Raw genomic sequence first — 105,430 nt, forward strand, 5'->3', positions numbered from 1 at the left:
AGCGGTAGGACAGAAATGGAAATCCAAAAAACGGGGAGACAGAACAGGCAGGGGTCAGAATCTGGGGACAGGCAGGGGGTCAGGCGATCGGCGTCGGCAGTGACAGGGCTCGGCTAAGAATTGGAGGTCGACAAAAGGCAGAACAGAGGTCAGGGAAACAGGCAGGCAGAGGTGCAGACAGGCAGGGAATAAACGCTCAAACTTAGCATGGAAGGCTGAAGATCTCATGTCTGGCTGATGTGCCAGACGTGAATAAAAAGGCTCTCCAATCACTCCGACAGGCATCAGCTGGTAGAGGAGGGCATATGGTAACCGGTCCTGCTGGTGCTCGGGACCGGTGTAGAAGAAGTGCTCCGGCCACTGCTAGACTCCTGTTTAGGGAAACCCTGGGGGCATGGCAGGGGAGCCCCGTGTGATGTCATAGGGGCTTCCCCTGGGCGATCCATGACACCTGCTGCCTGATCATGTACCCGGTTGTAGCCCATGATCTACTTCTTGTTTAGTTTTCAGCCCAGACCGTGCACCGAGACCCTGTTGCCTGATCATGTACCCGGTTGTAACCCATGATCGACTTCCTGTTTAGTTTTCAGCCCAGACCGCTCACCGAGACCCTGCTGCCTGATCATGTACCCGGTTGTAGCCCATGATATACTTCAACAACAGCAAATTTATTTTTGTATAGCGCATTATCACAACATTACATCGTCTCAAAGCGCTTTACAGCATCCCCACCCAAAGCCCCCAGTGAGTAAGCCATAGGCGACAGTGGCAAGGAAAAACTCCCTAGAAGGAAGAAACCTTGGGAGGGACCAGACTCAAAGGGGGAGCCGATCCTCCAGGGGCCGGCAGGAAGGGTCAAATACAGTAAATTTTGAGACACAAACGGGGAGCAGGGGGGAGATGGCAAGCCGGTGCCAACGTTCCCTCCAATCGCCAGGCAACCAGAAGGCAGGGAGCGGTTCATACAAGGAAGATGACACAGGCAGAACGGCAAGCTGGATGCACGGACATCTTTGGTAGAGGTGACGTCACATGTAGCAGGGTGTGCTGGACATCTTTATAGATTGAGGGCTCCAGGCAGCACCCCCCAGGAGAAGCAGGGGAAATAAAATATGCAATTAGTCAAAGTAGGGGAGACTATAGGCAGTGCTAAAAGTTAGATGAGTGCAATATGAAGTGCAATGCTCCGGCAGATATGGCTATGGCAGCATAAGTAGGAGGGAGAGGCAGGTGGGAATGCAGGGAGTCCCTGAAATGACAGCACTCCAATCCCACAAGCGATTGACAAGCTAGAGTGACAGCACTGTCAATTCAGTTTATCCAAAGCCAATGGCACCGATCCCCACCCAGCTCTACACCTCACACTATAGGTTTGACTGGGAGTGAAAAGTTAGTTAGAGCTAGAACTAGTGTCCCTATAAGCTTAACTAAACAGGTGTGTTTTTAGTCTAGACTTGAATATTGAGAGTGAGCCTGAAATCCACACATCCGGTGGAAGACCATTCCACAGCTGAGGAGCTCTATAGGAGAAAGCTCAGCAGCCTGCCGTAGATCTTTCTACCCTAGGTACTAACAGATATCCCGCACCTTGAGAACGAAGCAAGCACGGGGGGTTGTATGAGGTCAGCAGATCACTAAGGTATTCTGGTGCAAGGCCATTCAGTGCTTTATAAGTTAATAGCAGTATTTTATAGTCAATCCGAGACTTAACTGGTAACCAATGAAGGGAGGATAAGACTGGTGTAATGTGATAAATTTTTTTAGTGTTTGTGAGAACTGTATTCTGTACCAGCTGAAGTTTATGTAATGATCCAGACGGGCACCCAGAAAGGAGGGCATTACAGTAGTCCAGTCTGGAAGTTACAAAGGCATGTATTAATTTTTCTGCTTCATGAAGTGAGAGCAATTTCCTGTTTAGTTTTCAGCCCAGACCGCGCACTGAGACCCTGCTGCCTGATCATGTACCCGGTTGTAGCCCATGATCTACTTCCTGTTTAGTTTTCAGCCCAGACCGCGCACCGAGACCCTGCTGCCTGATCATGTACCCGATCATGTACATCTCCAATCACTGCGAGCGCAGACTCATGCCGCCCAAGCAGAGTACCCTGTTTACCCAGGGCGTCAGCAAATTGTTGAAGGTCCGGTCGATCCGCAGGCTCCATCCCAATGGCGAGATCTTCTGTCACGGGGAAGATGGTGGCACAGGAGGTAGTGCTATCGTTCGGCAACTTGAGGGTTGCAGGTTCGAGCCCTGGTTCCTCCTGACCCCATCAAAGTGTCCTTGAGCAAGAAACTGAACCCCAAATTGCTCCCGGTGTGCAAGTTGGCGCCTTGCATGGCAGCCTTTGCCACCGGTGGGTGGATGGGTGAATGTGAGGCATGAATTATAAAGCGCTTTCAGTACTTGTAGGAGTAGAAAAGCGCTATATAAATGCAGTCCATTTACCATTTACGGCAGGGCACCGGAAAATAAGGAGGACGCGATAGCAGATCAGTCCCTTTATTATCTTCTTTGTCAAACCAGAGAGAGAGAGCGGTAGGACAGAAATGGAAATCCAAAAAACGGGGAGACAGAACAGGCAGGGGTCAGAATCTGGGGACAGGCAGGGGGTCAGGCGATCGGCGTCGGCAGTGACAGGGCTCGGCTAAGAATTGGAGGTCGACAAAAGGAAGAACAGAGGTCAGGGAAACAGGCAGGCAGAGGTGCAGACAGGCAGGGAATAAACGCTCAAACTTAGCATGGAAGGCTGAAGATCTCATGTCTGGCTGATGTGCCAGACGTGAATAAAAAGGCTCTCCAATCACTCCGACAGGCATCAGCTGGTAGAGGAGGGCATATGGTAACCGGTCCTGCTGGTGCTCGGGACCGGTGTAGAAGAAGTGCTCCGGCCACTGCTAGACTCCTGTTTAGGGAAACCCTGGGGGCATGGCAGGGGAGCCCCGTGTGATGTCATAGGGGCTTCCCCTGGGCGATCCATGACACCTGCTGCCTGATCATGTACCCGGTTGTAGCCCATGATCTACTTCTTGTTTAGTTTTCAGCCCAGACCGTGCACCGAGACCCTGTTGCCTGATCATGTACCCGGTTGTAACCCATGATCGACTTCCTGTTTAGTTTTCAGCCCAGACCGCTCACCGAGACCCTGCTGCCTGATCATGTACCCGGTTGTAGCCCATGATATACTTCAACAACAGCAAATTTATTTTTGTATAGCGCATTATCACAACATTACATCGTCTCAAAGCGCTTTACAGCATCCCCACCCAAAGCCCCCAGTGAGTAAGCCATAGGCGACAGTGGCAAGGAAAAACTCCCTAGAAGGAAGAAACCTTGGGAGGGACCAGACTCAAAGGGGGAGCCGATCCTCCAGGGGCCGGCAGGAAGGGTCAAATACAGTAAATTTTGAGACACAAACGGGGAGCAGGGGGGAGATGGCAAGCCGGTGCCAACGTTCCCTCCAATCGCCAGGCAACCAGAAGGCAGGGAGCGGTTCATACAAGGAAGATGACACAGGCAGAACGGCAAGCTGGATGCACGGACATCTTTGGTAGAGGTGACGTCACATGTAGCAGGGTGTGCTGGACATCTTTATAGATTGAGGGCTCCAGGCAGCACCCCCCAGGAGAAGCAGGGGAAATAAAATATGCAATTAGTCAAAGTAGGGGAGACTATAGGCAGTGCTAAAAGTTAGATGAGTGCAATATGAAGTGCAATGCTCCGGCAGATATGGCTATGGCAGCATAAGTAGGAGGGAGAGGCAGGTGGGAATGCAGGGAGTCCCTGAAATGACAGCACTCCAATCCCACAAGCGATTGACAAGCTAGAGTGACAGCACTGTCAATTCAGTTTATCCAAAGCCAATGGCACCGATCCCCACCCAGCTCTACACCTCACACTATAGGTTTGACTGGGAGTGAAAAGTTAGTTAGAGCTAGAACTAGTGTCCCTATAAGCTTAACTAAACAGGTGTGTTTTTAGTCTAGACTTGAATATTGAGAGTGAGCCTGAAATCCACACATCCGGTGGAAGACCATTCCACAGCTGAGGAGCTCTATAGGAGAAAGCTCTGCAGCCTGCCGTAGCTCTTTCTACCCTAGGTACTAACAGATATCCCGCACCTTGAGAACGAAGCAAGCACGGGGGGTTGTATGAGGTCAGCAGATCACTAAGGTATTCTGGTGCAAGGCCATTCAGTGCTTTATAAGTTAATAGCAGTATTTTATAGTCAATCCGAGACTTAACTGGTAACCAATGAAGGGAGGATAAGACTGGTGTAATGTGATCAATTTTTTTAGTGTTTGTGAGAACTGTATTCTGTACCGACTGAAGTTTATGTAATGATCCAGACAGGCACCCAGAAAGGAGGGCATTACAGTAGTCCAGTCTGGAAGTTACAAAGGCATGTATTAATTTTTCTGCTTCATGAAGTGAGAGCAATTTCCTGTTTAGTTTTCAGCCCAGACCGCGCACTGAGACCCTGCTGCCTGATCTTGTACCCGGTTGTAGCCCATGATCTACTTCCTGTTTAGTTTTCAGCCCAGACCGCGCACCGAGACCCTGCTGCCTGATCATGTACCCGGTTGTAGCCCATGATCTACTTCCTGTTTAGTTTTCAGCCCAGACCGCGCACCGAGACCCTGCTGCCTGATCATGTACCCGGTTGTAGCCCATGATCTACTTTCTGTTTAGTTTTCAGCCCAGACCGCACACTGAGACCCTGCTGCCTGATCATGTACCCGGTTGTAGCCCATGAACTACGTCCTGTTTAGTTTTCGGCCCAGACAGCGCACCGAGACCCTGCTGGCTGATCATGTACACGGTTGTAGCCCATGAACTACGTCCTGTTTAGTTTTCGGCCCAGACAGCGCACCGAGACCCTGCTGCCTGATCATGTACCCGGTTGTAGCCCATGATCTACTTCCTGTTTAGTTTTCGGCCCAGACAGCGCACCGAGACCCTGCTGCCTGATCATGTACCCGGTTGTAGCCCATGATCTACTTCCTGTTTAGTTTTCGGCCCAGACCACGCACCGAGACCCTGCTGCCTGATCGTGTACCCGGTTGTAGCCCATGATCTACTTTCTGTTTAGTTTTCAGCCCAGACCGCACACGGAGACCCTGCTGCCTGATCGTGTACCCGGTTGTAGCCCATGATCTACTTTCTGTTTAGTTTTCAGCCCAGACCGCACACGGAGACCCTGCTGCCTGATCATGTACCCGGTTGTAGCCCATGAACTACGTCCTGTTTAGTTTTCGGCCCAGACAGCGCACCGAGACCCTGCTGCCTGATCATGTACCCGGTTGTAGCCCATGATCTACTTCCTGTTTAGTTTTCAGCCCAGACCGCGCACCGAGACCCTGCTGCCTGATCATGTACCCGGTTGTAGCCCATGATCTACTTCCTGTTTTGTTTTCCCATGTGTTTTCCTTGTGCTGAAATCGAAACTGTTGTCTTTTGTTTTTGTTCTCCACCAAAGTTTTGTTACACCCATCTTCACACATAAAGTTCTTGTTCCTTCTTTGCATGCGGGTGTTATATAGTTGCATTCATCATCCTGACTACAGCAGGTCCAAGAAAGACTTCATGATGGACTTTCCAGGAGGACCAGGATCACCCATGGAATTATAGAAACAGTAAAACATTGAGTAGCACCTAGAAGAAGAACCAGCTGAGTCTTGAGTCTGTCAGGATAAGGAAGTCAAATCTCAGGCTCTCCCTGCTCTGTTCTCCTTACCTGATTTCATTGATTTAATCTTTTAACCTAAATTTAAAGCTTTTTGACACAAGGCTTTTCTTGGAATGACAACCTAGGAAACACTCAAAACCTTTTTTTAGAAATTAATTTTTAAATATATCATAGGCAGCATATGGCAAAAGACAGGGCTATATCCTGGACAGGATGTCAGTCCGTTACAGACATACAAACATCCATATGGCTTGCTTGATATTCAATTCATTTTAAATTAATTCAAACTCTACCTTGCTGAAGAGTGGAGTAAAACTGACAGATCAAAAAATCATACACTTTTATTTTAATAGAGAAGACATAAAGTGCCTAATTCACTGCTTTTCATGTTTCATTAGGTCTCCTGCTTAAATTAATTCTCCAAATCAGGTAAAAACTAATTAAAGCTTTTCTTGACCTACGTGTATAATTTTACAAACTGTGCATTTGAGACAAATTGCACCAAAATGTAAACAAAGTTGTTTAGTGGCAGCAAAGGGAAACGAGACTGCAGATGACTAATGGTCTTATGGATGTGATCATATTATCACTTCTCAAAAAACGTATGAATGAGATCCACTCCTAATTTCATTTTGCATTTATAATTAGCAGTCTATTTGGCAATTGGAGAATTTTACCATGGTGAATTCGACAACATTTATTGTGGGGGAATTTAACTGTGTCCTAGTGGTGATTCATGAAAGAACAGGCAGAGATCTGATCAACCTGATTACATTGAGACACGTCACAGAAGTTGGGCTTTTATCAAAACAATGTTTTGGAGGCATATGGTAAGTTTGGGTGGTATTAAGGTGATATTTTCAGGTTACGGCTATATTTTCGTTTGGTGTATTTTATCATTCCCCCCCACCAACATTTCAGTATGCCATCAAAATAACATACGCACATAGTGCTATATAATGTGTGAACAGTACGGTGGTTAGAAAAATTAAATATCACCTGAGCCTAATCTCAACCTAACTGACTATGATGGTCCTGCACGCTGGCTCACGCTGCATTGTGACCCCCAGTTTTGCTCTCACCTGCATGTGTATCTGTGTGTCTCAAAAGAAGCATTCCAATGTGCTTGTGCAAATGGCAAATAAAAAAGGGATCATTTAAATTTTCACCTCTTTCATGGAACTGACTTTCATAACATACATACAAGTCTTTTTAAAGAGGTTTTTGATACTGTTAGGTCTAGTATTTTAGTCATTTTGAATGTCTGTCTTATGTCAAGGTCTGTTCCAGCTGCTGTGTATAATTCTAATCAGAATGGCAAAACTAAATCCAACTGTTCTGTCTATTAGACATATATCCAAACTGCCATTTTTTCCCAGAGTTATGGAGAAATTTGTACTTTTACAGCTGCAATCATTCCTTACTGAATATAACACCATTTTACTTTTTTTTTATCTGGTTATAAAAACACCATAATACAGAATACGTCTTAATTTACTTTGGGAATTTTGCCCTTGTACTGCCCCTGGATCTTACTGCTGCACGTGACACAGTTGATCATGAATTATTGATTTCCTATCTGAAGCTGGGGTTCCCAGTGTGGAGATTGGGAGACACCAGCAGGGTGGCTGTGAGTAGATTTTCAGTGTACAATAGTAAAAACTGTAAAACATGTAAAAAGTTCCACCGTAACCGTTACCGCAACTGGTCAATTGCAATTAATCTACCTAGGAAGACTCTCCCACCGATTGGCAAAATCTACTGGCCAGAGGGCTGTTCTATGGCACTGTTATATTCGGGGGCATGGGCTGAAAAGTTTGAGCACCCATGGTCTAGAGCACTGTGTAGCTATTAAAGATACAGCCCTCAGTTGGTTTAGGTCATAGCTACCTGTTAGAAATTTGTTGGTTATAGTGCCCTCCATAATGTTTGGGATGAAGACACATTTTTCCTCAATTTACCCCTCTGTTCCACAGTTTAAAATGTATAGTCAAACAATTCAGACATGATTAAATTGCACATTCCAGACTTTAATATAAAGTTATTTGCGCACATTTTTAGTGTAGTACTTTGTTGCATATCCCTTGGATCTGCGATTCATAGGCATCACCATGTCCTGAGTATCTTTTCTGGTGATGCTGTGCCAAGTCTCTGATACAGCCACCTTCAGCTCCTGCTTGTTTTGGGTCTTGCCCCTTTAAGTTTCATGTATGGCATGTGGAAGGCATGCTTAGTTGGATTTAAATCGGGTGGCTGGCTTGGCCATTCAAGACGTTTCCGTTTTTTAGCTTTGAAAAACTCCCATGTTCCCTTAGCAGTATGTTTGGGATCCATCACACCTCTCTCCCCCCTGGAACTCAGAATACACAAAGCGGAAGTGAGCCGGCTGTTCCAGAAACAGAAGATCAAGAAGACCCCGGGTCCAGATGGTGTATCCCCCTCCTGCCTCAAAACCTGTGCTGATCAGCTGGCTCCCATCTTCACCCGTATCTTCAACAGATCTCTGGAGTTGTGTGAAGTTCCCTCCTGCTTCAAACGCTCCACCATTATCCCGGTCCCCAAGAAACCCACCATCACAGGACTGAATGACTACAGACCTCTCGCCTTGACGTCTGTGGTCATGAAATCCTTAGAACGCCTGGTTTTAGCTCATCTGAAGGACATTACAGGACACCAGCTGGACCCCCTGCAGTTTGCCTATCGGGCAAACAGGTCGGTGGATGATGCAGTGAATATGGGGCTGCATTATATCCTGCAACATCTTGACCGGCCAGGAACTTATGCCAGGATCCTGTTTGTAGACTACAGTTCGGCTTTCAACACCATTGTGCCTAATCTCCTCTCCTCCAAACTCTCCCAGCTCAACGTGTTATCAGCTACCTGTCAGTGGATCACTACCTGTCAGTGGAAGCAGCAAGTAAGGCTGGGGGAGATCACTTCTGAAACACGGTCCCTCAGTATTGGTGCCCCTCAAGGATGTGTCCTCTCCCCACTGCTCTTCTCCCTCTACACCAATGACTGCACCTCCAGGAACTCAGCTGTAAAACTCCTGAAGTTTGCAGAGGACACCACCATCATTGGACTCATTCAGGATGGCGATGAATCTGCATTCCGGCAGGAAGTTGAGCGGCTGGTACTCTGGTGCAGTCAGCACAACCTGGAGCTTAACACAAGACTTTGGAGATGACAGTGGATTTCAGGAAACATCCGTCAACACTGCTCCCCCTCACCATATCAGACAGCCCGGTGTCTACTGTAGAGTTCTTCAAGTTCCTGGGTACCTCCATTTCCCAGGACCTGAAGTGGAAGACCAACATCTCCTCCATCCTCAAAAAGGCCCAGCAGAGGATGTACTTCCTGAGACAACTGAGGAAGTACAGTCTTCCACAGGAGCTGCTGATCCAATTCTACACTGCAGTCATTGAGTCTGTCCTCTGCTCCTCCATCACAGTCTGGTATGGAGCAGCCACTAAGCAGGACAGGAACAGACTGCAGCGGGCTGTACGGACAGCAGAAAAGATCATCGGTGCCCCCCTGCCCTCCATCCAGGACTAGGAAACGAGCAGTTAAAATCATTTCAGATCCGTCACACCCAGGACATAATCTCTTCCAGCTCCTCCCCTCTGGCAGGCGCTATAGAACTCGGTACACAAAAACCAGTAGACATAGGAGCAGCTTCTTCCCTCAGGCCATCACCCTCATAAACAGCTAAGCTGTCACCTGCCTCATGTCAATTTCCCCCCCTGTCTACACTCTACGTCGTACCTTAATAATGCACAATGTTACCCACGTGGGTTTGTATATAATATTTATATGTTTCACACTTGTAATTTTTTGTACAGTGTAATTTATTGTTTGTTTGTATAGTGTCATTTATTGTTGTATAGCTTGTATAGTGTCTCTATGTACGAGAGAGTCTCAAGCTGCTGGAACAAATTCCTTGTGTGCCCCAGCACACTTGGCGAATAAAGGCTGATTCTGATTCTGATTCTGATTATCTTGTTTCAGAATGAAGCGTCATGCAATCATTTTGGAGGCATTTAGTGGAACTTGAGCAGACGTTTCTATACACCTCAAAATTCATTGACTATTGTGAGCAGTTACATCATCAATGAAGATAAGTGTGCCAGTACCTGTGGCAGCCATACATGCCCCAGCCATAACACCCCCAGCACCAAAAAAGGTGGTATGGCTTTGGATCTTGGGCAGTTCCTATTCAACTCCACACTTTCCTCTTGCCATCACTCTGATACAAGTTAATCTTGGTCTCGTCTGTCCATAAGACCTTTTCCTGAATTTTGCAGGATCTTTTAAGAACTTTTTCCCAAACTGTAATCTGGCCATCCTGTTTTTGTGGTTAAATATTGGTTGCGTCTTGCAGTGTAGCCTCTGTATTTCTGACAAAGACACCCCAGAGTGTTTCTGATCTGCTGGAAAGTAGTTTGAGGATTTTTATTTACCATAGTGAGGATTCTTCTGCCATCAGCAGTGGAGGTCTTCCTGGGCCTCTCAGTCCCTTTGCGATCACTGAGCTCACCACTGCTTTCTTTCTTCTTAATAATAATCCAGATGGTTGATTTTTGTAATCCTAAGGTTTGACTGATGTCTATAATGGTTTTATTCTTGTTTTCCAGCCTCATAATAGCTTCTTTGACTTTCATTGGCACAGCTCTTCTCCTCATGTTTAACAATGGCAACTACAGACTCAAAATGGTAGAAGCAAGCCTAGGTATCTTATCCCTGCACTAATGAAGCAATGAAACACACCTGAGTAATCACAAACACCTACAGTATGAAGCCAAATGTCCCAAACATTATGGTGCCCTGAAATGTATGATAGTTTTGTAATGTCTACATAGTGAAACAAAAATGTATGCAAATAACTTTAAATTAAAGTCTGGAATGTGCACTTTAATCAGGTCTGATTTGTTTGATTTTAAATTTTAAACTGTGGAGCATAGCGGTAAATCAAGATAAAAATGACTTTGTCCCAAACATTACGGAGGGCACTGTAATTTGGGTAGGTTCTCTTTTCTCCAAGCTCCTCTCAGCTTCGGGGTTCCACAAGCATCTATTCTTGATCCAATCCTTTTTCCCTATATATGCCTCCCATGGAATTTATTTTTAATTAGCATGTAATTTTCTTCCACTGCTATGCTGATGACATGTGGATTTATCTGCTGCTAAAGCAAAAAGTGGAAGGCCACTTGAATGGTTTAATGGATTGTCTAGAAGACATAAAAACCTATATGTCACAAAACTTCCTTGGCCTAAATGAAAACATAACTGAGATTATTCTGTTTGGCACCCATGATAGTGTTAATACCCAAGACAGTACCTCCAGTTCCCTGGCTCTCTACAGCAAACCCACTGTAAAATATTTGGGGTATACATTTGATAACTCCATTACCCTTTATAAGCAGATTAATTTCATTCTAAAATTGAACTCATGCTATTAATACATCTCATCTTGACCACTGCCATTCCATGTATTCTGGAATTAACCAGGTGTCTCTCACCTGCAGATGGTTCAGAGTGCTGCTGTCTGGCTTTTAACTTGTACACATAAGCATGATCATATTTCTCTCATCCTGGCCTCTCTCCATTGGCTTCTAATTCATCTTAGAATTGATTTTAAGATTTTACTGTTTGTTTACAAGTCCTTGAATTGACTGATTTGAATTGAGTGTGCTGGGTATGTTAAACTCTGTCCGGCCCTGCAAGCGGTCCTCCAACAATTCCTTTGGGGGTTGGTGGCGGGACTGGAACTCCAGCCACCATAAAACAACTTACAACTGCTCCATTTAAACAACCACAACACTCTTCTGCTCTCCGCGGGAGTAACTCTGCTGCAGCCACCCACAAGAAGGCTGCATGCACCGTGAAGGGGATGGGGGGAAAGCCTTCGGGAGCCCCATCCCCGGACGAATCAAAACCATCTGAGAGCCAATAGGATCAGCTGGGGTTAGGGAAGGGTGCAGGGATCTGTGGTATCTGGGGTGAAATTCTCCAAGCCTGTGGTAAAGCTGTCCTCTTGGCATTGCAGGCAATCTTTGCTTCCATTTGGGAGTCAGATGTCATCCCAACAGACTGGAAAATGGGACTTATAGTCCCCATCTGGAAAGGGAAGGGTGATCGCTTGGATTGCACTACAGGGAGATAACACTGCTTTCAGTGCCTTGTAAGGTCCTTGCTAGGGTCATCCTTAACAGGATCCATGATCACTTGCCTGCCTGTCACCAGTCTGGCTTTATGCCTAAGAAGTCTACCATCGACCGTATCCTTGCACTGAGGGTTCTCATCGACCGCAAGCGCGCATATCAGCAGAAGTTCTTTGCAGCCTTTGTCGATTTCTGTAAACCGTTCGACTCGATTGATCGAGTTGCCCTGTGAAACATCCTGAGACTTCATGGGGTCCCCCCGAAGTTGCTGGACGCCATAGCCAGCATGTACACTGGTACTGTGAGTGCTGTGCAGTGTGGAGAGAGAACCTCTGTGTTCTTCCCAGTTGATTCTGGAGTTTGTCAGGGGTGTGTTTTTGTCAATGGAGGCTCTGATCGGGGCTCTCAAGAGACTGAGCGAGGAGTCTGAGTGTCTGGGATTGCAGGTGTCCTGAATAAAGACCAAGATCCAGGCATTTAATGACTTCTTAGGCACAGCCATCAGCAGTGTGTCTGTCTGCAAGGAGAATGTCAACCTTTTCGAGAGATATACCTACCTCAGCAGCGACATTCATGTCTCTGGTGACTCTTCCTATGAAGTCAGGCGGCTGGCTCAGGTTTGAGGAGGCTGGACCAGGCCAAGGAGACACCCACGTAACACCTGGCTGCAGCAGATGGATGGCCATTTCCGGAGGGTGGGACTGGACCATGTGTCTGCCTGAGGGATCGCCGCTCGAGATCCCAAGGAGTTTCGCTGTGTGGTGGGTGTGGCAACGTGCTGCATCAGTGCATCTTCCCCAACCTGACCTGACCTGAATTGATTTTCACCACTTTACGTCTCTGTTCTCTTACATCCCTACATCCCAGAAAAGGTTGCTTAGGTCTTCTGACCAGATGCTGATGAATGCCCTGAGATACTTGTAATTCACTTTGATGTTCAGATCATGTGGTTGTTGCTCTTAATTTGTTTAATTTTAAATGCCATTTCCAGTCCTAATACTGATACTGAAACTACAGCAAGAATGTGATGTTATAAATTCAAGATTCAGGATTCAAGAGGTTTATTCTTCATGTACACAGTTGTACACATACAACATGTAGTGAAATGTAACCCTGGTCACTCCGAGCAGCTGTGCATGATTAACAAAATATAACAAAATAAGCTGGCTCAGATGGTAGACCCACTGCCTCGCCTTGCTGAGCAGAGTACGTGCATGTGTGGACCATGTGAGGTCGTCCTGTAAGTGGACGCCAAGATATTTGAAGGTGCTAACCCTCTCCACTGTAGCACCATTGATGTGGACAGGAGTGTAAGAGCCCTGCTGCCTCCTGTAGTCCACAATCAGCTCTTTTGTCTTGCTGACGTTCAGTTGGAGGTTGTTATGCTGGAACCACCTTTCCAGGTTCTCCACTTCCTTCAAGTAGGCCGACTCATCATTGTTGGAGATGAGGCCGAACGCTACTGTGTCGTCAGCAAATTTCACATTTGAACTGAGTGTGGCTACAACAGTCGTAGGTGTAGAGGGTGTACAGCAGTGGGCTCAAAACACAGCCTTGCAGAATTCCTGTGTTGAGTAGGCACAGTTGCCTACTCTCACCACCTGGGGTCTTCCTGTAAGAAAATCCAGAATCCATCTGCTTAGCTGGTCACTCAGTCCTAGATCCCTCAGCTTGGTGAACAGTCTGAGAGGGACTATGGTACTGAATGCTGAGCTGTGGTCTATAAACAGCATTCTCACAAAATTCCCTCTTTCCATCCACATGAGTGAGGGTAGTGTGTAGGACATGAGAGATGGCATCCTCAGTGGATCTGTTGGTGCAGTAGGCAAACTGCAGTGGATCAATGGAAGAACAAATGAAATTCTTAACAAGTCTCTCGAACACCTTCATGACAAGGGATGTTAAGGCCACAGGGCGATAGTCATTGAGGTTTGAGGACTTGTTACTGTTTGGAATTGGGACAATTGTGGATTTTTTAAAACACGCAGGTATGACAGACTGAGCCAGAGACTTGTTGAAAATATGGGAACACATTGGCTGCATAGAATTGCACAGAAACAGCTGTATGTTCTATATAATGAGTGTAAGAAATACTTACCCATTTTATGTATCTACAATATTTTTCTATGTTAAAAAATCATGCGCTTTCCAGCTACTTCTAATTGTTGTGGCGGGGGAGTAGGGGGGGGGGGGGTGCTGCAGAATATCCCAGGTAGCATAGGGAGAAGTCTTGGGTGAAATGAGAAGGGGATGCCAGTTCATCACAGTACCTATAAGACCATTGTCTAAAGATACCATTTAGCCTAACTGCTTGTCTTTGGACTGTGGTACGAATCCTGCATAAGAACATGCAAATAGCAAGAGAGAGTTAAGGTGGGATTCAACATTCAAGACTCTGTATTGGCTATGGGTAACAGGTGCATTGGAATGCTTACTTGTTCAGCCACCCTCAGTGACAAAGGACAAAACAAAACAGTGTTAAATGATACAGAAAGTGCAAAGCAATACTGATCCAAAACAAATGCAAAACTAAACAGCATGCAGCCAGTAGCTGATAAAGTACAGGTGCCATGGATGTGACTGATGGGCAATGCCTGTCTTCAAAGTATGATCAACTTGAGGAAAGAAGCTGTTATTGAATCTGATGGTCAGGGTTCTGATTCTGCAAAACCTCCGAACAGGGGGTGAAAAGTTTATAGCTGAGGTGATTATAGCCCTGAATTTTAGACTGAGTCTTGTAACAGCAGCGGTTAAGGTACTGCTGGTCAGTCCCTGTGATCTTCTGGGCAGGCCTCACAACCCTGTGAATGGCCTTCCTGTCATGAGCTGTGGCTCCACCATACCATACTGTGATATTGGTGGTAAGAACACTTTCAGTGGTACTATTGTACAATAGACTGGTAATTGTTGCCCCACTTCTTCAGTCATCTCAGGAAGTGAAGGCGCTGATGGACCTTAGTGAAAATGGATGCAGGGTTCTCTATCCACCTCAGTTTCTAAGACCTGGGGACCATGGAACCTTAACTTCCAATAGTCCACAATAACCTCCTCTGTTTTAGTAATGCTCAGGTTGAGTGACCCTCCAACCCAGGAGTTGTGATGCAACAGTGTTACCCATCATACCATCAGTGCTGGTCAACCCATTAGGCGATATAAATGGCCACCAAGGGCGCCATCTTCTGACGGGGTCTCAGACAAGGGGGTTCTGGAGGTGAAGGTTCTTAGGGGGTTTGACCTGCACTGCATACCACCTGTGTGGTAAAACAGTCACAACATAACATAGCTATACCATACAGGCCTGTAGCTTTTACTGGAACATTATTTACACATATTGTAATACAGTTATCATTTTAAATTTATGAAGTATTGGGTACTATATTCATAAGTGTATATGCTTCATTTCTGTGATTAATCTATAGAATAATTGTTGCCAGGACTCATACTGAAACTTTCAAACAGGAAGTTCCTTACTGTTGCCAGCAACAGTTGCTAGCATAACGCAAGTAACTTTGAGAAGGACCAAAGTACTTCAGGGGGAAAAAAGAAAAACACGCACATTTCATTAACGTTAATCCTTCGCCGCGTTTTAATCGGCGGCTAAGCGAAACCGATAGAAACAACACCGAAAGACGAGTGTTGAGGGACGGACTTTGGGTAGAAGAGCACAGTCGGCTAGGTCTCCGAGTGATTGCTTCGAAGAATTCACACAGCTCTGTGTGGTGGTGGGGGGGGGCGGGGTAAAACGCACCTCGTTTGGCGACGGAAATGATGAGAGCCGAGCGTTTCCTTCCTGAAAAGAAAAAAAAGTTTGAGAAGTAGCCTTGTCGCACGGATCAACCATGAGAGAGACAGTCTCGGCAGTTTGGCTTGCCAGGTAAATATTATTTTTAAAAAATGTATTTATTTAAGTGTGTCAGCACCACGTTATGCGGCCATGCATGCGTGCCACGCGAGGAATACACAGCAATGGGAAAAAATGTTGGTTCTGGGCGATTTTTGTAAAAGGGCAGCTGGTTAAGCAGAGTTATGGGAATTGGTGCGAAGCTAGTTATATTTGGCACGGGGTTATTTGCGAAGTACGCGAAAAAGCGTAGCCCCCCCCCCCCACCCCACACTTCCTTCAGAGGAGGGTTTGGAGGCACGCAAAAAGTTTTGCCTGCTGTTTCTCACTGATACTATTTAAACATTGTTAAACTGTTGCACCGTGTTTTCTGTTAACGTTTGTTATGTAGATAGTAATTAATGAAACCTTGAGAACTTTTAAAGTAGTTAAGGCAACTTAAGTTGGACATAAATTGTATAACTGTTCAGTTTAAACTGCCAGACATGGAGAATTAATTAAGACTTAGTAATGTATCTGGCAAGAATAACGTTATTTCTTCGAAAAGGTAATTGAAAAGTAAGTTATGTTGAGCACGCTTTCTAATGGATACAGACGAAGGGTTGTCAGAAAATGTGTCTTGACAGAGATACAATGTTAAGCTTAATTCGTTTATTTAAACTGTTAATTGACCTAAGCAGCGCTAAATATGTTAAATGTATGTGGGTCATGTCAGAGAGCCTTATGTAATGCGGGGTGTCCACCAGGACGGCCATGTGTTGTGTTGTCAACCGGATGCCCTTAGTTAGGAATAAAAATTGATAATAGTATTCGGGAGCTTTTCGATCGCCTCAGATTGGTGGCATTGTATACGCCGAGCCAAAGCGAATTATGTGAAAGAAACTTGTTCACGGGTTGTGCATAGATACTTGTTTTAGGTTAAATACAATAATTGTATAAATGTATATGTATGACAACAAAATTTGGGTTAAATATTGTATAAATATTGCACGTTTGGTTTTGTGCATCTGTTTTGAAGTATTCCCCGAAAATATATTGCCATCGCAACTTTAACGTTTTAAATGTAGTTTAATATGACGCACTTTACCGGATGCTCTGCACTTAAATGCTTAATTTCGTGTCTTTTCTACGGGTAGGCCTATATGCTGATTTTTTTTTGGCACCAATCCCAAGGAAGAACATCAGTAAGGATCTTATTGTATTGTGTGCCTATAACAATAAAACATTATTTGGGTACAAAGTGTACAAATGATTTGCGAAGAAGCAGATCGGCAATAATTAGAATAAATTATTCACAGCGGTGTTAGGATGTCTAGAGGTGCGTGTTGGGACCGACAAATAAGCTTTAGGACGTTTAAAACGGTTTAACGTTGCATCTTCGGCCGTCTCGTTCTAGATAATGTGCAGTTGTATACTGTATTTCTCAATACTCTCTCGAAGGGCCAGGTTTTGGTCCATTTACTGGCATCAGGCAGTTTATGTATTAGCTGTGTCATGTCTAACTCACCCCATAACTATGTCATGTAACGATTGCCAGTGAATTTAAGATTATAAAATCAGGACCCTTTTTCCTGTGTAGAGGGTGTGTCTGGAACTTGGTTCTCACCAATCGTCACTTCTGTTTTTCAGTCGTATGGTGTCATGTCAAATGACTCTAAATGAGACCCATAACATGTTACATGCTTGAACTGGGGAAGCAGTTCCCTGGTTCCAGGATACAGCTCTTTCCTGTCTACACTTTAACAAGCTTATCAGCATGGTGAGAGCAAAGTTACACGCTGATTATAATCCACTGTGCTGACTATGTTTTATTCTGATCAAAACTCATTGATCATTTCTGTTTTGTAGGTAGAAGGGAAAAAATACTTGTATACACGTCTCGCATGTAAACAGAAATGTATCTTAGATTTGCAAGAACGACAGTGCTGCTCAAGGCTGAATGAAATGAAACATGTTGGCACATTCCCCTGCTTGATAGCAAGGGGCAGGATGCTTCAGGGCACTTTCTGACCTGCCAGAGATGCTGTAAGCATGTACATGTAAGCATGTACATGTAAGCATGTACATGTAAGCATGTACATGTAAGCATGTACATGTAAGCATGTATAAGCATGTACCATAAGCATGTACCATATCCCCTCAGTCGTATTTTTGGGGGCAAAAGCCTTTGGTGTTTCTGGTGGAGCAGAAGTTTGAAAATGTCAGTTTGTACTTCTTTTTTTTTATTATTTTTTTTTATAAGCCCTCAGAATAAATTGTCCTAGAGGATGTGGTGGATTGGTTTCGTTACTAAGTCTGAAACTGATCTGACTTCACAAAGCAGTTCTCTATTTCACAAGATCTCACCAGACTTAAAATGATGTGAAAGCTCTCACGGATGTCTATCTGAGGGAGTTGGGGGGGGGGGGGGTAGGAGGGGTTAAAATACCACACTCTTGAACCAGTAGGGGAGGTGCCACTTAAGTAATGTGCTGCTTTCTTAGAAGTCTTAGATTCATATGTGACATCCCACAATGCCCCACGCCATCCAAATTCGCAACCATCATTCGTCGTAAACAGGTTGCTTACTATGGAGATTTTGTGATAATGGTGACTTTTTCATTACAAACATCGGCTCTTACGATTGTGGTTGCATACGTCAATAGTTCACGGTGAGGCAGCTCTGTGGGTTGTGACTAGAAGTTTGCAGATTTGCATCCTAGATTATGCATGTTATGCCTTTAAGAAAGGAACACAGGTTGCCTAAATATTCAGTTGTGCAAATTGTAAAAGCAAAAACACAGGTGGTTCTTTCTGCTTCTGTGGCTGAAACCTGCCCCCAAACCCATATGATGGGGGCTTATTTAGAATCCTATATATATATATACACATAGATAATATGTTAAGATTTTGTTGTGTGATAACTGTAAATGCTAATTGGACTGATTTAGTCTGGTAAGGTTTTGCCAGTCATACAGTTATATTGTAAACTCATAGCAATTCCCTTTGATATTCTGAAACCCATTCATCTTTTGGAGAAAACTCTGAGGGCAAAGGAATGAAGAAAATGAAAACTCAATCTTTTGAACTATTACAGTTTTGGTGATGCTTTGAAGTGCCACCATTACAGTTCTCTGGCATCTTATGGTTTCTGTTCCTTTGTGGCCTTTGGACCAATGTCATCCCCATAGCTGAGACTCTATTAAGGAAGACTTTCTCATTTGTGATCTGAGGAGAGCATTTACCTTAATGTAGATGTTTGTAATTAAAGAATTTGGCTAGTTCTTTTATACCAGGGTTCTTCAAATCTGGACCTCGATTCCAAATCCAGGCCTTGTTTTCAGTTCTCCCAGGTAGTTAGTTTAATAATTACTGATTCTGATTGGTCAGAGGCTTCACACCTGACTGACAGGTAAAGGAAGGCTGGAAAACCAGCAGTGCTCGGACCTTTAGGACCGTAATTTGAATAATAGGGCTTTATACTATCTTATCTTGTGGAGGTGGAAGGTTCTTTAACCTGTTTACCCAGCTCTGGTCTTTGGTTATGGGAAGTTCAGGAACATTTTGATGATGCATTTGGACCACTAAAGATGCTGGCATCAAAGCAGGCCAACCTCTGATACCTGGAAGAGGTTATCGTGTGTGTTTCACTGAAACGCCTCGGGTAATTCAGAGGCAAGTGCAGACATGTTGAACAGAAATTGCACCCTGTCAGGACAGAGTGGCTGTGTTCTCCCTGTTGTTTTTGACCCCCCCCCCCCTTCATTTTCCCCCATCCTGTTTCTCCCACACCCTCTCAGTCCTGTTCAGTACACAGCTTATGTTTGTGTGTTTTTTTTTTTTTGTGTGTTTTTTTACATGGATGCAGCCAGCCAGCATACACAGGAAGTAGACAGCCTCTATAAACTTTGTGTGAAGTCCATGGAGAGCTCCAAATGTTCATGTAGTCAAGTTGTTGGGATTCCTGGCTTGCAGCGGGGAATTTGGACCCAGTTCTGCTTAATTTCTCTTTCTTAATGTGCCTTTCAGAGGTTTGCCAGTTTCCCCCAGTGTTGTGCAGTGTGCTGGTGCACTCAGTCAGTCAGGAAATCTGCTTTAAATAGGAGAGGCCTTTTAATGATGACATGGTGGCCTTTTAATGACGGCATGGAGCAATTCTGGTACTGCTCCCTATATTTAGTTGTATGTAAAAGAACTTTGCCGTTCCTTTTACTCTGAGTCTTTCAGTCCCTGGGTTTTTGGATTTGAATTTCTGGAACTGGTGTGGACACATTTTGTCTGTCAGCCTCCTGCACGTTCCTGTATTTCACTGTCCTGCAAACTTTCTGATTGATGTGTGTGTGGTTTCTTGCACTTTCTGCTTGCCAGCGGCACAACCTCTCAGTGCTCTTTCCCTAATGGTAATATCACTGGGAGAATTCGCACCCCTGCAAGAATAATGCTGAAGAGATCATATCAGAATCATGCTTGTGTGATCAGACTCATGAGTCAGCCTGTAGTGTGTTCAGTGGGAGCGTTCCTGCTCTTGTCTGTGTGACCTGTTTGATTTAGTGCACTGTACTGAAGCTCTTGGAATATAAGCATAAATGCGGGCTGTTTCTCGGAACTGACATTTGTGGTTGGTTGGCTGGCCATGCCGCTGCCGGTGTTTCGGGGTCTGGGGGGGGCCTGGTGGGGGTGCGCCCTAGCAGGTAGACGCCTGCTCCAGGCGGGGTTTCCTGTTCTTGGGTTGCTGGCGTTGGCATGTCCTGCTCGCTGGCTCCTCTGTTGCAGAGCTCAGAACTCAGGCCACCTGCACTGCTTCCCCTTTCCACAGTCACTAACTGGCCTATTTTTTTTGCTTTTTTTTATAAATGACTTGCTGTTTTTCTCTTCTCCTCTTTTTAATCTCATGTAAAGAACATATTTCCCTTTTAACTGCCTTAGAGATTCTGTGTGTGCGTCTGCTTTGGAGCTTGTTAATTGTGTTGCTTTTGCTGCCGATGGCCCTGCATCTGTCGTGTGCCGATTGTTGAGCTTAAGGTTTTGTCAGGGATGGTTGTCAGTGTGGGGACTCAAAGGGATCATCCTTAATGGAAAGATGCAATTGAGCCTTTCGGCTCAGTCACTAAAAAGTTACTCCAGCTTTTTTTCCCCAACTCCTCTCGCAATTTTGACTCGGCTGATCCACATTATACTGACTATATGTCTGCTTTAGTGTGAGCCGCTTTCACAGATGAATCTGAGTTGATGACGAGCTCTGCAGTGGACTGTTATTGAGAGAGTGCATGTTTCGAACTGCTTAAATCATGATGAGGGTCTGGCTTACTTTGGTGTCTCAGTCCGGCTGGGGACGGCCTGGTCATGGCCTGCGTCTGGGGCCTGTGGGGTGGACGTGTCCTGCCTGCTGGGCCGGTGCGCTGCCTAGCCTGCGTGTGCAGATACAACCGCAGAGATATAAATAGGACCACCCTGAAGTTGTTCAGCTGCGCCTGATATTTTTGCGGGGACATTATTGTTTGTTTGTGAATGTTTGTCTGTGGTCAGGCCCAGTGAGCTTTTTGCTTTGGGTGCTGTCGTTGCCACCCATCCCCCCCCCCCACCCTCAGAGCGCAGGGAAGCAGAGAAGCATCGTAGCTGGCGCAGTGGGGAGCAGTGTGCAGAGACAGGCAGTGGCGAGGCCCGGGGGTTAGGAAGTGAGTGCTGTCCTGTTGCAGGATGCTGAGTCATCCCTAGGCTGGGTACACTGATAGACACTGCAGCCGGGGGGCCAGCGAGGGGGGTGGGAGCGCTCAGGGAGCGGGCATGCGTTGGTGTGGGGTGGGGGGAGCGCCAACACGTCAAGCCAGTGCACGTGCTCATCACGTCCCCCCCAGCACCGTCCCCCAGGTAGCAGCCTGGCCAAAACGACGGGGTGCAGAGGCTCAGCCCCCTGCGTGGTGCTGGCCTAGGACCTGAGCAGCAAACCTTGTATTTCCAGCTTCCTTTTGTTGTTTCTGATATGGAAGATTACTCTACAAAAACTGTACTCGAACTGAGCCATGACCTTCTCAGGGACTCCTGAGGTGTGGTCTCTGAATATGAGAATGACTGACTTTATTTAAAAAATAAAGAGAGTGGTACAGCAGAATGAGCTTTTGTGTTTAAGGCAGCCCTTGGGAGTTGTTCCCAGCTAGCAGTGCAGACCCCATGGGCCAGTATGGGAGCTGAAATGCCATTTTCCCCAGGCCCTCCTTTTCTTTGCCTGTGGGGCTTCTCATCTAGGATAGCCTCAGAGAGGAGAGTCTCAGCGGCATCCATTGAGAATCGCCATAGAGACTTCCTCAATATGCGGGCCATTCACATGTGCATCAATTGCTCCATTCATAAATGTTTTTTCCTCTTTTAAAAACTGTCTGAACCCCCACCCCCCATTATTTGAGGTTATTAATGAGCCTCGACCTGAATGTCTCACAGGAAATCGAACAGTGAGTATGAGAGCAGGATGGCCCTGTCGCTTAGAGTTGATTAATCAAGGAACGGGCCGCTGCCATCAATTAACTGCTTGTCTATCTATTAATTAATTTTGTGTTGGAGTTCAGCAGAAGAGGAAAAGGGCCAGTTTCCAAACCGCTGCTGCTTCAGAAGTTTCACTTCTGCTGTCAATAGGGAACTTGAGTGCAACACCGGTGACGCTGTCGGACATCACTGCGGTTAGCCGGAGGTTCGTTATGACGATTCCCAGCAATACGAGCACAATCGATCCTCCGGCACCGTGCTGACTGAGCGCAGGTGCGATCGCTGCGTGTCAGCCTGTTTTTTTTTTTTTTCTTGCTTTATGTATAAGAATTGACCGTTTTCCCACAAGGTGTGTATGTGCGCGTGTACGTGCATGTGGGCGGCCCATGTTTCCTCTCTCACAGATTAGATAGAATATGTGATTGTGTTTGCCTTTTCTGTTTTTTTTAATTTTTTTATCTGGTGTGCCAGCAAGACCTCTGTTAAAGGTGGGTGGCATCAATATTGGAACAAATTTAGAATGAAACTCGTCTGATTCATGATTGGAAATGTTTTGAAATGCAGTTTATTACCATTACCATATTGGTATTTATCTTCCTACTAGTGTTTTTGAGTTTAAATCTTCAGAATCTACGACACCCCAAACAGGCTTGGTTCCAGTGTTTCTTTTACATGCGTTGCCTGATGCTCAGTGTGCAGAGAGAAGGTTCAGGATCACTGCCCGGTTGGCACGCGGCGAGGAGCCCTGTCTGCTGATGATGGGGGCAGGGGCATGCGGGCAGGCAGTTCATGATGTTCTCTTCTCCTCCTCACATGTAACCCCCCCCCCCCTTCCCACCCACAGTGATTCTCAGCTGTGCTGGATACTGCAATGAATGGCAACACTATCCACAACGGGACTGGCGTGCCCTCATCTGTAGCCCCCCCACCGCGGGGCTGGCAGGAGTTCTGTGAGCTGCATGCCATCGCCGCTGCCCGGGAACTAGCCAAGCACTACCGGCGTTTTGCCAGTGAGCGCCCGCGCCATGATGTGCCCTCACCCGACAGCTTCTTGAAGCAGTTCAACCATCTGTTCCAGCAGTTCTTCTGCAGCGAGGTGGCTGGTGAGGCCCCTCTCCCGGCCCCTCCCCCGACGGGGTGTCGCCGGGTCACCTCTTTCTCTGGCGCTCTGGACTACCGGGAGGCTGGCCGGCCGGGGTCTCAGGCCCTCATCACGGTGGTGGCCTTCAAAGGGGACCCGCCAACATGCGGCAGCCCGCCGTCAGTTCCCTGTGAGCAGGAGCAGCCTCCGCGATGCTCTGCCACTGACACTACCAGGCATGATCGTGGGCGGAGCCAGGAGGAGGCTGGCACCTCTGCTGCCGAACGGTACTCCCCACAACCTATGCTCCCCCTCCATCCCGGACACAGCGACCCCACACATTTCTCTGTCAGGCAGATCCGTTGTGATGTGTGCCGGCTCTTTAAGAAACAGATTCCTCGGCCGGCTGATGGGGGTGGGGCTCCTGACGAAGGCCTCCCCTCTGGGACCTTGGCCACCCCCCTGGCTCAGAAGTCGCCCCCTGCTGGCAGCTTTTTGAATCGTTTGGCCAACAAGTTCCGTGCCAGCCTAAAGCAGCGTTCCAGGCTCCGTGGTGTGTGCAAGGAGGGCCAGCTACGGTACCTAGTGGTGGATGACACTATCTCTGACGCTCAGCCGCGGTGGCAGCGCTGCCAGCTGCTGCTCCGTAAGGCGCAGGAAGGCCAGGTCACAGATGGCTACCAGCTGGACCTGTATGACCCGCCTAAGGTAAGTGAAATCTGCCTGTTGCTTCCAGATGCCGGGTTGGAGCATTGCTGCTCTCCTGGTCAGTCACTGGGTAATTATTATGGTATCAGACTGCAATCAAGGTTTGCTCCTTTTGTTCTGCTGTTTATCACTTGGAGCCACATGTTTTCCCTACTGGGTGGTTTTTCTCTTTTTTCCCGAAGATCTCCTGCGGAGTTTGTGGTGTCTCAGGTTTCCTCATGTCTCCCAATCTGTAGTAAAGAGAGCACCAATCTTGCCTTTAGAAGGTTGCTCTTGCTTAGCCATCATGTGTCCAGACTAGCACACGTCCATCCATCCATTTTCCAACCCCTTATCCTTGTCAGCCTGGATGCCATCCCACTCCACATGGGGGGAAAAAGGCTGGGGTGGGACCCCTGTCCATCATAGGGCGCACACACGTAAACCGGGCAGATTAGAGTCCTCTAATTGGTTAACTTCTACGTGCTTATTAGTTGGTTAGAGGTCTTGGTTGGGATTTGACATGAACATGTCTTTCTGTAGAGGCAGTCTGTCCTGTGCAGAGATGTTGCTGTCAGTCTCTCTCTACCTGGGGGGCTTTGGTGGCCATGGGCCTACACAGAGCTCCCCGTGTTTCTCAATATGCCTACTTGACCATACTTGTGTTCTTGCGTACCTGTTTTGTCACCTAACATTTCCGAAAACCACTTCCAATACTAAGAACAGTAGTACAGAGGATGGTAAAAATCCCGGGGTGTTGTTGTTGCTCCGCCCCAAACACCCAAGGGTACATCGATTGCATCCTCGCTAAACAAAATCTCATAATTTATTTCACCCCAAATTCATTCTTGGGAGCCAAGTAAGAAAGACCATAAGTATGATCTTCATGTTGAGAAACACCCACCATCTGGTCCATTGCGTCTGATTCTACAGCATCCCTCTCTTCCTGGAAGCGATAGGAGTCTAACAGGAGGTGATGGGCCACTGCAAGCCATCAGATAGTCGTGCTTCCCCAGGTCGCCACGTGCTCGTGGCCTGCAGATAGTCTCTGTTAGGTGGCAGTGGTGAGTCGGAGCTCCCATCAGCCGCTCACAACGGGGAGCTGACCAGGGGGCTGAGCTTCTCAGAGAGACATTCAAGTTGCCAGAGGAAATGCAGAAATGAAGCTTTATCGCCTTTGACAATATGACCAATCTGCCGAGCAGAGGATTCAAACTTATGACCTTCCGATTGCAGCCCTAACCCACTGAGTCATACACTGTCCCCTGGGGTGCGAGTGTGCAGGGGATGTTGGTGCAGTGAGTACTCTCTGTACTGGCCCCCGGAAGGCGTTTTGGGCTTCTCCTGAACGTTTCACCAGGAGTCTGTGAGCCCCAGCGCACTTCCTGCCTTGTTAACTATCTGCATGTTTCTCTGCCTGCAGTTTCCCCTTTCTCAGCTTCCCATCCGCACTCTTTCTTATTTCCTTCTCTGTGTGTGCATTGAGAAATGTGGACAATGTGTCTCCAGTTACAATGGTGACCTTCACAGAGGAAGCTGCCGCTAGCTGATAACTCTGAGCATTATGGAAGTTCTGCCTTAACATGGTGTTCCATCCTGATATAGCAGATAATCTCTCAGCAGTTTTCAACATGATCCTGATAGAGCTTGTTTGCTCTCTGTTCTTTTGTTGTACATATAAAGGAGAAAACATTGTTATTCTTCAAAGGCAAAATGTATCTCCTTCCTATGAATTCTAAATGGAAAAATCCACCTTAGATTCCTTGCTGATAATTGTAGACCATGGGAAGCATGAGAATATTGACATAATGCAGTGAGGCAGGCAGTTAGTATGTGAGCTGCGGAAGACGGCCATCGCATGTCAGACAGAGCTGCGATTTCTTCCAAAACCTGTCTGTCCGCGTAGGTTCTGATGTGACTCAAGTCAGTCTGTTTATAATTACTTTTTGCTAATATTACAGCAGACCTTGCTTTCCATTTTCGTAACCATTCTTTTGTAGTCTTTTTTTTTTTTTTTTAAATGGTGAATATTGGATGTGTAAATATCAGCGTGAAAGGAGGGATTTGCAACTCTGGATTTTTTGTTGAGCGACCTTAGTGATTGGCTGGTTTCATTGTGTTTTTGAGGTTGAGCTTCAAGGCTGACTGATCTGAGAAATATGTGGGCTGGGATAAGACACACACACAAAAAAAAAAAGTTTGTCACAAAGTCAGTGGTGCCGCTGTGTTCTGGTAGATGATGATGATATGGTGGCCTCGAACACACACACACACACACACACACACACACACACACACACACACACACACACACACACACACACACATACATACAGATATGCATGTGCTCGCATATGCATTTGTTTTATGGAAACAAGTTTAATATATGATCTTAACATGCATCACCCAGTATGGGATGGGGAAGGAAGGGTGTCTGCAGAATTGAAAGCCACAAATAGATGTCAACTCTGTGTCAGAAGTAGTGGAAAATATTACGGATTGCGACTGAAAGCATTTGCACATTAACAGTTGTCTGGACTTGCGTCTTTGTGCCTTTGCTGTATTGCACTGAGCCCTGCTACAAGCAGCCCAGAGGACCTCCAGTGAGAGTGATGACCATGTGAAATGTTGCCTTTTTAAATGGATTCCTCAGTGGTCTCTCTCTGGAAGGCATCGTTCTGCTGACTGCATTTCCTCTGTGCAGCTCTGGTTTGTGTCTGGCTGTACTGCTCTTTCTGCCTGGGTCGTTTTCTGCTTTTCCCCCAGGGTCTATTGGGATGACAAGCTTTGGTATAAATTTATTTTAAGTGTCAGCTTGACTGAATCTTGTCAAGTACTTTTAACTAAGGAGCAGAGCATGAAGACTTTTCCGGCTAGCCTGTATGGAGCTCTTTATGGAGAAATCAGTGACATTGGTGATAAGACTTTTCTGGGGTCATATCTGCCTCCAGAAAACAGTTGCAGGGCTTTTTTTGTTTATAATACATGCTTGTTTTGCCATTTATGCAGTGGTAATTTTGCAACGTTTGTTCCTGTTCAGAAAACCGGTTCATCTATTTTAGTATTTAATTTTTTAAATAGTCTAGGAAAAAGCTACTTTTTCTATAGTTTTACACAATGTGACCTGAGCCAAAACCTTCTGCTGCAGGATGATGATTTGCCATTTTGTGGAATCTTGCATTGGACAATGCCGCTCACGTGTGAAGCAGGGTTCTTTTTTTTTTTTTTTTTTTACACGAAGTGCTAACCTCATTCTGGTTTGACACACTAGTGTGGATGGATTTTGATTTAGTTTATTTTATTTAAAAACTACAAGTTTTACTGACACATTATCATATTGTGCTTCTGACTAAAGGTTTCAGATTTCAATCCCTGAGACTGGCTTTTTGTCATATACAAAAGAGTGAAAATGCGCAAACCTGCAAACACAGTGCCGGCATACCTGGCCAAACACGGCAATCTGGAAAACCCCGCGGGGAGGGGGATGGGTGACCAAATACACAGCTGCCTTGCTGCCGGCACCAGCACATGGCTGAATACCTGAGATGCTACCTTACTCTGCAGATTAGCAAAATAAGCTCATCTCAGATTTTTCCGCTGATTTTTAGTTTTGCTTCTTTTAGTCAGTGCGTTAAATGGACTGCATGCTGTCATGGTGTATATGAACTGGATAAACTGTGACGCTGAACACAGACATCTGTGGCATTGTGGTGTGGCTCACCACCTGTAAACAGGATGCAGGCCTGGCGTACGGTGCTTCTGTGTGACACGGCTGCCTTGCTGGCCTCCTCGAAGGCCTATCCTCTGCGGACCCCCTGTGGGGACTAAGCTCACCCAGTCCATGCCCCCCTGCATCTGTGTGTGTGTTAATTCAGCAGAAGCGAGCCCAGTTCTGCTGGCTTAGTGGTTGTGCTCTTGCACGGTTCAGGGTTGACATTCCACCCCTGCATTGTGTGTGTGTGTGTGTGTGTGTGTGGCGCTTGTGTGATCCCCCTGTGTTTGCGTGTGGTAGCTCTACATTAATCTATGCTCTGCCATGGACTGTGCTCCCTGCCTCAGGCGCTGTGCTTTGGGGTATAGCCTCCTTATGTTAGATTGATGGAGCTCTGCAGTAGTTTGGCCACTTTATTTATATTTGTTTTAAAAAGTAGCTTGGACCATAAAAATGTGGCATGTTTATGATGATATTGTTTTTCAAGAGCACCCCCCCCCGAAATGTCATAAGTGGCTGAGGGCAGACAGACATTAGACAGGAAGCCGCCTCCTCTCACACCGCTGGCCGTGTTGCCTTATGAATGTTCTGCGAAAACCGCGTTTGCTTTCAAGAGTGAGCGCTAAAGGTCATGCCGGCTGATATTTCATTGCGTGAAAAAGCGGGTTAACTCCCCGCTATATAACCTCAGCATTGTTTATTTCAAAAACCCTTTGAACGTGATGAAAATTGAGTCTGTCAGACTGCAGGCGAAAGCCTGGGGTTTGTTTCATTCACATGTTCAGGCAACGGAGCAGAGAGGGGCTGTGTGCTGCCTTTCGCTGCTGCGTTACTCAGCTGCTTTCTGTCCCTTTCTCACTCTGTATGATGCCATGAGTTCAGTCTTCAGATGGAGGCAAATAGAGATGCTGGTTTTGATGGATGGAAACAGTTGGAACAGCTTGGTTTCCTGCATGTCCAGCATGAAAAAGCATTTGGTAGACAGCCGCGGCTGTAAGGTGGCATACGAACATCTCTGGGGTCTTCTGCTGCACAGGTTGGCATCTGTTTCCAGGTGTAGCAGTCTTCAGCTGTGTGAGAGGCTTGTGGCCCTGTCCCGGTTAAGCACTCACCTTCTGAGGAATGGCCACTGGAAAGCATGTCAGCAGCTGGCTCACCCAAAGTTAGACGGCTGTTGATTAATTTGTAATGGGCTTCAGCCTTCATGCATAGAAGTTCTGTACACGGGGCAGTCGCCGGGGCAGCGATAGCGGGGGGAATTCTCGTGGGGGTGCTGGAATGCCACGTGGGTGCCCCACTTCTGAAATGGCCTGAGAAGGAACCCTGGGAACCATGTTGGGGGGGTTGGAGAAATTCAGCTGGGTCCTGGCAGCCAGAGGAATCTGCACCCGGTGCTCTTTTTCCTGCAGATTTTGCCAACTGGTTCCTCTATGAAGCGGCAGCAGTTCCATGGCTGAACACTTCGGACAGCTCTCACGTTAAACAGCATTCTTGGCCTAACACTTTGTTGTGTGGAAATGGGAAGCTGCTTTGTTCAGGAAATGATTTGATGACTATTTTTTTATTCTTGCAGTTGGTATTTGGGCAGCAAGTTTGTATTGTGCTTTCTGATAAAGTGCTTACTGAAGAATGAGGAGAATAGTTTATTCGGGGGAATACAATATCTAATACAATATCTAATCATTTGTTTGCTTTGTTGTGAAGGAGAATCTTTAAAAGCAAAGATTTTAAAATGACGGGTTCTGAACTTGTTGGAAATGTGTAACATGGTTTGAGGTTACATTAAATCATGCTTTATATATATATATATATATATATATATATATATATATATATATATATATATATATATATATATATATATATATATAAGATTAAAGTGGGGAAACAGGCTTTTGCCCATCACATATTATATAATAAAGCAGAATGTAGGAATTTCAGCAGTTGCTAATAAGCTTTGCTTAGGCAGATAAATTTATGTCATCAAATATAACTTGACTGACTTGGATTTTTATTGTGATGCTTTACAATAGTTGTATTTCCTTCTAGCTGTCTGTATATTATTCTTGAAGGTGGAGCTTTCAGTAATTATTCCATAAGTGGATCAGTCAATTATGGAAAATACTTTTCAGTTCTTCATTTTCTGAACAAAATATGATGTGCAACAGGCGCGTAGCCAGTAATGGGCCAGGGGGCACTGGCCCGCCCACATTACTCCCTGGCCCACCCAGGCAAGTTTGATCAAAATACATTTTTAGTTTATTTTTATTATTCAAATGTATTAAAAAATATATATTCATATAAACCTGATTTATTTATTTCAAACCGTTCTCTGCTGAGAGTTTTCATTATTTTAATTTCCTTTACTTTTAGCCTACTTTATTTTCGGGTGAACTGTCTGCTCTGCACTGCTGACTAACCTGAATAAAATAGACAGGTTATTGTCTATGCTGGTGGTTTGTCCAGCCTTTATTGAGCACTGTTGAACATGATGGTTAGACGGTGTTTTGTTATTGCCTTTGCCGAATATTGCAAAATAAAGGTGTGTTTTTGCAGTTTGTTTGTCTTATTTTTTCTACTCTTTAAGGTTTAATTATTATTTAAGTAATATTTTTTCTAGGAAAAAATATAGGCCCGCTCACTTTTTCAATGGCCCGCCCAAAATACAATTTCTGCCTACGCCACTGATGTGCAATATTAATATTGACATTGCATGTTATGCACATGCAATTGTTACATCACAGGGACCATGATAGTCACCTGGGTTGAGATTAGGCTCGGGTGGTACCTAAATTTTCATACCATCATGCTTTCCAGACAGTATAGTGCAATATACAGTGTTTTGATGGTATTTTCAAAATCATCGCTACTCTACTGTTTTGAAATCTTGCCAAAAATATTTTAAGTTTAAGTTGTATTTGGCTATAGTAAATTTTGGGTAAACTCCATTTTTTGCTTTATAAATATATTTATATTTGACATTTTTCCAATATTGTGCAGCCCTAGTATGAAGCTAATTTTAATTTAACTGGTACTAAACACCTCAAGCTTTTGTGTTGAATGCATCAAACAAATTTAAAGACCTCCCTGTCTTCACTGGAGAATAACGATCATTAATGTTACTGATGTGGAAATTTTGCACAAATGAGAACAGATTCTGGTTTTATCCAGTGAACCAAACACATTTCCTGCATTCTCTCCTGTAAACGTGAACCTTGGTAGGTCCTTCCATGTATTGTTCCTGCTGTTTGCTGTAATATGCTGCTGGGCGTTTTTTTTGTGAGGTTGGGTGGGGGTGTACAGTATACAATTAACAAACACCAGAAAATAGGCTTAAAGCAGGAATGGTTCAAAATACATCATCCCTGACACCTAACTGCACCCAAGATTATAATCCAAAAAATGAGTTGTATGCCTTGAAGTTAAGAGTAGTGAAAGGCTGTGAAGAATGACAGCCACAAACAGAAATGCGGGAGCGAAAGTGCAGGTAAAAACTGGCCCTGATTCCCATAAATGGCGCATTGCTGGGTGCCTTCCAGGGAGGGCGCTATTGCTTGGCTCTGTCAGCAGCCCACATATAACTTCACAGACAATTTGGTGGTTTCTGCCATTGCATTCTGTATGCATTGAAGGGCTTTGCCCTTTTGGAGGTACATGTTTTTCCTCTTTCCAGTATCTGGGCTACTTTGGCTGGCATACGAGGACAAGACTGTACACATTGTGGAGAGGGGCTCGCTGGGCATCTGTGGCTTAACTGCTCAGTATAGGTCAGAACATAAGAACACAAGAAATTTACAAACGAGAGGAGGCCATTTGGCCCATCAAGCTTGTTTGGGGAGAACTTAACTAATAGCTCAGAGTTGTTAAAATCTTATCTAGCTCTGATTTAAAGGAACCCAGGGTTTTAGCTTGCACTACACTAACAGGAAGACTATTCCATACTCTAACTACACGCTGTATAAAGAAGTGCTTCCTCAAATTCGTTTTAAAATGTTCTCCCGCTAATTTCCATTTATGGCCTCGAGTTCTAGTGGTTAATATTGAAATAACCATTTGGCTGAACAGCATCCAGACCTGTTAGAATCATATATACCTGGATCATGTCCCCCCCTAAGTCTTCTTTGCTCGAGGCTAAACAGATTACAGCTCAGCTAATTTCTCCATCATTAGACATTCCTCTAAGACCAGGAATCATTCTCGTAGCCCTACGCTGCACCTTTTCTAAGGCAGCAATGTCCTTTTTAAGGTATGGTGACCAAACCTGCACACAATATTCTAGGTGGGGTCTTACCAAGGAATTATATAAATGTAACATCACTTCCCTTGACTTAAACTCCACACACCTAGAGATGTAACCCAACATTCTATTGGCTTTTCGGTAGATTATCCACTTTCCTTCCACTGTCCAAAAACATGCAACTTAAGTAAACTGGGATGCATAAATTGACCATATGGTGTGACACTGCACCCGGCAATGGTTGGCTGATTTCTGCCTAACGCCAGTTGCAATGTATATATCTTTTATTATATCATAAAGGATTACATGATGAATCGTCAGATTATTAATAGATTACTCAATTTGATATAATTCATAATGACAGCCCAAATGTCCTTTTTTATATTTTTAAATGGGGTATTAGAGCGTCTATGAGGTCGGCTACAACACTTATAGTGTATATCCTCCTGAGATCCAAGGAAAAAAAGTGTCCTTCAATTTTAGGTTATTTGTCTTTGGAGGAAATAAGACATCTTACAATTTAGATTTTTTCAAATTTTTATTTTTAATTTCACAGCATGTCCTTTTTATTGTACAACAAGAATAAATATGTTTCCTTACATCAGTGAAAAGATAGATGCAAAAACAAAATGTCCACTACAATGGACATAAATGAATGGGTGGGGTCTCAGGAGGATTTGCAGCTCCTGTCAGGTCCTGAATAATTGTATCCCTGGCACCTACGGTAATGTAGAAAAAAAAGGATTTTATCGTGTTTTCATAATTTTGGCATTGGCTTGGTACTGAAGTGTATAGGCTCTCATGACATCCCTACTTATACCTCACAGAAAAGCCCTAATGCATTGATTTTATGATACGAAATTATACTGGTTTCATAAACCCAGCATTAGACACCTTAAACATATTTCGGTGGTTTCAGAATTTTTATTAGTAAAACTGGGAAGGGAGATATCAAGTTACACCACACAGAAACTTTAGTGTGTGAGTACAGTTAATTTGTATGATGTTTTTAGAAGAACTGACCAATGAGGAATACATATGGTTTTGCGACTGATAACAGTCTGCCAAAACCAAAATTACTGAAATCCAGACTTGGCAGTCATAGTCAGAGGAGTCATCAAAAATCTGGAATCCACTTAATATTTTGTCTAAAGTTAAAAAATAAGCGTTTTACGTCACTATCACTTTACAAACCCGGTAGCACCTTTACTGAGCCAACCCTTCTGCAGTGAAAAAGCATAGTGAGTTAGAACCATGCTGTAAGTAGTCTCTTTCTGCAGTATGACTCTGGTATTGGTCGGTTCCTATAGACCAGTGGAAAAGCACAGTGAGTTAGAACCATGCTGTAAGTAGTCTCTTTCTGCAGTATGACTCTGGTATTGGTCGGTTCCTATAGACCAGTGGAAAAGCACAGTGAGTTAGAACCATGCTGTAAGTAGTCTCTTTCTGCAGTATGACTCTGGTATGGGTCGGTTCCTATAGACCAGTGGAAAAGCACAGTGAGTTAGAACCATGCTGTAAGTAGTCTTTCTGCAGTATGACTCTGGTATGGGTCGGTTCCTTTAGACCAGTGGAAAAGCACAGTGAGTTAGAACCATGCTGTAAGTAGTCTCTTTCTTCAGTATGACTCTGGTATGGGTCGGTTCCTATAGACCAGTGGAAAAGCGCCATTAGTGATAGAGAACACTTGATCTTTTCACTGTGAATACTCAAACTCAGGTTAGGATACCCGGCAGAGGCCAATTTTATTTTTTTAATAAAGGCATTTATCCAAAAATAAACTGATTTCTGCTATGGGAATGTCTACGGATCATTTGCTCACTCATGGCATCCCTACCCATCAACAAGTTTTGCAGTTGCCTAGGGCTGGGCAGTATATTGAATTTCCACGGTATGTATTTTGAAAACGAGATTTAGGATGACACAATACCCTTTACATATTGATATACCTTTTATTGTGTATTTTTAAAATTAGGGTTAAAAGATTTTTTTAAGAGTCCTATAGTATTCCTTTATGGTTATAAACATTGCGAGAGAATTCTCATCTGAAATCAAACCATTCAGTAAGCATTTCATGAGGCAGTTGATAGTGGCGAAGAATTATTGGTGGTTGTTTCATTTCATCTTGAAACATTGCCAACTGCTCACGAGTTAAAAATCTTTATTTGCAGTATGGTTGTTGTTGAAGGGACTGGTTAACATTTACTGTTGTAAAACACTGCCTTTTATTTTCCCAAACATTTTTAATAGACCTTCAACAGTTTCTGAAAATGTTTAAAGAGGCCAGAAACTATTTCATTTGAAAGATTGATGAAATTTTCACTATCTATAAACTAATGCATTATGCATATATACAAAGGCTATTAAGAGCGAAATCAGAATTTCCACTGGTCATTAGAAAAGCATTGTCATTAAATGGATTTTGTGAAAATTAGGCCTTAAACAGCAGTAAAATCATTAAATTTGATTCCCATACACATTAAAAATTTTAATTTAGAAGAAAAAAAATTGTAAAATTTCTTTTGAAGCAGTGTTAATTTTGTTGCCGAAAAATTTTCGTCATAATTATAGTCAACGACCTTTATATTCAGACTAAAAAATAACTAAAAAATGATTTTGCGAGGCCTTAGATTATGACGAAGTGTAGTGACACTTTCATCAACTAATAAAAATGAGACGAAAATGTTTGCTAGAGACAAGATCCAATCAGAACTAATGTAGTTTGCGTAAGTCAGGGGTATTCAATTAAAATTTAAAGAGGTCTAGTTAGAAAAAAATTCTTGAAGCAACAGTCCAGAAGATCATAATGTCTAACTATTTAGTGTGATATATATTTAAGTAGCATATTAGTTGTATCAACATTGCATGTAATCAATACATGACTGTCAAATCAAATTAGTTTTCTAATTGTACTGAATTTTCTGACAATATTTGTCACGTATAATAGAACTGAATATATATGTTCATATATATCATATTGGGGAAGATGGTAGCGCAGGAGGTAGTGCTATCGTTCGGCAACTGGAAGGTTGCAGGTTCGAGCCCTGGTTCCTCCTGACCCCATCAAAGTGTCCTTGAGCAAGACACTGAACCCCAAATTGCTCCCGGTGTGCAGGTTGTCGCCTTGCATGGCAGCCTCCGCCACTGGTGTATGGATGAGTGAATGTGAAGCATAAATTGTATGTTCTTATGTTCTTAAGCGCTTTGAGTACTGGAAGGAGTAGAAAAGCCCTATATAAATGCAGTCCATTTACCATTTACCATATGTATGACTGCCGATGTGTATAATGTTTTCTCATTTGCTAAATAAAAGTAGGGCTGCATTTCAAAATAAAAGAAAATGAATAAAATATGAGAACTGTGCAAGTTTAAATAAAGTGCTTAACTTAAGACATAAAAACCTAATACAGTGGTGTTTGTCATATATTTTAGTGTTCATTGATTTAAATATTGGTTTTGATAATCCCACACCGGTAATAAAATTAGTCTAGTTTTAATATAAATACATATGAACTTATCACTTTAATCGCTATTAGAGTAGGATATGGGCGGTCTTATTTCGAAAAGATATGAAACGTGACATGTTGTATTTTTCTCATTTGTTTTATATTTGTCTCAGTAACAACGCAAACGGAATGACAAGCCATTTCAGGCAAAAACAGTGCATTTTACTTGTCATTTCAAATAAAACACAGGGTTGCCAACTTCGACCAGCTGGCTGGAGTGAGATTTTCAATTCAAGATGTCTGCACACATATGTAACAGTTCTTACCTTGTAAATAGTCTGGTGTAATGGTATAATATAGATTTGCCATAAGATTTCCTGCGTGAGTCTGAAAGCGTGTCATGCCAGATTCTTGAGATTTGGCAACCCTGAAAACATACATGTTTTGTTTCACCTGAGTTGATTTATATAACAAATTACATTACTTTATACAGTTAAGCAGGAAAAAAAGGCGGAAACTTCAACGAACATGAAGTCACCAATAAACTGTCTACAAATATTTATTTTAATACTTAAAATTAATCGCACAACTGTCCATAGTTCATCACAAATTAATCGCAAGTCAAATCATGAATTTATGCAACATTTACCATTAAGGGATTTTTTTCAAGTGTTAATATTCTGATCAATATTAGAGTTGGCAAGGCGTGATTGCTTTTTGCAAATGTATGCATTTATTATTGAAATTCAATTACCAACAAACAAAGATTGTATGCATTTAACACAAAAACAAACTTCAAGTACTTACAAAAAATAAAGAAATACAACTCTGCAGTTGTCTGCCCTTCACTCTCCACTTCGCTACTTGTAACTGTGATGACCGAGCAGTGCAAAATGTCCTCACCGCTCCAAACTCAGCTGGCTATAATATGTAAATCGGAGAAAATATAATAATTTTACGAAGATCTGGGAAGACGTGGTGACGATTTACTGCGAAAAGTATATGAAAGAATTACGAATCCCAATAAAGCCTACATCCAAATGAAAACATACCATTTTGTTTTGCTGTGCATTGTGTGATTGCATTTGTGCATTCCTCCCACCTTAAACTCTCATGTTTGTATTTTATGTTTTTTGTAGACACTCCGTTAGTGGTGTGAGGTTATTCAGTCTGACTTGTCGACTGCCCACTTGAAACATAGTGCTAAAACTGACAGTGAAGTAGTCTTGCTTATCTTTGTAAATTCAGTGGGATGATGAACTCTGAGGTGAAATCAAGGATTTGTGATATTGCAATCTTTCTTTCGATTTTTTTGACATACAGCAAGTCACATCATTTAAAGTTGCTGGCTCTCTATCTCGCTTGGCTTGACACTAGAAAACTACCAAGTAACCAAGTGGAGGCAGTCAAGTTTGCCATTGGAAGTGTTAGGGTGGCTCATACACTAATTAGTGCAGTCTAATTAGATGCCCTTATAGGCCTGAATTCTCAAGTGCAGTTTTTTTGTCAAGTCTTTTTTTTTTTATTGTATTTTCACATAAACAAATATACAACAACCCACATCCCACCCAACCCCTCCAGTGTAGTTTTTGTGTTGTCACCAATTTATTGTAACGTTATAATGGTATTCAGACAGGCAGTTGAAACAGGATTCCCTTAGTTTATGAATTTTTAGCAGTGTTTGCACCCAGGTATGAAGAAGGCTGTTATAATTGCCTAAGAGATGCAGTGTTTGGGTTATTTTTTTTCCTTTGCAATTCGCTTGGTTAAAACCTATTATGGCAGGTAGGTCAAGCTTCATTATCAGAGGAAAATTAGAAAATGTTCAAATATTTACATATTCGATGGCAGAAATCCACATCTGTATTTTGAAGAATTTGTGTAGGCAACCATTAATTCATCTTACATGCATTTCCTCAATTTTGTTTTGCCTGATCGCCTAAGTGACAACGTAGGATACAGGATCTGACACTAGTGACAGACTGCCATGAATTAACTGAGCTAAACAAAATGGCTGAAACTAGCTGGCAAGGAAACTAATGAAATAATGTGTAAATCAGAACTCCCAAAAACCTGAACAGCGCAATCTGGAAATTGTTTTGGGTTTTGCTGGCAGTTTGTATTGTGGGGACCCCTCCTGCTAGCTGAATAAATACTGATGCTTTGGAAAATACCATGAAAATTCCATATACCACTGCATAATGTGTGAACAATATGATGGTATGAAAAATGACTGCCCAAACATAGTTAGATGTAGCCTAAACCAAAAGGCAGCATTAAATTGCATGATGTCAGTTTTAAGCTATTTTATTGTCTATATCAGACATCTAATGTCAATCATTTGACATTTATTTCATGCCACAATTTTGATTACTTTTTTCTGTTGCTACTGGTATTTCTGTCCTGTGCGTAGCTAAATAAATTAATGTTTTATATTTTGTTGTCACGTCATTTTCCTAGGCTAGCATTGCAGGTTTCACCATCATGGTCAGTAGTACACAGCTGGCTTAGGCTACTGTGTGATGATGGGCTGGGCCTGTAGTGTAGCTGCAATTAATATTTGAATTTCTTTGATAAATCTGTTATGTTATGAACATTCAGATGCCTTAAAAGGAGTTTCACAGCAAACAGGCAACAGATCCAAGTGATCTTTCTTTCAGCACTGCTCATCTCTCCATCTCACTCACTGCTGGTGCCTTTGTGCTCTGTACCCTTCAGAAGGATGCAGTAAAATTGGGTTGGGGTGACTTTGCACACAAGCATGGCTGCTGTGAATGATAACATGCTCTTCCCTGCCATGCCTTTATTTCCACGGACCTTGTGTTGTATTGCATTGCTTCTCCTCTGTAATAATGCAGAGTGGAATCCAGCAAGGATGTCAACCAAGCCTCTGGGCTGACTGAAGTTCTTAATTTTGGTCTGTCTTAGTTTCCTTATTCTGTATTACTGTCGTTCTGTGTTACAGTTTTCTGTTTGGTTACAATTCTAAATTATTTCAATTTGAAACACAAGCTGTTAGCTTCTAGTTTCAGTTTCAGCCCATATTTGTACACCTCTTCCCAACACAGGCCCTTGGGACCACAATGGTCATCTTTGAATGTTTTTCACTAATTATAGGGCTACAGCTATAATGTGGTACTTTATTCTTTTATGATTCTGTAATACATTGACTTGGTGAGTAGCGCTGTTGCCTCACATACATACAGATATGGGTGCTTGAATCCTGGTTTTGCTCTGTGCGAGGAGTTTGCGTGTTCTGCATGTCTCAAGGTTAGGGCTCTTGCGATCATGTCACAATGTAATCACCATTATCTGGCACATGTGCAACAATCACTAGGGCTTTAGATGACTGGGGATACGTTTGTCCGGACACCGGCTTTTCAGCACTTTACAGAAATTTAGTTTGGTAAGCAGTGTGCCTAAGATATTAATGAGATGCGTATTGTGATGCCCAGAAGTCAGTAGTCTGTATAAATTCAGCGTATCCTTATGTTTATTACATTCAGTTAGCGGATCACACCACATGCTACTGTTTAAGTAAATTATGGAATCGATAAGCACTGAAGTGGTGGTGAAGAAAGGAACAGCTCACCAGCCACAACATGTTTTGAAAGAGGAGATATTGTGGATAAACAAGGTGGTGTGGTGGCACCTTTTGCACTTTGAAGTCCAACACATTTATTAACCATAAGGCTATGCCAAATTTATAGTGATTACCAACTTTTGGGCGTCACGATACAAATCTCAGTAATAAACTGCTTACCAAGCTGTGGACTTAAGTAAACGTCCATATAGTACTGAAAACCAACTTCCCGTCATCTAAATCCCTACTGATGATTTTGCACGTGCCATATAATCATGATTACATCGTGATGTGATCACAACAGCCCTACTCAGGGTGTTTTCTCATGCAAAGAACTGCAGTTACGCTAATTGGGGTTCCTTTGTTTGGTTACTTTGGTTACTTTGGATAAGTTCTTTTTACAAATTTTTTTTTTGCTGTAGTCTCTCATTTCTTACAAGCTCTGCACAGGCACATGCATCCTGGTTACCGTAAAATAGACTATTAAAAAAAAAAACACCTTTTGTGAAAGCATTTGTCATGTGTGTGTGTTTTTATGGGTTATTTGGTAAAACAAGCTCTCATACTGGGCTTGCACAATCTTTAGACATGTAAAGCCTGGCTGCGTTTAGTGAGGAAGTTCCTGCAGCCCGCAGTGTGTCAATTTGGCCCATTGTCAGTCCAGTCAGCAGGCAGGAATCCGAATCTTTCCTAGCCCTGAGAGAGGGAGAGAGGGAGAGTGGCTTGGGGAGATCATCTGTAGGACTGTGCTGCTTTTCGGGGCAGTTCAGTCTTCAGGCCTGTGGTGGCGCTGTACCTTGGCCTGCACTTTGGGAGCCCTTTATGTGCTGTGGTGTGGAGACCCAGGGATACCAATTGTGTAACCTTGTTATTTATGGCTTGATAAAACTGGTAACTGGAGTGATAAGCATGTGGTTGCCTTCCACTCCACCCACCTTTCTGAAGAAATAAGCCTGTATCTGGGAATCGAGAGTGGAGTCCTCTCTGGCTGGCCATAGCGCAGAGTGCAGAGTTACTCTATGAATCAGAAGAAGAGCAGCAAGTATTGAGTAGGTCACTGTTGAGGCTAAAAATAAAGCTGACAAAAGCTGACTTTTGGAAATGAAGACATTGAGGGTCGTGCAGTGGCTTGTGCTGCATATCAGGCTCAGGTGAGCAGCAGCACTGTTTGATGAAGCTTTAACTTGATGTCACACCTCTTGAATACACAGGTGTCAGGTCGCCCTGACAAGCCGGTTTACCACTGGAGCCGAATGTCAGCTGTAAACCATTTTGTGTGAAATAAATCTTAGTTTCATAATGAGGAGAATGAGTAGCATAAGGAATGTGACACATTAACCAGATGACTTTATGTCGGTATTTTATCAAAGATTTACATCACTGTTTGCAAGATGAAAGCTTCAACTTGCTGATGTTTATTAGTCATGCAGTCATTTCAAGAAGCAGTAATGAAAGTGAATTGATGCTCATTCATTGAATAATGAGGCCAATATTGTTTATATCACTCCTTTGTATTTATTCCTAAAACTACGATGTCGGTCTCGTAAGGTTTGTGTTACATGTCATTTAAAAGCATGTATGCCTTCTATGTTAGTCAAAGTCCAGTGATAGTCTTTCAAACAACTTTCATGGGAACTGAAAAGGGAGACAAGCCAGTATTAACCAATTAATTAGCATCATAGTGTTTCCCTGTTTTTTTTTTTTTTAAAGATGGAAATGAAATGGATACTTAAGAGGTTAAGTTTTAACCTTCTTTATTTGTTGTTTCCTGAGTGTGGCTCTTCACGCCCCTGTTAGTGGCGAGGGTTCTGCTTAACGGTTATGTTCACTGCTTGATGTTACTCACTGGGACAGGCCACCCACAGTCACTGCTGTATTCTCACTGAGACGGCAGGAATAGGAGCCCCCTCACCTCCTGAATGTGTGTGAATGCACTGCGAGTGGTGTGAGAATTAGCCTTTCATGGGGAGTGATCGTATAGAGGGACCCTCGTCAGTCAGCTGGCCAAACTCTCACTCTGCTGCCTTTCTTGTGTGCCCCCCAAATGCAGTGCAGTGGCTTTGTTAGAATATCTTATCTTATTTTTTAACAGCTGTTTTATTAAAAGGCATTGAGGTGTTGAGGGTTTACAGATCCCCCCCCCCCCATAAATGCCATTTGTTTGATCATCCTGGGAAAATTCCCCAAGCACTGTCCTTTTAGAGGAAGGGGAGGGGGAAAGGTGATACGAGGAGGGCTGAGTGCCAGTGACCTTCTCCAAGCCCAAACTTCCTGCTGCACAGATGTTCGCAGCAGCCCCCAATATGTCAGTTCCCAGACTTGTCATTGGTTGTCTGTAAAGCTGCTCGCTCATAAATGCACAAACTCTGCTGTAGATCATTAAGCTAGGTGTGTGTGTGTGTGTGTGTGTGTGTGTTTTAATGTTCCTTCCAAGATATAGAATTAAGGTTCCTGGTGCCTGGAGGAGCGCCATGGAAGATGTCTGACAGGAAGCATAAGTCTGTGTTGGTTGGAACAGCACTCAGAGCAGGACAGGAAGTGAGGCTGACATTTGAAAGATGCTTGAAGCCAAGTTGGGTGGAGAACTGACTGTCTCTCCATCTGCTTCTCTCTGCCTCTCTCCCGACCTCACTGCCTCTGCAGGCCTCCAGCCCGAAGCTGACTGCGCGCTTATCAGACATCTGCGAGGTCCGCCGCTGCAAACCGCTGGAGATGCCGGACAATGTCAACACATTTGTTTTAAAGGTGAAGTCTGCCTCCACCTTTAGTTTGTTTTAAAGGCGAAGTCTGCCTCCACCTTTTGTTTGTTTTAAAGGCGAAGTCTGCCTCCACCTTTTGTTTGTTATAAAGGTGAAGTCTGCCTCCACCTTTTGTTTTCTTGCATGTGCTGCTTAGGGTTTCCACTGTTCATGGCCCAAACATACCTGCTAGTGGACTTTGGGGAGGAAATGCTTCCAATTATTCTGATGCCTTTTTCCACCGTGACAGTAAACTGAGACTGAGTGGCGATCTCGCTTTGCAGCGCTTCCTTTCCCGCTGACAGTGTCCTCCTCGCTCTCTGCAGCTTAATCACTCTCCGGGAAGCATCATTTTTGAGACGGACAGTGACCAGCAGGTCAGCTCCTGGACGACGGAGATCAAGGAGCATCTGAGCAGCAGGTGAGGATGTGGTCTGTGCATGTGGCTTCGTGCTTATTAGCTAACAGACACAGCTGGGTCCCTGGGAGGCAGAGGCCACAGGCATCAGTGCACGTGCCGGTCGGCGCCCCCTGCTGAAAGTGTGGGAAGCCTGAGGCTCTTGATGATCTTGTAGGGAAGAGGGTCAGCCATTCAGGTTACCGCGGCCATTATCATTCACAGCAGCTGGCTTAGGGTTAGGGTTACTCATCCCGTATACACACATTTATTTATTTTACATGCATGGAAAATAAATAAAATGGTTACCAGCCTTTTTCTTACTGTTGACAAAGCGATCTGCCAGTGAAAAAAACCTTTCAGGTAGAATGCGCCTTTTTTTGATTAGCTGTCGCTTTTGCCCGTCGCCTGATTTAAAGCCGCGATCGTCACTTTCAGCGCATTGTAGTTCTTAGGAAGCTGTGCTAATATTCAAAATCAGATGATCTTCATTTCCCCTGTAGTCTTTTGCAAGCCACAATTGCAGAGTAGCAGAGAATGGTGATAGTGGTTCTCAGAAAGAAATATATATATATCCATCCAAAAAAAAAATCATTGTACCGCTAGTCACTTTTATCTAGCATTTATATATGTATACTTAAAAAAAACCCACCAGATGTAGTCATTTCCAGCTGTTCTCCTGAGCTGGGCTGTGTACAGAGGCCTTGTGATTGGCCCGGTTAAGAGGGCAGCTGATCTGGTCCATGCCTGCCCACCTCTAACATGGCAGATTGTCTTGTTCTAGCTTGATGGGGGTGCTCCTCTCCAATGCTGAGCTGGGTGCATTGCCCAGGTTACACCAGTAGGTGGAGGCAGAGGACCACATGTTCCACACTTTTGTTCTATTTCTGGTTTCCTGTTGGCCGCAAGAAAGAGTTGGGGGGCTTTTTGTGCTCTGGAGATGGTCCAGTGTTTGTGTGACTATAAAGTCAGCATGGAGATCTGGTGGGGGTGTGTGTGTGTGTGGGGGGGGGGGGTGTACGTGCGCGCTGTTGTCAGATCACCTCAAGAAACTCATGCATTTATATAAAAGTCTCTCTTTTTAAAAAAGGAAAAAAAATTCTTCCTGTTATTGAGCGCTGAGAACACCAGTCAGCACTTATGCTGAGAATCTGATCTGGCCTTGTTTTGTCAGCTCGTGCTCTTGCTTGCTTGCTCGCAGCACTGCTCTGGGGTAACAATAGCACTTCATATTTCCAAGAATTATGAGACGTGCTTCCTGACCAGCCCCCCCCCCCAGCCCCAGAGGCCCTGCGGCTCTGCACAACTCAGCTTCCTCCCGTCCCCCCCGCCTTCCAGCCCCGCCCTTTCTCACTTCCACCCTGGGCTTGACCACCATGTTGCACCGGAGTCCCTCTTTAATGTACGCAGTTTCTCTTTAATGTACGCCTGTGTGACGCCGGTAGCTGGGCTTGTTCTTTGTTTGGGGTGATGCCTCCCATCTGGCTCACTGGGCAGACAGTGGGGGTGTGAGGCTTACAGCTGCCGTTCCCGCCACACTGCATTAAAAAGGAGCTGCATTCGAAGCCCCAGCTCAGCACAGCTCTTTCCAATACACAGCGTCCGATTCTGAAGGCTTTCTGTGTGTGTGCATCCACAGATCTGACGGCACGGACGTGGAGCTGACAAGCCCCACACCTGGGGACCTCCCTGCAGGAGCCAGGAGGGGAAGCTCGGAGTCCACCAGCCTAGGTGGGTGCCACTGCTTGGAAGGTGCATTAGCTTGAGCTCTGTATTAAGAGCGCTCCATGCAACATGTTGTACCATCACCCAGTTTGCAACTGCTAATTACTAGAGGTCTTAGTGGCTACAGCCACTTGCCAGCTAGCAGATAATAGCAGGGTGACCTTTGTGTATGCAGCGACTTACCGCCACGCGCTAATCAAAGCAATGCTGGCAGTGAGCAGCGCTCTCGTAGGGGTCTGTGTTTTACCACAGAAATGCAAAGTTTATTCATGCTATAATTAAGTAGTGAACAGATCAGGCTTCTGTTTTGCTTTGTTTGTTTTCTCTGCATATGTATATCAATGGGTGTTTAAGCAGCTCTGTTCTCAGTCGTTTTCAAAGGCCTCGGTTTGAATCATTTGTATGATTCCCTGAGACATGCTTCTGTTCCAGACTGAGCTTCTGCATTCCTGTCCTCAGGGTCAGCGCACTTTGCCCCATTGGAACAGACGTACCAGAAGATGGATCACTTCCTGTCTTCATACCCATGGTTCCATGGACCCATTTCCCGGGTGAAGGCTGCTCACCTGGTGCAGACGTCCGGCCTGCAGGGACACGGTGTCTTCCTGGTGCGTCAGAGTGAGACCCGGCGAGGAGACTACGTCCTCACGTTCAACTTCCAGGGCAAAGCCAAGGTGAACACTAGGGTTTGACCCTGTGACGGATCCATAACACTTATTTATATGTCATTTAAGTCCATGAATTGGCATCATATTAATGGTGTCCTGACTTTAATTAGATGAATGTTTTAGCCGCCCCTCCCTCCTGCTGCACCTTGTGACACCCACCCCCCCTCCTTTCTGCAGCACCTGCGCCTCTCCCTGACAGAATACGGGCAGTGCCGCGTGCAGCACCTGCACTTCTCCTCCGTCACGGAGATGCTCAGCCACTTCTGCCTGTTCCCCATCCCGCTGGAATGTGGCTCTGCCTGCAACGTCAAGCTCTCCAGCTTTGTGATGGCCAGCCCTGCTTTACCAGGTAAGACAGGAACCCGGAGCTGGCGTGCGGCTTGGCCGTCGGGCTCAGGGAGAGCAAGGGAGCGGCTTGCGGTCAATGGATGTCCCCCATCACCTGACTGCATCCCCGCGCCCCCCCAGCAGAGAGGAAGCGGCCTTGTCCAGTTCCTTATGCATTGTTGACGGAAGTGCTTTTTGAGGAAACGAAAAGATAATCATGAATACCTTAGGAGCTCTGAGTGCCAGGAATTCAGTTCTGCCGCAGCGATACTGAAACTCAAACGCCTATTCAGAGGCAACTGGGGTTGGCGATTAGGGCTCGTCCAGAGGGCAGGCAGCACTGAGGGCGCCGTCTCCTGCTCTCACTGGCAGGGGGGCAGGCTCATGCCTGAACACCCCCAACCCTGACACTGACCCAGATGTTCTGTATTGTTTGGGACGGTCATGTTCATAAGGCAAATCTGCATTATGTGCTCATCACTTCCAGTATGTCAGATAGCATCCAGCCGTGGCTGTAATAAACCCCTCCCCCTCTCCCCACAGGTCAGAGCTCCTCCCCCCCTGCTGGCATGCTGGTGCCCTTCTCATTGCACCGCTGGAGCTCGGAGCCCAGCCTGGCCCGCTGCAACCCTGCAGGCTGCCCCCGGGCCACCCCTGCCCCCGGCCCCGCCCCCTCTGGCTCTGGTGCCCAGCCCCAGCTTTCGACCGCCATAGGGCCACCCCTCCTGCCTGGCCCCTCGCACCAGGAGCAGCCTGCTGCTGAGGGTCTGCGCCGCAGCGATTCGGTGGGGCGCCGCCCCCTGCAGTGGCACCCCAACCCACGGCCGGCCCCATCCCCACAGCGGGACTCTGACTACGAGCTGGAGCTGCTGGACAGGGGGCGCAAGAGAGCCATCGACAACCAGTACATGTTCCTATGATAGTGGCTGTCAGGTGGGGGCGAGGTGCTGCCTGCCACTGACATACCTATGAGGCATCTTATATGAATGTATTTTAAACTTTTTAAATTAATTGTGAATAATAGCATATACATATTCAAACATATATATAGAGCTTCGTTGCTGTCCTGAGGTCTTCCGAGTGAGGGTCTTCCTCAGGTCACAGGGAGTCTTCCTGTTTGCGCTGGGATCAGCCCTCGCTCTAGCAGTCATGCACTCGCGGCACAAGTCAATTTCCTCCCAGATCAAGCTGAAAATGACTTGGAATTTTTCACTGCATTAAATACAATAGATGCTTTTACTGCTTCTCCCAATTGCCTGTCTCTTCATGTTAGATACCCTCCTGCAGGGACAAATGAGAAGCTAGGAGCTGCCAAAGTAATCCTTATTGACAAACTATAAATGAATATGATGATGTCCCACGTGATACTTTATTAAATGTATGGTCACTAAACTCACATTCCCCGTTTTACAAGCATGAATAGCCCTGCATAAAACGTGAGTTAAATTAAGCTACTGTTTGACGGCTCTAGTTTAATTCCTGCTTAAGAGGCTCTGTCATCTTCTTTCTTAGTAATATAGCACTTACACACTATTTCCGTAACACTAACATTTGTCAAATTTCAAAGCATTCATTATACTAATGCATGCAACATGTTTTTTTTCTTATCGTAGTAGTAGGGTTTCCTGTTTTTAAGAAATGCACGAAGGCATGTTGACTTCCTTTGACAAGGAAATCCACCTGCTGCATAGTGATAGTTAACATTTTTCCAAGTTGTATGTACCACAACACCAAAACATTCCAATTAAAGAATAATGGTTTTTAGAAATTAGTGCCATATTGTGTATTTTTTAAAAACATTTATTGGGTTTAGAAGAACCTAATGCAGAGGATGAATGGATTACATGCACCTATAAAATTTGTCGAATAGTAAATGCTACAGATAAAATTGCAGCACATTGCACCTGACTTGAGAAATCAAACAACCATGTTATTCATTAACAAACGGTATTCATTGCTGCTGTTTCTGCTTCTGCTCGCTGAATGTCTGTCTTTGTTTTTGCTTACCCTCAGACCTCAGGGCTGATTTTTGTGGAACTTTGTGCAATATCTGCATTATTCCTGAAATGGGAAGTCTGAAGACCAAAGAGTTTTCAGTACACGTGAGCTTTTTATATGTATATTTTTTTAAGTATTCCTTTCCCAATCTTTTACAAAAATAAATAAGAGCATTTCTAACATATTGCAAACTGTATTTGTGTGTTACTACCTCATTTACAGTATTCTACCAAGTTTGTTTTAGTAATGAATGTCTTTGCCATACTGTCAACTGTATTTTACTCTTGTGTATGAACAGCACTGTAACTCCTCCCCTTGCAAATCCACCCACACTTAATCCCCAGCTTGTCCTTTTTGTAAAGAAACCCTACTACCCCATTAGTCTAAATGTAATTAAAAATATATTCTATTTAAAATCTGTTAAGCTAACAATAAATGTTACAATAATATGGAAGGCATTTACTGTTGTGTATACATGATTTCGGAACTGCACAAAGCAGCGTACTGCCCCCTTGTGGTCATTTCCATACATTTTTGGCTATTCACGTCCGCAACATTTAGCCAAAGCTTTTGTCCAAAGTAATGTAGAGCAGTTGTGCTAAAAGCCTTACTAAAGGGTCCAGCTGAAAATTCCTTCACTTGCCACAGGTTTTGAAGCTGCGTCTTTCTGGTGTTTGTTAGCCTGTAGAGCTGCCCACTGCCACACTTCAGTCTTGCTGAGGAACCAAGTGTCACCAATTTTCAGAATGGTTTCCAAATCTTTTTCAACATTCAGGCAATTAGTTTTTAATTGATAGGTCATATGATCATGGGGGGCATTGCCCTATACAAAAATCAGCAACCTCTGTAGAATAGCTTGGGTGATCCATTCCTGCCACCACTCTCAGGCAAGGTTAGTTTGTGACAAGTCATCCAACTTCCATGACTAACAGATTCCCACTATGAAATATCCTTGCTGTTTTTTGTTGAATCTGTCATTTTCCATTGTTAGCAGTGATCACACCACCTACTGTGGATAAAGAGAAAGATGGAGGTGGCTGGGACACTTTTTCAGGCTCCAACAAGGAATGTCACTAGACTGAACATGTCAGGCTAAAGGTGCGAGTTTGAGAGTACAGAGAGTGCTGGGTGAGGCCCAGTACACAAGCTCACAACTCTATACTAACCTGCTTTAGAGCAAGGAAGGACAAAAATGGCAGGAGTCGCTAATACAGTTTTTAAAACTTTTTTTAATGTTTTTAATTTTTTTTCTTATTTTTTAAATTATTTATATTATCTACAAAGTAAAAGTTATTTAACTTAAAGTTACATAACTGTCTGGTCAGAGGGTCACCTCAGCAATCACGAGTCATAAATAATCCACTTTTCGCCAAACGGGTTAATTTTACAGACATTTTGTTTAGTTTCAAGTCTGGTGACGAGTTTTTATCCATGTTGAATGCAGCAGTAGCAGCAGCGATTAACATTAATGTTAATACTTTCTTTAGGTTGGAAGATTTTTATTAGCTTACAAAGTGCAGAGGAGAAGTTCCAGTTATCAGCCAGCTGAACTGAGTTGGGCTGGGGGTCTTCAGCAGGCGTGATACCATTCCGCTTAGAGGGCGTCCTTGTGGTGTTACATCTCTAAGTCAAATATCCGTCCACTGCAAGTCGGCCTGTTAGCATTCCTAATTACTTGTACATGAAAGCAAACGTGTAGCATTATGAGAGAACATAGCCATCTCATTGCAGGGATCTGCAAAGCAGGCTGGAAGAGGAGGAAGAGGAGCATCTGGTCTTCAGTGGTCCCTACAACTGCTGTTGATGGTGGGGTTGCACTGCAGACAGAGGGAGGGGGGAAAGATCACATGGAATGAACAAAACTCAGCACCTCAAAGTTAGCTGTCTACCACCCGCAATAATTTAAGATAAGCTAGATGCAAGTATTCTATACAACATACTGGCTGATCTACACAGATTAACTCACTCCGCTGAGCAACAAACTCATTATCCCTACCAAGTACAAATGAAACATGGTGAGAGGGAACCGTATTGCTTTACTGCAGTTTCAACCCTGTGTGCATCCAAATCATTAGCTGCCAGTCTGCAAGCTGCGGGCAATCAGCTACTCAAGTTTTTTCATCACTATAGGATCTCGCTCACCGTTCAGAGGGCTAAACTGATGAGAAACTGTGCTGCAATCACCACCAAACTGCACTTTACACGGGCAGTCACTGCTGTCACTCCACATGCTGGGGTCGTGATTAATTATGGTGACCTTAGAATGCGGTTTGTGCAGCTTAGATACAATAACATAAAAAACTGGTTACCACTGAACTGTCTGCGGTAAACCTAGAGCTACTAATCCATCAAACTGGCCAACTGCTGTAAAGCGGCTCACCAGGACCAGGACTGTGGCCCCCAGAGCGACCGGACACGGCTGTAACTGTGCACAGGTCCAGAAACGCTACCAACCTGGGGGATGTGCCATGTAGGAGAAGTGCGCGGTGGAAGACACAGGGATGGGGGGCAGAGCGCTCTGCGGCAGTGGGGGCTGGGGCCCGCCGGGCGGCTGAGTGGCCATCAGCATCATGGGTGGGTGGGACGGGGTGGTGTGGTGAGAGGGGACCATCCCAGACTGCATGTGAGCCTGCATCGCCCAGCCAGCCAGACAGGAGACAAAGGGAAACGACACTCACACACCAGACATCTGCAGGCAGACCTGTGAGCGACTCTCATAATGTTTATTGCAGTACAACAGAAAGAGACTTAGGCGACTGTTTGAACCCAAACTCACACAAGACACCTACTAGTGTCTGATTCAGTCGGAAATACAGCTGTGAAAAAAACTGGAGAACACTACATATTTTTAAACATTTTAAAATCCTGGTTTAATCATGGTTCTGCTGAGTGCAGGTTGCTTCCAGGTTCAAAATTTCTAATACAGCAGCACATAAGAATATGGCGAAGGAGGAGACACTGGGAACGACCAGAAACCAGCCAGGTAAAGGGCAGAAGCGACTTTCTAATGCCAGAGATGACCGTTAAACTCTGACAGTTTCTCATGAATCGTAGGATGTCAAGTGACCTTCAAAAGGAATGGGAAACAGATGCAGGGGTGAAGTGCACTGCTAACTATGAATTATCCATAGACACTCACCCATAAATTGAGAAATGAGTGAATCAAAAAATTGTTCTCTGGTCTCAATTTTTTTCTGCAGCTGTATATGAACAATCCTTACCTACAAAAGCTGTTGCAGATTAAGTCCAGATATGGGCCTAGCTGCACAATTTTACAAAGCCTGGTCCTCCAGGACAGCAGGGGGAGCTGAATATCAGCTCTTAATTGATTAACACTGTAAACCCCCTGAAGGCTCTTGAGGGATCAAGGCTGAGCAGGATGGGTGGCTCACCTGTGGCACGTGGGCCATGTGCGAGGGCGTGTATCCGTGCTGCACCTGCTGCGCGTGGATGTAGACGGCCTGCTGGGCCGACGGGAAGCTGGCCTGTGGGGACTGGGGGTTTGGCCCGGGGTTTATAGAGGGAGGGGTGGGCGCCAGGGCCGAGTACATCTGCTGCTGGGAGGGGTTACCCATGTGCAGAGCCTGCGCCGCCTGGTGCTGGGCGTGCTGCGCACATGGAGAGACCGTCAGCGTGAGGCCCCTGCTGGTACGTGGCTCCCACGGGGAAACGGAGACCCCTGGAACTCACCTGGACGGGGCTGGGGGCTGGGTGACTGCCTGCGTGCTGCCCCTGCTGCTGCTGCTGCCCAGTGGGCGTGGCTGAGGGCTGCGGGTGCAGCGCTGCCCCGGGGTGGCTGTACGGCTGCGGCATGGGGCCTGGAGACACTGTGGCGAAGCAGGGCGCCAGTCAAGGTGGGTGGCACCTCACCATTTATTTATGGTGTGTGTGTGTGTGTGTGTGTGTGTGTGTGTGGGTGGGGGCTTACCATACATGGTGTGTGTCTGCTCTCCATACTGGGTAGTAGAGGAGGAGACCAAGCTGGGCTGACCGTGAGCAGGGGGTGCCATCATTCTTGCACTGCCCTGCATCACTGGGCTGAACACATGCTGGGCCTGTGGGAGGGGGGTGGGGGGGTTGCATGAGAATCTGGCTATAGCAGGGGAGCACAGGGCTCGCTGAAGAGCAGGCGCTACCTGTGACTGGTAATGTGGCATCTGCTGAACCAGCGGCTGGCTGGTGAACTGCTGCGGGCTGCAGGTGAAGTACTGCGCGGAGTAGGCGGGGCTGGGGGCCACGATGGGCGGCCCCGCGGCTGTGGCCGGGTGCATCATGGTGGGCGTGCCCTGGGGGTGGTGCTGGTCCGGCCGCTGCTGGGGCATGCTGGGAACTGCAGAAACAGCGGCAGACACTAGTGCCCTTCCCACATGTCAGTTTGCACGTCGCCCAGAGGGAACCTGCTCACCGCTCAAAGGCATGACTGGAGGCTTCTCTCTCCAAGTTATCATACCTAATTATAATTAGGACATGTAATTTACCTCGAGGAATTTCAGGAGTAAAACGGAGTTCATAAATACAAAATAGCAGGGAAATTTCTGGAAAGTTCAGCCAGCATTCTCACCTTTACCTGCTCTATAGGGCTTAGTTTGGCTCACGGTCATGTGTGGCATCGGCACGTGGTACATGGCCGGGGGCTGCGGGGGGTAAAGACGGCAGGAGTGTTAGGCCACCCAGCACTTGGAGCTGAGTATCCCTCCCCCCTCCCCCCCGGAATGGTTAATTTACGACGGCCCCCCTGAATCGCACATGGGAAAATATCAAGCACGTCACTGTGCCGGAATGAAACATGCAAGGCTGAATGCGACTTTCACGCTGTCGCTACCATGTCGCCTCAGAAACTGAAACAGTTCATGAGTGATGAACTGGTTCATCAGAAAAAAAAACTGGAAAAGGAAAAAAAAAAAAACAAACAAAAAAAAAAACTAAAATCCCATTGCAAGACGAAAATCTTACAAGCTTCTTTTTTGCAATATATTTTGCTATAAAGCCAATAAAAACACAGAAGCACTGATAACAATGACATTAATCATATCCATGGTAATAATCATGACCAATTGCAATAAGAAAATTGGCAAACCAACATCCGATGGGAAATTATGACAAGCAAACTCAAACGTATTTCTGATAAAGAAGAAATTTGAGAATGTCACAAACCTTCCAGATAATGCTTTTCTAATGGGGAGACAGGAAAGGGAGGGGGGGGAGAAAGAACCAGACTTTAGTTTCTCTCGGTACGTCAGCAGCAACCGATGTTGGATCACCAACGGTTTCTTACAGCAACTTTGCAAGAACTCCCACAAAAGGGCTACGGCCATGAGTGACCTAAGGAGCACGCTTAGAAGCATGACCTCAAACAGGCCACGGAAACGGCAGTCACCCTACATCTGAAAATAAATACACATTTCAGCAAATTCTCAAAAAGAATTGAGATGAACGCCTTCATTGACTAAAAATGATGCAACCCGATTCTGCTGCAAGCATATTCTGAGGCTCAGGTCAAATCATTGTGAATTACAAATACAAGGGGGGGGGGGACTGAGGCTAAAGACAGAGGGTGTTACAGACACTGGGATGGCATCTTAAACCACTACCCAAAAAGTTCTCAAACTAATTTGGTAAGAAATGCTAAAGATGCTACATGCAGACACAGGTAAACACACAAGAAAAGTATAGGAAGAAATGCCAGTCCATAGACTCCGCCTTCGTCAGGTTTAAGCCAATGAGAGGCAGTCCAAACCAAACAAACTGTTACCAATCAGGAACTGGCAGCGCATGAAAATCCCTCCCAGTCATTTTTCCTTCTCAAAGCTTAAGTTTCCACGGCCAGAGTGCGTGCTCAACTGAGACGGTCATGCAGAGTGCCGGAGCGCGCAGAGCAGGGGGCGGGGGGCTCACCTGAACTCCCGGGCTGACCGGGGTCAGCGGGTACATCTGGGGGAAGCACACGGTCTGGCTATACACGGTCGGGGGCTGCGGCACCACGATGGAGGGGCTCGGCTGGCCCTGGGGGCGGGGTGGGGTCGGCGTGGTGGCTGGCTTAGGCTGCGGGAGAGACAGCACAGCTACAGTGGACAGTACTAGGGTCTTAGAAATATCTTTTGAAGAGTTACAAAGTTGAACAACTGATGCCGATATTTGGTATAGATAAAAGGAGTTAGATGTAACAACTGAGCTTGCTATAATAGCTGCTGAAAACTAAAACAAGGGTGGTAAAAATTACATCTGTGGTACAAAAGTCATCCACCATGCAAGTTGTGTGTTGAAGTCTTATTACTCAACAAAGTAATATAATTCACAAAGATTTCTCATATAGCAATCCTAATCAAACTCCTTAATAGTATTAAAATTTTTATTTAAATACTATTACTATTTTATTTAAATTAATCTGTTTAAGAAATGACAAATTCAGATATGATTACTTAATCTCCTAATATTAAAATAAATAGATATAGATAGAGATAACTTATAAAATGTGTATATGAAGGAAAATAATTATGAATAAATGAACACTGCATTAGGTTTGCAAATCCTGAAGTATTTTTCCTGGTCACGACCTCCTGAAACTGAATGTTCGTGGCAGCCCTAGGGCATACCTGGGGGCAGAACACCCTGGGGTTGAACTCCTTGGCGTTGGGGTTCAGTGTCGACTTCCTCACTTGTCTGGGGATACAGGCAAAGAGAGCAGTCAGCCAGCTGGTTAAACTCCTCCCTCCTCGCCATTTGGGGGCACGTCCCCCGAAACGCAGACGCACTCTGGCACAGGGTCCTTCTTGTCATCCTTGACCTCTTTGCCGTCCAGCTTGCCGCTGGGGCCTGAGGTCTGCACGGCCTGCGAGGTGACGTCGGGGCCCCGCTTCTGCTCGGCCGTGATGCAGGGTCCGGACGCACCAGGGCTGCTGGGCTTGCTGCCAGTGGTGCCGCCGGCTGTGGGGGTGGGGCCCGAGGCCTTCTCCTCATTGGCTGGGGCCTCCGGGGCCGTCGTGCCACAGGACTCCGCCCCCCTGTCTGGAGGCAGCTCTTTGGGCTTTTCCCCCTGATCTCGCGGCTTGCTCATCTGGTCGAAGACGGAGGAGTCAGGGCTCGAGCTTGGCTGTAACTACAGGGAGGGTGGGGGAGGGGGATTACCACGCAAATCACATCAGCCAAAAACTGTAAGCAAAGCCCACACCCTCCATGAGGTGAAAAACTACACAAACAGCATAAAGTACATAAACAGCCAATAACATGTGGCTGCATTATCAGCCCCATCTCTTAACTGCACATACACCATCTACTAGGTATCATTAAGTATATATTTCTGTAATATACTGATTTTCAAGATTCTGTTTGTGTACTTTTCAAATTTGCTTGCACTCCGTTTACTTGTTTGCACTTATGTACTGTCTTTACACTTCGTACGTTAGCACTACATGAATGTGTTTGTGCACTACGTTCTCGTTTTGTATGCACCAGAATTTTCAATTTTGAGTTAAAATTACCAGCAGCCGGCCATACAGCAGCTGACAGCTAGAGCAGGGAGAGGCTTCTGTAGGCTAAACTATGCATTTAAATGCAACATTAACATGTAAAGCAAAGAATAATGATGCACAGATCATATTACAGCCTGCTTTCATTTCACTAGAATAAGTGCATTAATAAGTAAGCGTACCAAAAAGTTACAGACGGGGTACTTACTCTAAAAACTTGACTAAATTCTTTTAAATTGTCTATCTGTTTTCTATGCTCAGACGCCATGGCTGGGGGGCCTGCAGACACAAGGAAGAAGAGTTAGTCTACTGAACGCAGCACAGCAGAGGCATCAGTCACCACCTTTTAAGAACCAAAACTTCAAATCAGGACTGATCTGCTTAGCTAAAGGCTCCAGAGTGGAACCGACACGAGGGGGGGGCAGTGGCACCTTTGCTGAGGGCCCGGGCCGGGCCGGGCGACACCTCCGCCGGCTTCACGTTCTCTTTGTTGGCCACTGGGGATGCTGTTCGCGGCTCCTGTACCCGCGACTCTTTGGCTTTTAAAGAAAACAGACAGATAGTCAGTGTTCTGGACTTAACCCTACATAGAGCCCTGCACTGTTGGGGAGAACAGTGAACACAAAGTGAACGTATGCATCACCGGGGGCGGGGCTTACCCTCTGTCAGGGGCGTGGCAGCTCTGTTTGAGGCGGGGCTGGCAGCGGTGGGCGACATAGCAGATACTGGCGTGGCCACGGGGTCCACCGGCGCAGTTGCAGTCTGGGGGGAGGAGCCTCCGGGGGCGCCCCCCAGCCCGTTTTGCCGGGGAGACCGGGGTCTGTGTGCTTTGCGATACAAAACACATGTGCTTGAAGGTGCCTTGTGGGCACAGCTAGCGGCCGATTGGCTGCTCGGAGACCCTGTGCAGCTCTCACCTCCACTGACCACAGACGACCAGGTGCCTCCAGAGGGGCTGCTACGAGGAGGGGGGGTCGTGGAGACGTCTCCACTGTGGGCCATGAACTCTGGCCCAGGTGGCATGCCACCACGGGCACTGGGCATCCTGTGTGTCCGCGGCGTGCGCTGGGTCTTCGGGGACATCCGGGGGGGTCCTGCCACACAAGGGGAGGGATGTTTAATGGTGCTCTGTCACTGAGGGACAGAGACTGAGCACGAAGCGCGGAGACATCACGCACGAGGAGCCGTTTGGATAGGCGGTCACAACCAAAACTACAACCGAAGCAACAACCGAGCCCTGCTAGCCCTGGGGGGGGGGGGGGGGACGCCGGCAGTATCCAGAGCAGGTGCATCGAGGCCGGATGACACGGCACACTGGTCACTTCCACAGTGGCAAAGCCCGGCAGCCAGCCAACATCAGGGCAGTGCAGACAGCTATCAAAGACAAGACACGCGCGCACGCACGCGAACACGCACGCGCACACGCACACGCACACGCACACGCACACAGAGGCAGGGGACAGCATACGCAATGTCACCCTCACCCAGGATTTCACACTATGGGCAATTCAGAGACCAGCTCCCCCAAGTTCATGCTTACGGATTGCGGGCAGTAGCACAAGGGCACACAAATACAAGGGGATCCTGCCAACTCCACACACACATGGTCCTGGGGGTGTGATTTCAACACAGAAACCTGGGTGTTTGGGGCTGCAGGGGGAGCCACTGGGCCAGTTACTATCCTGGCTACGTACAGTTCATATAAAAACACACACACATACACTTAATATAATGCTAACATTGTGGGGACCCTCCATTCATTTTTATGGGCAATACCCTAATTATAACTATGATGACTAACTCTAACCACTACCCATCCCTAACCATAAGTAACCAAATGTGGTGAATACAACACCCCCCCCCCAACCCCCCAAACAAACACACACACACACACTTTTTTAAACATCTAACAAACATTTATGTAAAGAACACAACATATTTCATAGATGACATTATTCAAGCCACAGAACGATGCATGTTCACATCCCAGCATGACGTTGGCAGTCATGTGGTCCGAGACAGAGAGGGCGGGACTTGGACCTCAGGAGCATTTGGGAGATGGTCACAGTGGGCAGCAGGACTGGCACTGTGGTCACTACTCCATATTTACATGAGCTTAGCAGCTAAGTTCAAAGCCAAAGCTGAGACGTAACACTCAACCAAATGTGTTCAGATGAAAAGCTTTAAGTGGTGGCCAGTCTTACCCTCAAAGGGCCAGTGTGTGTGTAACCCTCAGACCCTCCAGCCAATCAGCCCTCTAGTAATCTAATTAGGGAGATACAGCAAAAACCCACATACACAGTGGCCCTTTCTGGATATGATTGGCCACCCCTGCTTTAAGGTGACCACAGAAAATGGCCCCTTGTGTTAAATCATTATCAAATCATTTAATCATCATGTAGAAAAAATAAAAGGAGAAATGTCTGTACCAATAAAACAACCAATTTTCTTTCGTTTTTAGATTTTTTACTGCCGCACTGGAATTAGTTTGATCTTAATCAAACCTTCGGCAGGTGCTTAATTATCTAAGAAACTAAGAAAACAGACTTGCAGGATCCAGGCCTAGGAAATACAATTCTTTCGGCAATTCATCATTGCCTGCAGTAAAGAAAGTGTCAGCAAATCGATGAGGTAAATCTGTTTATTGCACAGAGTGACAGAGGTAACAAATGAAGAGGTTACAGTTTCTCATATAGTCCAGACTGGATGATTCCCCCGACACAAGCAAAAGGCCCCAGGTCACACAGCCAGTCTCTGGGGAACAAGTGATCAAGGCCTTCTGTGATCATCTTCTCTAAAAGATGAGTAAATGGTTCCAGGAGGCCTCTGGATGCTCAAGGCTACCCCAACATCTTAGTGCAATAGGAAGCCCTTTCAAACATCCCCCAAAACACAACAGTAAACAAGGTTAATAACCGCAGGTGCAGGATCAGGATCCCTGTCCAAGGATGTCCAAAGTGACAAAATTCTGTTTTTTTCTTTCTTTCTTTTAAAGGGCAACGCAAACAGGAAGTTGCGAAAAATTCCTTCTGGAAGCAGAGGGCCATAACAACTAATAATTTGAACAATTCCACTCTTAAGAGGCTCCGGACTGAGGAACAACTCTCAGCGAACCCGGCGAGCGACAGCTAGCTGAGCGCAGGCAGCATTTGGCTGCTACCTTCTACAGTCTCAGACACCAAGAGCAGCGCAGAGCTCAGTGCTGGGAGAGCTGCACCCATTCAGACAGACACAAACCATCCATCAGTTCATCAAGTACAGCGAAAGGCCAGCAGCAAGCCTCCGACTAACACACTCAGCATACCCTTCCATACCAAGACTTCACAATATCTTCCTAAAAAAGTTCAACACGTGAAGTCTTTTGTGGAGAAGGGGGAAAACGGATCAGCTCGACTCATAACAATCAAAACAAACGAATCCTTATGTAGCACCAGTGATGCCCCCATGCACAGGCCAGGCAAAGGCAGTTAAACAGGAGGCTAGAAAGCCTGGGTGAGTCTGAGGCCCAGCACAGCTTGACAGGCCTGTGAGGGTGACATCAGGACAGTGGAAGTGACCGTCTGGTCACCCATGCGTTAAAGTGACCGAGTTAGTGTGTTAATATGCACCCCCAGAGTGCAACTGCACAGTGTGAGAACTGCCACAGGACCTACACAAAGAGCAGGCTGAGAGGAGACACAAGCAACAAGGACTGTTCCTCAGGTCACACAATGCTTTTTAATAAAACAAACACTCACGGTTAGGAAGTTACACACACCCTGGGAAAACCGAGCAAAAAAACAGCACCCCCTGCTGGGAGGGAGGAGAGAGGCGCCTACCGCGCCTTGCCGGTACCTTCCGTAGACATGCGTTTAGGCGCAGTAGAGACGGGAGCTGGAGAGCCATGAGCAGAGGGGTGAGACGGGGGCCGCGAGGGCCTGGAGGGGGCCCTGGAGGGCGGCCGGGTGGGTGTGGCGGCCCGGGGCGGGAGAGAGGTAGGGCCTGATGGGTAACGGGAAGGTGGGCGGAAGGAAGGAGATGGACAGGGCGATGGCCAGGGGGCACCTGACAGGGACAAACGAAAATGAAGGAAAGTATAAAACTAAAAGAAACCAATGACTGAGGAGGGAGGGGTACAGCTATGTGAACAAAGAATGGAGTGACAGATTAAGTATGTGAGCAAGAACTGAGGCCTGTCAAAGCATCAATCAAGCATCAATTAAAAGCTCATGTCAAACACTGCACTCTGCTGCCTTGTCTCTCTCCACATCTGCATTCCAGATTAAATTTAACCACGAAACCCGCTGCCCCACAAGACCAACGCCATGGACAACCAAGTGAGGACACAAACACCACAGTGGGTAAGGGGGGGTAACCTATGCTGTACGTTTATGGAAGGGGGCTTCTACCTATCATATCCATCAAAGCAAAATCCAGGGTTTCAATTACAACTGTTTCTCAGTGCGCATCACATCCCACCAGAAACAGCCAAGCGCGTAACGCCTAATTATAAAGATGGCCACAAACTAAAAGAAAATGTTTTTACTGCAACACCATAAACCTGTGTATGTCTTCGTGTGAGTGTTATCGTTGGATTTTTAATTTACCATTTATATTAATTCGACATCCAGTATTTTTAGGTTTCATTTAGGTGGTTTTATTTTATAGACGTAACAACAGGAGGCTGCCCTTCGCAGACAACTTACCCTATAAAGAGCAAGTTGAGGAAGGTATAAAGCTACTATAAAATGTTGCCATGTAATGCCAATGGATATTTCTATGGTTCAAGTTCATTGCAAGAGAGGCCCAAAGAAATTACTTGAGCAAAAAAAAAAATGCATATATATAAATAAATATCGGGTAATATAATAGAAAGTGTTTGACATTTTATTTCAGATGGCCTCAGAAGCAATATTTACAGTTATTTGGTTGTAGTGTTTATTTTCGTATCTCATTTTATTTGCTTAAGATTTTTGTTTTTGTTAATGAAAACAATCATGCCTGAGTACTGTAAGTACATAGTGTACAGTTAGTATTAGTTTTTTTACATCCATACCACACAAACGCGACTTTTCAGAGTAGCCTTGCTCTAGAGCGGCAACACAGGCTTGACGTCAAAGTACATGGCTGCCTCACACACTAACACTACGAGTTCATGATCGCAGATGGTCCAGTACGACGCACACCATGGTGCACACACTTTCACGTCAAGTATGAACCAGCAAGTACCCTTAGATCAGAGAGGCTGAGAACAGCTGTGCAGCTTTAACACCACATCAGGCACACGGTGCAGCATGCACAGGGAAAACAGGGCACTGCCTTCATTCCTCTGCAACTGGTCTAATGCGCAAGTGCTGAAAACCAGAAATTTCTAACATCTACATGGAGAAACTGAGAACAATACAGGTGTGCAGGGATGAAACCATGTGGGTTGGGGTGGAGATGGCATGGGAGGCAGGGGGGTGAATGGAAACCTCACTGTTGCTCCAAATACTTCAGGTTCAAAGTACAGGTACCCTGGGAGGAGGGGATTGGGGGGGGGGCCTCACCTCCGTTGACAACACGTTGGTCTGTTCCAGAGCTGGGACTGTAGTCGTGTGGGCCGGGGCGTGAGGAGGGCACACTGGGGCTACTCTGCACCAGTCGGGGGGAGTTCTGGCGTCCGGTGCCCCAAGACATTCCCTCTTTGTTCCTCTGCCCTGGGGGAATGTACTTGTTCTCTCTGCAATGGGGCGAGACAGACCACTGAGGTGGCACCTCATCTGAAAGACCCAGCGCGTCATGTAAGCTGGCAACTCATTCAAGCAGACAAAGCGTTCACCGGAGCATCAACCAGGGCATCAACCAGGGCATCAACCAGGGCATCAACCAGGGCAGTCTGATTTCACCCAAAATCAAACATTAATATCCAAAAGGACAAACAAGGTTTGATTATTAGGAATTTTGTGTTTATAGTGATGTCTTCCAGTCAAACTTATGGCATGCAACACTGCAGCTGCAGTGAGGGGCACCATGGTGGCCCTGTCATACGGGCAGACCCACCTGCTGCCCAGGCTGTGAGTGTCACGTTCACTGCGCACCACTGCTGTGTACTTCTCCTCCTCGGTGCGAGCATCATTTTCCAGCGCCACGCGTGCCCGGTAGGAGGCGCTGGACTCTATCTCCTCGGCCAGCTGTGTGGCACGAGCCTCCCTCTTCAGGAACTCCTCAGAGTTGTCTCGCTCAAGGGGAACACTGCAGTGCAGGGACGGAAGGACGGACGGGGACACACACACACACTGATCATCTGGAAGGATGGAAGCAAACTCATAAGCAAAAGGTTCAAAAAGTTGTTTCTAAATCACACTTGGAGAAACAATCACTTCAGTTAAGCACCCAACTGCATACAGAGAGCAACAGAAATTTCTACTATACGTCTGTACTGGACCTTTACACTGATCAGACCACATCAATGCCAGCACAATATTACAGGGAAAAGCAGCTCAGAAATGCAGTGTGTGCAAATTGACTGGAGAGGAAAACTGCAGTTTCTCCAATAAAACCAGAAACAGGAGCAATGGTGGGAAAATATGGCGCAATGGTCACAATGCAATTTCAAACCGTGACGATAGCTGTGCAGGCGTGCAAACTGGGTGATCTGCAGTGCACAGTGAGAGGCAGGAAGATTCATGTACAGCATCGTGATTAGCAAATAACCCGTCTGATTACACCTGGCTTTGTGCAAATGTATACATGTATATATAAAATTTATAGAAGAGCCAACCAGAGCAATTAAATTATTGACCAATTTGATTAACTTTTCCATTACCAGTAGCTGACTGACAAACCACAAACTGCCCAGTACTTGCCTCCTTCTTGAACACTGTTTGTAATAAAGAAACAAGGACTAATTTAACCAATCAATAATTAAAAGGTTGAAAATGAGAACAGATCGGCACTACCTCCCAGACAGAGTATGTAATACAACAAGTCGGGCTCCAGATGTGTCCTATAGAAGCAACGGGAACTCCATAAAGTGAGATGACTCAAGCTAGCTGGATACTCAAGGTTCTCTCAGCAAACCGGTTTCAGCAAAAAAACCCTCAGTCTAAATGTCACCCCACAGAAGGTATTTTGACATGGCACCTGGCAAATATTGCAACTCGAATACTGTAACTTGCTCCAAGCAGGTTTAAGTGCAGATGTTTGGTTACAGACAGGTGTAGCCTATACAAAAGCTGCTCTTTGATTAAACAGCAACAAACTTTGATTAAACCCCTTATTTTCTTATTGATTTTATAGTGCTATAATGCTATTTTGTGCCAGCCACTTTATGGCCCCTTTGCTGGAAGGGGGGGGGGAGTATAGCTATTTCCATTCTTAGTCTGCAAAGCCCACATCACTCCCTTTATGTGAACACGCAAAGACCCTGATTAAAAGCCCAGAGTCAACTTACCGAGTTGATAACCACTATCGTAGTACCATTTTACACCAATTGTGACAAACAGCTAACCCAGCTCCATAGAGTTAAGCCCAATGGGTGAGTTAAGCCCAATGGGTGAGTTAAGCCCAATGGGTGAGTTAAGCCCAATGGGTGAGTTAAGCCCAATGGGTGAGTTAAGCCCAATGGGTGAGTTAAGCCCAATGGGTGAGTTAAGCCCAATGGGTATGCAAACCTTGCTTTGTAGTTCCCCCTACGGGACTAGTTGAGCAAAGACGATTACTTTTGTAATTAAACCCTACGGCCAAATCTCTGTGTGACCCCAGACTTATCCTAGGATAACAAAAATCACGCAGGACGCTTCAACACCCAGATCATTTCCCCCTTTCAGAAGCGGTGGCAGACAGATCACCCTTCGGAGACACTCACGTGTAAGACGACATGCTGCTGTCATAGGTAGACTTGACACCGTAGGTCTCTTCGTTGAACTTGAACATTTCGTTGGGGTCCCAGCCATTAGACTGCCAATCAGAAATCAGTTTTGAAATGATTTTAAGTGGCCACAGGAAAAACCTGCTGACTGAAGTATACCAAGCCAAATTCCATTAAAGGAACAAAGTGACAGATAGAGTTGAGTCCACCATCAGAAGGAAGGGGGTGTGTCTTAGATGAGAGCTCATTGGCGGCACTTTTCAGCAGGTCATGGGATGCCCTTGTGTCCTCGTATGGGACAGTTAGTAACAGTGCAAGGAGGTTAGACAGCAGAGCACTGAGAATAACACCTCACCTGCCTAAAAAACTAACTTCAGATTCTGAGCACAGCTGGAAACCCACTCACCACATCAGTGTCGAGAGACTCCAGGCTGTCGGAGCCGTGCTGATCACCACCATCCCACGGCTCCAGGTCCTTCTCCTTGTGCTCCCCGTTTAAGCGGGCGCTGACGGCCGCATCTGTGAAGTTATCTACAGCATGTGCACATGCGCGTAGGGAAAGAGAGAGAATGCCATGGAAAAATGGCATGGAGAGGGGCCCGGGGGGGACAGCATCACCTGGACAACGACGACCAATTGGGGGGCAGCTCCAACAAAACAAATATCAGGCTTACAAGCGGAAACCATGCAATGCACAGCACCCAGATGCCGCTCTGCAGACATGGCCCAATCACACCACAGCGTTTCACACAGAGCCACCGCGCTAGAGGGTGTAACCCAGATAAGTGTAGCGCTTAGGAATGTTAAGGCACATTTTAACCATCAGAATCAGCTTTGCTCTGTTAGGGTCAAGCCACATCTGCCTATATTTAGGAACAGGTTTTAAAAAGCCACAATATGGAGGAAAATGTGCGGGTGACAGCTGATGTCTATCAACTAGTCAACTACACATCACTCTGCCTTAAGATTCCCTAAAGCCAGTCCTGGGGGGCGGGGGGGGGGAAGGGCAGCCACTTCACCACACGCAGGATGTGCTTCCTAGAAGTGTGTGCATAGTCTTTACAAAGACTATATTGTAGTTTAGGCAAGACCAGTATAAGGGTGGTTAAGAAAGTAAAGAACTCCATGATTTTCATCTAACAGTTTTAAATAACCAGACCCTACCCTAAAAGAACCAACTACCACACTTGTGTCAAATTCTTAAAATCCAGAGCTTTAAACATGGCTGAAGAAAGCCAATAGTTTAGAGAATGCCAAAAGCACACTATGGTGCTAATCAAGACAATTATGTATGACAGGGCACCAAAAAAAGTCTGTTATAGATCTTGAAATCCAAGACCTGCTCCAAAGAATTTCTACTTGGCATAGTAAACGGTCTTGCTCAAAATTCTGACTGTTACACAGAGGAGCAACTGATCTACCTCAAGGTTCTCAAAGCCTACCAGAGGACTGCTGTTTATAAACCAACACTGCATTACACAGCCTACTAGAAGCACAAACCAGTAAGTCAAACTGTTTGTGATACATCGCTGCAAAATAACTTCAGGCCTCACCATGAAAAACTCCAGCACGACATAGCAGAGTGGCAAGGCAATAACTGAGGACAAAAATGATTCCACCTGTCGGTAGGATCTGGGCCAAATGCTGCTCTGCTCAGTGCTGGCGTAGCAAGATGCTATCGATCAGCAGCTTTTTTTCCTTCATTTTCTCTGTGCCTTGTGAAAATGCTTTCAACAGACAGGGAAAGATCTTTACTGCATAAATTTCAGCCAAAACACACACTCATTTAAAATTACACAACACGACAATGACCCAGAGCCAGATCACCTGGGGCAAAGAGCTGAAAGAGATGAGAGTGCAGCACTATCCCAGACAGTAATCAGGAACACACCGAATTAAGGCAGAAGATGGACACTTTCACCAGTATATAAACTTATCATGCAATAAGGCATATAAATGATGCCAATAACAGCCAGCAAGTGCCACTAAGAGAACGGGCAGAAACGTCCCCACACTAAACACCAAGCAGGACAATAACGGGGTCATGCCAAACTGCTGAATATCAGTAACCATTTTTCTGGACAGACCCTTATTTCAACTGTCATTCTAGACAAAGGCACAAAAAGATGGTCTGCACAAAGCTGATGTTTTAAGACACAGTTCTTTGTGCCACAACACAGAGTGCAACCCTGGACCCTTTGCCATGTTGAGAGGTTGAGTCTCCCCACAATGACTAACTGATATTCTCAAGGCGAGTAAAAGGCATGGCAAAGCCGTATTAGCACAAATGCTACAAGATTAACTGATTTATGAAATGTCTTTTGGTGAGGAGCTAAATCTTGCACCAAGTTTTGGAAATAAACCCTTGCTAATTGCCCCTCATTGACACCATTTCAGAGGAAAATGCGTACCCATTTCACTGAACCACTAAAATGTAGAGAAGGTTCCAGAATTTCACTAAATGTATATGTTCTCCAATCAAAGCACTAAATTACAGACTCTCCCCTGCATTCTCAATTGACTTTAATTAATGCCTGAGCAAGAGTACAAATTTCTACCTCAGCAGGACTCTAACAGCACACATCATGACAGAAAGCTCTCAGCCAATAAAATGAAGAAAATCTCACGTGTGTCTACACTGCAAAACCTCCACATCTAGTGTTTTGATATGTGTTTATGTCTACAGGGAGGGGGGGGGGGGCTGTTGGTATGGTTTGATCGGGGTGTTCTTTCATATGTACAAAGGCAAAGATTAGCCACACCGATTACCAACTAGCAAAGAGACATGAAGTAGGTGTTAATGGACTGTCAGTCAAATGTGACTGAATGGACACAATGAGCCAGTGATTTTCTTTAAGATGCATATCAAGCTAAAACAAGATTGCTAGGCAGGCAAAGCAAATGAATCGGCAGAAGTGGGGCAGGGTGGAGTCATCAACTGGGTTTTTTTTTTTCTGAACATGCTTACAGCTATGGTGTGTCCTTGGCCTCTGAATTTATAAGGTCAAAGACACATCAGTGGAGAGTAAATTAGAGAAAATCAAGAGGGATGCCCAGCCACCCACCCCAGAAACATCCAGTAAGAACAGACTGGGGGAAGTAGCTGCTGGATGCTTTAACAACAACAAGAGTGCGCAAGAGCAGAAAACAAAGAGTGTTACCTGCATCTGAAGAAACTACATTGATTACAGAGGGAAAAGACATTAAAGAAAAGGTCAGTGGGGTAGGGAAGCAGTGGCCAGCTTTCAGTTACAACTAACCCAGCAGTTTTTTTCCTCAGCTCAACAGCTTTACTCAAATATCAAAGCTGAAACACTTATCAGAAGACTGAGGAAAGATCACATTGATTTCTGTGGAACTTCAGTCAGAACAAACAATGAAGTCCAGTAAATATTCTCGCATCCTTCGTATTTTGCCAGACATTTTTCTTTAAATTTCTTAACTGTACAATATTATCAATCTTCTTACATTACTACATGCTGACTACATGAGAAACTGGCTGTCTAAACCATAGATGTAAATTATTTCAATCCACTAATAGCATGATTATGTGTTGCTAGTATGCTGTACAGCACTCAAATATTGCATGCCCCTTAAAAGTGAGAGCCTTCAGACTAGGTAGTTGTACTAGTCAAAGGGACATTTTCAGGTAGCATAAACATATACATGAAAGTGATTTGAAGCCTAGTGTTCTGCACAGCATAGCTTTTTCAGTGGATTGAATTCATGACGTTATGCTAATGAATCATCTAGCCTGCAAGAAATCTTGCAGAAATCTCTAGACACAACATTGCCCACTACACATTTTCCTAGGGTGGATGGGGGGGGCACATTAGACAAATCACAAACGTTCTCAGACGGGTGCCAGGGAAGCCTAACCTTTCCGGGCGTAATTGAGGTCCACGTCTCGAAACTGCACCACCACCACATCTGAGGCCTTGAAAATAATGCTCTCCACAATGTCCTCACGCCGTGGGCCCATGCCCTGCTCCAGACATCTCCGGTGAGCTGCATCCAGCACCAAGTCACACTGTGGAAAACGTGCAGCGTCACTTCGCCTGCACTGAGCAATGCAAGTACACACACACTGAAATGCATTGAGTCCTGCGATTCTGGTTGACTGCATAACCTTGATAAAAACAACCACACTACACATACATTTTTAAAACCAGATCTGACACAGAGGGGTCATGGACCCACGCTGGCACCAGGGCCTTAGACAATGGGCAATCATCTTTATAAGAGGAAATCTTGTGGATAAACAAGGTAAAAAGACCTTGGTGGTGAGGCGGTATATTTTGAAGTTTTGAACGTTTATGAAGCATAAGGATTTCATGCGTACTACTAATCTGCTTATCAAATTGCGGCTGTACATAAATGTCCATATAGCACCGAAAGGCTGGTTTCCGGACTGATTTCGCCCGTTATCTAAAGCCCTGTGATACCTCTACTACCAACACACAGTTCCTGTTAGAATCCCAGGGATATGCAGGTCATGATTGTGGTCTCACCTCTGGGCCATACGTTTTAAAAACTCCTTCATACACCACTCCATTTTTGACCTTCAGTTCACATTTGGTTCCCTGCAAAAAAGATCAGTGGAAAATTTACCTGTAAAAATCTCAAGTGTACAAATCCGATTTAATTGAAGTTCTGACCCCTTGAGTATATAACACAAAATTTCAAATGACACTGGTGATGAATTACCAAAATGCCATTTTCCCTGAACGCAAGGTCTTTGACACATCATGTAGCTGTGAAAATTCTGTACAACTGGCTCCACAAGATGGGGGGGGGGGGAAAACTTACGACAACTGAGGTCAGAACATGAACCATCCTCATGTTTGCATAAACGCCATTGAAGGCAATCTGAAATCCACGGAGAAAGATATTAACACAAAGGTCATCATTCAAATAAAATTCAAGTAATTTGAAACATGACAAACTTCATTCAAAACTTTAAATTAACTCAAAAACAATCCATAGCTTGATTCCTGATTGTGCAAGTGGTTGGCAGATTTAAAAAAAAAAAAAAACACAGCACTTACCGAAGAAGGACCTTTGACGCTATTTCTCCCTCTGTAAATAAGAACAAGCCATGGCCAATAGGGGTTAGATCTCATATACAAGAGAGATGAGATAAATATTCTAATAAACTCAGCAGACTGCCATGAGGCCTACGTCAAAGAAAAGACTCCCCAACAGATGAGTGATTCAAAGAAATTCACGAGTGAGACCTGCCACAGACCTACATGATACCAAAATATGGGATCTCAGGAATCCTGTCAGCTGTGTGTTACAGGAAGGATTACAGTAAGGGCATGGAATACTCACTCCATGCGCCCTCCTTCAATTATTTAACTATCTGGACCAGTTGATGACTGAATGGAGGCACACCTGGAGTTACTGCAAAATAGTAACTACAAAACACCTGAGATCCTTTTACCTATAAATTTCAGTTCTGCGACAACTCATGTGTGCTGAAGAATGGATTCATTCACACAGCACATCAGTGCTCACTGCGCCAATCAATGTGTTTTAATGGGTTTCTACCAAAACATGTGCACTAACATCTTTAACCTATAGATTTAAAAGTACATTTTTACTTGATCTGTTCAAAATTAAGTTGAAAATGTAAAAGATTCTTCAAAAGAGAATTAAATACACTATATTACTTAAAACCAAGACAATGAACTTTTCCAACTCTACAACATGGGGAAAATTTGTTCAAACATGTTATATAAATACTACACGTCATTACACATCTCATGTGACAAAATGTAATTAAAACACAAATTTAAAATAGTTTTCCTCTTAGCATAAAGATAGGACATTTTAAGTAACCTAAAAACTGCAGCTTACCCTGACAAGAACTGCTGCCATAAAATATAACTGCTAACCCCCCCCCCCCCCCCACCCACCACATTACTTAAAGCTTTATAGATGACCTGCTGGCCAGAATGCATAGCAGGGTGGCTCATGTGTAATTAATCGACCCAGAAAGATAGGAGACATGACCATGGTTCTAAGAACAACAGTATTGCGGCCCAGGCTGCCAACTTACCTCAATAAGTCGATATAATGATTCATGATACCCTCTGTTATAAACTGACAGGAACCACATGCAACATAAAATGTCCCGAAAAAGATACGCAAATCGATTATTTGGGTACACACAAATCGTCTATGCATGCCTTTAGAAAGAAGAGGGGACCCCCGTCAGGAGAATGAGCCTTTACAGTGCAAGGCACAATGTCCATAAGTGAGCAGTTCTAACAGCATGACTGTTAAGCACAATCACAACACAGACCATCTGTTCACACACAGTGACACAGGCCTTGCTTGAGAGGTGACTCTAAAGCAAGTCTGGTGATTTCCTTTGCGGATTCATGACTCTGAAACAGCTGTCCTGGAAAGCCAGAAAGTACTGCATGGGTGTCAAAAATGCCAATGGCAGCCACTCCACCCACAAAAAAAAACCTTCATTTGGGGTTTTTAAATTACTTTATCAGAAGATGGGGAATTCAATTTAAGCTTGATTAATCATATAACAAGCAAGAGTGACAGAAAATAGTGGAAAAATGTTACCAAAAGACTGGATTTTGATAAAACATGCAGCTACACTGGGGTTGCATTTCTGGCTTTTTCAGTTTAAGGGTTTCATTTGCATCTGGATTGCAGAGAGCGCTATTGGCTTATGCTTTACATCTTTTCTGCATACATGGCATTAACTGTTATCACGTTCACTCCATTCAGCTCGCTCATCCATTTAAGCCACTTCAATTCCTCACTATAAAAAAACGGCATCACTTATATACGATCAAGTTTTAACTAGAGAAGTTCTCATAAGTTTTTTCAGGGAAAGGTAGTTCTTTCCAAGAATCACAATTGAAAATGAGTCCATAGCAATCAATCATTTCATATGAACACAGTCAATTTTCAGTTCTACCGATTATAATGGCCAACAGTAATTCATTCCTTATCCTCTTCATTAACCCCACAAAAAAAAAGAGGATAAATTCATTGCTGGCTGCCGCATAACAGATCTGGAGTGCTTAGAAAACGTAACCGGTGATTGTCTGAAACTTAAAAAGCACTAAAATTAACTTGGATGTCAGGCTGTAGACGTTCAAGGGCACGGATTTTCATGAGCGGCTTCCCCATTGCCATAAAGCACACACTGTCGGTTTCCTGCCCAATGTGACCCCTCTGAATGGTGTCCTGGCTGCACAATTCAATAACTGCACTTTGATATTAATGCCAATAATGTCCATAATAAAAGTGCATCAGATGAAATCACACCATCAGTGACCTACAGTAAAACGCACCGACTGCGAAGAACCCACTGACCAGGCTAACGAAAACCAGCGAAACCTCCGGGTTTTTGTACAATATTAATTAAATTCAGTCACAAAAGCACTGAATACCTACACGGCTAGTTGCGATTTCATGTTTATCGTGGTTTTATACCCGTGCGTAACCCTATCGTATGTGTCTAGTCACAGAGAGACACCGGCTACCTTCAGCGAACATGACATTGCTGCCACTACAATCACGGATTAAAACATGTGAAACGCACCTGCTAAAAGGTTCACTTCGCACACTGCGTACCATTCAACCAGTTGTCTAACCATGTATGCAACCTTTTAGGTTTGTCAGACAGCTAACTAGCCGCACACGTAACCATTCAGCAGCAGTAGCAAACGCGCTAACTCGTTACAATGCTATGAAATAATGAATACAGGGCCGTCAGTGACTGAAAAAGTGCACACTTCAAAATGAGAATCAAGGTTCATTACGCACATAGAGAGGAGTAAAGCTGCAGCAAGGTTTGAATATAGTGTCAGAGAGAAACGCCACAGGACGCGGCCCGGCCTGCCGATGCTACGCGGCCAGTTCTAGGCCCACGCGGCAACATCTATATAAAACCACCATTACGGCCAAAGGCATAGCTTAAGCTGCGCATCCGCTTTCCTCCCAACGCGAGGGATACCGGTATGTGCGTGTCACATCGACACGAGTGGGTACAGACCATTCACGACGAGGCGCCTGAGAAAGCACCGACCTGCCCAAGTTTTGTCGGCCGCCGGCTCCTCCACCTCCTCCGGCTCCGGAGGCCGCAGCAGGTCCGCTGCCGCCGCCGCCGGGTTTACGGTTACCGCCGGCCTGCTTCATTGACATGATGATCCCATAAACGACCGCTTATGTCCTTTATTAACTATTCCCAAAAGATGACGCTCGGAAACGAAATACAAATAAAACACCAGCTAACGCTGCTGCCTCCTGTTAGCTAGCTAAATTACCAATTTCAAATGAAGCATTTATTACGATTATTTTAAAAAGTAAAGCGGTTCTTTAAAAAGACAATACGTCAGTCAAGCCAGCGACAGAAGCTAATATTTCACGTTCTGTCTAACTGATTTGTTTTCTTAAAACGAATTTATTATAAAGAGGATTCTCTGATATCTCGGTTTCGCTCTTCGTTGCTATCAGCGAAAAGACCAAAACACTCTGAAAGGAGACAAAAAAACAGCGGAGGGATATATTTGGGGCGCAACGCTGCTTTCACGCTCATATTCTCCTTTTTGTCTCTTAGTCACCTATAGAAGTAACTGTATTAAAAAGGAATACACTCAGTTTTAATGAAATCGAAGGCAAATCACATGGAAATCGGCTGCCACGTAGTTTAATTAGAGACACAGGCGACCGAAAAGTGGCACTAGTTACAGGAAGTCCAAGGATTACTATACGTGTGGCGGTGATCTGGCTACCACGTGAGCCGGTGCAAGTGCCGAATGGGTAGTTATTTTAATAGTTGTAGTTCACATTGATTAACTAGTGTGGCTTGGCAGAGGTGCAGAAATATGCGTTTTATTTCTTGATGCCAGGAATCTAACTACAAAATCATTAACGTCTAAACGGATCTCGTTGCAGCCCTGTATGGCGCGTGATATCACCTAAGTGCAAAGGTTCTCTCACAATAGCAAACCTGGTGCCAACAAATTACTGGCGCTGCAAAGTACCGTTTTTATATGGTGTACTACAACTTAACGCCAAAGCGGCAACTTACCGTACCGTAAAATAAATCTGTAGGTTGAATGAGTAAATATCTGGAGTTATCAGTAGGTTTAACATTTAATTAAGCTCCCCAAACTCCTGCTCGTCCAAACCCATAAAAGGAAAACGAAACCTGTCAATTAGATGAACTGACGCCACATTAATTCTACGATGTGTTAAAATGTGTGTAGTAATACTTGATCATGTACGCCTTTGTTCCAGTTTTAGTTCTGTAACATGAGTCACATACCCAGACACATGTACATGAAGGCGATGCTCTTTTCAGCTTGGCAAATCCAAAGGACAATCCAAAGGGATACTCATTAATCTTAAATGTAACTAGACGGCCCTATATGCATGTATTTGCATTAGGTGTTTTAGAGTTTAATATTACACCTCAGGCTGATATACTCTAAGCGTCCATTGGCACTCCACACAGACAAATGGGCTGATCATACAACAAATATGGATAGGACACACATGAAATTAAAAGATAGACATTTATACTGATCTAAAGCAAAATAAATATACACATATATAAATGAATTTATAACTTAACTTTTCTTTCCTAGATCTATTGAACATGTGTGCATATTATTTTATAGTTTTACCAGCATTTTTTTTTTATATACAAAATGCTGTACTTGAATTTAGTTTTGCAGCAATATGACAGTCGTGTTCCACACAACATATGCAAGAGGTCAGAGAACCAAAACAAGCTTCTTTAATCAGAAGGGCCCTCCTTTGTCAGCACCCCAATCCCCCCGCCCCAGCATCACACAACTTGACAGGAAATTAAGAGCACATTGCCTGAGTAACATCCCATAAACACTGGAAATGCATGACAGATTTTAAAATACTAACAAATAAAAAAACAAAATCAGTAATATGTAAGAAACCAATACCGCTGTCATACCAGAGAATTTGCATAGAATCAGGACAAGCTTAGTTCACTACATAAGACATGTTGTTCCCCCTGCTGATGTTCCCAATACCTCAGAATCTTTATTTTGTTAGCAGACTTACAGTGAGGATACAGTTGGACAGTAACGGCAGGAGCATCATGACTTTGGCTGATATATGAACGGCAGTATGTTCACAAGGTTCTGACCACGGGGATGAAATAAACATCGATGCCATTAGGCTTCCACAAAAAAGTACAATAATATTAGCAAGTAAGAGGCAGCTAGACTTACAAAGGATGAAGAACACAGGGGAACACAGGAAAATAAAAACAGAAAATGTGGAGACAGTGTCCCAGGGGAAAGTTCAATGCTTGTCATTCAGCTGGCCAGCACCTCCATACAAAAGGGGTGTATTAATAAACTCATGCCTCCCCCCATGAGTCTGCTCAGGACCTGCCCTCTTAACACCTTCTTTTTCCCCTATCAAGGGGACATTTATTTACCCTTTGCCCCACAAAACAATGAAGCAACAGAATCACACAGACATAAGGGGTCTATTTCCTTAGTAATCAGGTGACTTTGGAGTGGCGAAGCCTGGGCACCTCTTACAGTATATTGTTATTAAGTGCTACATTACTTGCCCCGTTTTCCCCGGCCCTTGCGGGTGCCCAGTTTTGTGGCACTGGTCCCGGGGGTAGGGCCAGGCGGGCTGGGGGCAGCGGCTATGTTGATCTGGCCCTCCTGAATCTCCTGCCGGGTGTCCTCAGGCATTTGACTGATCTGCTGCTGCGTCTCCAGGTAGAACATGAGGTCCCGGACCTGCTCCTGTAACTCGGCCACTCGCACCTCCTGCTGGGCGGTTGCCTCTCCTGCCCGACTCTCCTCATCACGAAGGCGCACCTGCAACTCTGCTTGGTTGGCTCGCAGGCATTTGTTCATCTCCTGCTCCTCCTTTAGCTCCTGGGACAGCTTGCTCACCTTGGCAGTCAGCTGTGAGCACCTGGCGGGGGTTTGGGGGCAAGGCAAGTTGTAGAAAATGGACAGAGACATTTAGCACAGAGCGGTGTGGAGAACAAAGCCAGGTGTGGGACAATTGGGAAGAGAAACATCTATAATAGACCATAACAGATACCGGTTCAAAAAATCATCACTAATCAATTAATTATCAATTATTCAATCAACAGTTATTCAATTACTCAATCAACAGATAGTCAATCAACAATTACTCAATTACTCCCCAACAGATAATGGAGTATAAATTCATTCTTTTAAGTACATTAAATAAACAATGCAATAGTGAACACATAATTGTTATACAATGAAGCTACAGGCACAGGGAGAATAATTCAATACAAATTCAACCAGGGTTTAATTGTGCAAGCATTATAAACAACAAACAAACAAACAAACAAACAAACAAGCAAGCACACTTACTAATTAAGAGATAAACAGAAACTAGACAAGGCTCCAGCTGGTCACAAAAATCAATAACTGGAAAGAAGCTTAATGAAACACTAGGCATGACAGTGCCCCCTGGTGGACAGGATCTTACTTCTTCTCCATGGACTGCCTCTCCTTGGTGACGTCTGCTAATTTCCTCTCCAGACTGTCACATTTCTCTATAGTCTCCTTGAATTTTGCCTTCATGTTGTTGATCTGCATGTAATACAATGACCTATTGTCAAAGCAGAAGATAAACGTAGAGGCTAATTTAAAAAAAAAACCTAGATTAAGGCAGCCTGGAACTATGAGTAATTAATTATCAGCTGTTTCCTAAAGAAATTGATTAATTTGCAGCACAAAAATACAATAGGCACAATGGAAACTTTTTAATCTAAAATACCTTTCAAATAAAAATTAAGAATTGTTTACCTCATACTAAAGTAAGAATTTGCCTGGATAATCTAATTCTCCCTAGTGGAGATAAAAACAATGAATGTCATCATTCACTGCTCTCTTATCTCATACAATGTTTCACAAAAATACAGAATATTCTGAATACACAGGGGAAAATCTAATTCCAACCTCCTCTGCAGTATCTTTTTCCAAATGAACGATTTTATTTTCCCAGTAGATCCGCTGGGATTCCAGCTGACTTGTCAGCAAGTATGAATACTGGGCAGAAAACAGGAAAATGATTCAGTAATTAGTGTCGTAAACCACACACACATGCAAAATTATATATTTCATATATAATTATAATTATATATAAAATATATATACACACATATATACATACACACATATACAGACAGATAGATACTTTATAAATCTCAAAGGAAATTTATTTATATGAATATTTCCCTAATATTCTTGTAGTTTACAGTGGTCACTGGCTCTGGCTGGACAACATCTGAGAAGGCAGTAGATGCCAGCTCTACCTCCAGCTGCAGGGCGTCAATCTTCTCTTCCTGACAGGAATCCCCTTCACACTCGTACTGCACCATCTTACCATCTGTTTTACATGCCACCAGTCGGTGGACGTAGTTGTCTGAAAAATGCAGAAACTGGCCATTAACTTGACACTAGCAGTCATGATCCTTCTGGTACAGCAGCTAGCAGCTGATGTGGTCAAGGGTGGCTATTAATGTGAAAAAGTACTTCCAAAAAATCATGGAACAGCTCTAAAGGCATTAATTAATGTACAAAGGCAATGCAAAGCCTATCTTTGAACTGCATATCCAGTGCAGGGTTCTGGGGGGGGGGGGGGGTTCACACAGACAGCATAGTATACACAAGTGAGGTGCATCCTCGATGGGATGCCAATACATCACAGGGCACAGGGCTGGGGTACAGCCTGGATGGGATGCCAGCCCATCACAGGGCACAGGGCTGGGGTACAGCCTGGATGGGATGCCAGTCCATCACAGGGCACAGGGCTGGGGTACAGCCTGGATGGGATGCCAGTCCATCACAGGGCACAGGGCTGGGGTACAGCCTGGATGGGATGCCAGTCCATCACAGGGCACAGGGCTGGGGTACAGCCTGGATGGGATGCCAGTCCATCACAGGGCACAGGGCTGGGGTACAGCCTGGATGGGATGCCAGCCCATCACAGGGCACAGGGCTGGGGTACACCCACTCCACACAGAGTATATCAACCCCTAGCTATGGAGGTGTGAGGCAACAGAGACCCTGTGCCAAGCTGCTAACCCAAAGGCTGCTAACCTGACTGGCAACCACAACAAGCAGAGGGAGTTCCATAAGTGTCAGCCACAGTCAATAAGGCTTTAAAATTTTGTAGTATGTGAGGTATAACTATCCCTATAAGATACTATGGAAAAAGTTGTGCCCTGTTCCTAGTAACAGGGAGGTTAGTGTGCCGCATGCAGGAAGGCCTGCCCCAGCACCTCCAGCGTAGTCCCACACGCGGTGGTTGGTGAGCTGCATGGCGTAGGTGTGCTGCGTCTCCTCGAAGTGCCTGTAGGCGTGTCGGCTGACATAGCGACCACAGCCAATGTGACCACAGATCAGGCAGATCCACAGGTTCTGTGAGGGATTAGGGATGGGCGAAGGAGGAGAGGGAGGGAAAAGGGAGAGAAGTGAAGAGGAGAGAGAGAGTACAAAGAGAGGGTGGGGAGACAGCGAGGAGAAATGAAGAAGGGAGGGGAGAAGTGAAGAGGGGAGAGGAGAGAAGAGAGAGGGTGGGGAGAGAGGGGAGAGGAGGGGAAGTGAAGAAGGGAGAGGAGAAGTGAAGAGCGGACAGAAGAGAGGGAGCAGAGAGGAGAGAGAAGTGAAATGAGGGTGGAAATAGAAAGGAAGAAGAGGCATAAAGAGATGAGAGGGAGATGAGTGAAGGAAGGAGAGGAGAGAGAACAGAGGGAGGGCAGAGAACATGAAGAAAATAAAAAAAGAAAAAAGAAGTGAGAAGAGGCAGACAGAAGAGAAGATTATTAGAAAGATAAAATGTAAAGAGGTCATTAGATAATTATGTGTATGTTTACTTTTGTTTATGTGATAGATACTGTTTTCCAGTGTGGCAGCAGGTGGGCAGCAGTGGCACCTGGCATCCGCAGGGGTGCGGGTTCGCCGGCCCTTTTAAGCCTGGCTCTGTGTGAGTGGAGCCTGCCTGATCTCGCCGTGCTCATGCGGCTTCCCTCCATGCTCCTGAAGGATGGTGATCGGCAGCCGTGTCACACAGACCTTCATAACGCTGCATTTACTGATCAAAAGCTCGTCTTAATGTCCATTGTGTGAATGTAGTTCATTCCAGTGGCTGGTATCCACTTTCCACAAGGACCTATGTAGTGATGAAAGTACAGGGCACAGGACACCCTGGATGGGATGCCAGCCCACTGCAGGGCACACGCAACCACACACAAAGCTCCACTCACCTAACTGTATGTTTCTGGACAGCAGGAAGGAACCCGCACAAACACAGGGAGAACACACAGAGTCCGCGCACAGAGTCCGCGCACAGAGTCCGCGCACAGAGTCCGCGCACAGAGTCCGCGCACAGAGTCCGCGCACAGAGTCCGCGCACAGAGTCCGCGCACAGAGTCCGCGCACAGAGTCCGCGCACAGAACAGGGCCAGTATTCAAACTCCCCAACCACTGAGCCACCGTGCTGCCCATTGTAACTGATAAGAGATAAATGATAACTCTTCGCACTCAAATGACTGTTTAAATAGTATGATACAGTATAGCCCAATAACACTATACATGACAGTGTGGAAACCAAAACAGTGTCAGGCTAAGATGCAAAAAATGCTCTCTGGAGAAAAGAATAAGACAAAAAACTGCAAGCAAATAAGCTAATAACCAAGGAACTGCTGGGAGTGAGCAGGGGGAACGCAGATGGTGAGAATGGAACAGGCTGGCATGAGGCCAAGGGGCACAGAATAAGGGCCAAGACAAAGGCAAGAAAATGACTGTGTGTGACTCTCTGCTCCCACCCCCTGAAGCGAAAGCATAAGCACAGCAAATACAGGTTACTCCAGTCTCCAAGCAAAAGCTATGGGCAAACGATTGCACAGATTTGGAAGCTATAGGAAGAAAAACAAAATGAAACACTAAAAGGAAATGCAGAAGAAAATGAAAGGCTCGTGTGTCCCATCCCTGCCAGGGCTGGCTAATGACTTGGCATGTCTAGTACGCTGCTATTATGCTGCTATTATATTACCTAGGAAACAGATTTAGAGATTTACAGCTGTGCACGTCAGACTTAAACAGCTGCATATTCAGGTTAACCACTGGCATTAAAAGCATTCGTCCAAGGGGACTTAAACCAGCATACACCCGTAAGCCACACATCACCTCCCTACACCAGCTTACGTCTGAGGATTTGCCCCTTTCTGCTGGGAACCTGGTGTAGCTGCAGGTTTTCATTGCACCATTTAAGCTTCAGCTAAAAGTAATTAGATCCCCGGCTGAGCCAATTTGGCATCCCTCTAAGCGCCGTGAGGTCAGTAGCGGTTTAGAGCTGGAGAGGGGTTCTTGCAGCGGCACTCCGGCGGCGCCATTACCTCGTGAACGCCGCATTCGAAGCACTTGTTCTCCTCCACCGGCTCAGGGGTCTGGCAGTACCTACACACGGGACACCTGAGGACAGAGAGAGGTCAGGTGCCTTTTAACAGCGGCAGGTAGACCTGCAGAACTCCCCCTGCAGCCTGGGGGCAACCCAGACATGGGGGCACCCATGTAATAAACACAGCAACGACCCCTCACTGCCAACTGGTGAAGAAAGGGGGGGGGGGGGGGGGGGCGTGAGAGGTGCCTGATTGTCTTTGACTTCAAAGGTGATACTGAAGGTTTAAATAAATGCTAATAAAATGTAAATAAATTTTACGGAGGGGAACTCTGCTGTATGGCAGGCTGGAGCTATAACCAATGTTAAACGTGACCTAGCATGTCATGCTAATATCAGCAACCACACGCTGCAGTTTAGCCCATTTTTCGGCCTTAATTTAATAGCAGAGACATCATTTGCCGAGGTTACTGGCCAGTTATTATTATTAAGAAGTTAGAAGTCGGCCTTGTGCTGCTCCTCTGAGCGCCAGTATCCCGCCGCGCCCTGCTCACTCACGTGGCGTCCTCCCAGCGCAGAAGGCACTGGCTGTGGAAGCTGTGATTGCACACGGTGGTGAGCACGCCGTTCACCGACTCATCCATGCGCTCCAGGCACACTGTGCACTTTGGCAGCTCTGTCAGGTCCATCACTGGCAGGCTGGCACCCTGGAAGGTGGGGTTTATGAATACAGGGCGGGGCATCATATGTCTAGGTTATTCTGGGGTCAAAATTCCTGACAGAAGCAAAAGTTCACAATAGCAATACAAACTCAAAAAGGAGTTTTCAACGGGCCAAGTTACAATAACAGACTGGATACAGCAAAGAATTACAATCACCAGAGAGATGCATCCAGAATTTGAATTTTACCACTGAACAGACAAATTTAATCGGGGCAGCAGCTGAAATTGATGACAAAAGACAGTTGGAGCAGAGGAAAGCAAAGACCCCACCTCCTCAGATTTGAAGACCTCAGCCCTCTCCACGTAGACCAACTGACAAACGGCTTCCTCGATCGAGTTGAACTGCCGGCCATTGCAAGTTGTATAAAAGCTATCTGCATCAGCCTGGAGGAGAGTGGCGGGGGGGGGGACAGAGCCTGAAAATGTGTGCTTATACAGAATACAAACTGTACATGTGTATTTGTTAATAAATAGCATCCTCGATCATACTGCATATGGCAAAAATGTTTTGCATATCCCATTCCAAGGATGTTTAACGTGTCACTATAAATCCATTTTAGTGACTTACAAACTAAACTACAGTTCACCAGATGCAGGCAAGAAAATCTTGTGTGAGGGATGTGTTTGCTGAAAGGAGAAGAGTCAAGCCTAAAACAGCGCAAGTTTCAGCTAAATCAATATCATTGTGTATTAAATAAAGCACGAAATCCTCATGTATTATGCCTCAGTGATCAGGTAAAATAGCCAGCTATTCAGCGGTTCATGGAGAAGTATTCTCATCTTCATTGAGATTCAGTTGTAAGAATGACAGCATCTGTCCATTAGACACGTAACTACCTGGGAACTGAACTTGATCAGCACCATGTACTGGTTGGGTGTGGAGTCACGTATGATCTTCATGTGCTCCATGACATCATTAAAGGGTGCTACGAACTTCATGAGGTCGTGACTGGTCATGGTGGCTGGGACAGTCAGAACGCAGAGCATGGCACTCCGTCTCACATCCTCTGTCAGTGATGTCATCTTACTGCAACAGACACAAGCGTAAGGAGGCTTCAGGGCCCAAACTGCTTGAATTTACCGGCTTCATTCCTGTTCACTGGGGCCAAGTACTAATTACGCCTACAAGACTATGCATCTAAAACTATACTAATATAAAGAAGTTTTATTCACATTTATGTCTTAAATTACTTAATTACCAAATTTAATATTTTTATATTATTGTTCAGAATAAGACTATAATTGTGATAAAGAATATTCCTCTTCCCATTTGCTTAGAAAACACTCCAATTTAATGGGGTATTATGGGCTCCCCAAGCGAGCTCGATGGGCCGAATGGCCTCCTCTCGTTTGTATAGTTCTTATGTTCTTATGTTCACTCAACTGATTGCTAATGACACAAATTAAGCTACAGGAAGACCTGATAATAATAATTAAAAAAAAAATCAGTAAAAACAGCCGGCCTGCAACTGAACTGAGCTAAACACTGCTGGTCTGTCTACTTTGTGCAAAGGGGACTCATGCTCACTTGGTCTTGTAGAGGTGCATGATGCCATGGACAATCTCCACAGATGGGTTTCCGCTGAAGAAGGAGATCTGCTCCGGCAGCTGTTTGGATGGGGAATCCGGAACCATGGCTGCCTCAGGAGTGCTGCCTTCATGGCCAGACCCAGCAGTCTCCTCTGCCTCACTGCCACCTTTCCCAGAATCCTCTGGAATTGTCACCAAAACAAAACAAGCCACCCCTTAAAACAACAGAATATACAGTAAAGCATGTCCTACCTCTGGTAAATTGATCCAAATTCAATACACTCCATCCACCTCCCTCTTTGGGCACTTATGGCCAAATAATGACTGGGGAAAAAAAAACGCTGTACAAAACATTCTATATATGTATAACTAAAATTGCCCAATAGGCCATAATAGTGTTTTGCCCCCCCCCCCCCATACAACTGTTTCACAGAAGTTACTCCACCTGTGCCTGAGCTGGGTGCAAACGTCTCAATGACCATGTCAACCATGGCCCGGCTGCCGATGTGCTGGTGCAGGAGGGTGACCCTCTCTGAGTCAGACTTCCCACTCAGGGATGAGTGGGCCAGGCCCAGCGCCTTCTCCTGGACCTCCTCGTCAGACATGTCTCCTGCTATGGAGTGAAGCTGAAATTCAGCAGCTAGATAGATATGGCTCTATGCAAATATCAGTCTATGGATCCCAAAGGGCAGTGGCTGATATCCCTGCTCTTGTATGCTTCATCTGTTTACGAAGATATTCAACTTGAATAGATTGAATGAATACATCAGATCAAGTGTAAACTAGAATGAAGTTTGTTTTTGATAGAAGCATAATCTAATATACGGCAACAATGCATCTTTTCTTGCAAGCAGCACTCATATTTCTTGATTAAATGCTAATGAGTCATGACCTAATCACCTGAACATGTTTTCATTCGTTTATTCATTCATTCATTTTCTATACCCACTTGTCCTGCATAGGGTCGCGGGAGTCCGGAGCCTATCCTGGAAACAACGGTCGCAAGGCAGAGGATAACCCAGGACGGGGCGTCCCCCCCCCCCCCCATCACAGGATCACACACACCATTAACGCATACACCTTCACACTTTGGGGGAACTTTGCCATCTCCAATTTGAGCAAGTTTTCCTTAAGTATTAAGTGTCGGTATTTTTAAACACATTTCGTCATACTGGCATCATTCACTTTAACACACACATATATGTAGTGCGACACGGACCTGAACCTCCAAAACAGACTACAAATTCAAGTTATGCAGTTTTGATTGATGCTTTTTACAACTACTAATTTAACTCAGCCCCTGATTCAGTAAGGGCTGTCTAGTTAGTTACACATTTTTAAATGGATTCTAAATTTTTTTTTTGCAAGGCTTGCAAAAGTCTCGTAGCTTTTTTAAGACTGTTATTTCTGTGTGTGCATCAACCGTGACATGAAGGCAGTAAATACAGATAACCCAGTTAAATTGCGTGGTGTCTGGAGTGCCCTGGGCACAAAACATTACTGGGCGTATTGAGGTGATAAGTTAAAAGTCGAAACTCACCGGCGTTGTACTGGAAACCTTCGGGAAACAGGGACTGGTCTGCAATCTCCAGACGGATGACAACGAGTGACACACTCATGTGTTAAACGACGTCTGACAGCCCCTCTGACCAAACAAAACACAACATCTACGGAAAACACAGTGGAAAACGGGACCAAAAACGCGACACGGTCAGGATTTGGCGTGGAACACTCAACGAATTGTTATCAAACTAAATCTAACGTCCAGCTTCTTTATTCGATGTAACACGGACACTTTCTTGCCACAATCACCATTCCCAATTACATCAACAGAGCGCTCGACCCCTGTTCAAACTACTTCCGGGTTACGTTTGTTGTTATACGGATTCTCTATAAGTTCAACGCCGAAGCGTCCACGAACTCCTACGGATCTTACGCTGTTTACTTACGCATGTTGTCTAAATGCTCTATAGCCGCAGTATCGTTTTATCTAACTGGCTAGGTAGGATTTGACTCGGTGGTGGAATCAGTGAACTCTTGCGCATTGTTTATTATACTTTTTATTTATGAACTCCCTGCGGCAGGATACTATGTGTTATCTGTCATCCCGTTCATGCTGTCGCACCGACTTCTGTTCTGTACTTCTTGGTGTATGCTCCAGGTTGACCGAGATTGTGTTCTGAGTAAGAGTTAAAAGACGATAGGTCCCATCGGGTCTTTGTAAAAGTAGTTCATCACAACTGGGGATTGGATGATGAGACAAAACTGACGGCACTATTCAGTTATTGTTAATGATCCAGATATATGATCTTTCCAACTTTATTTAATTAAAAAAAATAATTAAATGTTATGAATTAATCTGCAAGTAGTTGTTACCATTCTTACCCCAAAAATGTAATAGTGAAGACTAGTCGTTTTTTAAACAACAATGAAGAAAAAGGAAAATCAAATAAGATATATACATGTAACATTAAAACATAAAAAGCACGGCTATTGGTGATTCAGGATAACTAGCCTCGCGGTATATTGTGACCTATATGATATATAAATATAGCTTATAATTAAATGGCTTGCTTATTTAAACAGACACACATTCAACTTCCCTTATCAAGGATACAAACACAGTCGACAATCAAGTAACTACAAACGCTTTTCTCTAATTTTAAAGGAAAATCATTATGAAACAACTAACATCAACTATAGTAGCAAAATAGAAATAGCAGCATCTATGTTCTTGTAATAAAACAGCACATCCTTAATTTTTTCTGTATAAAAATGTGTTTACCACAGTTACCGGGTCAAGAAAACTCTGCCCATATCTTTCCTTAGGAATACAGGTACTTAGGATATTTTTCATGAAAATTGCCATTTATGTATATTGATTCCTCTCAACCAAAAAGAAGTCACACTCCATACCTTTTCAAGGAATTCCTTTAATACAAATATTCAGCATATTCATGACATTTTGTAGCAGGTGGAGGACAGAAATACCCTGAGGTACCCAAACTTCAATAGTAATCTAACTGCCAGTCTAAGAAGAAATGAAACATAGGCCTGTGAGAGAATGGGAGGGAGTAATACTAGTTTATGTATTTACACCCACAAAGGCATTTTTGGTAGATCAATTTGGTACATAATTTTTCTGTCCACTGACTGTCTTGGTGTGTAGAGTAAAGATTTATATTTTACAATCTTCAAATATTCAATAAATGTCAGTGTTCTGCGTGGAGTCTATTTGCGGGGGGGGAGGCAGGGCAGGGAATCTGCCTAATGGGACAGTCATTACTGATGTTGTGATGGATATTCTCTCACTGGATATGGAAGCATTTCTCCCAGGCTGATTCTGCTGAATGTGACAAGCCACTTTTTGTGCACAACTGAGGGGTATTATTTCATTGCACAGTCAGACCTTCAAGATTACTTGCAGATTTTCCTATTTATACAGCTTGATATATTACTAGAGCTATTCAGTGCATGTCTCAAACAGCAGGACCCCCCTGAGACCTAAACCAGTAACTGTCAGATTACAAATCTGTATCCTTTGCTACTTGACGTAGTTTTTTTTCCTTCATGCTTCAGACGTGTTTTAGTGATGTTTCAGAGCCATGTTAAAGCACAGTGAAGATAATTACATTTGAGGGGGGAAATGTAACATTATCAGTCCATTCAATCTCCAAAGACCATGTTTCTGTTTTGTGTGTTGGCCTCCAGACATGGCTACCTGGGCCTATATGCAGCCCTAGTGCCAGTTTGTCTCTCACCCAGAACAGCTGCCTTTTAGATCTGTGGCCAAACGCACTGCCCACCCTGGTCCCCCATTTCTGTGTCACGTGCTTCCGGGCAGCAGCATTACATAAACCTTACGGAAGCATTAAGGGTGAAATTCTCCAGCTGAAATTTAGCGATGTTACTCCCAAAGTGAGCCTTGATTTTGGTAACGAAGTGGAAATTCAGAAGCAAGCACACATTTCCTCCCCCCCCCCTTTTCTGGTATTTTTCATGTAGCCAAATAAAACCATTCTACCCGAACCTTTTGTTTCAAACCAATACTGAGGAAGACTGAGGCTTGTGAACTAGACAGCCTGTTTTTTTTTCTTCAATAAAACACATGGAAACCTCTTATTATCATAGTCATTATACTGTACCTGTTATCAGCAGTACTATAATGGCTTATCAGTTAATAATTTAAAAAGTATTTCCTGCAATATAGCTTCCTCCTAGATATCGCACTGTCACTGTTTAACTCTCCAGCCAAGAGGTTTCACAGTTGAAATCACTGACACCATACTCTGAATCAAGAGCCACTGAAATCCACCTTCCTCTACATCTAGGACCAGATCAGGTAGTGGACGAAGTCTCATTTTTATATTCCTACTTTTGCTGTAAATGACCAAAACGTCAGGCAGCAGATACTGTAGTATAATAATTTAAAAACTCTATTAGTTTTTAATAAATAAAATTAACAGCATTATTAAAAGAAAAAAAATAAACACTGCTACGGGTAACTCAGATGAGCAGGGGGTATAAAGGCTGAATTCCCTTCCAGTGGGTAATAAAATGGATTTAAACATTCGCATTGTTTGTTCATCTATGTTTGCTGTTGTTTGTAAAAAAAAGAATTTACAGTACCAACAAGTTCTCTTTGAGTATATCTACAGTTGTACAATACTTTTGCAAGCGAATTCATGAAAATATGCAAGTCCTGCACTTAAATTTACATAAAAATTAGTCTTTACAGTTATTTTGTTCAGGAACAGAGAGAATACTATACAAAATAAAATAAAAATACAGCGCTGGCTAAGGAGAGTCTTGTAAGTTTGTTTTCTCCTCTATGGCCTGTTTGACTATCTCCGCCAGCTTCAAGCGATCCACTTTGTCAGAGAAGACCCTCCCTGGAAAAAAGTAAAATCACTTCAGAAAATCACCCAAATAAACAGGAAGTGTGGCATTGTGTGGACAGTATTGCGAAAGATGTATGAGCTGAACGAGTCAGGAAAGCTCTGATAGAGTCCCTGTGATGCTGCGAAAACAGAGGATGGACCAATGTCAGAATCTCATGGTCACGTGCACTTACCATCCCAGTTAAGGCCCTGCAGGCCGTCTCTCAGCAGCTTGCAGTCGCGATTGAAGCGCCAAGCCTCGTGCATCACCTCGTTCAGCTTCTCATCCTCGTTTTCCCCTACAGTGAGGAAGCAAAGCCCTTCAGTGAGCGTTTGCGTGTGCGTGTGCGTGTGCATATGTGCCTGTGTGTGTCCATGACATGGGCATATGGTTGCTTTTTTCTCACCGGCCTGGGGGAGGATACACTGGGCGATGACGTCCCTCAGTTTCTCCAGAGCCACGTTGGAGTCCTCCCCTCCGTTCTCCGGGTCGTGGATGAAGAAGCCATCCCGGGGCTTTGTACTACGAACAGCAAACAGTAACAGCCTCAGACACAAAGAAAGACGACAAAAGGGAGCTTAACTGGAGCCCCTAACCCCCCCAAAGCCTTTGAAACCACGTGACTGGGGCTCTATAGAAGGCCAAGAAGACAGCCATTATGCAGAAAGTCTCCTCTTAATGTAAAAGGATAAACAGGAACAAGTGCGGGACAAATGTACAAGCGAAACGGATAAACAGGACGAGACAAACAGGCCGCGACGTGGCAGCACAGACAGACCCCAGCAGCTTCCTCTTCCTCAGGATGGGATTGTTGACGGAATTCAGGGGCTTGAGGCTGACGTTGAGGTCCTGTATCCTCATGTTGGCCAGCTGCTCCGCGTGGGCCTGCTGGATTCCCGCCACCACAGCCTGCAGCCCACACAGGAGACCCATCACGTTTGCATTCTCACCAAAGAGGAAACGCAAAGAATCCACATTTCACATCCCCAAATGGCACTCTGGGCCTGAAACATTAGAGTAATCTTACTTTCTGCTGCCTGGAGGTGAAACCAGTTTGGTGAATGTCTTCTCCAAAGGATAAACACTCATTCCTTCCCCACACTGACCTTGTCCATCATCATCTGGGCAGATGGCAGCACATTGTCCAGTGCTTCTGTGCAGTTTAGCCAGGGGTGAGCCAGCACTCCCTCAATGGTCAGTCGCTCCTCCGGTTTCACTTTCAGCAGCCTGGGGGCGGCACACCAGAACATATGCTCAAAGACCAGAGAGAAACCTGCACCATCATGTGACCGAACACTGTCCATGAAGTAGAGCTGGGCGATATGGCGAAAAAAATGATCACGATAATTTTTCCTGTATTGACCGATATCGATAATTATCAATATTATAGTTTCACAATGCTGTTCCATGTAATAATGTAATAATCAATATAATAAAAATAACCCTATTCTGACAAATAGAACGAATACATTGAAATAAACAATATTAGTAAACAAATATTTATTTTCCAACAAATTTTACTGTTTACATACAAAATTCCCTTAAAATTATAAAAGGTTATTGATTTTAAAGTATTCAAAGAAACATAGTTCAAATGAACAAAACCATATAATAATGTAACAATGTGCAAAACAGTATAATATTACAAATATGTTAAAGGGCAAACATAAAATAAAGTAGGACAGAACTGACTGCAACAAGTATCTTCCTCTATTCTTCGTCTCTTAACTTTTTTAAATTCTGAGGTAGAAAAGTATCTAAACTAAACAAAAAACACATTAAAAAAAAAATGCCAAATCATGGTTAGACTTTTTTGTCCGGCGCTGCAAAACGTCACCACGCGTCACCATGTCACATGGTACAAAATCCTCGCAAGAGCAAGACGACTTGAGACAGACCGTGCAGCACAAACTGGAACCGCCTCCGTGACGACACAACTTTGCCCTTATTGCCTGAAGATTTTAGTCACACGCATGACGTTTGTATCCCAGGAAGTTCTGATGCGTTATCTGCTATTTCTCCCGAAAAGCAAGTAAAGCAGTGAGAACTGGTTTTCAGTTCATTTACCCGGTAAAATAAAGTTTAAATAAATGACACAAATGCTCTAATAGTACACGTAAGTTAGCGGTTTATTTAATGTTAGTTACTGTGATGTTGCGCTGCTTTATTTGTTTAATCGTCCAGTCTGAGAATAAGGCATTCAAGTAAGAATTGCATTGTACTCTGTACATGACAATAAAAACTTTCCTTGAAATACATGTATTTGATCTTTTTCCTGGCAGCTATCTTTTTACACAGAGCCACTATACACAATAGTTTATTTTTTTTTCCACTGCTAACAGTTTGTATCAGGAGTTGGTTATTGAAAAAGAAGTAATGTGCATGCAGGTGATATTTGTATAGATGTATCTACACCCTTCTGGCAGTGCTGCCATTGCAGTCAGGTCTCGCACACTACGAGGAGTAGAAGTTGTCCGACTGGGCTGCAGTCAGTTTATACTCCACCCCTGCAGCCACCGGCAGATCGCGTTCCACGTCACGTCAGCTGCAGACAGACCTAAGCTCAAGTCGAACGCACCCATTGCTTCTTTAAGGGAGGATGGGCAAAATTACAACGTCGTCGGTGATTGGTTGCTGTGCTGGCGTTCAGTAAATCTCTGCTCGATAGGCCATTGAGTTGTCTGTCTCAGCGCATTCTCTAAAACTGAGCATACTTGGTTGATCGAGTTTTTAGTCTGTGTGTATCATTGTGATCATCCTCATTTCTTATTGATGAAAAAATCTACACTCACCTAAAGGATTATTAGGAACACCATACTAATACGGTGTTTGACCCCCTTTTGCCTTCAGAACTGCCTTAATTCTACGTGGCATTGAACAACACAAGGTGCTGAAAGCATTCTTTAGAAATGTTGGCCCATATTGATAGGATAGCATCTTGCAGTTGATGGAGACTTGTGGGATGCACATCCAGGGCACGAAGCTCCCGTTCCACCACATCCCAAAGATGCTCTATTGGGTTGAGATCTGGTGACTGTGGGGGCCATTTTTGAACTCATTGTCATGTTCAAGAAACCAATTTGAAATGATTCGAGCTTTGTGACATGGTGCATTATCCTGCTGGAAGTAGCCATCAGAGAATGGGTACATGGTGGTCATAAAGGGATGGACATGGCCAGAAACAATGCTCAGGTAGGCCGTGGCATTTAAACGATGCCCAATTGGCACAAAGGGGCCTAAAGTGTGCCAAGAAAACATCCCCCACACCATTACACCACCACCACCAGCCTGCACAGTGGTAACAAGGCATGATGGATCCATGTTCTCATTCTGTTTCCGCCAAATTCTGACTCTACCATTTGAATGTCTCAACAGAAATCGAGACTCATCAGACCAGGCAACATTTTTCCAGTCTTCAAATGTCCAATTTTGGTGAGCTTGTGCAAATTGTAGCCTCTTTTTCCTATTTGTAGTGGAGATGAGTGGTACCCGGTGGGGTCTTCTGCTGTTGTAGCCCATCCGCCTCAAGGTTGTGCGTGTTGTGGCTTCACAAATGCTTTGCTGCATACCTCGGTTGTAACGAGTGGTTATTTCAGTCAAAGTTGCTCTTCTATCAGCTTGAATCAGTCGGCCCATTCTCCTCTGACCTCTAGCATCAACAAGGCATTTTCGCCCACAGGACTGCCGCATACTGGATGTTTTTCCCTTTGCACACCATTCTTTGTAAACCCTAGAAATGGTTGTGCGTGAAAATCCCAGTAACTGAGCAGATTGTGAAATACTCAGACCGGCCCGTCTGGCACCAACAACCATGCCACGCTCAAAATTGCTTAAATCACCTTTCTTTCCCATTCTGACATTCAGTTTGGAGTTCAGGAGATTGTCTTGACCAGGACCACACCCCTAAATGCATTGAAGCAACTGCCATGTGATTGGTTGATTAGATAATTGCATCAATGAGAAATTGAACAGGTGTTCCTAATAATCCTTTAGGTGAGTGTATATCGTTTTATCGCCCAGCACTAGCATGAAGTCATAACGAGACAGAAGTGTCTATAACAGTACTGGAAATACATGGTCGTACTTGCGCACAATATCCTTGGCCATCTCAGAGATCTGGCTCCACTCCTCCTCGGGGAACTCAAAGCTCCCGGTCATGATCTTCTTGCGCATGTCCTTGGGGATGGTGCGGCTGTGATGCTTGGAGTAGAAAGGCGGGTAGCCACACAGCATCACGTAGATGATTACCCCCAATGACCACAAGTCACAGCTCTGTCAGATGGGGGGGTCGGGTGTCATTACGAGCTGCTAACCTTGTGGTGAGCACAGGGCACTGCTAGCAGACATACGGACCTTGTTATAGGTATAGGGAGTAGGTGAGGTAGGTATGATTCCAGACTTTTCCTTCTGGTGTCGCCTCTGCGCCTCCAGTACCTGAAGCACACAGAGTGACTGAGAGGACGCAGCAAGTCGGATAAATGAGTGAATGGAGTGCGAGGGGGTCAGAGGCTTTACCTGAGGTGATACGTAGTAAGGTGTGAACTGCGGAGTCATCAAGTCACCTTGGTCGATCTTGGCAAAGCCAAAATCGCATAATTTCACAGGTGCATCCTGGGAGGGGGAATTTAAAACGGGGTGGGGGGGGATCCAGTCGTCAGTAATTCAGAATACATCACAGATTACACGACAAAAGCGACTAAATGAGGAAAACGAGGACACTGGTATACTTCACTCAAACTCAAGTATACCTGTAAGCTAACACACGCCACCATCACAGCACCGAATCAAAGATGAGGAATAAGGATGTTCACTTTAATCAGTAAGTATTAAAAATGACGGCGAATAACTCCCCTGCTTGGACATGATGAACAGAACGTGGTCATTCTACAGGTCTGTGTGACCGCTAGCTGTTGCACCAGCATAAATCATCCACCCCCTCCTGTATCGTTCAGACCAATTCTCTGACTAAATTACTCATTAAATTATATAGCCCCATTCGCAGGCTGCAATTTTTCCATGTCATAAAGGTTTTACATGGATGCCCAACGTGAACAGATATATAAATCAGAGCCAGGAAATCCCATTGGCCGCCTCCCCAACAGGACAACACCCACATGCCTGGGAAGGTCCTGGGCAGAGCTAAAGGCCGTTTGGGGCCAGCGTCCCACCTCACCAGTGAGTTGTCCTTGAAAAGCAGGTTTTCTGGCTTCAGGTCCCGGTGTGCAATGTTGAGTGAATGACAGTGCTGCAGGGCCTGGCTGATCTGTCGGGAAGGGGGGGGGCAAACATGTCACATGACACTACTCACCCTGGTGCAACTCAAAGCTGACTCACACTTACTGCATGGTCAGGGCCACCACTCAAAAGCTGAAACAATGTGGATGTTGAGTTCAGTGATACAAATGCAGCCCATTTCTGACTTTGTGCTACTGACCAATGAACAAAGGAGACTGGACCAGAGATTGCATACAGACACTGCAACATCATTTGCCTAAACATCATTGTTATTATGGTTTTAATTTTTCAATTACTAGCTATTACAAAATGTTGCAATGTACTGCCGCTGGCTATTTTTGTGGTTCAAATATATTACATGAAAGAGGCTCGAAGATAACTTATTGCTTTAGCTAAATAATATTTAAAAATAGCAACAGAAAGTATTTAACATTCTAATTTATTTTAGGTAATTTCGGAAGAAGTATTTATAGTTTTTGTTTAGCTTTTTTTTTTCAGTTTACAAAAATGTATTCATTAACGATAATAACCTTGCCGCAATTACAGCATCCATACCACAATTCATAAACGTGACTTAAGTGTGGCTCTGCTCTACACCAGCACCACAGGCCTGTGATTGGCTGGTGCGTTGGCGCAAGATGTGTGATCATTTAGGATGGTGGGGGATGGCCGCGTCCGTAACGTGTGTGAACCGGGCCTCAGGCGTTGAAGAGCCGCCGCACAGCTACTGAACATAGCCGCCGCTATGTGAATGCAACAGTGACGAGCACACCACAACTTCAGCAAACGGCAGCGTAAACTTGGCCATGTTACAGGCTCCTGGCCAATTATCAAACTTATGCCACCGACTCACACAACCACAACTGAACATAGGCATCTGCTAAATAAATAAACGTAATACAAAAAATGCAGTACGACTCCATTAGTGCTTCTTAGTGTCCTATATGGCCATTTAGGCCTCCTTTCTAAGGACCTACGTTTCCTCTTAGCCTAGCTGTTTGTGTCTAACAAGACTGACCCTGATCATGATAAAGAAGGGGTTTCATCACTCTTTGTGAGCAAAGCCTTAACGTCCTTGCTTTGATACTGTCGATGTCAAGATGAAGTAATCGTTAATGATTGACTGTTACTGATTAATGTTAATGATTTACCCTGTGCGCGTTCAGGAATAAAGGAAAGTAACAAAATAAAACCCATTAAGGACGGAAAGTTCTAGTATGAGGTAGAAAACATCGGTCAAGTGTGTTTAGGTGCTGGGGGCTCCCCTACCTGCTTGGTGACCTGGCTGGCCATCTTCTCAGTGAAGTGCCGGTGCTGGCTGATCCGGTGGAAGAGCTCGCCCCCCTCCATCATCTCCATCACGATCAGAAGCCGGGCCCTGGACACGCGACAGACAGCTTGTTAAGCAGGAACATGAAGTCAACAAAAAAAATATGCCAAGACTACAACATACGGCTGTCGTGCACTGACAGAACCCAAGATAAATACCTACTTAAAGGTACAACAGAAAAAAACGTTCCAGTTTGGGAGCAGCCCCTTTAAACAACAGGTTAAGGCCACACCTGGAACTGGACTCGTGTGGGAACTGGACGTTGTTTGCGTACACATCCAAGATCTGCACGATATTAGGGTGACCTGCACACATCATGTGGAGTCGCACCTGTTGGGGAAATCGGCATTATTAGGAGCCTGGGTCACACCTGTGTGTGGTACAGCAAGCTTGGTGATGTCATGGGAGGTCTCCTACCTCATTGCGTGCTTTGGGGCGGTCAATGAGGATCTTCAAGGCTAACCGCTCCTGCGTGGACTTTTTCACACATACCCTATGTGGAGGGAAACATGCCCAGGTGACACATGCGGCATTATCCACCAAGACGACCTCCATACATACTTAAACATACTGTCATGATCTCTTATCATCTTAAGAGACCTGGCAACCCATATAACTCTTGGTGACCTGGCAACCCAGAGTGACATTAAGTGACTACTTAACAACTGGGCACTTCCATTAACATCCAAATAAAACTATGAACTTTTGAAGAGCAGCTGACTCAGCCTTCTGCCGAAAACCCCCTTCCCATGACCCAGTGCCCCGTTTCCAGATTGCCTGACCACAGCAGAGAGACTCCAACCTCAGTTTTCAGTCTCTCCGTCCACTGTGACACTCATAATGAAATACTGACACCTCCAACCATGCCTTTCATTTGAAATAACCTCTTATCCGGTTTGGATTGTGACAGTGCTGTGGAAAGCTGTTTATGCGCGTGCAAAGCGTATAATAATTAGCTGACTCACTGCCTAATATGCCTAGTAATGACTAGTTCATTTCCTTGGGGCATGCTTGACCTGCCCCACCAAACAAGAACATCATTTAGGCTCCCCTCCCCGCCCCATGACATTCACATCCCAGCCCGTCCCCCCCCCCCTGAAAATGGGAAATCTTACAATAAAATGTATGCCACAAATTTCCAAACTCTGCTGTAGGTCTTCGTAAGAGAGAAACTAACTGGTGCGACCTCTGCTCATTAAGCACACTAACTGGTGCGACCTCTGCTCATTAAGCACACTAACTGGTGCGACCTCTGGTCAGTAAGCACACTAACTGGTGCGACCTCTGCTCATTAAGCACACTAACTGGTGCGACCTCTGCTCATTAAGCACACTAACTGGTGCGACCTCTGCTCAGTAAGCACACTAACTGGTGCGACCTCTGGTCAGTAAGCACACTAACTGGTGCGACCTCTGGTCAGTAAGCACACTAACTGGTGCGACCTCTGGTCAGTAAGCACACTAACTGGTGCGACCTCTGGTCAGTAAGCACACTAACTGGTGCGACCTCTGGTCAGTAAGCACACTAACTGGTGCGACCTCTGGTCAGTAAGCACACTAACTGGTGCGACCTCTGCTCAGTAAGCACACTAACTGGTGCGACCTCTGCTCAGTAAGCACACTAACTGGTGCGACCTCTGCTCATTAAGCACACTAACTGGTGCGACCTCTGCTCATTAAGCACACTAACTGGTGCGACCTCTGCTCAGTAAGCACACTAACTGGTGCGACCTCTGCTCATTAAGCACACTAACTGGTGCGACCTCTGCTCATTAAGCACACTAACTGGTGCGACCTCTGCTCATTAAGCACACTAACTGGTGCGACCTCTGGTCAGTAAGCACACTAACTGGTGCGACCTCTGGTCAGTAAGCACACTAACTGGTGCGACCTCTGGTCAGTAAGCACACTAACTGGTGCGACCTCTGGTCAGTAAGCACACTAACTGGTGCGACCTCTGCTCATTAAGCACACTAACTGGTGCGACCTCTGCTCATTAAGCACACTAACTGGTGCGACCTCTGCTCAGTAAGCACACTAACTGGTGCGACCTCTGCTCATTAAGCACACTAACTGGTGCGACCTCTGGTCAGTAAGCACACTAACTGGTGCGACCTCTGGTCAGTAAGCACACTAACTGGTGCGACCTCTGGTCAGTAAGCACACTAACTGGTGCGACCTCTGGTCAGTAAGCACACTAACTGGTGCGACCTCTGGTCAGTAAGCACACTAACTGGTGCGACCTCTGGTCAGTAAGCACACTAACTGGTGCGACCTCTGGTCAGTAAGCACACTAACTGGTGCGACCTCTGGTCAGTAAGCACACTAACTGGTGCGACCTCTGCTCATTAAGCACACTAACTGGTGCGACCTCTGCTCAGTAAGCACACTAACTGGTGCGACCTCTGCTCAGTAAGCACACTAACTGGTGCGACCTCTGGTCAGTAAGCAAACTACACGAAGTTAATATAAGTCAGGAAAACAAGCCAGACCGCACCTGCTACCATCCAAGGGTGTAAATCCATCAAAAGGTGCTGGGATGACAATACAAAAACCCCATTTTAACTATTTATATAACAAAGGAAAAATATATACATTTAAATAGTAGGCGTAGTACATTTGCATTCAGTTATTGAGCATATGCTTTTTTTCAAAATCAATGTACAAATGAAGAAAGTTTGGGGTCAGAGGGCAGAATCATCTACAAATAGTGCCCCTGGAGCAGGGCCTGGCTCAAGGTCCCAACCACTGAAACGACTACTTCAATAGTCATGGCATTCAAACCCACAACCTTCAGGACAGGAGCACCTACCGAGACACATACTGCAGCTACATTACACAACAGAACCTTTGCCTAGAGCTCTGTGACTAACCTTTTTAAGGCATTAAAATCAACACCCTGGTCTGGATTCCAGTCTCACTGGACATCATTCTTGCTGATCACAAAGGCGGATAAACTAAGTACTTTAATCTAAATTACAATGAAAGGGCATTTTGTGAATCCTATTAACTGCCACACCCCCTGCTGTTCATGCGGCTTAATGACTGTTTACAAAAAAGCTGAAAATGATACACCAGCCTCATGTCACCGTTCTGTTTATGGCTCTTCCTCTACTCCCAGTTCAGCAGCTGGGACTGTAGCGGTCTAAAGCGCATACAGAGCTCTTTCAGGTTCAGGCTTCAAGGTCTTTGGGAACCAAAGGGGAGAGTCCCAGGTGAGGGGAAAGGGAGGAATGCCGGGCAAAAAACAGCAGTAAAAAGGAACAGTGCCACAGAAATAAGAGCCTGTTACACTCTGTTTGCACTGCGAAACCAATGTAACAGTCCATAAGTGAGAGAATCCCGCTGGCATACACAGCCAGCTAAGAGCTGAAAAAATAAATGACACTTCATTATGAGTGCAAGCGAAATGAGTTAGAAAACAGCACAGCAAAACAGGCATATGAGGAAGAGCTTAATGAGCTAAAACTGCGGACATTTAAAATGGTGCGATTCGATTCATCCACAGTAAGGCCTTTCCCTGAATCAGAACCACAGAAACGCTTATGTCAACCGTCATTCCGGATACCTGAAATGTAACTTGGCATTTTGGTTAAATGGAGTTGTCAGGATGAGTGAATAGTCCACTAAAATGCTGAAGCACTCCAGGTTAAGCTGCACTTCCCAGTCAAACTCTGCAGCTTCAAACCTGTAACCCTCCTGGGAAACCAAGTAAGTCTGGCTTGAGACACCCATTACAGTGAGGGGGACCAAAAAATCAGGCCAGAACCAATTATTAAAATGACTGGCCTTGCATACCAGACTCTAGCCATCTAGACCAATGAATTTGCCAGTCCATGGCGACCTCCAGGCAGTCTACATTTTTGCTTCCTCCCAGCTCCCAGGGAGCAGAAACATGGACTGTCTGGGGGTCCCCAAAGACCAGGTTGAGAAACGCTGATCTAGACTATCCAGGAGGACCTTAAAGTTTGGGGCTCATATAAAAGCCACAGTTACACCACCCTGAAAACAACGCCACAGTGGGCTTACTGCACATGCACTGCATGTCCTCAGGTGAACGCTTGAGGAATAAGAGGTCATGACTTGTAATGAAGTAGGTCCTGTAGGGCTGTGCTTTGGTACTGGAGACGCCGTGCCGCTATGGTCTCTCAGGAGATGTGGACGTCAGCATCAGCTGCCTGCACCACCTTCCCCTCTCCTCCCTCAGTCAAGACCCAGCCTGTAATGGCGGCTACAGGGCAGACGGGCAGGGGAGATGGTCCCCGTGAGCCCTGCCCAGGCCAAACCAGCCCTTTAGAATCACTCTCAGCTGACCAGGTTCGTCCTCCGCGGTGCCCTTTTGTCTGTTTGCGGCAGCGCCTTTGTGAGGGGAGGACAGCTCCCACGCCACCACCCTCCAGAATCCCATGGCAGTCAGGACAGGAAGTTCTGGCAGGAAGCAGGGACACGCATTCAGGGGCTCCGATAGCAGCGTGTTTATCGATATGGCGATGACACGCTGGGAGAAATGTGCAGCGAGCAAATCACAGGGAGAGGAAACGACCGGATGACCGGACACAGATCCAGGAGGTAAGACATAAAAAAAACATCAATACCCCAACGCAGTCAAGATCAGAGCCACTCCAGTACTGATCACTGCCTCTCATAAGATGGTGTGGCTCAGTGTGGTTTCTAAGCTGCCATTTAGATTACTCATCCTTTCGGGAAGGAAACTACTTTGCCTCAGGCCTGCGTGGAGACTGCAAAACAAGCCGTGGGAGCCCAGCGAGCCGCCACCCAGGGCCGGCAATGTGGTGCAATTGCAGCTGGGGTGGGCGTCATGGGGGCGTGGCTACCTTCACAGTGACACCCAATGAAAATGCCCGTTTTCGCTAATGTGTGTGCGTGCTTGTTTATTGTATTCATTTTAGGAAGGAAATGAGATTTGTAATTCAAGAAGCAATTGTAGTTTATTTTGGATTTTTTTTCCAGAGGGTCATCTGAACAAAATCCCTTTGTCTGCATCGATTTAAATGTCTAAAAATTTCTCTGCCACAAGTGTAGGATGTCATCAGGGAGGAGGTGTCCTCTAGCTAGGAGAATGGAAATGCTCTGGTACGTGCAAAGCTTGTTTACAGCAGAGGAGCAGGGATAAACTGCACAATATTAACTGACAGAACGGCCACCTGGAGACTCTGTCCATGCATGCGCCGGTTCTAGTGGGAATACTGACATCTCATCAAGACACGTGATTCGTTGTCTTGTTAATCCCAAAATAGGCAGGACAAGAGGCTGGGGACACCATGGATGGGATGCCAGTACGTCACAGGGTGCACACACACACACACACACACACACACACACACACACACACACACACACATCAGGTAAACATATCTCTATGAGTACCGCTCATTCATTTCTATGGGAAAAATGCTAACGCTAACTATGACAACCTTAACCCCTACCCAGGCATTATAACCATAAGGTAGCCAAGGAAAATACAAGAGTTTTTGCATTTTTAGTTTTTTCATTGCAGTCACAGATTTTTTATTAAATTGAGTTTTCCCTTATGGGGACCAGGAATCTGGTCCCCATAAAGGAAAAAACAGGTATTCATCACGTTGTGGGGACACTGTGTCCCCATAAGGTAAGGTATACCCGGTCACGCACACACAAGGCAGTTCAGACACACAGTCACGTAACCCTGCGCTTCTGGGTCCATGTGATTGTGAACAAGGGGAGGTCACGCAAACTTAGAGAGCCGGGGACAGAACTCAAGCACCTGACGGTGCAGCGCTACGGTGCTGTCTGCCAAGTCCCTGCAAAGTAAGGCTTCCAACCATTTAGAAAACATGAAAGTCAGTATGAACCCACCTGACAGGCCCACTGATACCCGCCCCCAGTTTCTGTGTCCAGTTGATGCTGTACTCTTCTAGGATGGAACTGTCCTGTCCAAAAGAAATATGTTTATTAAACACACGTCCACCATAAAGATACACTTACTGGCTTAAAGGACAAACCAAACAGCCCAGGAATTATTGCAACATGAAATTTGACCTAATGTGCCTTAAAACTGTGCTATTTTCAACATAAAAAACAAGGCATGAGACTAGGAAGTGAAAAGTCAATATCCACATATAAACGAGGATTAATACGGTACTCCAGCATTATAAAAGATAACATATGAACAAGCAAATGTAATCAACATTCATTTTCATCCTAAATTTTAATGCTGTCGTAGCTTGTGCCGTTTAAGTGCCATAAACTTTAACAGTTTGCCTATAACACCACGAAGACAAGATGTGAGCAATAAATTGTGTGTACTGAAGAACAAGCAAAAGTGCTGCAGAAAAAAGGACGAAAGTCCAGTGGCGTCTTTAAACAAAAACAGGTTTTTTGGTGTCTGGACAGAACTCCCGGTGGCAGTATTTTGGGTACAGCAAGACAGATAAAAGAGAGGATTATTTTTCGGTTAAAAGTTGTATAACTTCCATGTGCAGATGAATGGATCGGTTAAATATTAATATGACAAAAAAAAAATGGTGCGATAAAAGTCGCCTAGACAGTTTCACCACCCCCACTCACCCCCGGTATATCAGATATAACTACTTGCACCGACGCAACCATGAACCTACTGCCGATCTGACATGCAAGATTGACGCAGTAAAATAACCGTTTTACTGCACACGTTACACCCAAAGCCGCTATTTACCCAATGCAGCAAGTGCAGGAGTCATGTCAAACAGGGCGATCTTCGCAGGCTCGCAAGGCGGTTTAGGGTTTCTCACTCACAATGACAAAGATCCAGAAGCATGCATGAGATCACCTCCTATTTATATATGCGAGGGAGAACGGACGTGACCCCGGACTTAAATAGACCTGATCTTTAGAACAATCTTTTGCCTTTTCACTAGTTATTTTTTTCAGGTTTTCCTATAGTTATTCTCTCTGCATTGAGCAGCACTAATCTCTGCCAGTATTCAGACTTCCCAAATTTCTAGGGAAATAAACAATTATAACTCCATATATTTAGCACTCCAAAGATATAGCTTGGCTTTCTTTGGAAGTTTTACGATTTGCAAAGGCCCACCGAAAGCCATTTTATACAGGAGGACAAATTACCCCCGTCCCTAAATAAAGGGCCGCTTTTAGCCCCTTTCCGCCCGGGTAATACGAGGTCGCAGGATAACGTATTGCCAGACTTGGCTTTTAGTAGTGATGAGACATATCAGCATCTCCTGTCCTGTTTGCTAATCAATTCGTTTCTATGCGGTCTGCAATGGATGGCATTAGACAGAGTATATACAACCTCACAAATAAACAAGGACATACTGTTCCGTGAAATTTCCACGGAAACAAGTAGGGAACACTTCAGACCTTAGATGAATAAATAGATAGCGATATTATGTCATACATCATGGCTATTTATTAGAAGTAAATATAAGAGAGCAACTGCAAATACAGTAATTTGGAGGAAAAAGTGAAAACACGTGTAGATCAATTCGACAAGTAAAAAACAAAAAAAAAACGACTTTGCGGGAAGTGCTAAAAAGAACGGTAACTGGGACTATCGGAAGTACTTCCAGCATTGTTTGGAAATGTTACCGATTGTATCAGTCGCTTCTTTTTGTCACTTTCCGATCTTCAGTGTCTTCGTTTTTTACGAGCCCGCAGTGGGTCACATTAGCTCACTAACGCCGGCTGGAGCCGTAAAAGCTGCAAAGGGAGCTGTTCTGCTGACTTGGCAGACAAAGTTTGGCGTGCAGAGACCTTCACAAGCGGCTGGCATGGGGTGGCCATCAGCCCTTACCTTGATAAATTTGTCTAGATTGTTGTCCTCTGACATGGTGTTCACATACGCCAGCACTTCTATGTCCTCGTACTTCTTCGCCGCGCTTTGTGTTGCGGGCGAGCTAGATAAGTTAACTAGCAACCTAAACACGGGGCAGGGAAACGCCGTTTCCCTCAAAAAGGATCTATTTATCGTTAATGTTCGTCCAGAGGTTTAAAGTGACATGTCAATGCCATGATTGCTTCCTGTTATTCGGCAGACAGCCTGTGCCACGCCGTGTGCTCCTCCGAAACCCCGGGTACAGCAAGCCGGCCACAGCCGGCCCCTGCTGGAATGGCTCGGCACTCAAAGCGATGTTTTCAGCTCCTGCGGCTAGTCTCGGCTGTGCCTTAACGACCATGGAGAGCGACGGTGGCCCGATGGGGGGTGTCCAACCCTCGGAGAGAACGGGAGTCCCTGGCTGAGAGCAGAGATCGGTGCCCAGAGCTGCAGTCACCCGCCAGTAGTATATGGCTGATCGCAGGTTGTGTAACAAGGTTTGTGTGTTGCTGGGTGACGAGATGGTTGGCTGAGGATTTATTAACGCTTTGGGAGACAAAGCAGATCGCCGTGTGACAAAAGAGGGGGGTAGAAAGACTGACACAAAATAAGGAACACTGATAAAACTGAGTCGTCGGGATTAGCTAGCTACCACGCCAGGTCGCCATTTCAATTATTCATTTATCTTTAAAAAACTCGAAACGATGTCTGGAACAGTAACGATTACGCTTAGTCAAGAACGCATACAGTTATAAACATATAGGCATATATACAGCTGGAAGAATAACTACATCACGTTAGACTTCTTTGGTTTGGTGCTTCGCTGATCTCTTGCCAAAGAGGAAAAAAAAGTCACCGGAGACCAAATACTGCGACTAAGATGTCTAGAAATATTCTAGTCGGAAAATGGACATTCTTATTCATTCTTATACAATATATCAACATTAACTGATTCAGAATATTTTGTTAGTTAAATTACTGTGATATTTATCTTAAATGATCGCTATCTTTCCTATTATGTCCCTTTCGTTGTTTTAATTTTATCAGGCACGTCTAAGACAACTACTTTGGCAGGCCTCACAACAAACGCAAGTGGGTCCTTGTCAATGCGGCTAGTGTGATAAGGTCAATTATCTGTACTTACGTTAGTTCCAAACATAAAAGATGAATTTAAATGAAATATTAAACCTATCGGCTGGTAAATAACTAATGGGAGGTTAGGCAGTGTATAAATAAAAATTACAGTCGTATATCACACGAATTAAAGGCGAGTCAAGTAAAACAAGATCTGCAGTACGCTATTTTTTTTAAATAAATGCTTTTCATGACATTCGATGAAGGATGCATTTCCTTTTGATTTACAGGGCGTTTATGGTGATACGTTAAAACAGCAAAGACGATTACTTCATTTCGAGCAGTTTATTTTAACAACCAAAAAAGTGATGCAAAAGAGGATGTGGTAAGATACACAAGCAATCGATTCTTTCAATTGAACTGTATCCTGCGTTTATGTGCAATGTTTGGTTACTGATTTGATGAGCCAGTCATCCAGAATTAGTTATTTTTACAGCTGTTTCTTTCTGGAACAGTTAGGGAAGTTAAGTACGTCGTTTCTGATTCAACAGTAATTTACATGATTGAATCAGCAATTTTTGTTTTATGAGTAACTACCATTATACTATACACAGTTTTACGGCTTAAGTTTTTCTGTTTTAAGTGTATTTAAAAGCAGCGTGTTGCCAAAAGTATTTCAAATGCCAAGAAAATCCTTCTATTTGGTTAGCCCTTACTCTGCAATTCCTATTAATTAATTTTAAGATGTATGAATAAATGAGGAGTTGGCTAATTCACTGTGTTGTGTGTGTATAATATGACCAATGTCTGGCATTCAGAGTATCAATGTTCCGATTATATTAGAGTACAAATCCATAAATATGGAGTCAATCTTTTTTGACACTTTGGGGAAAAATGTTAAGTGGTTGTACTTATTTGAAAAATCCATTGTTTTTATATCCCTAAAATTAAAATGAGCCATTGGTACAGGCACCACTGCATCATACTTACTGTAGAAACAAGCAACCTTCCTATGTCGTACGATTTAGTTATTAGCCTGTGTTTGTCTTGGCGAAGAATGCCACCTACTGTCACACCACAGTACAACGCTTCCCATGCTCACCCGTCCCCTCACTTAAAAAGTGAAGTACGTGCGCAACATCGTGCATTTTTACCCTTCGTTTGTTTCCAATGGTTAGTCTTTGCAGTGAACACAAGGTTTTTCACATCATAAGATACCCCGGCTATAGCCGCCTAGCCCCTAGTATTTTACCCCCTGATGCCAGTCTTCCTTTAAAAAAAGAAAAAAAAAACTTTTTGGGATAAGAAGGACTACAGACCATTTTTAAAAAACTCTAATTACGAAGATAACTACATTTATATTATATCTGATATACAACTAACATTTAGCATTTTAAAAATGAATGCATATACATTCATACATGCAGAAAAGTTTGAGGCCACTTAAAAATTTCCTTGCTTTCACATGAAAAGCTAAATAAAATGAGTTTGAATAGTGAGAAAAGGGGAGACAGATTATTCAGACTCTATTACTTTGCTCGTGGGTCCAGGGTTTGTTTTCTATACACAGGCTCTCCTTGTTGGTCCACCTCTTTGCTCATGTTAGGTACACTACTGTTCAAAAGTTTGGGGTCACTTAGAAATGCAGGAAATGAGTTTGAATAGGAAATATAGCTAAATAAGTAGGAAATAGTCATTGACAAAATGAGAAATAATCATTTTTTAAATTAAAATAATAGTTGTGTTTTTCAAACTTTCACACTTCAAGCTTTTGTCAGAGTCCTCCATTTGCAGTAATTACAGCCTTGTAGACCTTGGGCATTCTACATGTCAGTTTATTGAGGTAACCTGATGAGATTTCACCCTGTGCTTCCTGAAGCACCTCCCACAAGTTGGATTGGCTGGATGGGCACTTCTTACAGTACGTACCATTCTGTCAAGCTGCTCCCAAGATCCGGTGACTGTATTGGCCACTCCATTATACACAGAATACTAGGGGTGTAACGGTTCACAAAAATCACAGTTTGGTTCGATACGACACAGTGGTGTCACGGTTCGGTATGTTTTCCATAAGCAAAAAAAAAAAAAAATGCCAGATAATTTCTTTGATTTTTTTCACTTTTTTATTTATTAAAACATCAAAAAAGTATTATCTTGTTTTTTTATTTTACACACTTTATTCTCTTTTTGTCAAATATAACCCTCTGGAGTCTAGGGGTAGGGAACACACTTTCACTGACTGGGGCATGATCACACATTTCATTCAATATCATAAACTTAATTCATGGCAAATAAATGATTTCTTATATATTTGTTTTGGCATTAAACTCATCTTAATCTTAGTGTACTTTGTAAATATGTCAGATTTATGTTAAGTTTGTAATTTGACATCAAAGTATAGACATTGCAAAATGCAGCTTGGAATAATTGCAGACACATAATAAAAGTACATAATAAGCAATGCTGGCAGTTTGTTTTGATCCAAGATATCTGATCAACAAAGTCTTGGCTACATGAAGATGACTAAATGGTATAGTTGCAACATTCAGTTGGATTTATAAATAAGAAAAACCGAACTCATGTCACTATTTCTGGCTCCTTTCATTGAATATGTAGCAACTTTTATTTGTATAAATGAGCCATAAATTGTCACCTGGCCACGTCCCTCCCCCCCTTTTATGGTTCTGACTGGAATGTTTCTGGATCGCGTTTCACCGTTGCGCTGTTAATAAAATTACCATGCGAATGCGATTTGAGTAGGCTACGCGCTAATGCGGCTATTTAGAATGTGAATAGCGATCTTCGGGTGAGAGCGGTACTACACGCCCCCGATGCAGGTAAAACAAAGTAAGGTGACATTGTTTACTTTCTTGCCGATTTAGCCTAATTTTAAAAACTTTAATACTTCCAACAATGGACGTTTTGAAAAGAGGACTGATTACGGATTTAGTCAGCGTTTTTTTCATGTTTCTATAATAAGATTTCAGCGAGTTATGAACTGAAATAGACAAGAAAGATACTCGGCATCGCTGACGATGCCGTTGACTTCAGATGGATAAAAGTATTTTTCTGAATCTTTCGGTTTGTAATGCCTACCGAACCGAAAGCCTCGTACCGAACGGTTCAATACGAATACGCGTATCGTTACACCTCTACAGAATACCAGCTGAATGCTTCTTCCCCAAATAGTTCTTGCATAGTTTGGAGCTGTGTTTGGGTCATTGTCCTGTTGTAAGACAAATTTGCTCCAATTATGCGCCGTCCACAAGGTATGGCATGGTGTCGCAAAATGGTAGTGATAGTCTTCCTTCTTAAAGATCCCTTTACCCTGTACAAATCTCCCAGTTTACCATCACCAAAGCAACCCCAGACCATCACACTGCCTCCACCATGCATGACAGATGTCGTCTAATCTTCCTCTGTCCTTTGTCTGTGCCTGTGTTAATTTGCCCATCTCTGGCTTTTCTTTTTATTGGCCAATCTGAGATATGGTTTTTTTCTTTGCAATTCTCCCTAGAAGGCCAGCATCCTGAAGTTGCCTCTTCCTGTTGACATTGAGACTGGTCTTTTGCGGGAACTATGTAGTGAAGCTGCCAGTTGAAGACCTATGAGGCGTCTGTTTCTCAAACTACACGCTCCTATATATTAATTGTGTCGCTCAGTTGTGCACCAGGGCCTCCCTCTACTCTTTCTGTTGTACACAGCATTGTACAAGATCTTCAGCTTCCTGGCAGTTTCTTGCATGGAATAGCCTTCATTTCTCCAAACAAGCATAGACTGACAAGTTTCAGAAGAAAGTTCTTTGTTTCAGACCATTTTAGGCTTGTAATCAAACCCACAATTGCTGATGCTCCAGATTCTCAACTAGTCCAAAGAAGGCCAGTTTTATTGCTCATCAGCACAACAATTTTCATCTGTGGTAACATATTTGCAAAAGGGTTTTCCAATGATCAATTTACCTTTTAAAAACAAACTTGCATTAGCAAACACAACATTCCACTGGAACACAGGACTAATTGTTGTTGATAATGGGCCTCTGTACAACTGTGTAGATATTCCATGAAAAAAAACAGCTGTTTCCAGTCATTTACAACATTAACAATGTCTACACGGGATTTCTGATCAATCTCAAGTTATTTTAATGGACCAAAAACTTGCCTTTTTTTCAAAAGCAGGGAAATTTCTAAGTGGACCCCTAACCTTGAATAGTAGTGTATATATACATAAACACTCAAATACTTATACATTAGTGCTGGGCAGTATATCGGTTCATACAGAAAACCACTTTTTATTATTATGATATGATTTTTTCTTATACCGCAATACCTGTTTAAATAGCCTACACAATTTTTGGAAAGTGGCGCAGCTGGAAACTGTTTAAGGGGGGGGACCTTTTTCACTGCTGCACCGCTAAAAATGTGCCACGAAAGATCAGAAACGGAACATATAGCTGACGCTGGAGTTGAAAATAACGAGACACTGGGGTTGTCAAAAATCGATTCTCAGATACTAATTGATATTAAAAATTAATATCTGATTAGATACTCATTTTCACCATTATTGATACAGTACCAACAATGCGGTTTTCGCCTCATTAGCCAAACACAGCAGAACAAAACTTCACACATAGGCCTACACACATGCACACACTCACGCAGCCCCTTCCCTCCTCTCAGCCACTGAATGCATTCGCGCTGGTTAACACGCACATACCGAGTGGGCCGAACACGGCATATGCTGCAGTTGAAGGCACTTCGCAAGCTGCTTTAGTAAAAAAAATACACAAGTGCCGTGTGGAAGTATTTTGCAGACGAGCATGGAAATGCTAAGGATGTCGATAAGCCTCTATGCAAACAGTGCTACAAAGATGTGACGACAAAGTCAAGTACGTAGCTCGTCAAACTTGGCGAAGCATCTTAAAGACCGACATCCCGGTCTTTATGAGAAATTTTGAGGTCAGAAAAGCTCACATTCCAGCAACACTGAACTATTAAACACTTATCAAAAATGTTAACTTGGCCGACGCACACCTTAACACCGTTTATCTATAAGCAGTTAGCCAACAAACACGTTAGCTGTATGTTATCATTTAAGGTAGCAGATAGACGCAATGGCTAATAATAAAATAATATAGTTAAGGTGGGAACAATGGAAAAACGTAAAACAAAAATCTGTCCTGTAAAATGTGGTAAACGCCCAGTCATACTTAAAAAAAAAAAATTCTGCCGTATACCGTGAAACCGATATAACTGAAAAATACCGTGATATCAATTTTTAGTCATACCGCCCAGCTCTACTATACATATTACATGGAATCTGTTACATCTGTACGTACTGAAAAATCAAAGCAAATACAGATACCACCTTGTGTGCATC

General features: G+C 44.6%; 4 protein-coding genes across 22 annotated transcripts; 1 reads left to right on the forward strand and 3 right to left on the reverse strand.

The window, feature by feature from the left end:
• Positions 1-15,589: 15,589 nt before the first annotated feature.
• On the forward strand, positions 15,590-47,202 carry sh2b3 (SH2B adaptor protein 3). 4 transcript variants are annotated; one of them, XM_072709142.1, is made up of 9 exons: positions 15,978-16,247; positions 22,296-22,418; positions 22,990-23,934; positions 41,535-41,636; positions 41,956-42,050; positions 43,666-43,757; positions 44,211-44,425; positions 44,597-44,768; positions 45,290-47,202. In XM_072709142.1, exons 3-9 carry the CDS (start codon positions 23,017-23,019, stop codon positions 45,664-45,666), a joined length of 1,971 nt encoding a protein of 656 aa, XP_072565243.1. In that variant the 5' UTR covers positions 15,978-16,247; positions 22,296-22,418; positions 22,990-23,016; the 3' UTR covers positions 45,667-47,202. The 4 variants fall into 4 exon arrangements, with proteins under 4 accessions (XP_023680383.1, XP_072565243.1, XP_023680386.1 ...); XM_023824615.2 differs by lacking the exons at positions 15,978-16,247; positions 22,296-22,418 and adding an exon at positions 15,590-15,722; XM_023824618.2 differs by lacking the exon at positions 22,296-22,418.
• A 751-nt stretch (positions 47,203-47,953) lies between these two features.
• atxn2 (ataxin 2) lies at positions 47,954-70,765 on the reverse strand. 12 transcript variants are annotated; one of them, XM_023824577.2, is made up of 26 exons: positions 70,107-70,763; positions 67,090-67,120; positions 66,851-66,910; positions 66,553-66,624; positions 65,921-66,071; positions 65,203-65,217; positions 62,448-62,572; positions 62,039-62,130; positions 60,232-60,423; positions 59,739-59,911; positions 58,045-58,254; positions 55,128-55,304; positions 54,870-55,037; positions 54,642-54,749; positions 54,419-54,489; positions 53,497-53,840; positions 53,338-53,404; positions 52,640-52,786; positions 51,899-51,916; positions 51,306-51,378; positions 50,881-51,074; positions 50,673-50,799; positions 50,435-50,571; positions 50,137-50,352; positions 49,199-49,373; positions 47,954-48,561 (listed from the first exon to the last, which is right to left on the reverse strand). In XM_023824577.2, the coding sequence occupies exons 1-26, from the start codon at positions 70,220-70,222 to the stop codon at positions 48,533-48,535; spliced, it is 3,288 nt and encodes a 1,095-aa protein (XP_023680345.1). In that variant the 5' UTR covers positions 70,223-70,763; the 3' UTR covers positions 47,954-48,532. The 12 variants fall into 12 exon arrangements, with proteins under 12 accessions (XP_023680345.1, XP_023680344.1, XP_023680343.1 ...); XM_023824576.2 differs by lacking the exon at positions 70,107-70,763 and adding an exon at positions 68,106-70,093 and having other exon boundaries at positions 51,312-51,378; XM_023824575.2 differs by lacking the exon at positions 70,107-70,763 and adding an exon at positions 68,106-70,093.
• A 1,034-nt stretch (positions 70,766-71,799) lies between these two features.
• brap (BRCA1 associated protein) lies at positions 71,800-81,591 on the reverse strand. Its single transcript, XM_023824557.2, has 12 exons — positions 81,263-81,591; positions 80,168-80,335; positions 79,721-79,904; positions 79,030-79,219; positions 78,463-78,576; positions 78,029-78,177; positions 77,469-77,544; positions 75,354-75,492; positions 74,385-74,494; positions 74,029-74,118; positions 73,556-73,659; positions 71,800-73,003 (listed from the first exon to the last, which is right to left on the reverse strand). The coding sequence occupies exons 1-12, from the start codon at positions 81,339-81,341 to the stop codon at positions 72,637-72,639; spliced, it is 1,770 nt and encodes a 589-aa protein (XP_023680325.1). The 5' UTR covers positions 81,342-81,591; the 3' UTR covers positions 71,800-72,636.
• Positions 81,592-82,635: 1,044 nt separating this feature from the next.
• mapkapk5 (MAPK activated protein kinase 5) lies at positions 82,636-99,836 on the reverse strand. Of its 5 annotated transcripts, none has more exons than XM_023824613.2 (14): positions 98,960-99,836; positions 97,024-97,092; positions 91,586-91,661; positions 91,401-91,498; positions 91,108-91,216; positions 89,777-89,866; positions 89,119-89,214; positions 88,957-89,037; positions 88,688-88,875; positions 85,710-85,830; positions 85,382-85,512; positions 85,010-85,125; positions 84,797-84,901; positions 82,636-84,614 (listed from the first exon to the last, which is right to left on the reverse strand). In XM_023824613.2, exons 4-14 carry the CDS (start codon positions 91,484-91,486, stop codon positions 84,520-84,522), a joined length of 1,218 nt encoding a protein of 405 aa, XP_023680381.1. In that variant the 5' UTR covers positions 91,487-91,498; positions 91,586-91,661; positions 97,024-97,092; positions 98,960-99,836; the 3' UTR covers positions 82,636-84,519. The 5 variants fall into 5 exon arrangements, with proteins under 5 accessions (XP_023680381.1, XP_023680379.1, XP_023680380.1 ...); XM_023824611.2 differs by having other exon boundaries at positions 97,024-97,097; XM_023824612.2 differs by lacking the exon at positions 98,960-99,836 and adding an exon at positions 97,862-97,988.
• Positions 99,837-105,430: the final 5,594 nt, after the last annotated feature.

Source organism: Paramormyrops kingsleyae, chromosome 2 (assembly GCF_048594095.1).
Source record: "Paramormyrops kingsleyae isolate MSU_618 chromosome 2, PKINGS_0.4, whole genome shotgun sequence".
Taxonomy (NCBI): Eukaryota; Metazoa; Chordata; class Actinopteri; order Osteoglossiformes; family Mormyridae; genus Paramormyrops; species Paramormyrops kingsleyae.

Coding starts and splice junctions, on each gene's coding strand:
- brap (XM_023824557.2), bottom strand. CDS start 81,341: ATGAGTGTGTCACTCGTTGTCATCCGTCTGGAGATTGCAGACCAGTCC. Junction 80,336..81,262: donor AGGTTTCCAGTACAACGCCG/GTGAGTTTCGAC, acceptor TTCACTCCATAG/CAGGAGACATGTCTGACGAG. Junction 77,545..78,028: donor CTGCGCTGGGAGGACGCCAC/GTGAGTGAGCAG, acceptor CTCTGTCCTCAG/GTGTCCCGTGTGTAGGTACT.
- atxn2 (XM_023824575.2), bottom strand. CDS start 68,233: ATGCATAGACGATTTGTGTGTACCCAAATAATCGATTTGCGTATCTTT. Junction 59,912..60,231: donor ACTCACAGCCTGGGCAGCAG/GTGGGTCTGCCC, acceptor GCCCCATTGCAG/AGAGAACAAGTACATTCCCC. Junction 50,353..50,434: donor CAGCCCCCAGCCCCGTCCAG/GTGAGTTCCAGG, acceptor CCATGTGCGCAG/CACGCCCAGCACCAGGCGGC.
- mapkapk5 (XM_023824609.2), bottom strand. CDS start 97,776: ATGGTTGCGTCGGTGCAAGTAGTTATATCTGATATACCGGGG. Junction 91,662..97,023: donor GGTATCAGTGGGCCTGTCAG/GTGGGTTCATAC, acceptor CCCTCCACATAG/GGTATGTGTGAAAAAGTCCA. Junction 89,038..89,118: donor CTTACTACGTATCACCTCAG/GTAAAGCCTCTG, acceptor TGTGTGCTTCAG/GTACTGGAGGCGCAGAGGCG.
- sh2b3 (XM_023824615.2), top strand. CDS start 23,017: ATGAATGGCAACACTATCCACAACGGGACTGGCGTGCCCTCATCTGTA. Junction 23,935..41,534: donor ACCTGTATGACCCGCCTAAG/GTAAGTGAAATC, acceptor CTGCCTCTGCAG/GCCTCCAGCCCGAAGCTGAC. Junction 43,758..44,210: donor CTCGGAGTCCACCAGCCTAG/GTGGGTGCCACT, acceptor TCCTGTCCTCAG/GGTCAGCGCACTTTGCCCCA.